The sequence below is a fragment of the Pteropus medius genome, unplaced genomic scaffold (assembly GCF_902729225.1).
Source record: "Pteropus medius unplaced genomic scaffold, Ma_sr-lr_union100, whole genome shotgun sequence".
Lineage (NCBI taxonomy): Eukaryota > Metazoa > Chordata > Mammalia > Chiroptera > Pteropodidae > Pteropus > Pteropus medius.
In genome coordinates this window covers 50,581,632-50,725,810 of record NW_024349800.1, presented here as the reverse complement: position 1 = coordinate 50,725,810, position 144,179 = coordinate 50,581,632, and the positions used below count along the sequence as shown (strand labels likewise).

General features: G+C 36.8%; 1 protein-coding gene and 1 pseudogene across 5 annotated transcripts; one reads left to right on the top strand and one right to left on the bottom strand.

Annotated features, from left to right (window-relative positions):
- Nucleotides 1–27,012: 27,012 nt before the first annotated feature.
- On the bottom strand, nucleotides 27,013–133,068 carry ASXL2 (ASXL transcriptional regulator 2). Of its 5 annotated transcripts, XM_039887632.1 has the most exons (13): nucleotides 132,741–133,068; nucleotides 102,151–102,233; nucleotides 98,111–98,113; nucleotides 76,560–76,668; nucleotides 73,065–73,215; nucleotides 60,544–60,659; nucleotides 57,126–57,258; nucleotides 56,197–56,340; nucleotides 49,658–49,821; nucleotides 45,996–46,092; nucleotides 43,468–43,573; nucleotides 40,896–41,613; nucleotides 27,013–37,608 (listed from the first exon to the last, which is right to left on the bottom strand). In XM_039887632.1, the coding sequence occupies exons 1-13, from the start codon at nucleotides 132,795–132,797 to the stop codon at nucleotides 35,131–35,133; spliced, it is 4,359 nt and encodes a 1,452-aa protein (XP_039743566.1). In that variant the 5' UTR covers nucleotides 132,798–133,068; the 3' UTR covers nucleotides 27,013–35,130. The 5 variants fall into 5 exon arrangements, with proteins under 5 accessions (XP_039743566.1, XP_039743567.1, XP_039743570.1 ...); XM_039887633.1 differs by lacking the exon at nucleotides 98,111–98,113; XM_039887636.1 differs by lacking the exons at nucleotides 98,111–98,113; nucleotides 102,151–102,233.
- Nucleotides 119,830–119,948, top strand: LOC120622414 (uncharacterized; annotated as a pseudogene).
- Nucleotides 133,069–144,179: the final 11,111 nt, after the last annotated feature.

Here is a 144,179-nt window from a genome sequence, read left to right as displayed (position 1 = left end):
ACATTTTGTAGAAAAGCAAACACGTATAGCAGGGAGGAGGATCACAGTGGGATCCCCAAGGTCATTTGTGACACCAAGTTTGTCCAGATAGTGAGCTGACAGTGGTGAGAATAAACCTCCAGAAAGATGTACAGAGCCGCATAGGTGGGCAGACACCTGCCAGCTAAGTGTCAGTGTGGGCAACAGGAAGGCAATAACAGCCTAAGAAAAATAATCTAACGAAGCTGAAAACCACTTTTTGAAGTCATGAATCCACTACCCTGCCCTCATCCCCCATCGAAATCTCTAAGAACGTGGGGATGAGGATACCAGAAACAAAATGTCACAATCCCATCCTTGTATCAAATTAGGGTAAAATGACACCATAAGGTGTACCATTCTGTTCTCTGGCATTTACAGATGACATAACAGGACTGGAAAGGATCCAATAGAGAGTGATTAAAACGACAAGCAGAAAGAGTGTTCTTTACATGGTGACAAGCAAAAACCAAACTCGCCTTCAGAGGAAGATGAGAGTTTGGATGGGATCCGCCCAAGGTGTGCATGGTGGGAAGCCAGAGGCGGTTGCCCAGTCTTACAATACCAGCAGTGAGGGGCAGCTGTTGGTGGGTGAAAGAAGCCAGTGTGGAAGAGATAAATAAGAACTGCTGTTTCGCACGGTGGGTAGCCATGTGGAAATCCTTCTCCCCCGAGGCTGAATCACTGGTCCTCAGTCTTGTCCAAACGTGGAACAAAGATGGCACATAGGAGAAACCAGGAGGCTCTAGGTGAGGACAGGATGGCCAGGGAGAGAGGCAGAGCTGGGACAGAGCTATTCTTATTCTCCCTAACAGCTTGTGGGTTCTGAGAGACTCCGACAAGTGGCACGGAAAACCTTTATGAATGAAATCTTCTAAGATTTACATCATGGACATCAATCGTGTTCTTCGACAAAACTGTCCTTGGGCGTCTTGCTGGATATCGCACTGGACTGGGTGGATGGTGACCCACTGCGATATTTTCTGTGTGGTCACAGGGGTAGCTACCATATTCCCATACTGTGGGAAACTCGAGAGGCCAGAGACTAACTGGCACCCCAACTGGCAACCCAGAGGCCACAGTAGCCAAGGAAGGATCTTTCCTCGGTTTTGCTAGTTTACCAAAGGCTAATCATTTATGTGGTATTTTCAGACACCTCAAAAGATCAACGAATTCTATGTTGATGAAACTTTCTAAACGGGCTCAAGATTAGTAATTCCAGCCGTTCTCAGTCTGGCTGCATACCAATCACCTGATATGCTTTTGAAAAAAAATAGCTGCCTCCAGGACCCACCCTAGATGAACTGAATTTTTCTAAAGTACCCCCCAGGTGATATAACCTGTAGCCAAAGTAGAGAACCACTGAGCCTCTCTGTTTGTTAATTATTCGGAGAGCTTCTGGTTGTAGGGAAAGTGCAAAGGGCATTGGCAAGGAAGCAAGGGTGGATGACAGAAGACTCCGCTAGCTCACTAGCGCCCACATGTGCTTGAATCCTGTCCAGGCTGTTCCTGCGTGGTGCTGGGAGTGTGGGGGTGCTGAGCTGCTTTACCTTCCAGAATGTTCTCAGATAGCCTTAGACTTTGGAAATATAAGTCTCTTAGTCCCCCGTTATCATGTGAGGAAGGAAAGAGAAGAGAGCCATATATCCCCCTCCCTCTTCTGGGCCCCTCTCTAGAACTGGAAAGAAGTTTGCATGAGGCCAGCAGGATCCAGGAACAGGAAGCCCAGAAAGCGCTTCTTTGTCGCTAATGCTGGGCTGTTCCATCTTTGTTTGCTTCTCAACAGTTATTCATTTCCTTGTCCTGGGGTTAGCCTCTTCGGCTCAGTGCCTCGTGTCATTACTGTGTGTCTGGAAAAGTTCCTCCTTTCCCTCACATTGAGATGTTTCCATCTCTTGCAAAGAAGCAGGAGCAAAGAGCGCAAACTGCGAAAAGCAAAAAAGTCACCCAGTTGGAACTGGAGGGACCACCACAACCATAGCAAACCAAGTGGATCACGGGAAACCCAAGCCCCACATTTCCTGCTGGCAAATTCCCAGCACTGCTGCACAGAGCTCTGGGCTCCCCCGTGGGGCAGCCAACCCACTTCCTTTATTTCTCCCTTATACCCCTTATACATGCAACACTAGCTCTTCAATTGCTTCGCACGCAAAACCACAGCACCGTAGGGCGAGGAACTCTCCAGAAACAAATTGCATCCACAGAGGCAACGTCAGGTAACCAGATGATCTGCTGGGTATAGTTTGATTTGATTTGATGAGGCTCATAAAGGCATATCTATCACCTCACTTATTTCTCCAACCTTTTTTGGTTTCTACCTCCACTGTCTGCTCCACGACCACATGTAAGGGCGCCGGTCCAGCCTGATGGAGAAGGAGAGGCCCTGTGGAGGAAAACCGAGGCACCCTAGCGACTGGTTAGCACCTACTGCCAGGCAGTGAGTGAGGCCTTCTTGGAAGTTTAAGTGCAGCCACATGAGCGGGCCCTGGTGACACCAGCAGAGGAGGCTCCCAGCTGACCCACGGAGAGAAATAATAATGTTTTAAGACTCAAGGATTTGGGGTGATTTGTTGTGCAGCAGTAGATAGTGTACAGAATCGGGCACCGGAAGGAGGCAGCGCCATAAAGAAAACACAAAGCATATAGCGCTGGCTTTGGATTCTGTGGCAAGTGGAGGCTGGACAGGGGCAAAGAGACTGTGAGTTCCAGGCGGAAACACTACTGGGGGCCGGAAAAATAGCCGCCTGTGTCTCGCAGTAGAGACACAATTACAGTAGTGAGCGTAGTACTGCCAAACTATCACCACCAATCAACTTGGAAGATAAAAAACATACCTAATGAACTCGTGAATCTAGATCCAGAAACTTCCAGACAGAGTGGTAAATGCATAAATTGTCTTTTTAAGCGGCTTTAACCATTAGGTAAGGGCAGGAAGAGCAATTCATTGTGCAGGTAGAGTTTAGAAGGAACGTGGAAGGTCAGCGATGTGCTTGCTGGATTCTAAAATAACGTTTCAAATTTCCAGTCTCCCTTACTCACAAAAGAGTCTCAAAGTAAGACATGGCTTCAGGGTAAAGATCAAATGAAGTTTGAGGCTGTGACTCGGCTTAGACCTCAGAAGATTGACCATGGTGCCCAGTAGACCCTCTCGGTCAGGAAAGGAGCTTCTAGGAAATTTATTGCCATTGTCCTACGGCTCTCCATGTGCTGCCCAAAGTGGAGGGTGGACCAGCACCAAAGTAATAGTGGGCGTGCCTTTTGTCTAATCAAGTAGACGATATTGTCTGATACATAAAAAGCCAATGATATTTTAAGGGAGTTGAGGGACGGGGACAGTTCAAAATCAAAAAAAGGCCTCTGGGTTCTAAACTCTATAAGGGCAGAAAGCAAGTTGAGAAAACTGCTGAGCCTCGTGCTCGAGCCAGCTGTTACTGACAAGGAAAAGTGTCTCCAAAGGCGGAGCCCAAAGCCCAGAGGGCAAAGCTAAAGGGATGGCCCCCAATCAGCGAAGAGCACCCTAATGCAGGAGCACCCCTCCTCTCCAAAGCAGAGGGCCCTGGCCACCTGAGTCCTCTCATTTCAGAATGGCAGAGTTGCTACGCAGCCCCCTTTCCTCTCCCTTCTGAACGTAGTTGCTGAGGTTGCTGAGGTTGTCCCGGGCCTGTGTCACCCTCGTGTGCTGGGTGTAGGGGGAGGAGATCATTTCTCTTTTTAGTTCACCAGTCCTTGAGTCAAGAGGAGCCATATGAGAAACTGCACCTGAGGAGCCTACGTACACCTGGCCTGATTCACAGCACGAAACTCTGCACTCTGAGCGTAGGGCCACGACGGACGAAACTTGAGGGCCACGGGAGGAATGAGGGCATCGCTCGTGTGGGAGGGATGTGAGCTATTTGTGACAGAGGAAGAACTGTGGTTTGTTAGAGTAATGGCCCAAAGGATCATGCCTCCCAGAAGAAGTTCCACGTGTGTCTCCCTCTCCCCTGGACTCTGAGCTTCGCCTTGTGATTTGCTTTGGCCGATGGGACAATAACACACATGGCACACCAGAGGCTTGACAAGCACTTACACATTGGGACATTGCCCTGGGGCTTCATGTAAGGAAGCCCGTCTGGCCCACTGGAGGAGGAGAGTTCGCATTAAGGAAAAGCGAGGTGCCCCTGGTGTTGGCCAACTGACAGACATCTTGGACCGCCAGCCCTGCATCCCCTACACTGAATGGATGTTTTCAGGCCAAACCAGCAAGAGGAACCACGCAGCCAATCCACAGAATCACGGGAAATTACGAATCGTAACAGTTAACTAGTCTAAGTAAAAAATTTGGGGGATGGTTTTGTTAGGCAGCAATATAGGTCAATGATACATGGGAAGATTCACAAAGCCTTCTTGGAGGAGCTAGTACTCGAGATCAGAGAGGATGAGCCCACGGAGAGCCAGGGAAAGGGTACTGCGGAGAGGGCAGGAAGGTCGGCACAGGCCTGGGGGAAGGGAGGGCGGGGCTGCAGAGGCCACTCTATGCTTCGTACGCCACGGTCTGCAGGAACCACTCCAAGAAGGAGTGAAGGAGCCCCTTTCAGAAAGCAGCACCGCTAAGTCTGTCGTTATTCAACAGAGGTCTTGGCTTAGTCCTGGGGGCTTGCTGCCCACCTCTACTGCCCAAAGATATGCTGTGGAAGAGACTCTCAGGATGGCAGCGGCCCAAGGACAAACATGCACTGTCATTTCTCAGCTGTGCCTTAACAGGAAATAAACACCCAAACTGCACCAGTCGGGCATGGCAGAGAGTACAGAGGACTAGCGGCACAGAGATTCAGCTTTACTACATACACACTTGCAGCCACGAACACTGTGTATAATTTCTCTGGGCTTCATGTCTTCATTTATGAAATAAGCAGATGTCCTCCAACTCTGAAAGTCTACAGTTCTAGGAAGAGATTTTAATGCATAAATAAATATGAAAGTGTCTCTCGCATAATAAGCGGTCAAATATGTGTTGAACCTGAGTAGACATTAGCAATAAAATGGACTATGGCAGCACCGAAATACTAGTATCTATAAATCGGTACAACCCTTTTGGAAAGCAAGATTGGAATGAGAATAAGAGTCATGAAAACATTTGTCCCTCGACTTAGAATCCCATTCTTAAGAATTCAACCCATGAAAACATAAGACAAAAGCTATATGCCTCACCTCTAATATATAAAAAAAAAAAAAAAAAAACAATCTAAATGTCTAATAAAAAGAATAAAGAAATTATTGCCTGGGCAATATTACGTAGCCATTATAAGGATTATTATGAAAGCTGTAGATTCACAGGAAAGTTTTCAAGATTTCATATTAGTGAAAAAGACTATGCATATGGACAAAGGCCAGAGAGAAACATGCAAATATGAAAATAGATGAACAAAAGAGCTGAGATTATGGTGAAGGTTTTTAAAATTTTTTATAGGTTGCCCTTATTATAATAAAGTTTTTTCTTCACCCTATAATCTCCCTCTCTGCTCTTCATTCTTGTGACTAATCAGGTGTTCCACTGGGAGCAAAACAGGAAAGCTCACCACATGGGGTCTGCGGGGGGCCTGGAGTCCTTAGAGCTGCAGAACCGTGACACAGGCACAAGCATCTCCTGGTAGCAACCAGCAAGCCCACCAGGGACCCAGAGGGGCTGACCAGGAGTCCCTAAGCTAGGGGAGGGTCATTTGGGCTATCTAGAACTCCATCAAAGAGGGTGACTCAGGAAGATAGTGACAAGGCAATTCTGAGAGACCTTGAGGTACTCTGCCTTTTTTTTTGCCCAAGATGTTTCTGGCAGGAGACCTGAAAACGAGGGACCTGTGCCGCCTTAAAGGTGAGGTGACCTCACCAAGGCGTTTTTGTCGTTGGAACCCAGAGAGAGGCACTGAGGGAAGAGACATCACCTCGTTCCCCCATCGGAAAGTTAAGATCGTCTTGTTCATTCAAACAAGCATTTTTGAGCATCTGGTTTGCATAAGTCACTGAAGAGGATATAAAGATGATTAAGACAGGGTCGTTGCTGCAAGAAGCTTGCACCCCAGCATGGGGTGGGGTTTGGGGACAGGAAAGAGACAGAGAGAGACAGGGAGGATTATGCTATAAGGCAGAACACTTAAAAGTCAGGAAACCAGTGCTACCAAAGTCAAGAAGAGGAAGAGGTCATGTCCAGCTGGAAGGATGACTTTGTCAGAGACGATGGCTGGAGAAGGTGCTTCAGCTTGAGTGAGTAGCCAGTGGAAGCAAAAATGCAAAGGTGGTGCACGTGGGCAGCGGTGAGTGGTCACGTTAAGCCGAGTCAGAGAACACACGTGAGGACAGTGAGATTTGGTAGGAAGGGAGATTGGAGCCAGGAGGGGACACACCTTGGGCAGTTGGCCTGGCTGTGCTTTACAATAATAACACACCGTGACAGGAGCAGGGAGACAGAATCAGAGCAGAGAAGACAGGAAACAAACGGCTGAACAAGGGAGGAGCGATGAGAGCTGGATGGGGCTGGGGTTTCAGCAGCTGAATGAAAGAAAAAGACAGATGTGAGGGCCGCTGCAGGGGCAGGACCGATAGGATGTGGTGACTGACTTGCGTTTGGTGGGAGGTAGGACTGGTCGGTACCTCCAGGGCTTACAGCCTGGGAAATAGCGTCCGGGGGACGCTGACTATAGAACTGGAAACCAGGAGGAATGGGCTGGAGAAGGGAGTGAAAGCGAAGGGTACAGCTCAGGATGCAGTGAGTTAAATGCAGGTGGCCACGTCCAGTGAGCAGTTGAATGTTAGGTGTGAGCTCGATAGGGTGTCAGGGTTAGGATTGAGAGCCAGCCATTGAAAGGCTGCAGCTGGAGAGTCAGAGGGATCTGAGAAGAGGGCTGAAAATTAAAGACTGTTTAGGTGTCGAAGGAGAGGAAGCAAATGAGAGAGAATGGCAGAGCAGGGGGGACAGCGGAGATGCAGGGTCCCGAAGGCCTGGATAAAGAGTGTCGGCTGTGATGGTGCCGGGGGCGGGGGTTGGGGAGGTGGTGAGGGTAGAGTCAGGCCGCTGGGCTTTGGGAGGGCTCAGACTAAGCGGAGGCCAGACTGTAAGGAGCTAAGAGTTCCATCACAAAGCGGGGAAAGCTTTGTTTGATAGCTTTTTCATTAAGTTTGGTGGTAAGGGGAAGAGAGTTGAGACGGCCACCCGAACGGGTTGGTGGGGTCGAGGGGAAGTGCTTCAGGGCGCGCACCATGGAGCATGTTTGCAGTTAAGACGATGGTGGATGAAAGGACAACTGAGCGTCGACGCGCAGGAGGAGAGGGCATAGAGGCCCTGGTGACGTCTTCTCTATCAGAACAGAGATATTGGAATCTCCAAGGTAATGCTGTTAGAAAAAATCTTTTTCAGTAACAGAAACCTTCCCTCAGGCAGACCTTATTCAGAACCCCAATATGTAAAATCATTGATGTTGAGCTGAAAATAGGGAACAGACAGGGTCATGGAAGGCCCCCCGGGGCATCGGCTCCAAGCAAAACAAAAAGCGTGGGTGGAGACACGATGGATAAGACCGAGTCAGCGGAGTTAGAGAGTGGAAAGGGAGAGATTTTGCCGGGGGCCTGATGGTGATGCTGAAGCTTGAAGACAGCAGAAGGAATTTGAAAGAGACACAGTGAAAAATGAGCTACTGCTTCAACTGGGGCTGGAAAATATGAAATTTCCAACAACAGAGGTCCCCGTTGAGTTACAGCGTGCACATCAGGAGTGCAGCCAGCTGGCACAGTGCTTTCCTCCAGCAAGGCTGGCAGCCTCACGCAGAGGTAGCATATGATGGTGATTATCCAGGTTGGGGGCTGACCCAAGTCTTATGGAAGGTCGGAACAGGAGGGGGTCTCGGGAGCTTTCAAGGACATGCTAGAGAGAGCCAGTCATTTCTGGGGTCCCCTATTTGCCAAGCCAGACAGCAGGCTTTCTGTCATGCCCAGGGGGTATGCTCTTTTGACTGCTCTCAGTGGGAGACAAAGCTGCTTCAAAGCACAGGACACGGACAACTGTGGATTGAAATTTTTAGTGAGATAATTTAAATTTTTTTTAATTGTGGTAAATTGTACATAACACATATTTTGCCATTTTTGCCATTTTTAAATGTAGTTTTGTGGCATTAAATGCATTCACTTTGTTGTGCAACCATCACCACCTACCCCTCCAGAATGTTTCTGTCATCCCCAGCTGAAACTGTGTCCCCATTCAACAACGAATTCTCCATTTCTCTCTGCCCCCTGCCCCGCCCCTGGTAACCACTGTGGTGCTTTCTAGCTCTATGAATTTGATTATTCTAGGTATCTCATATAAGTGAAACCATAGAATAGTTGTCTTTTTGTGACTGGTTTATTTCACTTAGCATAACATCTTCAAAGTTCATCCGTGTTTTAAGGCTGAAAAATATTCCATTGTGGGTATAATTGTGTTTATCTATTCATCACGTGATGGACATTTGGGTAGTTTCCACCTGTTGGCTATTGCAAATAATGCTGCTGTGAACATTGGTGTATAAATACCTATTTGATCCCTGTTTTCAGTTCTTTTGTACATTTACCTAGAAGTGGAATTGTCCACGATACATTTTTTTAAAACGATATACATAACTGAATAAAAATAGATCAATACAATTTTGACCAAAATTGGTGGTGCTAGATGTGTGAAAGGGGACCTGGGTACCAACACCCCTGCCCGGGCAGGGCTGCTGGCATGGCGGCTGCTCATACCCATTTCTAGAGCCCCGGGCTGGGATGTCTGGCCAGCCTTTTAGGATTCAAGGCCGGACCTTACAGGGACACTTGGCTATTTTAATTTCAGGAAAGAAAGGATCCATACCAGGCTTCTGAAGACCATTCCACAAGCAAAAGCACACACGTAGTTGCGTGAAGTTTTAGTGAGGCGCCCTGGCCTTCCCTTTCTGGTTTTATCTGTGCGTCAAAGCACAGGCCTTGGAGTCGAGACAGGCTTCTGTTAAAAATCTGTGCTCCACTAGTCTTAGCTCTGTTATCTTGGGCAAGTCATTCTACCTCCCTAATTCTCTCAGTTTCCTGATCTGTAAAGTGGGCAACTAGAAGAATAGAATGCGATGAGCATGCGTAAGTGCTTGACACAGAATCTAGCACAGAACAGACTCTCAGTAAATACCACTGTCCTTCCTTTCCCATCTCAGTGGCTTCTTTCACTGCCCCCCATCCTCTTTTGGGCTTCGGGCACTTAGGACCCCTCTGCTCTCTGGCACCTTCCCATAGCTTTAAGCTACCAGAAAAAGGTAGAAACGCCTTCGCCTTTGCCTTCTAGTGGTGAACGAAGCCCAATGCAGGTGCATACAACAAATTACACATTCGTATTTTACTAGTTGATGAATCAGAGGTCAGGTCTAATTTACAAATACATAGCTGAGTCATCAGCAATATATCACTGTAACTAGAGTTTACTGCGTACCATTATTCATGATTAAATACTATCTAGCAGAATAATTACAAGGCATCATTAAATATGCCCTGTAATTCCTAGGCCCCGTCCCAGATCTACCATTCTGGGGGGTGGGGACTAAGAATTTATGTTTTCAGTATTCCTCCCCAAGGTGATTCTGATTCCTCTTCCTAAGGCTAATTAATTCTCCTTGACCAGTAGAAGGATGATCCCAGGTGCTCGTGCAGGGCCAGATGGCTGTAGCTATGGCATACAGGGCTGGGGGAGCAGGAAGTCCGTACACCACCCACTTCATAATGCCAAGCAGAAAAGCCAGCTGCAGCCTCGATGGTCCTGGGACCCAACAGAAGTTTCATCCTATGCTGACCAGTGGGCTCTGGCTTTTGGGCCCTGATAGGCCACCATTTGATTCATGCAGGACTAAAAATGACGCATGCCTCAGCATCTTTTTCTTTATATAAGCTTTTTTTGTTTTTGTTTTTGTTTTTTTAAGATAAAGCATGATGTGCGTAGAACCAGCGTTAGTCTCGGATCAAAGAGGTGAGTGGTTTGTTTTAGGCATCCTATTATAACCCCATTCCTAAGGTACCCGTGGCCCTCACATGGCCGTGGACCCCGGAACCCTTCTCTGTCGCACCCCTTACCACCTGGGGGGTACCGCATTCTCTGGCACCTACTTCAACTAAATGACTTCTGCAAAAAACAAAATATGCAACAAGCAAGGAAGTAGGATGTCATCAGTGATACACGTCAACTGAATGATTTAGGCAGTCATTAAAATGCTCATAAAGATTGTATAGGAACTTAGGGAAATATTTATAAAAGAATATTGAATAATATGTATTGTTAAATATAGAAAATATCGACATCATTTTAGCTATACAAATATGAAAAACAAAACAATATGCAAAAAATGAAATTTGTGAGTAGTAATTATTTTTGTTTCTTTAAAACTTTTAAAAATGACTCATAGTGTTACAGTTATTAAAAACTATCCTTCTATTGTCCCTTTTCCTGTCTGAAATATAAGTTGATAAGCAATACTTAGGACAGAAACCTTCAGTAACACAACTGTATATGACTGCTGAGTATTCACTAACCTTGAAAGGTCAAAAACATCCCCAATGAAGTCTGCAATGGATGGGCTGGCTGGCAGCTCTGAGCACAGCCTGTTCTCAGCAACCAGAGCCCTAGCTACTGTTTAAGCAGCCTGTTAATGGCCTGATGCGGAGGCCAGGAAAGATGAGCAGCCCCTTAGCAGCTGCTCGAGCAGCAGGTTGGGAGATGTTCTACCGACAGCATGAGAGGGTGAACTTTGGGCTAACTGGTGTGCAGAGCTCAAAAGCTGGCTTTTTATTGGGACTATTTCTGGGTGAGTTATACTGCGAGTGGATTCATGCCTCATCCCACACTTTACTCCGGAGAGGCCGACTTCCAGCCTCTGTACCTGGATGGAGGGACAAGGAAGCTTGAAAGTACCAATTTCCTTTCACAGCCTGTGAGGTGAGGGGAGCTGTGATAACAGCCTGAAAACACCCCAGGGCAGGAATGCCAGGGGCTGGCCACTTCTGGGTCGAATTGCCTAAACAAGTGGTGTTATTATGCAAGGAAGAACAGTCAGAAAAAAAAAAAAATTGGCCTCAATGTGAACTAAATGAAACAACTGGATCATCTTTCCTTGGGGAAAGAGGAAAGTAGAAGAGAATGCTGGCTCCTGAGACATACTGAGAGATTCAGAGGACTTTGTTGGAAAGAGGAAGCCAACGTGGAGGATGCAGGGAAATGCTTGCCTCCTGGGAGAGCCGTTCGTACCACAGTGATGTCGGCTGCTATGGGGAAGAGAGTTGGGAGAAGGTGAAGAAAAGCATCTTTGTCAGAGGGAAACAATAGAGAAACAGTCTCATTGTGACGCTTCCCTTTCAGCTCTTCCAGTGCCTAGAAATCCTAAGAATATAAATACTCCATCACTGAGTTAATTTCACCCATGAGTCTTAAAAATGGTTCTGTAAAATGGAAGCGATGAACTAAACAAAGAGCTGCCGGCTCACAGATAGAACTCGACACATCGAGGCCCTGAAATGAAAAACTCACATTTCACGTGTAGTCTTGAGAGTATAAGGTCTGTGGAGGCTTCTTCCTCCTACACATCTATAATTCGGGTGACTGACAGGACTTGTGCAAACAGGATCGAGCTTTGGCCCCTTCAACACCACAATAAAACATAACCTAAGCATGAACAACTAGAGAAAAGAAAGGAAGTTAATACACATGTCTTCTCACTCTCTTTAAAAACACCGTAATTCGTGATTCATGGCTACTAGCTTATTAAATTATTCAGTAAATTATTCTTAGTCATTAAAGATAAGGAACCTATTTTATACATTTTTATCTTCAAAATGTGTTACTACTTTCTACATAACAAATTCAAGTCAAGCCTTAACATACGATACTTTCTAAAGAAAATTTAATACAACGTACTACATTTTATGAGACGCAGCTGGTGCAGTGCACAGAGGGTACCTTATAGCTAGAAAATTGGCAAGAAAATGAAAGAAAAGGCATCTAGATTGGAAAGGAAAAAGTAAAGAAAATTTTTATTTTAATTAATATTGTAAATAAATATAAATGTAACAGTTGAATTGTGTTCTCCTAAAAGATATGTTGAAGTCCTAACCCTCAGACCTAATTTGGAAAATAGGGTAGTTATAGATGTAATTAGTTAAAATGAGGTCATATTGGAGCAAGATGGGTCCTTACTTCGATATGGCTATGTCCTTGGAAGAAGAGAAAACAGAGACACACAGGAGGAAGGCCATGTGAAACAGAGGTTGAGACTCGAGTGATGCTCCTGTGAGCCCAGTGATGCCAAGGATGGTTGGTGACACCAGAAGCCAAGAGAACGTCATGAAGAGAGTTTCCCTTAGGGCCTTCGGAGAGGGTGGCCCTGCTGACTCCTTGATTTCAGACTTCTGGCCTCTAGAACTGTGAGGGAATAAATTTCTGTTGTTTCAAGGCCCCAGTTTGTGGTAATTTGTACAGTAGACCCAGAATACTAATATAGTAAGTAAATACATTCTTCCATTAACATGAAATAAAGGGACCCCAGGAAAGGTAGGAATCTCCTGGTTGGCAGAAAGACACCCAAGTTACCTGCCACAACCTTATCCCTGCTTTGGTCAGGAGGAGAACTTTGCTCCTTTATATGTGGCCGAGGCCTATGTGCCTGAGGCCACCCGCACTAAGCAGCTCAGGAAAGTAAGTGGACTCTTACTGACTCTCTGACCTACCGCATCGGGGCAGACTCTGGGTGTTTACCCAATGCCTGGCCCCCCATTTCTCCCCAACAAACAGAGCCTCAGTACTGCTCAGAGGTCTACTTGTCAGAGAGATCACCCTATCTCCAGCTCAGGGATAAGCCTGATTAGTCTAAGTCAGTCCAGCAATCCCATTCTTCTTGCCAATGACTGATTTAGGGGTGGACGAGTGAGGGGAACTCTGCTGGAGAGCTTTCTGCAAATGGTTTTCCCATTCTTATTAAGATGCTTCCTCTTTTTCCATTGCACATTGTTATAACTCAGCATGAAGCTGGGACTAGAGCGGGCTTTGCATGATCGGGGGAAGGCCAAGGTCAAAGCTGAAACACTGAGGATGGCCAAGTGTACAAGAAGGTTTTGCAGGTGAGAGAGATGATGCTATCTGAGCCAAGGTGGTGACTGTAGAGATAGGGAGAAGTTGCTGGATTCTGGATATATTTTGAAGATAGCACCCAAAGGATTTGGAGGCTGGATATGGAGCATGAGAGAAAAAGATGAGTTAAGGAAGACTCAGACATTTTTAGCTTGAGCACCTGCAGGATGCTGTTGTCATTCTCTGAGATGGGAAAGCCAATGGGAGCAGCAGCTTTTGGGGGAAGCAGTTGTTCAGCTTTGTAGGGTAAGTTTGAAGTGCCACGTGAAAGTGGAGACGTTGACTAGGCAGTTAGGTATGTTTGGAGGATGGGAGAGAGGCCCGGGCTGGAGATATGAGTGTGAATTGCCAGCCATGGATAATATTAAAGACACGAGATTAAATGAAATCACTAATAGAATGAGCAGGGAAAAGAGAAGAAGCCTGAGCTCTGAGGCAGCACGTGGGCTGATAAGAAGCTAGAGAGGATAAACAAAAAGAGAAACAAACCCCAACACAAACACATAAGAAAAAACAAACACGTAAGGTCAACATTCGATTTTTTACTCAATCACCGTTAATAATAATAATAGCTTACTCTATGCCAGGCTCTGTGCTATGGTCTATATTATCTAATTTAATCCTCATATAATTACATTAACAATTTAAAAATACCAATGAAACAACTCCAAGGTACCATTACACAAACCACAATAAATAAAAATGAAACTGTTTAAACAGAGCTGTGAGAAAATAGATGCCCCGAAATGTGGCGGGTGACACTTAAGCTGGAAAGGAATCCAGCAGCAATGTAACAAGAGCTCTGAACTCAGCACACTTTTGACCTCATATATGGAGGGAAAAAATGACTATCAATAAGCATAAAACTCTGGAAATGACCCAAGTCATTGTGAAACAAGCTATGATACATTAACATGAAGAAATGGCCATTAAAGCACTAAAAATTACAAGTATGTGGGCTGTGTTGATACAGGTAAAGTGATTTGTCTTAGTGATTGCTTCCTTTTAAGGACAGAATTCCAGCCAATTAGCTTAAAAAAAGGAAATTTTATTACGAGAATACAGAGGTGTCTTAGGGCTCCCAAGAGTAACAGACAGACTTAGGCCTTTGGAAGGACGGGGATATGGACCTGAAAAGTTGCGAGAGACAAGGCAGCCCATCTGAAGGGTGATGACAATTCTCTCCACATTCTAGCCAGGCTCAGTGGACCTCTTCCTCGACAAGGCCTCAACTTTGGCCTAGAAAGACTTGAACAAACACAGCTCAAGGCCACATCCTGGGATGACCCCAGGCCCCACTTACAGTGCCTACCTGAGAAACCTCAAGGAAACCGAAGACATGTACTGTTTGCTCTAGCCGACACCTGAAGACTGGCCGCTGGTTCCCAGTCCTTGTAGGAGGGTAGGAGCCTAACTTTGATAAGTTCAGTCACTAACTTTGTTAGTTTTAACCTTTGATAAGTTTTTGGACAAAAGCCAGAAACGTTGAAGTGATACATACGAGATAGACATTTATCAAATTCTTTTTTTGTAAAATTTCTTGTACCTATCATTTAAAAAATACATTTCTGAACAGTTATATAATAATGGTTTCCACAGTGGGATAAAGGGAGAAATGTTCGACTCTCATTGGGTTGAATAAGACTTAAAAGGTGGATTTGGAATAGACAGAGGAACTAAAAGAAGGCTAGGTGGCCGCTAATTTGAGGCTAGGAATTCTGTTTAGAGGGACATTGTCCCTTATCACACTTTGTCATGTTCTGGTTTCCCCGGTCCTTTGTGAATGACTCCCGCCCACACTCCTCTCCTTGAAGCTTTGTGTTAGTTAATGGAGCCGCAGCAGGGGCCGAGGCGCCTGCAAGGTGATAAAGAGGGATGGGGGTGGGGAGGGGGCACACGAGGAGGGACTGCAGGCTGCTTAACAACCCATTTTCACATCTTCTCCTCTGCCCAGAACATGCATTTCTTCTTCTCTGTGAAATTCCTGTACATCCTTCAAAGCCCAGATCAGATGACATTTCCTGTTTGGAGCTACCTCTAATCCACTAGTCAGAATTAATCCCTGCCCTGGGTACATTTGATCCTTCTATTGTGGAATTTATCTGTTGTTTTATAATTATTGTGCACATATCTGTCTTTCTTCAAGGTGAGTGAATACGCTTAACTATCTTTGGCTCTCTAGCATCAATATGGTGCTTGGCAAATTGTAGGTGCTCCATAAATGCTGAATGACTCACTGAACCCCTTGTATATTCATTCACTCATTTATTCCTTACAGATTCCTTAGTTTGTTGGTAGGGAATAAATATCAGGACTAGTTCAGTCTGGTCTTTCCAGCCCAATGCAGCACCTCTAGGCTGAGAGAAGCAAACAGGGCTTCTTGAGGAGAGACTTAAAAATAAGGCAGGAGGCAGAGGATATAACGTTGGCAGCTAAAGGAGAAAAAGGAGATCAGATTCCTGCTCTCGCGTGACCTTCCTGCCCTAAACAACTCTATCGTTCTTTCTGGCTTCCCCAATTGAGTCCTGCTGTGGAAACACAAAGAAGTTAGAACCAGAGGAGAAGGATTCATACATTTTTTCCATTGTGGGTTCCAGAAGAAAACACACATGTATCGGTTTCCTATTGCTGCTGTAACGAATTACCAAAACTTAATGGCTTAGAACGACACGACATCAGGTGTGCAAAACGACTTTTACATCAGAGCTGAGATCAAGGTCCGGGAGGCTCTAGGAGAGAAATCGTTGCCTTTCCAGCTTTTAGAAACCATCCCCATTTTTTGGCTCGGGGCTCACATCACATCGCCCCTTTCCCTCTGCTTCCATCATCCCATCGCCTTCTATCCATCTCAATCCCCTGCCTCCCTCTTTCAAGGAAGGGACTCTTGTGATTCCATCGGGCCCACCCAGATAATCAGGGTTATTTCCCCAGCTCTGAATCCTTAACTTAATCATACCTGCAAAGTCCTCTTTCCCTCCTAGTATTTCAGGTAAGACTCACAGGTTCCAAGGATGAGGATGTGGACATCTCGAGAGGGCCCTTATTCAGCTGATCACAACATGCTAAAGATGATACTCTTCACCACAACAGAAAAGCCTCTTTCTCCCAAAAGCTCTTACATGGGATGCCTAGCCTCCTTAATAATTGCAGCAAATCAATGACACAGCTGATTCATTGATCATGTATATAATTCAACATTGCCGGGGGAAAAAAATGATATGACCAAGAGCCAACCCCTTGAAATCATAATAGCTTAAGAGCCAAGTGCCATTGCCGAAAAGAGGAACATATACATTTAGGGTTCACACTCTATCAAGGGAGAATATCATTTATAATGAGGTTCATAATATTATATGGAACAAGAAATGTAATAATTCAGGAAATTCTAATGCACTGCCGTAATTTCAGAGATATGGTTCTATCTGGAATTATCTCGTTTACACGTATGTTTCTTTCCCACCATACTCCCGTGTCAGAATATTGCTGCCATGAGAGCAGGAACCTTATGTGTCTTATGTCTTTGGGGTCTGGAACAAAGCTTTGAACATAGTAAATATCTATAAATATCTGGAGATAGTTTTAAAATCATCTACTACTAACTTTCCATGCATTAAAAAATAGATGAGAATGAAGGACCTAATGTTTGAGTTCCACAGCATCAACAGAATTTGCTTAATGAAATAATATTTCCTTTAGTGCAGTTTTCATCTCCCAAAGCAGACCTGGCTTCCTCCCTGCAGTGGGGCTCCCAGTGAAGGAAGCTGGCGTCACTGTACCCCATGGCTCCTCCTTGAATTAAAGCATCTGGGCTCCAACCATCTCTGCTGGAAATGGTTATGCGTTCGGCTTCTCTAACCAGCTGGACTCCTGGTGAGTACTGTCTGGCACCGCTCACTAATGCACATCAGCAACCAGACTGGTGACCACACAACTGCCCAAAGCATAACATTTTTTAAAGAATGAGTGCGCTCTAAAAAAAGAAGAAAGGCTATGTATAAGGAATGCTATCACTATCTTACGCCTGTACCCAGCTACCTTTTCTCCCCACAAACATTCATATGCATATGAAATTTAACATGCATGCCCCTCGGCAGGGCAGGCTGCCAAGCCTCTGGCTTATCTGATACCAGGCATCCTGCTCAGGCCTCTTTAGGAGGCAGTGATCCACCAGTGGCCTTGTCTACCACAGGGGCGGTGAGCAAGCTCCTGATCTGGGTTCTGTCTCACCTTGTTCATCTCTGCAACTGATGCCGAGATTTTTGTCTCTGCCTGTTCTTTCCAAGCCAGTCCAGTCCTGCTTGCTCTTCCTCCTGGCATGCCTGCTGCACTTCAGCGTGGCATAGCCTAGAGGCTGATGGCTCCAAACCAGGTGCTGTTCATCTGCCCCACCCTAGCCCACACAATAGAGAATATGACCCCACCCCCACCCCAAGCCCTTCAGGGAATTGTAACACATGGAATGCTGGAATAGCGATCACCAGCTCTGTTCTGAAACAGACTTATATGTGTACTGGCCTGTCTGGCAGAGTACAGAGTCAGTCCAACTTTGCATGGTTTGAATCTCGAGTTACCAAAAAGCAGATATGTGATTTGAAGTCATGCAACCTCTTAGGGCCTCAGTTTCCTCATTTGTACCATAGAGATGATACAATAAAACCCTATCATAAGGTGATGGGTGGGGCAAAAATAGGTTAATCTTGTGAAATGCAAGAGCACATTTTTGAGATCTAGGGGGTAGAGGCTAGGGATGCTGCTAAACATCCTACAATACACAGGACAGCCCCGCAACACAGATTCATCTGGCTTAAAATTTCAGTGTGCCAAGGCGAGAGAATCCATGGTCTAGATAGAGCAGGAGGCCCTAACCCCTGGTCCGTGGCCTGTTAGGAACTGGGCCACACAGCAGGAGGTTAGTGAGCAAAGCTTCATCTGTGTTTGAAGCTGCTCCCCAGCGCTAGCATCACTGCCTCAGCTCCACCTCAGATCATCAGACGTTAGATGCTCATAAGAGCGCTGGTCGCTGGTGCCAAAATGTTGGGGACTGTTAGAGGAGAGCTGCTTAGTCCACAATCAGTTATTTTTGGCAGCGAAGGGAGAGAAACGCATTGCACCCTTACAACTCTTAGGAAAACTGTCCTTTCTGTCGCCTGCTTCATGACACTCACGCATGCTAGAGGGCAGAAGGCCAAGGAGACTCTCGGGGGCCCAGAGAATTGACTTGGGAATCTGTTTTCAGAGTATTCAGCGCTACAACTACATTTGGTGAGTGTTATATTGGACCGCAATGTCTCTCACAGCAATGTTTTCAAACAAAAAGCTCCTGGAAAAGACCTTGTCTTTTTTTCACCCTTTGGCAGCCCTACCAAGATATGCAAATGAACCAAATTATGTCAAGGCCACTGAACCCAAGTTTTCAGTTCATTTGATTTTTTTTTTCTTTTAAAAGTGTTTTAAAAGGTTATCTGGGCACAATTAATCCAATTTAGCCTTTCGGGCAGCCCAGAGTTCATAGCGACTGTTTTTCCATCTGATGGTTTCCTCACATATGTGCAGCAGAGCAACAAAATTCTGGCCAAACCAGAGGATGAGAAAGAGGCAAAATAAAATAAAGCCAGAAGAAGGTAGAGGGAGACGCAAAGGGAGAGGGAGGAGGCATGGGGGAGGGAGGGAGAGAGAGAGAATCAAAGGGGTGGGGGGCCAGCAGGCACAGAAGGAATGGAAATAGCGCATCTTAACTTTCTTGGCTTCAAGAGCCCCCACCTCCGCTTACCTCTTTGCCTTCTATCCTGTGTTCCCAAAGCACTGCACTGGATTCTAGCCCACTTCTCTCTCCTCAGCTTCTGGGCGGAGGTGGGAGCACCTGTCTCCCAGGTGGGCTCTGTGAGAAAGAGTGTACCTCTCGGAAGGGACAAAGAGTATACCTCTCTGAAGGGATGCTAGGGTGTGTGTGAAATTCGAGACTATTTTGCCATTGCCATTCACCTGATCATAGTGGATTGTCTGTAAATACGGACTGTTGTTGTTGATAAAGCTTGAATATCCATTCGTTAGCACCAGACACAGGATGAATGAATCACGTCCCCACTCACATGGGTTGGATGATGGTTCAGACTATGACATGACTCCTTTGAACTCCGTATTTCATGACCCATTGGCTGAACAAACTGTAGACATTTTCTTAGAAATGAGATTTGATTTTAAAATGTGCAAACATCTGATCCGAAACGTGCAAACCATTTTTTCCAGTGCAGTATTTTACTTGGAACTTGTTGCAGGTGTTAAGTGTGCTATTACAAATTCTTTGACATAACGATTTGTCGAGGCCCACCTGCAGATGTTATGCCTCTCTTATGAAGTCATCCATGACAGAAAGTAACTAATCACTTGTAATACTTCTTAACAGAATTTTGTGTTATATGAAGCATCATTCTTCATTCTAAAAATTTGGTTACTGGCTGGTGCCAAGTGTTCTATAGCACTTCCCTCATATAAACAAGAATTTCATAAAACCTCCCTGAGATGATATTTCATTGCTTAAACTTGTCCCTAACTTACTGGCCTTCACTAATGAAATTCTTCTTTATCCCAAAACTTACTAATATAAGCACATGTCTTGACCAAAGTACTTTGCCTTCTCTTGAATTTCTCTAATTTTGGTTTTGAATTCAACTGTTGGGAGTTCAGCGAGAGTTTCTCCTAGTCTTCCTTATAGCGTAATATTTAATAAACCCCCACATACCTTGCACGCGGCATATGCTCAGGAAGATTTGTTAGATGGAAGAGCAAGAAAGGCTACATTATGCAGCCATCAGGCTGCAGTGTCCACTGAGGACCTTTCCTTGTTTTCTGTCTCTCATCAGGGCGTTTCCAGGACCTGGGGATCTTTCACCAGGCCAGTCTCCCTCCGGTGCTAAAGAGAGTCATTGTGCTAGGAATTGAAGCGGTACCATCATCACCAGGCGCTTCCTGGGGAGCTCAGGCATTATGTCTGCTCTGTTAGCATTTGGTACAGCCCTGCAGGTCAGGCCGATTCCATGGAAGCTCAAGCTAGTGAGAGGAATGGAAATGATGGGGCCTGAAATTTCTTCACTCTTTGTTCTTCTGATGGGTGACAGGATAATTAGCCCAAATGAGATGCAGCCTCTCCCAGACTATATTTAGTCTAATTGCAGAGCTTTCTTTCCCCTAGAGGAGTCTGGTATTCCTCCCTGGTAGATGGTAATGCCAGGAGAACAGGATCAAGCAGGCCGGCCACAGCCACACCAGGATGTGTTTGAAAGGAGACAGTGGTGCAGCTTGTGTCTAGGATTCAGAAAATGGGGTTCCACCCCCAATTCTGCCACTGACTAGCTGTGTGGCTGAGGACACTTTATCCCCTCTGAGCCTGAGATTTTTATGTTCAATAGGATGATAATCTCTACTTCACAAGAGAGTGATGAGGAAAAATGTGATAAATTTTGTAAAGCACTCAATGAGTTGTAAACGTGTGATATAAATGCAGGTGTACTGCCATAAATAGGAGTGCTCAGATTTCCCCTTCTACAAAGGGCAAATGCCTACTTGACCTTGACATGTGAGGCTGTCATACTTACGAAGTTTGTCATCATTTTCTCTCCTTTCCTCTTCCTTAGGACCACTGTTTCCCAATCCTCAAGCTTATAGTTAATGCTCAATAAATATTCGATTGCTCATGTTACTATTTGCAGTAAAATATTAAAAGTATTAATTCAGCAAACAGAAGAGATATACTGTATATTTAATTGTCTAAATATACATATTTGTAAATAAATTGAAGAGAGGTGATGCTTACAAGAGCATTTTTTCATTCCCAAGTACACTTAAAAGAGTGTGTGGTTTCGATATGCCTTTATCCCTTCAGCTATATATTTTTAAATTTAATAATGGTAATATAATTTGACACCAAATTATTTAATGTAATTTGACATTAGAGCATTTAAATAACTCTTTCCTCTTTCTTTTTAAAAAACTTCCTCTCCTTGTCTTGTTTGTCCTATTTCTCCACCTCTTAAATGTAAAAGAAAAGAATTTTAAAATACGAAAGAATAATTCTATTTAATTCAACATATATTTACTGGACACCCACTATGCAGAACTGAAAAAGAAGTTTGAAATCTATGGGGTTTTCTTCTCCAACTCACCCCATCATAAAACTCCAGTTACAATACACACATGAGATTGCCATTCGATCCCCTGGGTTTAGTGTTTTAAACTTCTTATTCCACTATTTAACACCTGCAATCCATAGTTACTTTCCCTTCTCAGTAATTCATCCATCCTCTCTGCCCGTCACCCCCCTGCCAAGCCTTTCAGTTGAACAATGAGATTGAAGCGTATTGCCTTGGGAAAGAGAAAGATGGACCCTGGCTAAGACAGTGACGTTATGGCTCAGCTCTGCACTTCAAACGAGACTTTAAAAGTTCTTAGTGAAACAACAGCCTTGAAAGCCTGGGATATTTCTCAGAATTTCTCAAGCTAGGTTTCTACATAAAAAGAAACACCTACTGGAGGACCCACCATAGGATAAGCCAGAGAATAAGCACAGATTCCCGCCACACTTGCAGGAGAAAGCCCTTCCACCAAAGTGGGAAAGAGCTGGGGCAAGAGAGGGCAAGGGTCAGATGCAGGTGTCTTGCCTCACCTGTGTGTCAAAACTCTGCAGGAGTGAAACAGTCAGGTAAGTGAGGGAGGTGCTAAGAATATCAAGGCTGGTTTCCTGATTTCCTGGACCGAGTGTGCAGACACCGATTACGTCTCTCAGACAGATTTTGCTTTGGATTGGAAGAGCAGCAATGGTGGAGGGACCTGCAGCCTGGCATCAGCCTCATAAGATACCATACGATGGAGAGTTTTCGAACAGGGTTCTCTAACTTTTTGGTCTCTAAGAGGCAGACCAAAAACCTACTCAACCTGTTTCTCTAGGGTGTGGTTTTTAAATTCTTCGGTCTTAAGATCTCTTGACACTCTTACAAATTATTGAGGACCCCAAAGAACATTAATACATATATAGTTACAGAGATTTACTATATTAGAAATTAAAATTGAGACACATTTGATATTCATTTTAAAATAATAAAACCATTGATTTTAACATTTTTATGAAAAATCACTTTCTAAAAAAATGAAATGTAGTCAGAATGACATTGTTTTATTTTTTTTGCAATTTTTTAAAATGTCAAGTTTAATAGAAAACTGGATTATTACATTTGATTCTGCATTCAATCTGCTATGAAATATTGCTATGGTTGAAGAATGTGAAGAAATCCAGCCTCATGACTGATATGTAATTGGAAAAGAAAAATGTTTTAACAGACCTCAGATAACCGTGGGTATCCGTCTTCAATTCCACACCAAAGTTCAGCAAGTGATAGTTTTGTAAAGGTTAGTTGCAATGTGGAATCTAAAATCACAGTTTGTTCTGTTATTCTAAAATCTGTTGATCTGTTTTGCACTTTGAATGGATCTTTTACCCATTTGTGATTTTGTGACTTCGATGTCATTTGGAAAGTATTAGTTCACTGAGATATGTAGATGTTCTAAATGTTGACAAATTTTATTATACAATATCGAATATCAAATATATCTATGCCTGTGTATCTATTTCTATCTATCTTAGTATTTTTGATTTTTCAGAAATCTTTAAGGATTGGGAAGCTGTTAAGCTTGTGGTGGCAGATTCACCTATTTCAAAATTCTTTCACTTAAAAGCTCAAATTTTATAACTGTTAATACTGTCAATTTTTTCTAAAGTAACAGGTTCACCTTGTTCATTTTCAAGAAAATTCCCAAATCTAAATAACCATAGTTTGTCTGTCAGTTGTACTCTTAAATGGTTTTCCTCTTTTCTTTTAAGCTTTTGACCTTCACCTATTTCTTAAATACACACGAAAAAGTAGCTAGTTCAGTTCATCACTCAAATAAGTACACAAATGCTTTTTCTCTAAATAAGTAGTGTACTTCCATATGCAGAAGTGTTTTAGATGTAAAGTCCCCATTTTGTCACACATCCTAAAATGACAGGTACTCAGGTATCAAGATTCAAAATGAATCATAGGCCTAAGTGTAAAATACAAAATGATAAAATTCCTATAAAATATCAGGAGAAAATCTAGATGACTCTGGATATGACGATGACTTTTTAGACACAAACACCAAAGGCATAATCTATGAAAGAAATAATTGATTAAATGGACTTCATTAAAATTTTAAAAATCCGTTCTGTGAAAGACGCTGTCAAGATAATAAGACAAGCCACAAACTGGAAGAAAATATTTACAAAAGATATATCTGATAAAGGATTGTTATCCAAAATATACAAAGAACACTTACTTCAACAATAAGAAAATGAACACCTGATTAAAAAATGGGCCAAGAACTTACTAGTCACCTTACCATTTACAGATGGCAAATTAACATATGAATGCTCAACATCCTCTATCATTAGGGAAATGCAAATTAAAAGAGTGAAATACCACTAAAAACCTATTAGAATGGCCAAAATCCAAACACACTAAAACTACCAAATGCAGGCCAAGTTGTGGAGCAGCAGGAAGTCACATTCATTGCTAATGGGAATGTAAAATGATACAGCCACTTTGGAAGACAATTTGACAGATTCTACAAAACAAACATACTCCTACCATACAACCTAGCAATCACACTCCTTGCTCTATCCAAATGAGTTGAAAACTTATGTCCACACAAAAACCTGCACACTGATGTTTATTGCAGTTTTAGTCATTATTTCCAAAACTTGGAAGCAACCAAGACGTCCTTCAATAGGTAAATAGATAAAATAAGCTGTGGTATAACCAGATGATAGAATATCATTCAGTGCTAAAGAAATGGGCTATCAAGCCGTGAAAAGACATGAGGACACTTAAAAGCACATTACTGAAAAAAAGCCAATCTGAAAAGTCTATATACTATATGATTTCAACCTCCAGACATTCTGGAAAAGGCAAAACTATGGAGACAACTTTCTGTTGTTAGGGTGGGGAGAAAGGGATGAATGTGTCGGTCACAGAGGATTTTTAGGACAGTGAAATCACCTTTATGATACCATAATGGTGAATACATGTCATGATACATTTGTTATAACCCATAGAAAGTACGACACTAATGTAAACTATACATTTTAGGTGATAATGATGTGTCAGTGTAGATTCATTGATTTTTAACAAATATTCCACTCTGGGTGGGATGTTGATAGTGGGGAAGGTTGAGAATATGTGGAGGCGGGGGGTATATGTTAACTCTCTGTACTTTCCCTTCAATTTTGTTATGAACCTAAAACTGCTCTAAAAAGTCTAAAAATAATTCATGAATCAAAAACTGATACAATTGCAAGGAGAGAGAAAATCTATCTTTGTAGTTGAAGATTTCAGTATTCTCTCAATGATTCATAGAGCATGTAGACAGAAAAATCAGTAAAAATATGGACAACATAAACAACTTTATCCACTAAGTTGACCTAATTGATATTTATGCTACATTACCTCAACAGCAGCAGAATACATGTTTTTCTTTTCAAAAGCACATAAAATATCATGGGGCCATATAACACATCTTAATACATTTAGAAGGATTCAAGTCGCACAGAGTATGTTCTCTGACTACAATGGAATTAAAATAGAAATCTATAAGAGGAAGATATCTGAAAAGTCTTCAAATATTTGGAAACTAGATAACACACCTCTAAATTGCACATGGGTCAAAAGAAATCAAAATTGAAATTGAAATGAAATGAAATAACATATCAGAATTGCTGGGATTCTACCAAACTAGTACTTAGGGGGAATTTTATGGTACTAAAAACTTATATTTGAAAAGAATAAAACGTATTATGACATTGGCCTCCATATTAAGATATTAGGCAAAGAAGAACAAATTAAACCCAAAATACGCAAAAGAAGTGAAACATAGTAATAAGTATCAGAGTGGAAATCAATGAAATAGAAAACAGAAAACCAGTAAAGAAAATCAAAGCATCGAAGGCTGGTTTAATATTTTGAGGTCAATCGACATAAAGAAAAATCATGTCAAATCAATACATGAAAAAAGGTAGTTGACAAAAGTTTAACATTCATTCCTAATTTAAAACAACAACTCTCAGTGGGTAATAGTAGGGAGCTACTTCAGCCTGATGAAGGCATCTAGGAAAAACCTTTAGCTAACATCACACTTAAAATGAAATACTAAATGCTTTCTCTGCACAATCAGAAACAAAGATGTCCACTCTCACCACTTCTATTCAACAATGTACTAGAGTTCTAGACAGTGCAGGTGAAAAAAAAAAGTTATCCACAATAAAACCTTCTGTCTTTGGAAATAACACTGTCATCTATATAGAAAACCCAAAGAAGCCACTGAAACTAGTGAGTTTTGCAAGTGTGTTTAGCAAAATCAGTATAAAAATATAAATTAAATGGTTATGTCCATCGATTAACACTCAGAAACTGAATGAATTTAAAAATTTTTAAATCGTCACTTACAGCATCATTTATTTTTTTTAAAGTAGGTTAAATCTGACAAAAGATGGGGTTAGATCTATTCGCTGAAACCTACAAGGCAATGCTGAGGAAATTAAAGAATATGTAAATAAATGGAAAGGTAGATTAATGGCAAATACTAAGATCTCAATTCTATCCCAATTGATATATATCTTAAACACAATCCCAATTAAAATCCTGTTCTTATAGAAACTGACCACTGATTCTATAATTCATGTGGAAATCAAATGAATTATAGCCTATCCAATTTTGAAAATGAAGAACAAAGTTGGTGGACTAACACTACCTGGTTTTAAAAGATTTATAAAGCCACAATAATTAAGATAATGTGGCATTGGTGCAAAGATATAGAGATATGTACATTTCCACCAGCAGTGTACAGGGTTTCCAATTTCTCTACATCCTGGCCAATACCGTTGTTTTCTTGTTTCTTAATAACAGCTATTTTAATGGGTGTGAAGTTGCATCTCATTGTGGGTTTTGATTTGAGTTTCCCTGGTGATTAATGATACTGAGCATCTTTTCATGTGCTTGTTGGCCATCTGTTTATCTTTGGAGAAAAGCCTATTCAGGTTCTTTACTCATTTTTACTTTCGTTGTTGAATTCTAAAAGTTCCTTATACATTCTGAATATTGATTTCTCCTGAGATACACTTGCAAATATTTTCTCCCATTCTGTAGGTGTAGGTTTGCCTTTTCACCGTTGATATCCTTTAATTCTTAATGAAATCCAATTTACCTATTTTTTTCTTCTATACTTTTGGCATCATGTTCAAGAAAACATCGTCAAATTGAATTATGAAGCTTTCCTGTTTTCTTCTGAGTTTTTATAATTTTAGCTCTTGATGTTTAGGCCTTTGATCCATTTGAGTTAATTTTTGTACATGGTGTAGGATACGGGTTCGATTTCATTCTCTTTCATGCGGATATCAAGTTTTCCCAACATTTATTGAAAAGACTCCCCTTTCTCCATTGACTAGTCTTGGCACCCTTGTCAAAAATCATGACCTTATATGCAAGGGTTTATTTCTGGGCTTTCTTCTGTTCTGTTGGTCTATATTATCTGTTTATGCCATTACCACACAGTTTTGATTACTGTAGCTTTGTAGAATGGCTTTTTATTTTTAAATACACACACTCTGTCTCACATTGAGTTCTTTTAATTGTCTTCAAGTGTTGCATGAGAGACCGGCACTCTCTGTAGTGCCCAAATTTAGCCAGAACCCAGGGACAATTGTGCCATCAGGAACAGGGGAAGGTGCAACAAATAGTTAAGTTATTCAACATGGTGTATGGTTTCTTTCAAAAAGAAAAGGCATAGTCGCTAGATTAAAACTGTATGCCTTTATTCAACATAAAATGAGTCACTAAAATACAGTTTGTCCATGTGCAGAGACATTATTATACATTCAATTCTGAAGAAAGTCGTTTTATACAACCAATTAAAGGAAAAGTCTAAAAGTGAGAGGAATAAAGACAATATTGAGAGGGAGCTAAAAGGCAGAGTTTTACCTGTCAAAGTGCTAAGGCCTATGTGCACAAAGATTTTAGAGTGAACAAGACCAATATAAGGTCATTCATTCCATTCTGATTTCTCTTGGTGCTGGTGAAAGTCTTACAGTGTGATGCAATGAGTCACATAATTAAGATGGTTTTTGAAATAATAGGTCGTAGCGCTTACGGCTAAGAGGAAAGTTTTTAAGTTCTAGAGTTTCATTTGTCATGTACTCTAGATCTATCAGGGACTCCAGACATTTCATGGATTCTCTTAAGAACAAACGTGTCCTTCGATCAGTAGTTTATCATCAGAGAACAAATTATCAAATCCTTCCCAGCTCAGGAGCCTTATGCAACACAAAGTAAATCAAATTTGAGACTCTGGAAGAGGTTCCTTAATCTAAAGCTTATGCAGTGATTACATAAATGTTCAGCTGGGATCACTACTGAATGCTCCAAATTGCTATTGCCGGAAAATCTAAACTGGAAAGAATTGCTGACTTAGGGTCAAAGTCCAACTCCATCATTTCCAAGCTCTAGGTACCTGACAACATTAGACACTGGTTTTTGAAAAGAACTGACCCAAGAAATGTAGAATTTGATGTATCACACTTTCCATAGGAAGAACATAGGCTGTGTGTAAAATAACAGTTCTAAAATATCTTCAGATATTTTGATAGCATTCATTGCATTGCTTTTTTTGGGGGGGGGGGTTAGTTTGAAATACTTAAAAAGAGGGCCCATGATTAAAGTTAATAAAATGAAGTGTTGACTGAAGTTAAAGTGTTTATGAGCCAACATCTGCGTATCTTAATGTACACAAGTGCACAACCCTAAATCGTGATCAGCAGCTAAAGCTGACACTACAATTCAATAGAAAACCATTACTTAGTCCACAAAATGTCTCAAATCAAATTCCATGTTCCACTCATGACAATTCGACATTGTTATTGGAACCCAAAATCTTTAAAGAGAATAATCCCAAGTTTTCTTAAATCTATCTTAAATCCAATTTTGGGTTTACCTTTCTTCTCCCCTAGGCATTCTCTTGTTTTTGCAGTCAAGATGAAAATCATCTGTTAATATCCTAGCTTCTTCTGAGTTTGAAGAACCAGTTAAAATGAGTTCGAAGTTACTCTTCAGGAGAACCCAATATCTAGTCAATGACCATCTCCAGCTCTCTTCCAGGTTCAATCTGTCCTTCCTGTTAAAGAAAATCTCGCTAGGAGATTCTCCTTGTATGTTAAGACTGAGCTACATGGCGGTATAGAGATCCCTTAGTTTATATAGTCCTCATGAAAGAAATCCAATCTGCCATTTAAGGTCACCGAGTATTAGGAAAATATAGGATTACCCATCCTCCTACTTCCTGGACAGAGTTGAGACTGAGTTACATACTGGAATATACCTAACACTTCTTTGAAAGGTGAATATGGGCATTTTTGGCATACAGAATTCAAGTTGCAAATCCAGTCATCCAGGATGGAGATAAATGACAAAGGAAATTCAAGAATAAGCACTGACAAAATACAATGATTTATGCTTTTAAAAACTTCTACCAGAAAGTCTTAAAGAATGAGAATTTAGGCCACTAAAAAAGGCTAGGGGGTTCTGCTGAAGACTCTTTTAAGTTCTGTGACTTACAGAAAAAAGCCACTATATTAGAAAAAACCACTAATTTTATCCATTATGGAGGAAAAAAACGGATGCAACCTCTTCAGTGATATACTTCCTTCCCACTAGACCACCAGATAAAGATATGTTTTTTTTTCTTTTTAGCTTCTTTTGGGTTATTATTTGAAGGAATTAGTTGAACCTAAGATAAAGCATCTTTACTGATATACTGACCAGACATAATGCAAAGGGATTGCTTTTGGCCAGATTCTCTCAATTTAGATAATATTAAGAGATTTCTTGAAATTTCTTTTAAAAACCCTGAATCTTCCAATGATAGTTCTCAACAGCGGTAAATCTTATTAACATGGCTCCTCACTTCCACATTGTTGTTTCATCTAAGGGCAATGCCTTTCTTCTTTCTTCGTGGTTTGTCACAGTTTAGTTCAGTGCCTCAAACACATCTATAACTCATTTACACTTAAACTTCCAACACATGTTGGTAAATGTGTAGCACGTATTCCTCATTGAGCCCTGACCTAGACACATGCTGTATGGTTAGCAAGACCATTCAGTTTGCATGGCTGCTTCTGTTTATCTGTGCATAGCCAGGGCTTTAGTGCAGTGCTTAGCACGTAGGTGTTTGAATATTTGAATTAGTAAATAACATGATTTGTACACAAAAACAGCTAGAAACATTATGCAAAATCTGATTTCTGAAGACCACTTGTTGTCAAGTAGTGTCAAAAACAAAGGACACAGATTTCTAAGACTGTGATGTCAATAAAATTGGGGACTCGGGTGAAGCTGTGTTCTGGTACATTGCTTTCTCACACAACTGCAGACCAACCAACCGTACCTTTAGGCTCCTGTGTCATTATCTGAATATAAATTTTTCTTCCAGTGAGGTAGGCAGCCAACTTAGATAAATATGTACCAGGAAGGGGTAGAGGAGGTCTACTGTAAATGGTCCATGGAATGCTTCACATACATTTAAATATTTCACCTTCATTCCTTTCATGGGAATTATGAGAATGCAGATGTTCCCTGAGACTTAAGAATTTCCTTCAGAAATAGTATATTTTCAGTAAAGATTTAGAGTTCTGTTCTTTTGGATGGCTAACCTATCTCCGACGTCTTTGGGCAACTCGATGTTTGAAATGTCTTTGAAAATAGTAAGGCTGTCTTTTAAAAAGTATTCCATCTATCCTTATTAATTTCAAAATATGCTATTTTTATCAGTGAGAACCACCACAGCTGAGCAATTTGGGAGAGAACTAGTGAACTACAATAAAAAGTCAGTTTCATGGGTCATTAAGATACATTTTTGAAATTTTGACCTTATTTTCTTTCAGGTCATCTATAAATCTATATATTATTCTTTTTTAAAGAATGGGCTGTATACCTTTATTTCCAAAGACTATCTAGGTATCATTTTGCTTCCTCAAGCATATCCTAAAAACAAGTATTTACAACCACAAAATTACGTTCTAGGACATCAGGATTCCAGATTATCTCTAGGTAAAAGACTATGGACAATTAACGTCTACTAACTTTTCTCATTTTCACAAATGCCCTTCTAGACACTAGGGAGATCAAGATCCAAGTTCACCTAGCTCTTCTACCGCTCCAGATCAGGGACATTAAAAAAAAAACAAAACTGGCTTTGAAACTCATTTCTCAGAGAAAAACTGGAAAACAGGAAAAAAGCGTCCTATTACCTTCATGAGATGATTTCTTCACATAGCCCTGGCCTGGAAGGCACTGGTAGTGAATGTTTGCTAATGAATTATTAACCACTGTGGAGAAAGAAAAACATATTTTCCCCTTGACATATTTTCTTACCATTCTTTGTTTTAGAAGCAAACAATGGGCATATTAAAAAAAAAAAAGTTTTTTTTGTTTTGCTTTGTTTTACTTTCCCAGTGACATCAGGTGGTGAAGAGATAAAACAGTTCAAAGGTAAAAACAGAGTCGCACAGATTAAGAGAATTTAATATTTTACTAGAGTTCTCAAAGAAATATGTTACCCTGATTTATCACCAAAGTACTCATTTTACTCCCTTCTGTACAATCTGTGGTAATCTTAGTAATATAAGGCAACAAACTGAGGGCCCTTACCCACGCCACTCTCAGATGTATGTCAGACCTCAAGATTCACCAAAAACTCCAAAGTTTTTATTTTCACTTTAATTATCTTTTACTTAATAAAATGAAAAATAAGAATATATGAATACATACAATCTATATACATATATTTATTGCAAATACTTAAAATTCTTATGTAAAATGATTTTTCTATATTTGTGAAAAAATATGACTTTTTAAATGGTGTCGACACCAACTTCTCTGTACATACCCTCAATTCCAATGTTAACAATTCCTTTAAAAAGGCAAAAGACACAAAAGTTTAGCATTTACCAAACCAGTCTGTACAAACCTTAACAGCCAGAAAGAAAAAAAATAGCTTGCAGTAAATAAGTCAATTTTCTTTTAAAATCAAAAACTCCAAAACCATTCCCCTTATTGCATTTTTTTGGAAATAACCTAAGTGTCTTTAGAGTAACTTCCTCTGAAATCATTTGTGCCTTAACGGTGAGGTCCTACATCAAACATACCATATGTGAGAAATTCAGTCTTTCACTGTCACTTTTTACATAGATATTAAAATATATATTACTTAAAATATATTACTGGAAAGGTATTTTAAAATTGATCTTTAATAGCTGTATCAAATGTAAAGCATTAAAAAAAATAAAGTCACCAAGAATCTATGAAGATCTTACTTCCAACTTTAGGAAATGTTTTACCTACTGTTTTCTTTCAATAGTTATGTAGGTATTGAAACATGGTAGGAAATATCCCTGCCCATTATCATGTTTCTCAGTCTCTTTGGACTATTCTATAAATTGAGCTGAAAACTACCCTCGGCCAAGTTTTTTACTTAGCACATCGTTGTAAAGCAACGGGGAGACTTTCCCTCATTGCTGTGAAGTGAAACCAATAGGTCAGAGAAAACCACCCTGGCACTGCTCATAGATAATAAGTTGCAGAAATAAATAGCAGTGTACTGACCAGAGACAAGCCCCACCCCCCCAACATTATTATAACAAATCATTTCACCCAAGAGTGTTTTTAAAGACTCTAAGGCAGAGAAAGGCAATACTAAGCAATTAGGATGGTGACTGTCAGGTCACTAATATGTAGGAATTTATACCTTCACCTAGAAGGCAATGAGGTCTGCCTTTGGTTATTTATTTAAATGTGAGATAATTCCTGAAACATATCCATCTGTGTGCCTTCCCAGCCTACCATGCAAGTATGCTTCCCCTACCCCAAGACAAATTTCACATCTGTCAGATTTTATCCTTTAAAATGTGACATGGGATACCACAGATAGCTTCGGTATCCTGAGCACAGGGCTGAAGGAATAAAAGTAGAGCAAACACCTCCAGGTTATTTGGCTTTATTTTCTACTTAATAGGATGGAGAATTTTAATCAAAATTCTTTAAGATTTAACATTCAGGAAGCCTTCTCTGCTAGACAACTTAGCATATTTGTGAGACTGAGATGATATAGTTAATGCTACCTGCCCAAGGTGACCTGCAGTGGAGGGTATGTGAAGGCTTGAGAGGCACACCCTGGAGGTGTAATGCCTGACTAGTCACTGGAAATAGTGCAACTTAGTACCATAAAAAGAATCTTAGCGCTTACTAGAAAAATTTTGGACTGAATTGAAAAGTAAAGTAATTCTGAAAACCTACGATAAAAATTGCTTTAAGGTTACTGGAATACCATATTCTAATAATTAAAAGATTTTCTTGTTCCTAATGCTTCATTTTCAAAAGGCCCAGATTGTATTTTTTTTTTTCTGTTCAGCTCGTAAGATGAGCAACTTTCTACTTGAAACCACTGTTTTGAAACAAACTGATAAATAGAATGTATTCAATTTCCTATTGACCTACGAGAACCTAACTATTCTCTCATCTGGACAATATTGAGGCAGTGTACCTATTTGACAATTTGTTTAAAGGGCATTCATAAATGCAAATATTTGATTAGCTGGATATTATTTAAGAAAATCTGGTTAATAGTAATGCTTAGGACCATCTGCAAGAGCTTGGGTCAAGATGAAGAGGCACGATATGGTTTGCTGTCTAAATGGACACGGAAATCCCTGATGCCTTTCCTCCTTTCCTGATTAGTCTGTCCATCCTCAGATTAAGGGAATCATAGAGGAGAAACTCCTTATGATGGGAAAGGTGCAAAGAAATCACTTTAATTAATTCAAATTGGTAATTAATGTTTAGCATGGCGTCAGTTCTGAAACCCCCAGCCACAGGTCTTTTTTCATCTAAGGTTCTGAAATTTTGGGAACAGAGCCATGGTTTCTGTTTCCTACTGGTTCTTGGCTGGAGAACTTCAACTTTATCCTTGGATCCTTGCAGGTTTCATATCTCTTAGCTATGTGTGTGCTGGAAGAAAAGGCAAGTTAGAAGGACATCTAATTGTCCTGGCTGAAACTAGAACACAGATATTAATCTTATATTTACCTTGGGCCAGAAAAGAAACAGAAACAAAAAATGAAAAACAGTGAAGTAATAAGTTTCTTAGGGAGTCTGAGAAAGAAGTGTTAAAAGAGTGTATAACGTGGAGGGTGGAGAGGAGGATAGCAGAATGGGGGCAAAGCAAAAATTATTACTACCTACTTTCTCCTAATCTGGAATGTGACTTAACAAGTTACACTGCTCTGCATGGTGTAAATATCACATCCTGAATATTAAGTACAACTACAACTGGACTAGGTTACAGTAGTGTTTTTACTTTACACACTTGAAATCAGGAAACTTGAAATCAATATGCAAATGGTGCACATTGACAACACTCGATTTTTAAATATCAAATTTTGGTAAATTGTAGATGTTCTTTAACCATGCCTTAAATATATGTACTCAAAAATTCTTTAGTCACTAGATACAGATTAAAAACACAACAAAAAAGAATAAACAAAAACAACAAAACTCTGGAGGTAATTTTTCTCCTTTCTAGATGTTCCCTTGGATATTCACTGAAGCCCCTTTTTATCAGAAATTTCTAGTGCACGAACAGCAGTAATCCAAGAGGGGACATATTTTTTATATCGGGAAAAGTATATGACTTTCATTGTGTGCGTGTATACGTGTGTGCATATGTGTGTTCCAAATAACACATGAAAAGATTACTCCATACTCTTTAGATGCCTGGGAGGCCGAACCAGGTTTAACGGAATGGGCAAATGTGGCATTAATGAGCTTTTCTACCTGCAGCAACAGCTGACTACAGAACATTAAAAGTAATGGGTTGAGAGAGAAGAAAAAAGAGGCTATCTTGTTTCTAATATTAAAATTCTTTTCCAAAGTTCACGTTCAGTTTAACTGTTTCTGCACCTTTACTCCCCTTGCCCAACAAAACACATGGTTCAAGTCACCCATTTCTAACACTTCTCTTAATTTAATATTAGTATTTCAAACCTGTTTGCAAGCTCCCATGAATAAGTAATTGTATATTATTGCTAGAACTGTTGCCCTGCCCCAAACTACGTAGTACAAGGCACCGGAGAGCATACCCTTCAAGGCCCACACCCACTGTTTCAGGGCAGGGGAGTGGGGTTAGGGAACAGCAGGGATCCACAGATTGCCAGCACAGTGCTTGGCAACTGTACTGGTTGATGGAAGCCAAGAACCAAGAGCTTTCATAGTTTGAAGTACTAGCTGTGAAATTAATGCCTTATCAAAAATCTGAACTTAAGAAGGTTCCATCTAAAGTAAAGGGACTGAGTAAATCCTGAATCCAAATTCTGCAAAGGCTGAATAATCCAGGTAAAGCCTACAGTCAGATGGTCAAGACATAATCAACATGAATGGTCACTTCTCCAGACCATTCCTTCACTCTTCCTAGCCTCTTAGGAAATGACAGAAGGGAGACAAGCTTCCTTTCGTCACGCATGGCATTTAACTTTTCTCAGAATCACATGAAGTGGAACATAAATCTGAATTTAAATAATACATTATTACCTAAACACTTGGAAAAATGTTAAAACAAAATGTGACATATTTACATGATTTTGTAAGTGCAAACGTCACAATTTCATAAAGTCTCGCTCGACTAAGACTATACAAGGTGCTCTTCCTCTAAAATGTAAGATCTGTACTCTGTATTCCTGATTAAGTAACAGCTGTCTCTTAAGACAATTGAAACCTACTTGTTTATTTCTGTGATTCCAAAAGGACGCAAAAAACAAATCTCGTCAACCCTTCCCTTCCTGCTTCCTTTACAGTGTGTTCTTTCTAGTCTCGTTACCGAACGACAAGGCACGAGACACACAGTTTAGAGGGGCCAATGCAATCATCGTGGCAGAACGCTCCACACCCCTTGCACATGATCATGGCTTTCAATCGGCAGTAACATTTTGAAGGCGTGTCCTCTATGCTGTTCTCTTCAGGAAAGGCCTGAACAGGAATGGTCTGGCCATGGCTGCTGGGATTCATAGCTTGGCTAGCAGGGATGGTAGTGACAGTCACTGAAAAGGACATGACATCACCTACGTTACTAGATACCTGGCTACAGTCAGGCATCCCCGGTACGGCAGAGTTACGGTCCATGTCTGATGAGGTGGAGACATTGATCATGCCTCTGTAGCTTGGCCCAATCTGAGTGGGGCTTCCATACAGCTTTGGGGTTTGCAGTGGTGGAAGGAGGAGAGGCTGATGGGTGGGACTGTCTGCAGGTGGAGGAAGAGCAGTAGAACTGAAAAGCTCGGGGCTGCTATGCATTGTTTTACCTCTCACTGCATGAGCCATTTGCTTCTGTGCTGCCTGAATAAAATCTCTGGCTAGGGTCTTTTCATCGAATGCTTGGCCTCTAGTGAACAGATAATTCTCCTTGCTTAAAGTGGTTTGCTCATGCACTGGTGTCTCTGCCTTGACATTCTTTTTAGCTAAACAATCATTGGTGGATAGGGTTTCTCTACTGTGGGGTCCTGAACTTGCTTCACACTTGCCAGAACTCTGGGAAGCCCGGGGCTCCTCCTTCACCGTGACAGATTCTTGCTCATCACCAGTACTTTCCTCATCAGTATCTTCTTCTTTGCTGCTGCTACTGTCTCCTATTGCATTTTTACAGTCTGTGTATCCCATTTTCAAGGCCTCACTGGGGCTACTCAGACAAAGCCGGTCATCGGGGTTTAGAGAATGGGTCCTCCTAAAGCTCTCTGAACCCCGGCCATAGGTGGAAATGTTAAGTAAGTAGTGGCCTGCCATTGCAGGCTTCGATGTCCTTCTACCAGCAAAACCCAGCATGAACCTCTGGCTTGTGGAGATATCTTCTAACTGGAAACCTGAGTGAGTAAAGTTGAACTGGGAAGGCTGCACAATTGAGAGAACATTCTGCCTCCGAATATGAACCCTTTGGATGAGAGTCTGAAGGATCTGATCTTGGGTTGCTTTACTCAGTCCTTCTTGGTGTTGGTGTGTGTCAGTGCTAGAGTCCCTCATATCCTTACCTGAAAAGAGTGGAAGGGGTCTCGGAACCTGGGGGAGATGCTTACTTTGCAAGGTTTTACCCAGTTGCTGTACAGCTGGATGAGACTGCCTCTCATGAACTTCCTCTCTGGTGCTGTTCTCTGTTACGTTGGTGCCTGTGGGTGCTCCTGGCCCTGGTTCCTCTTTTGTAGTCAGTGGAACAGTTTTCATTTCGACTTTGGTGAGAGGTTTAGGCAGAATTTGCTCCATGGGCACATCTTTGCCCTGGAGCAGCTGAGTGACCAAAGGATTATTAGCAGGGATACTGGAGCTTGGCCGTGAAATGGGTCCATTCATATTTGAAGAAGTTCCTGGAGTTTTAAGGCTAGGAGCTGCTGGCAAAGTGCTCAAAGATGTAGCTGACCCGGTAGGTGCTACAGTTACACTGACCTGGGGTAGAGAAAGCTTTTCTAAAGTGGCTGCTATTAATAAAGATGTTAAAGGAGAAGAAGTCAGATCCACTGTAGCCCTAGCCGTTGTCTCTGCTGAGACTAAAGGGTTTGGTGTATTCTTACTAGAACCAGCTTTGGGCTCAAGTGTGCCATCAGCCGCAAAATAAACAGGTGAGGCACCTGAGATTAGAGTAGGACCTGTCAGAGCAGAAGGTACTTTCTCCTGCCTGCAATTACTGGGCCCCTGTAGGTGGCTAAGAGAGGCCACTGCGATTGCCCTGGTGGGATTCGGTTTCTCATTCAGTTTCCCTAAAGCTGGTGGGGGTGCGTTACTGTGAGCTGGTGATGGGACACTTGTGCATGCTCCACTGATGGCAGATGTTGGAGGCACTGAGGGGGTTTGCTGTAGTTGTGCTCCAGAGACACTATGAGGCTGTGCCGGGCCTGTGGTCTTGGTCTCAGATTGGGGTTGAGTCTCTGAACCACAGGGTAAAAGCTCTCTCGTACCTCCCCTGCTTCCAGTTCCTGCCAGTTCCAGTGTGGGGCCCTTTCCAGTTTCACTGACTCTGTCTGAGTCTGAACTTCCTCCTCTAGCGGTGTTCCTTTCACCACCCTCTCCTGGACCTTGTCCACCCCCTGGGCCAGGTCCTGGAATGGTCCCTCCAACTGAGGCGGCTGCAGCGGCTGCAGCTGCAGCGGCAGCTGCTGCCCTCTGTGCTTTGACCAGCTGGGCTTTTGCTTTGATGTCTGCAAGAGTTCTGGCTCCTGTTCTGTTAGGACTAGTGATGGAGACTGGAAAACGAGCCCTGGGAGAGACCTGCGATGTAGGAAACGGCATGGGGGAGATTCTGGAGACCGGGATCTGAAAGAAGTGGGGGAGAAAAAACCAACAGAGCTTAGTTTTCATTTATAAGAATAACAAAATCTCATTGACACTTACATGTTTAGAGTAAGGTGACAAAGACGGCAGGTCTCTGGCTGAGAGACCAAACCACAGAGACAGCAACATGATTTTGTTTCCATGTGCCTTCTAACTCTTCTATTGGTGCCAAAGACTCTCTTCCACTCAACATCCACTCTCACCTCAAAACCCCAAACCTCTCTCCAACATCAACTCTCTTCTATGTCACAACTACTCACAAGAGTTTATTATATAGGATACAGACCTTTCTACAGTATCTGCATTTTAAAATGTGTATGTGAGAAGAGAGAGAGAAAGAAAGGAGTAGCATATGACTACTGTCTTTTACTTCTTAGTTTTACTACAAGATCCAGGGGGGAATTCTTGCTCTCTTCTGTTCTATACGTGCACATACACAGACAAGCATATAGGCTGAATTATCGCGAATTACAGCAGCTTCTAGATCACACTGGAAGGATAGCGTGTGATCCACAGGTGGACCCCACTCTGCCCACCCACATGAATCTATATAATATATATAATGTTTACCACAATCATTTTTATCCCTGGTTAGCATTATACTTACCTGTGGAGCTTTTTAAAAATATATATGCTTTGAGTCCCATCCCAAAATTTATAAATTAGAACCACTAGGGGGAAAAAAAATGCTTTTCTAAAAAGATTCTTGTGAGATTCAGATGCAGTATCAGGTTTGAAACCACTGATTTTCAGGTCATAAAATACCATATCTGAAAGGAATCTGACTTCTGTTCAAAACAACCTGAGCTACTGGAATTTAAGAATGCATTAAGAGTCTAGTTAAGCTGGTAGAGTTTAAAGAAGCAAATAAATAACTGTTATAGATGTTGTAGGGCATTTAATTAAAAAAAGAAAAATCAAGCCACTGAGCTCTAAGAAAATGCACGTCATTTTTCTGGAAGTCCTTAAATTAAGAATAATAAAGTCACTAATGCAGGAACAAACAGATAAAACTAGAAAATTAAATATAAGAAAGTAAAAGCACAGCTATTTGGGGGACAATCTCAAGAATAATCTTGAGTGTAACAATACACCTAGCACAATAAATGATACCCATCATAACAACTGAAAATCATTAATAACATGTTGATGAAATAAGGACAATCATTAAAAGTAGTTAAAATCAAAAGTTTTAATACTCATTTTAAGATAAGTTCCAGTTATCTATGTAAACAGCCCTTTTATCTGTTTATGTGGAATAAATGAGACATTATACTTTTTTTTAAGCACATACTACTCAAAGTTGTCTAGGCACTGATAACAGTTTAACTTATCGAGAAGACCTACCCTGTATAGCAGAAGAATTAAGATTTTCTCTTTAAATATATACTGAATGGAAAATATACAATGTGTATTGGAGTTTTCCATCTCTTTCCCTCTCTGCCTCCCCGCCTATATATATATATATACACACACACACACACACACACACATATATCTTACATACATATCTAACATATATATTATGTTATACATCTATAACATAATGTGGGCATACACACACACACAAACATATATAGATGGGGAGGCAGAGAGGGAAAGAGATGGAAAAATACGTTATAACGTATTTAATAAAAGTCAATTTTTGTTTTTCGACTTAAATTTTGTTTAAAAGGTTTTGTTCTGTTACAAACTAATTTAAGCTTTGTCTAAGAAAGTGAGATTTGAGATAGGGTCTAAGGTAAAAGAGTTAACTAAAGCAACCTCTGGTAGAAAGTCTTTTGGGGGAGAATGAGGAACAAGTAATAGGAAAAAGGTTAAATAATATTAATTTGGTCACCGTGAAGTTAAGATTTTAGTGTCGAGCCTCACTGGATGAGGAGAAAGCAAAGTGAATATGTAATTCAGTTCTTTATAGCTGAGAAAACAGAAATGATAGATCTTACCCAATGGCACACATCTGTCATTTATACAAAGTAAAACCTAAACTGTAATACAGCTCTTGGGTCTGGAGATAAGTTGTGAATGACATTCATTAAAAGAAAGATTTCTAATATTTTTATAAGAATAGTAAAAAAGATTGTCATATAAATCAGAATCTTTGGTAAAGCATGACAGTGTATGTTAATGGGATAAAAGTATTGAAAAATTAGAAAAAAGAGATTCCTTGGTGCTGAAACCATAAGAAATAAAAAGTAATGAACAACATCATACTATTAGTAATAAGAAGCAAAACAAGAGAGGAGTCACATGGTGTGCAAATGGGTCAGGTACAAGTAAATGATCTTTCCTAGGGGTATTTCCTGATAGAACTAACTGGTTCATCTAAGTTAAATAAAAAAGGGAAAAAAGTAGTTCTATTTGGCTTATTTTTCTACTTATATCCTAATGTAAATGAGTAATACCCAGCGCCTGGGCTCACAGAAGACACAACAGTATTAATAAATACTATTAATAAAACATATCAATAAATAAATACTACTTATTAAATGAATAAACAGACCACAAACTGATTTAAGCACAGCCCCCAAGTATTAATAAACCTTTAGAAGTAAAAATGTGTTTGGGTTTTCAAGGGCTTACTACTGGTTTGATGCAGTCTTTATATACTTAGAGACACAGCTATAAAAATTTAAAAGACTTGACATGTAGCAATATAAAGTTAAAATGGAAATTAAGGGCATAATCTAAGCAGTAGAACTTAGCAAGGCTACTACATCTTACCAATGTCCTTCAAGTAATCAGTGGTGACTCATGGTAGCCACAGACATTTCCTTTAAAAGGATGGAACTAAAAAGGTAGCTCTAGACTCACAGGAAGTAACATCAGATCAGTTATGGCAGTAAGAAACGGGCCAAGGTACACTTAAATAGCATGGCTTTTGGTGCAAAGATATGACCTCTTGATCATACCAATGGCCTCCTCATGTTTATCATTATACTTCTTTTTTGGTCACATGAGACAAAAGAATTTCCATAACTGCCTTAAGAGAGAAGAGTAGACAGACAGCAGGGTGGTGGGTGGAGGTGGTTTCCATTAGATATCCAGGTAACTTACCTATTCAAACATCAACGAAGATCTGTAGGAATGCAGTTCTAAATGGCTATTCATAATTTTGTTAACATAAGATCACAGTTACAAGCATATTGAATATATATGAAACTGCTTCTGCATTAAGAAATAACACAAATTATTTGAAATTTGGTACATATGACCAGAAACTTAGTGTTCAGACCATCTCTCTTTTTCAGTTCTTTCCATTCTCTTACCTTGAGAGGTGGTACTTTTTGCACCTGGATTCTGTCCCCTCTATTGAGAAAGGGCTGTGGCGAGACTTGAAATGGCTGCTGGTGCTGCCGATTCTCAGTGACACGCGGCCTTTTCTCCCAGCTCATAGAAACCTCTTCTTGGGTGAGAGAAGACTTCCTCTTGAGGCTTTCTGGGCTGTGATCAACCAGAGTTGACGGAGGCTCTTTCACAGCGGTCTCCTGTGGACCTGCTTCTACTGTGGGCTTCGTTATCGATTTTTCCACTCCAGGACTCTTGGGTTTGCTTGGAGATGTAACTAAAGCTTCTTGGCTTTCATTTTTGTTATGATTAGAAGCTGTAGTGCGATGATTCTCTTTCTCAGACTCCTGTTCAGCAGAGGCAACTGGCTTCTGCTCTAAGACATCCTCATCCTTTGGGCACTTGATGGGAAGAACGCTGCTAAGCTCATTTGTATCGCTAGTTGAGGAAAGTAAGGGCTCTGTGGATTTGGAGTTTGGCTGCATGTTATCTTGGCTTTCGTGCTCTTCTTTTCTGACTGGTGATGGCATATGTACTATTTCTTCTTTAGACTCTAACTGGGGAATTACTGGGACTATACTAACAAGAGAGACCTCTGAAGGAAGCATGGATTTTGGTTGCTCAGCTGGGGTTTTCTTTACTTTGGGATCACTGGGTGAAGCTGTCAATTTCTTTGAATCCTCAAGGCTCAGGCCAGAACTAAAAGGTGGAAGGAACAAATATTATAGATGAGAAATGGCCCATGTTATTGAAGGCATTATGAGAGATAATGTATATGGCAATGCCTAGAAGAACTTGACAATAGGTATTCTTCATCTATTATCTTTACCATTATCATTATTAGTGAAGGTTTAGGAGCCAGATTCAAATTCCGGCTCTATATACACTATCCATGTGATATTAAGTGACTAGCCTTCTGTGCCTCAATTTCTTCAACTGTACATTGAAGTTAATCACTTCACAGTGCTACTATGATAATTAAGCTAATGCATATAAAGTACTTAGAACAGTACCTAGCCCGTAATAAAAGCTCAATAATGGCAATTATTATTATTACTTCCTGTTATAAAGGGGTCACACAGTCTAGGGACAGGCATCACAGACTACCCACAAGGGAAGTGAAAGAAGGCCAAGGCCCATGTACCCCGAGATGGTGGTGTTGGACTGTGATCAACTCTGCTCTGCAGTACCTGCAGAAAGGCTGGCCCGAGAAATCTAGAGGACCCAGAAGGGATAGTAGGAAAGCTGGCTGTCAATGTTCTCCAGAGGTCAGGAAGTACAACTCTTGAGTTTTTGGAAAGTGTGTTTAAATTTCACGTGGCATAGCTCTAAAATTCTGAGATTGAGTGAATCTCAGCTATTCTGGGAGTGAAGGCCAACTGGGATTTTCACGGTGTGTTCTGGCTAAGAGAGAGGCTACTCTGTAGGCTCATTAGAGACTCCTTCTAATGTTTTAGAATATTGGTTAACAGGCAAAAACAAGGTAGCCCTCTTTGGTGACTTTAAATAATCAGTACTGCACCTCTGAGATGGAATGGCTAAGGATGAAAATGGACAGTAATCAAAAAGTCCTATGAAAGCTGGCAAAAAGTAAGACCTGAAAACTGAAGGACTCATGAACTGTTGCAGTGCTCTACATGCCTAATCAGGAGGAAATGAACAATATTTATGGAATACCTGATATCTGTAATAATGGTCTAAATGTATACACACCATCATTTCATACCAAGAATATAGACAAATCAGTGTATGAGACTCTTAATCTCAATAGGAATCACTTCTTAAATGGCCATGTTGGGGTCAATGAACACTCTTTGGAGATAAGAAGAGAGTCAATAGTTCTCAAGTTGTGGTTATGGCATCTCCTTCAGGGCTGCCATTAGGTATGCAGAAGGAAGGAAGGGAGACTAACAAACAAATATGACTCTGGGTGTTCAATCTGTTTCCAGCTATACAGGTTCTACTGTTACCTATTTAGATGTGCCCATTAAGATTTCATTTAGATTTCATGTTAGAAAAAAACTGATTTAAACCCTTGAGAACAGGGTTTATTATCTGGTTTCAGCCACATACATTTCTCCAAGTGCCTTCTATGGAGGAGAGATTGTTTAAATACGTATCAGATAAAACGGTCCATGTTATAGGATTCTAGGACTCCTTAATGATTCTGGGTAAGTTATATTGTGAGATAATTAACTACTATAAAAAATATACAGAAGTTCAATATTCTTTTATCTTATAAAGTTACTTAGAAGAAAAGCTAATCTATTCACAGAAAGGGACTCTAATGCAAGATAACAAAATCTTTTTTTTTTTTTTTAAAGAAATCATCCCACCCACAACAGTAATATGCTTTTAGGAGGTGAAAATTATGAATGATCCAATTCCATTGCACCTGAGATTCAAAAAAAAAAAAAAAAAAAATTCTCAGTAAAAAAGAACTGGTGAAAAAATAGAAGCTGAAGACTCAATTTTCTGGAAAGACGCTAAGATGAAGCACCACATGACATGCAGAAATTAACATCTGGTTTATAGCGCCTATCTTGACATTACCTCTGACCATAGTAGCTTTCAAAGAATTGTTCTTTCCATGGCTCTACTTTTTTCTCCTTCTCAATCTCTTGACGAATTCTCACTTGCATCTCAGGTGTAAACTCACCTATAACGACAACAACAACAACAAGGATATTCAATAGAAATATGCTGTTTGCAACTTTTAATTATTTGTAAATCTTGAAAGACTCATGAAGGAGTCAGAATACAATTCTATGAAAGCAACAGAAATTTCCCCAAATTCTTCCCTGTAAGGGAGTACCGAAGTGCCATTAGGTGGAATAAAAATACTTGCACACCACTCCATGTAGTTTTCAGAATGCAGCTGAGGTCAACTGGGTCTCTTCTCTGGGCTTTCCTTGTACTATCTGCTTCTTGCTCCAAACATCATATTCCCTACAGATTTATTTCATCACTATTCTTGAATCTGTAATTGCTTTCCACTGGAAAAATACTCATGAGCTTTCAGTAAATAATGCTATGGGGTATTTTATTATTTTAAAGTTCTGTTTCTCTAAAGCAACCTGTGTTTTAGGCCTTTTATGTCTAACTGAACATATTTATGCATAATGAACAGCTGAGGCCCAGATTAAAGGCATTTGAGGTTCCAGTAAAAAGGCAGGGAGTTATTTTGGAGTTGTCAGTTTTCTAATTGTTCCAGAAACTGGACCAGGCTAGTGCCCTAGCATCAAGGCACTTAACATGCCAAAGACCCAGCTACTCTGAATATGCCATTTATTTGCATATACTACCAACCACCTCAGCCCCTCCCACTCCATCAGCAGAGAACAGTCAATGTGCTTGGTATGCTATCTTCAAACCTGTAGCCCAGAAAGACTGCTCCCTTTAATGCTCTAATACCCAGGTCCCCAGGAAATAGAGGTGGAAACGGCAGACTTGAATTAAGACCTCCTGGGAGTAAGAAGAGGGAAAGGCAAAGTTTTAGAGGACAGTCCTGGCATACAAGGAGGAAAAGAATTTGGCTGTCAAAATCCAATTCAGAGTTTCTGCTTTTTTGTTGAGTCTACTGTGCATAACAGAATGAGGAATAAAAAGTACTGAACTCTGTTCGCATGTGTAGTGTTCAAAATTTCTGCTGCTTATAAAAATGTAATCACATGACTATAGGTACAGCACTGACTGCTAATAGGCAAAAAAAGTAACTGATAAAAATCAAGATGTCCTTGTTGATAATACCTACTTTTAAAAATTGGAGGGTTGGAGGACATAAATTCTTTACCAAATTGTTCTTCAAAAAAGATACTGGTAACAGGTGTATTTTAAAATCCTTACGTGATCTCAATTCTTTCAGGAAAAAAGGGGTCTCTGCTCAAGAAAATCTTTAAGAAAGAGAAAGGACTAAAGTAATCAGGGACCAAAGAGAACCCTTCCATACAGAATTCATTCTAAAAAGAAAAATAGGAAGGGAAAACTCAACGATATAAGTTAGCTAGTCAATTAAATTTGTCAATGATCTGACAAAAAGTAACCAACAAATAACCTTCCTAATCCTCTTCTCATAAATTTATTTTAAAGCTTCTCACACTTGTTTTAAGCTATTCTTTGGCAAAACTTCGTGTGACTTTTCAAGTGCTAGTCTTTATTCAATGTGTACCAAATCACAAATGAAAGATGTGAAATAAAAATAATACAGCCAGTAGTTTTAATAATGACTGCATTATTAGAATCACTTAATGTATTAGAATCACTTGAGAGAACTTAAAGAAACAAAACATTGAAGCCCGGGCACCATCCTAGATCAATTAAATCAAATTCACTGAGAGTGGAACCTGGACGTCAGCATTTCTAAAAACACCGCAGGTGTTAAAATGAGCAGTCAGGGTTAAGAACTGAAAATAGTGACTGATACTACATACTATGCAAATGCAATCAATCATTTTTTATACTTTATAATTTACCCTCAGTAAATTTGGTAGATCAGAATTATGGCAAACCAGTGACCACAGTTGGCAATTCTCGGTCATAATCTACATTTATTAAAACACTCTGACTGCCACTGAACTTATACTTCAAATGGGTAAATTTTATAGTATATGAAACATTTCTCAATAAAGCTGTTTTTTAAAAAAGTTCTTAGTGATTCTTTTTACTGTTAGTTTTATTGAGGTTGGGCAGTAATAAAGAGGTTCTATTACTGCTTACCAAACCGTAATTCATAGCACCATAAAATAACTCTAATTCTATACTCTGCTTATTAGGGAGCTTATTAAAATTTCAATCCCTAAGCATTAACCTAGAATTACTAAATCAGAATCTTTAGGAATAGGGCCTAAACATTTATTTCTTAGTTTCTCAGGTGACCTGAAATCCCTAAATAAACATATTGTTGGACCGTCTGGAGCCAAATCTGATTAGGAAAAGAGGAATAAAAGTCTAAAAGTCTTGTAATGTGTTTCATACAGGATAGGTAGGCAACATCCTGTCCTTTGCCTTCCAAAATTATTCAAAGACCCATTGAGGCACAGAGGTGCCAATATGCCCTCATACATATAAGGCAGAACACTTACCTTCTGAGAGTCTTTCCTTCCAGCCTTGGGCCGCTGAAGTGAAGAACTCATTGTTAAGGGCTGAGCCATTTAACTTCATCAGACCATCTGGACCAACCTGGGTCAACGAATAAGCCAAGGAAAGCTTAAAAGCCAAATGTATCATGTGGAATATGACTTCCTTTCTTTTTAAAAAGGAATGTATATATGCATTTAATTTTATAGAAACATGATTATTTCATACCATGCTGCTTATTATGGACCTCTATTTTATAATGTAATAGCATTCTGGTAAGGATAATATAGTAGTACTTTTATAACCATTGGACAGGTTCCAAGAACAAAAAAATATTTGTGTGTAACTAGGTATTTTCTAAAAAGGCTAAAACAATTCACATTTCTACTAGAAATAGATCAAAACACCTTTTATCTTGCGAACAGATGTGAATGTGCTATTTAATTTTTGCCAATCTAATTAGTGGGTTGGAAATGGTAAAAAATACCCTATATCCTGACTACTAGAGTTTTATGCATCTTTTTGAATGTTTACTGAATATTCAGATTTACTATCTGTGAAATGCAAATCTCTATCATTTGCTCACTTGTCTATGAAGCTGCTTGTTTTTATTCTCAATTTGTGAGACTCCTTTCATAGTAACATGTTTTATGTAAAAAATATTCATAGTAACATGTTTTATGTTTTGAAAAATGAGAAAAATATTTCACCCAATCTGTCCATTGACTTGATTTGTGACGTCATGTTGTCTGGCTGAAAAGTTTTAAGAATCTTCTTTGTATTAGATTTTGAATTTCCTGTCTTGGTTTAAAACCGCAAAATCTTATTTAAGAACATAAAACACAAGATCTAAAAAAACCTGGATGAAAACACTTAATGAAATTGCCGTTGTTCCCAAATTTAGTATCTATATTCCTATCAGAATCTCTATGAAGTTTTTTTATTAATAAAATGATCTGAATGTTCATATGGAAAAAAATTTAAAAACTGAGAGAAAAACTGATTTTAATTGCACCTATAAATACATACCACATATAAGTAAATAGAATATATGACAAAGATGCTATTTCAAACTTATGTAGGGCTGGAACAACTGGCTATCTATCCAGCAGAAAATAAAGTTGAATCCCAATTTAAAAGCAATTAAAAAATTTAGGTAACTACTTGATATCCTCGGGACTGAGGAACTCTTTTGTCAACCACTTTACTTTGTAAATCTATCTGAGCCAACATTACTTCTCCCTGTCTCTAGAGGAGAAACTGGTAGACATTGTCTGTAAAGACATAGACTGCAAATATTTTAGGCTTTGCATGCTACATGGCTTCTGTTGCAAGTTCTTAACTTGGTTACTGTAGCATGAAAGAAGCTAAAGACAGTATATAAACTAGTTAGGAGTGCTGTGTACCAATAAAACCTTGTTTACAAAATCAGGCAATTGTGGGGGTGGGGAGGGGGGTTCCATAGTGTAGTGGTTAGCACATCTGCTTTACACACAGAAGGTCCTGGGTTCGCGCCCCAGGTGGAGCCATGGACCATACCCCGGGTGCGCCAGGCCCCGGGTGCACACTGCGAGCGCGTGGGAGGAGACGCCCTGCCTTCAGAGATCTAGTTCTTAAGTGGAGATGACACCATTCGGCACCTTCGGCACCTGGCACTATCCGTAGGTCAGGGGAGGAAGTAGTGGTGGGGGGAGGGGAATCAAAAAGAGGGGGAAAAAAAAAATTCAAGCAGTGGGCTGAAAACAGCCTGAGGACCTTACTTCGTTGTACTATAGAGAATTATCAGAGGAGTAACAGGTTTCCCTATGAGAAGAGGTCATCTAACATTTGCTTGAATATTCCATTGATGAGCAAGATACTCCATCACAAGTCAATCCATTCCACGGTTTAATAGCCTCAACTATCTTAAAAAAATGTTTTGTAACTCCAAATCTGCTTTCTGGAGAAACAAAGAAGTTGCCCTCTTCATATGATAGACCTTCAAATCTGTCCAAAGAAGGTGTTTTAACCCACTCCATTCCCCTTATTCTTTTCTCTGGTCTAAATACTGTTTTTCTACTTTTCACTTTTGGGCACTTCATACACTGAATTATTCTTTCCAATATTTCATCCTAGTAATAACCAGAATTCTTTATAAACACTCCAAATTTTGTCCGACAGTGAAGTTGTATTTCATTTAATTTGAACTCCATACTCTACACACAAATACAATATTTATCAGTTTACTTTATGTTCCCACCATAATAACTGAAAGAGGCAGTGACCTCCTACTAAGACTACCACACAGGATTGCACTCTACAGCAAGTTGAACAGATAACTCTTAAGGTCCCTTTGAATTCTAAAATTATATGTGGCAATCCTTCTGAGAGATAAGGGCCATTAGTCAAAAGACAGTTCTGAGGAACCTGCACTACTTAACTACTCACAGACCCTCGTTAGGTCCTATATTATCGTTCCCAACCTAATAAGCCAAGTCTTCAAAAAGATGAGAGCAATCTCTAATGAGAAGTTCTCTAATAACTCTGCCAAAACGTCAATCTCCTAACGTGCTCTAAACAAGAACTGGGCATGTTATAATTTCTCTAGAAGTGATAATGTGGAGAAAGCAGTAGCTGGGAATGATCCATTTTACTTCTTTGCCTTACCGCTGGTAGTGGACCTGACTTATTTGGACTCCCTGGAAATGGAGTCTGACCTGCTTTCACATGTGCTGATTCACAGCACTATGAAACTGATGTCGATATGGTCAAATAGAAAGATGATTTTCAGGATTAGAAAGATTTGGTTTTGATTTTACAGTCAATTAGCTATTGTGACTTGTGTAGTTTACTTACTCTCCATTAATTTCTCACTATAAACCAGGGAATATATCTAGCTCTCTTACTGTAAACTAGGAAAGATAGCTCTCTCTCATCTAGCTTTTATGATTAGAAAGGGAGAGCTATGTCAGATTACTTAAAACAGTAGATTTTTGGAAATAGTAATGAATTAAAAAAAAATCTCAGAACTGAATAAATCTTAGAAAATCATAATAGTCCTATTTTCCTTTTGCAGAGGAGGAATCGGAAGATCAGAAGTGGGAGTACTTGCTAGTCACTCTTTCCTTGATGAAAACCAAAGTCTCAGACCTTTACCTTACTCCTGACCAAGCTAAATCTCTCTGACCTCTGCCTAGGTATTTCACAAACCTTTAGTATTTCTTCTAGGTACTTTAAAAAACAAAAAAGGGTATCTTATATTGGGCTTTTAAATTATTTATTATGCAAGAAAAAAATATTGGTTTTAGAAAAATTTAACAAAAGAATGAGAATAATTAACATTCTAAAACACTTCAAAAAATCCATTCAAAAACCCCTGTTTAATGTCTTAAACAAGATAGCTCTTCCTCCTGAACTGCATTCTATGGATGCCTACATCTGATAGCTAGACAAATTTTATTCCATAATCTTGATATTCTGACAAGAGTTTTTTTTTTTTCTTTATAAGCCTTACAGGGCCAACTTATTAAGAGCACTTCCATAAAAATATTCTTATTTCTTGTTTAGCACCTTTGATACCACTTCTTTACAGGTACACATAAAAAGCTATTTAAAAAGTCATAAGAAGTTCTAAAGGGGAGAAACCTTCAGGAGGATTATAAAACTGCTTATGCTTGAAATCACACACCTGTCGATCCACCTCTGGAAGCAGTAAAAGCAGTCGCTGTTGGCAATCTCCAGGAAGGACTGAAAAGGTGTGTTTGTTGATCAGTGCTCGAAGATTTGTATTGACCAGAATGGAGTCTGGTGTCTCAACATCAATTTCAGCACATTTAGTCCTTTTCATTTGTCCTACAAAAATATGAAAAAGAATCATTTAGGCCTCTTTCACATTCCTGTTTCAATCTAAACTACAGCTTGCTCTGCAGTACAAAAAACCCCACAGTTTTAAGTACTTTAAATATCACACTGTGAAGAAGGTAACACTTAAGGTTCTTAGAAATTTATTCTATGACGAACAAAGCAAGTTTTGCTCATTCATGAAGGATAAACAAATATAACATCTTCTCTACAAAAATAGAATAAGGTTTGTAAAAGTGAACCTTTTGACAGACTAAAAGTGCATTTTATGTTTGAGACTTGATTATTTCCCGAACAGAATTGAGGAAGTTTACGATAAATGAGACATACACAAAATTTGACAAAAAAGAAAAAAGAAAAATTCAAATCTATATAGAAATCATACTGAGGCCCTTTTTCTCTTGAGAATTTTTTTCATCAATTTGAATTTGCATTGCCTAAGAAATCTGTTAACGATGAGGTTACAGTCTTTTAAAAGACTGACAGATTTGTGTACACAACCGTTTAAAATGTAATATATATACACATATATGTCTCCACACATACACAAGATTAACTTAGAATAATATTTGCAAGCCACAACAGAAGATAACTATTCATACTGAAAGTGAACTTATAAATCAGTATGAAAAAGACGTATCACCAAGAAAAAAATGAACAAAGGAAACAGGCAATTCATAGTTGACTAACCATAAACAGATGCTGAGGTGTTAATATTTAAAGAAATATCTGTTAAACCGATGAACATTTTTGGTCTATTGAAATAGCAAATACTGCATTATAGTGATAGGATTATGCAGGGAAAAAGCAAAACCACTTTCAAATACACTGGTGGGGCTGAAATTAGTATAATCTTATTACGAGAAAATTTAACAATATACAGCAAAATTTTAATGTGCATAGGAATCTAGGACCTAGAAATTCTACATTTATAAATACTCGCACAAAGCTACAAAATCCTGAATGTGGGTAACCTCTGGCTCCTGCTCTAAGTACAAACAAAAGTAATCTCTCTAAAGAGGAAAAGATTTCCCTTAAATAAAGCCCATAGGATTCCTATAAATTGAAATTCAGCACTACCTCACAAAGATTACCCTGACAAACCAGAAGGTAGGTCACCATGACGAGTCAACAGAAACCAGAAAGAAAAGATTAAGACCTAGAACCACTGCTCTCACTGAAACTGACACATATATAGAATACAGAATAGCTACGTATAAAATGATTAAAGAATGTAATTGTAAAGATGAGATAATTAGAAAATACAAAGGCTTGAAAAAAATAAATGAGACTTCTACAAATATAGAATAAAAATTGTTGAAATCAGATAGTATGAATGGATTAAAGAGCAGTTTAGACACTGTTAAACAGGGAATTTTAACCTAAAATATACAGCCAAACAGTTTACCCAGAACACAAGAAAGACATATAAGATTAAATATTTTGAAAGCTTTAGGAGAAACATAACTGATAGAATGAGGTCTAATATATGCTTTATTGAAGACCCAGGGGAAAAAAAGAGAATGGAAAAAAAGCAATATTTAAAAAACTGACAGTAGTGCATTTACCAGAACTGATGAAAACTACAAAACTAAAGATGTAAAAGCCTAACACATTCAACACAGGGTAAAAAGAAATCCATGCTTAGACCTAGCTTAGTAAACCACTCATGAAAGACCAAGAGAATAGCTTGAAAGCATCCATAAGGAAGTGAAAGATTTCATAAAAAGAAACAACAGAATAACAGCGAAGTTCTTAACAACAAAGAAATCCAGAACAAAGTGTTTAATAACTATAAAATGTTGAGAAAAAATAACCATCAACCTCTAATGGTATGTACACCAAACTCACCTTACAAATAAACATGAAACAAAGAGATTAGAGAGAAGCAAAAATTGAGAGCATTTACTACCAAGAGACCTGTTCTAAATAAAGTTCTTAAAAAATGATACCATGGGAAAGAAAATCATTACAGAAAGATGAGCTGGAATACAATGGAGAAAAGTAGATAAATCTACACCAACATTGTAGTATAAAACAATAATATTCTGTCTGATTTGTGGGGGAAAAAAAGCAAACAAAAAAACCCCTGAAATGTCAGATAATTTTATTTAAATCCAGACAGGAAAGATCAGTGCTAAATTGTTAGAATTTTTTTAATTAAAAAAAAAAAAGGAAATAAAAAAAGCAGGACAAAGGTCAGCAAAAAAAAAAAAAAACCCCAAGACTGTAGAAATTATTTCAAATAGAATAACAATTATAATACATATAGATAAAACTCACCAAATGAAAGAGATAGTCCTATTGAATTAAAATTTTAAAAATACAGCTAGCAATATGCTCTGTAAAGAGACATACCTAAAGCACGAGGACACAGAGATAAACAAAGTAAAGATATACTAGGCAAAAACCAACCACTGGAAAGCTGGTGTGTCTTTATTGATATCGAACAAAAGACATTTTTAGTAAAAAACTTAATCAGTGATTGATAAGGTAAATAAATAATGGTAGAGGTTAAATCCACCAGGAAGATTTTAAACATGAAATTATCTAATATAAGATAGCTTTAAAATATGTGAAATAAAAAATTATTCAAATGGACAAAGCCACCATTAGGATAGGAGATCTCAACAAAACTCTCTCAATTATTAAGAAATAACTATACCAAAAGCATCCCAAAAAAGAAGGAAATTAAAAAAAAGCTGAACTATTTTTCAGATTGACGAGCATGATCCAATAAACAAGAATTCTGTGTTTTACGACTAGAATACACTTATAAAATTCATTCAAAAAAAGGTCTTAGTAAATTTAATATTAGTGGTAATAACAACAATGACCAATCACAGCCGCAGTAAAACACTTATACAGGGCTTCCTAAGTGTCAGGCACTAAACACTGACATGTATTAACTCATTTATTTTTTCACACAACCCGATGAAGCAGGAAACCATTTCAAGAATGAGGAAAATGAGGCCCAGATATGGTAACTTGCCCAACATTATACTATTAAGTTGCAGTAAAGGAATTTGTGGCTTCAGGATCTGTTATTTATCACTATACTATATAGGCACAGGTATCATACAGTGCATAATCTCTGATCACAAGATATTTAAGTTAAAAATTGATAAAAACAAAAATACAAAAATCCCTATATATTTGGTAAAACAAATATTTAAAAGTGCAAAATAACTTCTGGGACAAAAGGGAAATCGCAATAAAAAAATATAAAAACTTTTCTAACCAAATAATAATAAAAGCAATACCTGAAAGATAAAGGTAAAGGCTGTTCCTATCGGAATAGTAAAAAAATGTATAAATGAGAAGCAAAGCTTTCTACATTCAAATCCTGGCTTCCTATCACAAATGACATTTTTAATTTGAAGAAATGAAATCACAATATACACACTAATCATATTTTTTCTTTCACTGCATATCTTGATCATCTTTCCAAACTACTGCCTACAAATTCACCTCTTTCTCTTAAAAAAGTTGCACCATATTACAACTTATGTACCAGGACTGGTTTAACTGGATCCCTACTGATGATCATATAGGTGGTTACCAGTTTTTTAGTTGTATACCAATTTGCAATGCCTCTATAGACCTGAAAGCAACATCCTAGTTTCCCTCTGTCATCTAACTGACAGTATGGGAGTGTCAGCATTCCTTGAATAGTTTTTACTATTTTCTGCATTCACGGTGTACCTTCACATCTGATTCAAACTTTAGTTAAATTTTAACTTAACAGAAACTGAGACGTAGTTGTAAATTATTCTGGTAAACAGTGCTCTGAGAATACTTGTCTGTGGCTCGATTTTTAGAATTTAAAGTTTAAGTCTTCTAATTTTGGTAAAGTTGACCTTTTTCTTTTCAGTTTAGGTTGCCTTATTCTATTATATTATACTTGAAATGTGAGCTATGTTTATTCTTCTGACTGAATATAGGATGTAAAAATATATAACACAACTACTGATCTCACTGACTTTAAAACAAACTATACCAATGTTAACTAAAATAATTTCATGTAAATTACTAATTCAGTTTTATCACTTACATTTTACATAAAATGTACAGATTCTTCCATGTCTGGAAAGTACTCATTGTGGTAAAATGCTTTAAAATTTCCATAGCGTTTCTTTTAATGCATATTTGCATGAAAGAAGAACTTTCATTTATTTTTTGACCGTTAGGTCAAACTTAAATAAACCATGCCTTCTTTTTTTAATGGTTAATTTTTCCTAGTTTTGTATGGAAGTTTTTAATTCTCAGTACATAATTTCTCAATTTTGTACATCCACATTTCTACATTAATTGAATGAAGATACTGAAATTGGGACTTTAACTGAATCGAAGTTAAATATAGGTTCCAAAAGGAAAAACTTTTTCTGTTCATCGCCAGGTCTCTCAGGCCCTAAACCTGGGTTTGGCATATTAGTGTATCTTTTGTAAATATCTGTTTAATAAATGCATATTTTTAATCTTTGGCAGTTGAACTGATGTTCAAAGGGTATACTCAGTATGACAGATAGTGTCTCTTAAGAAAAAGTATCCTAGTTTATAATGCCACCTAGAATCAAACCAGAAAGAAGATGACAGAAAATACTATGAATTCTATTCTCAAACTTAATAGTTTGGAAGGGTCTGGAACAATAAATGAATATAGAATAATTTTCCCCTAGAATTTTGCCAGCAATGCTGCACATTCTTTGAGCTTCTATATTTCTGAGATGTCTGCCATCCTAATTCTTGAATCTTTGTATGTAAAGTATTTTTTTCTCTCTGGAGATTTTTTTGGAATCTTCTCATTATCCTGGGTGTTTTGAAATTCCAAAAGAATGTGCCTGGGAATAGATTTCTTTTTATTCATGTTTTGACACCAATTATGTACTTTCAGCCTGTAATCTATGGCTTTCAATTCTAAGACATGTTCTTACATTACTTCTCTTATCTTTTATACCTCCCTTTCAATATCTGCTAGTCCTACTATTAAAGGTATTAGACAGCCTAGATTGGTGTTCCAATTTTCTTACCTCCTCTCTTCTCTCCTTTTAAAACTCTCCTTTGATCTATGTTCTGGGAAATTTCATCACCTTTAACTTTATGTATCTCTATTAGAACATTTTATTTCTACTATCGTGTTATTTAATACCCTATCTTCTGATTTTTTAACACAGTATTCTGTTCTTTCATTGGTGCAATATCATCTTTCATTTCTTTTTGTGGATATTATAGTTTAAAAAGTTATTTGTTTTAAATTTTCTCCTTTCCGAATTGTCTCTGTTTCCTTGGAGTCTATATTTCAGATTTTGTCTCTTATGATGGAAGTTTTCTTCTAAAATGATCCTTGGTAATCATAAGTAAAAGACAGGCACTTACTAGGCTGACTGCAAATTCTGAATGCATGGATGGGCCTCATAAGCTAATGAGCTCCACAGAAGTGTGATCAAGATGATCTCTGTTTAGTTGGGAATCTATAACTTTGCCTGCAGACTTTTTTCTGAGTTTATTCAAATTTTTTAGGTACCAATCTACCAGTCTCCTGCTGGAGCATAGATGGGGAGGAAGAAAGAAGTAGTGGTGGTAGAAATATGCCTCATTAATACTGGAAACCAAGCAAGAGGATCATTATTCAGTATTTGTATTTTACTTGATTTCTCTAATTTCAGCACATTGCCTCACTGTCTGCCTTCATCTATGTGTATTATCTCTGAATTTGAAATCTGGATGGTTTCACTTCAAAATAAACCCCTGTCTCCTACTAGGGTGAGATATCAAATTGCTCCTTATTAACTTACAAAGAAGGTCCTTCCTTTCAACCCTATGTCTCACCCTTCTCTGCTATGATACATGATAACTCCAATTCTGGAACTTTTCTGGTATTCTGCAGCCTTAGCTGGCTTGCTTATTACTGGCATCTGTTCCTTAGCTCTGTGAAAAACTCCATCCGGTTTTCATCTTTCAAAATGGTTGACACTGACTGCCCATCTGTTGTCTTTTTTTCACCCTTCTGGATTTAATCTTTTGTGTTTCCGTATTCTCATTTTAGTGAGGTTCAGAGGAAGCAGGAAAAAAGGTTCAGTTTGCCATGTTTAATTATAAGCCCTTCTACTTTTCTGTACTGGTTAGAAATAAAATATAAATAATGCTGGACAAAGCAACCTATTGTCGGTAAAAGAAATAAACCACAAAATAGTTGATAACAGATCTTAATCTGAAATAAAGTATGATAAGAGAAAGACAAGAAGAACATGAAGACAGTCAAGACCTCATAGGAAGTAACAGTTAAGCGAAGCAGCTGATGAATTTCAGACACAGTTGATAAATTAAGGCATGAGAACTGACATGTTTGTAAATTAACTAACTTACTTGTGTGGAGTCTGTCAGATCTTTGGAATGACTTCTTCCCCAAGCCTAGCAAAGGATTTTCCACTTTAACTGAAGAAGAAAAGCTAGAGTTTGAGTTCTGAGGGCTGCTTGACTGTCCATCAGATTGTTTTCCTTCCCATATAGCTAGGGAAAAAATATATAAAAGACTGGTGACATTGAGGTTATAGAGAGAAATCAATGAGTCAAACAATTAAATCATTCAATGTTAAGAGGAGTTATGTATGAGGCAATGTGACCTTGCAAATGTGCTTTGAGTCTGAGAACTAAGACTCAAAAAATAAAATAAAATCCCTTCCTTCCTGCCGGCACATTATTTGCTTCTAGTGGTAAACATCCTTCCTAATAAAAATGCAAAGTTCTGCAAGACAGTTTAAATCTGGCAGGCCCATATAATCAGCTGGTGTCAAACTGAGCTGTGTAATAAAACACAAAGTCTGTACCTAGATCAGTTTAGATTAAAAACAAAACAAGCAACTGCAACAAAAAATCCAAAGGTCTGCAGATATGTCCAATGGAAACTGAAAGGTAGCATGTACTCCTAGGAAAACCTTTCAAAGGAGAGAAGTGGCGAAGAGTTCAGTTTGAGCATCTTTTGTATCAGAAAACATCAGTTTTTTAAGGTTACTAATTAGAGGCTTCCAAATATTAGATAAGACATATTGGAAGTTAGTTACTGATCTCATTGTAACATACAAATCCCACTCATGTATTTTTTAATAACTGCATGATTATCTTGTATACATTTTCCATTTACCCTGGAAGGATTTCTACTAATGATTTGGAGGCATGAGGATTATTTAAATGAATATAATAATTTAAAAATAAATGACAAAGTATAAAAATTGAAAAGTCAACACAAAAATATCAGAAAAAGAAACTTCCATTGAAAAGACACATAGTCTACCTACCAGGTTTGGCAGTTACAGAGTCACTGGCTGCTTTGACAGTCTTCAGAGAAAGATGTGGGGTGGAGGATATGGACATGCTTGGCCTGCATTGTTGCTGCTGCTGCTGCTTCTTCTGCTGTTGCTGTTTTAGAGCCTATAAAGAGAAAACTGACTATAAGAAACAAAACAAATCAGTTTTTAGTAATAACAAAAAGTAAATGATTTCTTTACAAGTGGTAAAGAGCATGCTGATCATCCAATTTCTCTGAAATCTATCAAAGTAAAAAAAAAACCCAAAAAACAAACAAACAAAAAACTAAATTAAACTGATTAAATACAAGGCCTAAATGATCCTCTTAAGAGTATGGATATTTTTTGCTAGTATTACTCCTTTATATAAATAGTCACTAACATTTTTCAGAGCTTAAAAATCACCAGTAAGCCATTGACTTTCCATACTTGTAGTTTCCAATCATTTCTAGAAATAGAATTATAGACCTTGAACCAAGAAGAATTCAATTTGCATCAACTCCATGTAGAAATGTAATATTTAGCTTATGTATGTTTCAGAGGTGCTTCATTTAAATGAAAGGTAATGAACAACTATTTGAGTTTGAACTTGTGTAAGAGCAGTAAGATTTGGCCCAATGACAAAAATCTCGGCAATTTAAAGCAATGCAGCAAATAGAAGAGAGAGAAGATTAGAAAATACTAGTTCTAAGAATAATGGGGTTCCTTCCTCCTGGCTATTTCCAAATGTTTTTATTTCTATGATGTTCTTAGTTTACAGAATACACCAAACTAAACCATTCAGAATGAACGGAAAGACAAATAACTTCCCAGATTTTAATCATGAAGCTATATAAAAGCAATTTTTTAACTTATGGTTTAAAAAAAAGACAAACTAAGAAAGTAAAGCTCCATTCCAGGAAAAAGTTAAAGTCTATGACCTTGCTAAATTGCCATTTTAAGCTTTAACCTTCAAGACTATCATGCAGAAAAGTGTGAAATAACTGGCTACTTGTTTCCCATGACCTCTTCACAATATAGTTTTCTCCTGCTTTATTTTCACACATATCTCTGGCTCTGCTATAAAGACACAGTGGCAAGAGTTTGTCTCCTTTATCTGAGCTGTCACCGGAGAAAAGAACTGAGAGAGCCAGGTATCTGGCTTACATTCCCTACAGCATTTATAATAGGTGAGGCAGAAGCACAGTGTGTGAAACAATGTCAGTGTTGTCTGATCATCGATTCTAGCTTATCTCTCACTCTTTGCAATCAGAACAGAAAACGTTCATAGGCTTCCTAGGCAGTACTCCCTGCTACTCACAGGATCCATGTCATTCTAGGTTAATGCAAAATTTCAAAAGAACCATCTGATCTCATCTATTTCTTCTGTGATCATATAAATCCAGACACATGATGGAAATAGAATAACTTATAGTCTCTCTATTTAAGAACTGTACATATTCAGTTTTCCTTCCCTCAGTGGTTTATAAACCATGTTCCTAATTCTATTTTAAAATTTAAAAAACAAATGACGGCGACAAATCTTCATTGTGGAAAAGGATATCTTATATTTAAGTAATTTTTTCTCACCTAATACTATGAAAACCATACACTGAAGGCAAGGCCTTACTTTACATACCAATAATCTAATTTACACAATTTCTAATATTGGTGTTCCCTAAAGAAAATAAATACATATGTCATGAATTGGCTAACAAGGTTTAGGAAAATATTTGCTTTTTCCCTGTGGAAAAAAAGCACCTTATACTTCCTAAAATCTTCCAAAAAACTTACAAAACTCTAAGTGTTACAGGATACCCAGGTAGGCAGTATTAATATTATCAAATTGCTGGATATCTTTTTTAAAAAGCACTTTTGGGATTTAAACACTTTAATACCTACATAATTTTGAAAATTTTAATTTGACCCCCTCCCCCTCAGTCTTGGTTCCCAATCCTCAGAAGTAATCAATCATCAATTTATTTTTCCTTGTTAAGCTTTTTTAACACTTACATTATATTGTGTTTGTATATACATGTTCATATTTCTATTAAAAAAATATAGTCTTATATTCTAGGAATGGTATCTGACCTACATGTCATAACACAACTTAATTTTAACAATTCAGCATTATAGTGTGACATTTCCATGTCTATACATACAGAACAACCTCATTACAAAGTAAACTTTTAATCTTGCATAACTGTCCAGCATTTAGATATGCCATTGTTTATTAAGGAATTCATTAATCGATATGTATTAGGCTTTTGCAAGCTTCTTGCTATTATAAACTTTAATGCAAATATTGTTCTGGGCATTTATATATATATATGTATTTCTCTAACAGTTTCAAAATGTTCAAATGCTTAGCCATAAAGTATATGCATTTAAAATTTTAATAGATATTACAAAATTTCTCTCCAAAGTAACTATAACAATTTATATTTCACCAGCAAACCACCAGTAGCCATTTTCCCATATACTTGCCAATGCTTGACATAAGATTTGTATACTAAAAGTAGTCTATTATTGTTTCCTTAATTACTAGTGAGTTTACATTTACTGACCATTTGAATTTCAAAAAAAATCAAAAGCAGACAAACCACTGGCAAGCAGCAATGGGAAAAAATAAGATACATTACAAATAAACAAAATTGAAACAAAAAGAAAAGACAAAAGAATACTATGCACAACTTTAGACCAATATTGGAAAAAATCAGGTGAAATGGACCTTTTCTAAAAAAAATAATCCAAAATAGCTCAAAAAGTAGAAAATCAAGAGACCAGTAAAGGTAGATAAAATAAAACTGAAATGCTAGGAAAACAATTTTAAAAGGTAAGATTTACAGAACTTTCAAGGAAAAAATAAATTCTACAAAACTTTCCAAAAATCTAGAAAAATACAGAGCTGCACGATTTATTTTATGATGCTAGAACAAATCTTGGTTCCAAACTGTACATAGTACAAAAAAAAAGAAAAAAAAATCCAAGCTAAAATCTTTTTAAAAATTCCATAACATGTTTAAAAATATGTAACAAACATATAGTTTATTTTAGAGAGCTATATATAGATTAACATTAGAAAATCTAGGCATGGAATTCTATAGATTTAAAGAGAAAAGCTACCTAAATCATCTTAATAAATGCTGAAGAAAACAAACGTGAAAAATTCAATTCCTATTTATAATTTAAAAAACAAACACACAAACGAAAACCTCTTAGCAAATTAGAAACAAATTAATGTGATTAAAAAAACCAGCAACTGAGAGGTACATAAATTATTAAATCCAAATTGGGAAACTGAATAAAATTTCTCCTTTTTAAAAGGATATAATGTCCTTCTGTTCAAAAAATTTTCAATGGTTGCCAGAGTCTTGCATTTTTAATGTAGGAGATTAGACTTCTAATAAACACAAACTAGCATGATTACCTGCTTTAGTGCCTTCTTGCTGTGCTTCTGTGATGGAGAAATGACTTTACCTGCAGGAATGGTGGGTGACGGGCAGCCTGACTGGGGAGAGGATGGCTGTGACGGTCTAGACGATACTAGGGGGAAAAATGACAATGAAAAACTGTGTTATCAGAGTTGACATCACGCACCATTCCTTCCCCAATCGTATGCTGCTACCTGTATTAAGAACTGTGACCAAACACTTTTGGGAAGTATCTTCTTTTTGGAGTTCTACGGCAAACAGCCTCCCTTTTCAGTTTATTTCCTCAGAAAGCTCTAGTGAAGGATGATAGGATGGGGAAGGGATGGGTGTTAGTATTCATTACTTTTCATTCTTAAATTTTTCAAAAGAATTGACTGAAGAAGCGGGAAGGAGACTATAAACCATTAGTCATCAAATTAGATAAAACTTAGAAAAGAGTCTCAAGCCTGTTGGACAATATGTGTGTTCTTAAGGTAAATTGAATGACAATATGTTAGAGTGGAAGGGCACTGGATTGATGAATGGGTCCCAGTTTTCCCTATCTAAAATAAAGGCAATAAGACCATTCCACCTCAAACACTCTACCATAGCTTTAATACTTATATTCCTTCATCTCTAAAATCAATAGTTTTAGGCCTACCATTTGTTAAGAGGGCACTTTAGGATTTCTCTAATGGAAGCAATGTAGTTTATAAAATATAACCACTCTCTACTTCATCACCAGCTGTTTTATACCCCAGAGCATAGCCAAATCTTAGTCTTACGTGGAGGGTCTTCCCCTTGAAGAGCCTATACCACTTATAATAAAAAGTAATTGATCTTTATGTTCTATAAAGTTTGTCAGTGTATTATTTATGACATAAACTGCTGATTCAGACTATTTAATAAAAATAATAGTCACTACTGCTAGTGATAACTTTGAAAACCCCATGTTTACTAATGCCTTCTCCTTTCACAGTAGTTGGACTGAAAATGGTTGGATAGCAAAATGACATCCCATGGTATGGTTAAAGAGCTTTAAGATACCATATAAAGTATTTTGGTAGGCAGCTACCTAACATGAAAATACAGAAACATCGTTCATTGGAATATACAAGTTTTGGAATACAGCATTTCAACTGACTCTTATATATCCCAAGAAAGGAATACACAGGAGATAATACTTAAAGGGGACAAGAGCAGGGGAACAAGAGCAGAAAATATTAAGAAAATGACTTAGCTACATGATTTTAGCTTTGGATCCCATCCTTTGTGATATGGTTTATACAGGAGAAAGAACTGATATACAATACATGTGAAAAAGAAAAAGTTCATTGTAATATATCACACAAAAATAAAGTTAAATAATTCTTGAGGTGGTTGAGCAATAAAAAGAAACCATATCCTCTACACTTAAATGCTGAACAGTTTTTTAAAATACCAGATTTACTGAGATATAATTTATATATGCCATACAATTCACCTAATGTGTAAAATTCAATGGCTTTTAATATATTTGCAAAGTTGTGCAACCATCACCACAAGTCAATTTTCATAACCCACTAAAAGCCCCTGTACTGGTTAGCTGTCACTCTTCTTCCCCCTAATCTATGCCCCTAGTCCCCAGCAATCACTAATCTACTTTTGTCTCCATGGATCTGACTATTCTGGACATTTCATATAAATGGAATCATACAATATGTGCTCTTTTGTGACTAGCTTTTTTTCACTTAGCATGTTTTGAAAGTTCATCCATGTTAGAGTATGTATCAAAACTTCATTCTTTTTTATCAACGAATATTATTCCATTGAATACATACACTTTTTTTGCCATTATGAACAATGACATGTATTCATTAGTTGAATTTTTCTTGGAAGTATGTTTTCAATTCTCCTGGATTCAAATCTGAAAGTGGAATTGCTGGGTCTTACAGTAACTCTATGTTTAACTTTTTTGAGAGACTGCCAAACTGTTTTACAAAATAGCTACACCATTTTTTAATTCCACCAAGAATATATGAGACTTCTAATTACCCTACATCCTCGTCAACACTTGTTATTGTCTTTTTGCTTTGACCAATGTTTTTAAAGGGACATAATGAAAACAAAGTTTAAAACTATTAACTAGGTTTATTTTCTTTTTAATGGTTTGCATAAATCTGAGAATATACACTTCCTCACTTGCCTCAAATACTGTCTGAAAATAATAGAAAACAAACCAAACCACCAAAATAACCTCATTAGAGAATGTAAAAATTCTACTTTGCAGCCTGAAAAAGAGACATTAAGCTATCTGTAATCACCAGGGCACACTGTTTGGAATGTTTCCCCTTAAGGCAAAAGCCCTTTCTAACAAATGCAATCACACACCTATCTCAAAGCCAACTGAACTAAATCATGCAGATTCCAGGACCCACCAATGAGGAACATTCATCCTCCAGAGTTGACTTAATGCTAAGTACTGGTCTCATAACTTCTATGAAACTTAAACTTTGTTCTAACTTTAAAATATTAAAGGCTCAGAACTACAAACAGCAAATAAGATTTAAACATATGTTGAGAAACATCTCTCTGAGAGTCCTTTAAAGGGCTACACTGTCTTCGAAGACACGTAATTGTATTAGAGCAATAAAGAATTAAATATCTTCCATGTACCTAGCAATCTCTGCTAGCTAGGTTCTTTTGAACAGGATTTCACTGAACTCTTGTAACTACCCTCTAAGGTGGTTACACGTTTCCTTGCTACCCCACCAAACTCCTCTAATTCTACTCTCTGAAATAACTAAATAAAATATAGTTGGGCTGCCATCCATACTGATATTTCTCTATGCAAATAAAAATATGAAAAGATTTTTAACACGTATTTATAAATAAATAAAAAATACACATTCATGTGCATACTGTGATATTATCTATATTTTACGTATCAGGAAATTTAATTGGCTTGCCAAAGGACACACTTAGCAAGGAGCACGGCCAAGACTTAAACTTGGTATTTATTTTCAGAATGAGTGGGTACTTGTGGTGGACTGAATGGTGGCCACTAAAAAGTTATGTTCATGTCCTAAGCCCCAGAACCTATGAATGTTAGGTTATTTGGAAAAAGGGTCTTGGCAGATATAATTAAGGATCTTGAAAGGAGATCACCCTGGATTATCCTAGTGGGTCTTAATTCCAACGACAAATGTCCTGAGACACACAGAGTAGACACAGAGGAGAAGGTGATGTGAAAACAGAGTAATGTGGCCACAAGGCAAGTTAGTAACCACTAGAAGCTACAATATACAAGGAACACATTTCTCCCCTAAAGCCTCGGTAGGGAGTACAGCCGTGCTGACACCTTGACTTCAGACTTCTGGCCTAAAGAACTATGACAAAACAAATTTGTTGCTTTAAGGCACCTAGTTTGTGGTAATTCATTACAGCAGCCTCAGAAAACTACTACAGTACCTAAAACTGATTTTCTTTTTTAAAGTATTATCAACTTACAGATGTTTACATACTTGAAATGTTTGAATCGAAAGCAACCATTATAAATTTGGCACTCTAATTGTCCCCTTTTGGGATAGTGGGAGCTCCTTTGAGTTGTAAATCATCTTTGGGACATGGCCCCAGCAGCATCTGACTGCTTCCACATCTGACTGATACAGAAAGTGTCTCGGGCAAATTTTGTGTAATTTTTTTGCCCAGAATTGGATCAGCTACTTTCCCAAGGAACTCTGATATCTTTTAATTGGAAAAAGTATTAAAATATCATGCCCTTCACGCTCATGGTTCTCATTGCTACTGGGGTTCCACAGGTTCTAGGACTTTTCGATGGTTGCAACAAGTCTCTTTTTAAGAGGAAAAAAATAAATACATGCATAGATACCAAAGTCAAATTAGGATTACATGATCGTCACTTAACTTTTCTGATTTTATATTTCTGTCACATTTCTTCTTCCCTGATAATCTTGGTTCCTAATAACATTACTGTAATTATTAATTTGCTATTATAGATCTAGTTTCCAAAAACCCATGCTAAAGTAATTGCTGAAAATATGATACTGAATGCAGCTTAAGATTTGTGTCCCATCTCCCATACCTAAAAGATATCTCACAGTAACTTGCTTGTATCATTATGCAACAAACTTGACATATACTGAGTTTGCTTTGTTTCATATTCCTAGACTTTTAATAATTTGTTTTAATTATATAAAGCTATAAAAAAGTTTCTTTCATATAAGTCCAGCATCCTCCCTTGTCTACACTACTTTATCAACTCTCTTGTACTGGAGGTTTTTTTGTATTTTTATTTTAGTGAAAGCAGTGTGCATATGTGTGTATTTTTTAATACTTTCATTTTTTAAGAAAAAAATCATGTACTATAAACTACCAACTTTTTATGTAATATAATTACTATATCTGGAGAATTATCTTAGAACAGAATATAGAGATCTTCCACATTCCTTTTAACGGCTGCATAGAATTCTATTGTGCAGATATACCATAATTTCTTCAACCAGGCTTGGATGAGTATTTTGGTTCTTTCTGGTATTCTGATTTTTTTACTGCAACGTCTGAATCAGCAGTTCTTAAGATGTATTACCAAGAACAACACTATTACTACCAAAAAAATCTGTTGGAAATGCAAATTACTGGATACCAGCCCAGATCTACTGAATCAGAGGCTCTGAAGGTGGAGCTCAAAAATCTGCATCATAAGCTCTCCAAGTGATTCTGAAGCATCTCAAGTTTGAGATGCACTGGTCTTAAGCTATGCTATGCTATTTTGTATTGCTGACAGTGTATCTGTGAGTTGACTCTTAGAAGTAGGTTTGCTAAATCAAAGGATAAAAATGCTTCCGGAAACAAAAGAAAAGCTTCACTATTCTCAGGTTTTAAAAGGAATTCACACATGTTTTCCTTTAGTATTTGGTTTCATGTTTTACATTTATTATATCTTTCATTCGTTTGGACTTTATCCTGGAGTACTATGTGAGAAATCCACTTTCATCTTTTTGGCTATTCAGTTGTTGTAACATCTTTGCACATATCTTACACATATCTTACACAAAGGTCATGCTCTGAGTTTTTGCTGTTGATGTAGCTACTGCAAATGTGTTCTCTTTTTACATATATACATAGAGTATTATCTATATCTATGGTGGCTGGTTGCCATATGCTAATTTTACTTACATCCTGCTACTTTATTAAATTCCCTTCTTTATCAATTTTTATCTCCTCTGATTCTTTTGAGTTTGTCAGATATATAATCAGATCACCTATACACAAGTAGTTTTCCCTTGTCATTTATTGTTCTAACTACTTTCTCCTGCTTACTTGTGTTGAGATAAACACCTCTAACATAATATACAAACATGAGGGGCAGATTCAGTTCCAAAACCACTGCAATAAGGCATCTGAGATGCATGAATCTTTTGATTTCTCAGTACATGCAGAAGTTACATTTATACGATACTGTAGTCTATTAAGTGTTCAATATTCATTTTTTAAAATGTATATATCTTAATTAAAAAATACTTTATTGCTAAAAAAATGCTAATCATCAACTGTGCCTTCAGCAAGTAGTAATTTTTATTGCTAAAAAATGCTAACCATCATCTGAGCTTTCAGCACGTAGTAATCTTTTTGCTGGTGAAGGGTCTTGCCTCAGTGTTGATGGCTGCTGACTCATCAGGGTGGTGGTTGATGAAGGCTGGGGTGGCTGCGGTAATTTCTTAAAATAAAACAATGAAGTGTGCCGCATCCACTGACTCTTCCTTTCACGAACAATTTCTCTGTAGAATGCAATGCTGTTTGGTAGCATTTTACCCACAGTAGAACTTCTTTCAAAATTGGAGTCAATCCTCTCAAACCTTCCCTCTGCTTTATCAACTGTTTTACATAATATCCTAAATCCTTTGTTGTCATTTCAACGATCTTTACAGCATCTTCACCAGGAGATTCCACCTCAAAAAACTACTTTCTTTGCTCATCCACAAGAAGCAACTCATCCATTAAAGTTTGTATCATGAGATTGCAGCGGTTCAGTCATGTCTCCAGGCTCCATTTCTAATTCTAGTTCTCTTGCTATTGCCACCAGATCTGCAGTTACTTCCTCCACTGACATCTTGAACCCCTCAAGTCATCTCCAAGGGTTGAAATCAACTTCTTCCAAACTTCTGTTTATGTTGATGTTGACCTGTCCTCATATATCATGAAATGTTCTTAATGGTATCTACAATGGTGAATCCTTTCCAGATGGTTTTCAATTTTCTTTGCCCAGATCCATCAGAGGAATCATTTATGGCAGCCTTATAAAATGCATTTTTTTCCTTTTTGAAATGTATTTATTAAATAATAATACTTAAAAGTCAAAATTACTCCTTGATCCATGGGCTGCAGAATGGATGTTGTTTTTCAGCAGGCATGAAAACATTAATCTCACTGTACATCTCCTTCAGAGCCCTTGGGTGACTAGGTGCACTGTCAATGAGCAGTAATATTTTGAAAGGAATCTTTTTTTCTGAGTAGTAGGTCTCAATAGTGGACTTAAAACATTCAATAAACTATGTTGTAAACAGATTTGCTATCATTGGGCTTTGTTGTTCCATTTATAGAGCATAGGTAGAGAAAATTTAGCATAATTCTTAAGGGCCAGAGGATTTTTGGAATGCTAACTGAGCACTGGCTTCAACTTCAAGTCACAGCTGCATTAGCCCGTAACAAGAGAGTCAAGTCAACCTGTCCTTTGAAGCCAGGTATTGACTTCTCTTCTCTAGCTATGAGAAGTCCTAGGTGGCATCTTCTTCCAATATAAGGCTGTTTTATCAACACTGAAAATCTCTTGTATAGCCACCTTCATTAATTACCTTAACTAGATCTTCTGGATAACTTGCTGCAGCTTCTACATCAGCACTTGCTGCTTCACCTTGCACTTTTATGTTACAGAGTTGGCCTCTTTCCTTAAACTTCATGAATCAACCACTGCTGGCTTCAAACTTTTCTTCTGCAGTTTCCTCACCTCTCTTGGCTTTCACAGAGTTAAAGAGAGTTAGGGCCTTGCTCTGGATTAGGCTTTGGTATAAGGGAATACTGTGGTTGGTTTGATCTTCTAGCTGGACCACTAAAACTTTCTCCATATCTGCAATAAAATTGTTTCACTTTCTCATCATTTGTGTGTTCACTGGAGTAGCACGTTTTATTTTCATGAACTTTGCCCTTGCCTTCACAACTTGGCTAACTATTCGCTGGAAGAGACCTACCTTTTGGCCTACCTTGGCTTTCCACATGCCTCCCTCATTAAGCTTAATCATTTCTAGCTTTGATTTAAAGTGAGAGGTGTGAGACTCCTCCTTTCACTTGAATACTTAATGGCCACTGTAGGATTATTAGTTAGCCTACTTTCAATATTATTGTGTCTCAGGGAATAAGGAGGCCCAAGGAGAGGGAGAGAGACAGGAAATAGCCAGTTGGTAGAGCGGTCATAACACACATACATTTATTAAGATTGCCATCTTACATGGATAGAGTTAGTGATGCCCCCAAACAATTACAATAGTAACTTCACAGATCGCCACAGCAAGTATATGAATGATGAAAAAGTCTGAAATACTATGAGAATTACCAAAATGTGGCACAGAGAGCATATGTTGTTGGAAAAATGGCAATGATAGACTTGCCATTTACCTTCAAATAAACCTTCAATTTGTAAAAAACGTATCTGTAAAGCGCAATAAAGCAAAGCATAATAAAATGAAGTATGCTGCGTAAGAACTGAGATAGTAGAATGGAAATGAATTCTTTCAACCTATATACCAGTGGTTAGAAATAAATTGAACTCACATAAACACTGGTGAGCAGAAAACAAATCAAAGAAACTAGTATATTAACTCAAATACTAAATGGACAACAGGATAAAATCAATAGAAAAAGGTCTGGAAACAAAATCTTGTTCCTCTTGGTTATATGGCTATGAAAATCTGAGTCAGCAGTGTTGCCATTCTCTGATCCGTACTATATACCTTAATTTTTCTAAGAAATTATGTACTCCTACAACCTATTAGCACTAAAAATTAACAATCTGATCCCAACTTCTTTTCCCTTCTTTTTCTACAAATCCCCTTTCAACCAAACTTTGCTTCCTCTTGCTTCCTGAAAATACTGTACACATACTTCCACCTTCTTGCCTTCATATATTTTTTTCCTATCATATATTGTCTTCACTAGAGGAAAGGATAGTATGTTAAAATTTTCTATAGCTCATATAATACCTTACACCCAGGTAAAGTTAACTACTCTTTTCATTAATGCTGTCATAATATGACAAATATAAACGTGTTACTGAGTTATTCTCTAATGATCTGCTTATTTTTCTATACCTCTAGATATAGGTGAGGCCCATATCTTATTCAAATTGGTTTCTCAAATACCTAGCAAAGAGTACATACTGGAGAAAGGCTGAGTGTAGCAAATAGTTTCAATAGAGATGTTTCTTTGGTAAACTAACAGCCTAAACAACACTTGTCAAGATTACATCTTGATCTACTGGTCTTCCAATAGATTAAAAGCACTCATTTAAAAACATACTCTGATTAAAAACAAAAACGCTTTCATATATGCATATAGCATAACAAAAAATTAACAAATTCTGTTCCAAAGATCAGCAGTTACTTATTATTTGACTTTAAAAAAAAATGTCACCCCAAAAAAGCACAGGGCAACCTAGTAGAGAAATGACTTTTTAAGCTTAAAATTAAGTGTTTTCAGAAAAAATATTTAAAACAAATTTTAGAACTTGTGCTCCTTAGAGCCAGTTTTACATAGTTCATTGAAATAGTTTCAGGTTGTTGGATATTTATGCACCACCCAGTGAGTATACATTCACAAAGTATTACTTTTCAGATACATTATACCACTGAGAATCTTCAATTTCAACAGGTGATTATTATGCTGAACAAGTCTAAAACATATGCAGTATTCATATTAGTTACACTTGAATTTAAAGCTTTAGTAAATAATCACTGACAATATTTTATTTTATCCTGAAAACATTCAATGAGCCCTTCTGAAGAGAGACCATCAGAAATAATGGAACAGTAATAACAAAACTAAAACTTAGCTGTATGTAGTTGAGGATTAATAACTGAAAGACTGATATAAATTGAAGTTTCCAAAATTGTTTTAATCTTCAAAAATAGTAATCCTCTCTTAAGGGAAAATTCTTATTTTCACAATAGTCTTTCTTTAGAGAAATTTCATTTCCAGAAGTAACAGGCCATTTTATTTATTATTCTATGTCCCTTCTTCCCACAATGAGTGCAGTCTACTCTGAACTGGGCAGACTGTGGCTCTTGATGATATTAAAACAGTCACCTAACCAAAGATGGAGAGGCCATACCTGAACACCTTCCTTTGCTTCTGGGTACCCTAACTATCCAGGTCTTAGTAGTATAGCCATATTTAATACATAACAGAGCTAAAACCTCCAACTCAGCCACCAACCACCCCAAAGGAGAAGAGAACATCACTCCCAAGGGTCTCTCCCCACATAAGTTAACTTTGCCTAAAAGAGTTTTTCTCCCCTGTACACTTTTTAAAGAAGACATTTTTATACATAATCACCCCCATTCAATAACTTAACACATATATAAATAATGTTAGAAGGCTGGGAGGTCTATGGTATTTGAAATAACTCCAAACACAATATGTATCAAATTTGATTCAGTTCTAAACAAGCAGTAAAATTAATATTACATCATGCTCCTGGAAAGAATTAGTAATTCCTTATAGGTGAAAAGGTACATTTCACATATATAATTTTTTCTTAAGACAGTTTAAAAGCAGACCAAAATCTAACAAACTTTTCTCTATCAGAAGATAAAAATAATACTTTTGCAGTTGCTTCATGCTGCAACATTTATATTTTAATTTGGAGAAAGGGCAGAGACTTCACTTAAAAAAGCAACAGAAAAAGTTGAGTTTAATCATTTTTCTGGAGTTATTCCATCTTACCTTGGCTTGGAATTCCATAAAGCTCTTCTCTGAACATTGTTTCCTGTCTGAAAGTTAGAAACCAAAACTACAAACTTCTAAGTTCTTCCACTTTATATGGAAATCAATAAGCTAGTTTTAATACTGGACTGAATTTCAACGTTCCGTTCTCTGTTCCTATTTAGCTGAAAGGTATACCTATATCGAGTTTCTATCGATTTTCAACTAGAACTATCAGTTTTGCTGTCAGAGCTCTTTATTTTTGTACATAAAAGGAAGTGGGTTTTGATACTATCTCAATGTTCTTCCTGTCTTACAATGCATTTGAAATAAAGTGATGTCAGATTGAGTGTAAAACCCCTAAATAAGAAAAACGATTAGGCACAGTTTGCTTTACCTTTATTAACAACTGCGACTAATTTGGAACTGCTTTGCTGCATGGTGCTACTATCACTGCTAACTACAAGTTTTCCACTTTAATTTGCACAAGACTACAAAAACAGTCATAAATACACAACTAAAAATGTACATATCTATGCCATATGCCATGTGCATGACTCATGAATGAGAGAAGCACATTCTATGAGACTAAATCCTTCTTCATTATTGGTAGCTCAGTATTTATCCACTTCTTAAGAATACCAGAGCTGCTAGAGTAAACACGAATCCCATATGCTGACATGTGTACTTTTCATCTCCATATTCCAAACACCACATACTGCTCATTCTATTCCCAGTTTAAGACTAACTACAATCAAAAATGAAATTTATAGAACATCTCAACATAATGTAAACTGAGGTTAAATATTCAATATTGTTAACAATTTGAGAATAATGAATCAAAAGCAGTTCAAAAATAATTTATCTGGACCACAATTCTGAATTTGCTATTATCTTGCTGTTAGTATCTTCTATTATTATGTCAAGTGTTGGACAAGATTACGTTATTTTAATCTACCTATTAAGCTACCAACAACGGGGTCCTATTGCTATTTCTTAGATCTTCCTGTGTCATAAAACATTTATCTTAAATTCTTTGAGAGAGCCTTTAACAACCATGTAACAACCACTACTCAAAACAGCTACTGTAGCATATGTGGCTACTGAAAAGTGAAGACCTCCAAGATCATGATTTTGTTTCCAATTTATCTGTCTGGGCTCCTTTAATACTGATTTCCCTGTTTCTAGCCACATCCATAAATTATGAAACTTACTGTTTCTTGAGCCTGATGACTTGGCTTGGTTCCTAATCTTAGATCCAAACTTATTTTTTTTTAAGTTTAACGTGGGGAGACACAGAGGAGAGACAGCCCTTAACACGTTTGGCTCCACCCTTCCAAAAAAGGTCCTTAGTGCATACAGGAATAGAAGGCTCTGGACCGCACCTCCTTTCACTACTGACAGGGGTTACTTTAAAAATATATATCAGAATACTGGTCAGAGGTCCTGACTGTCTTGTCTTTATTTCATTTGTTTCCAACAGTTGAGGTCTGGGTTGCTCTCTAAGTGGTTGTGATCTTAAAGCAAAACTCCTCAATTCTCTCCAGGAGTAGCACACACATGAACATAAGGATGATAATGAATAAGACTATTTTTCTAATATAGTTCTATACTGATAGTTTTAAAGGCACTTAATGAGTCAAGTATTCTAACAAACATAACTCTAGCTTCTAGATCCAAAGACAGCTCATCTAAAACTCCCACTTTAGAGGATATCCAAGCTAGGAAAACTCTTAAATGTCTATTTTGCTCTGGAAAATTAGTCCAGAGCAAAAAAAATTTTGTATCAGTTCTTACAAAGGCACCACACTATGAGTTGGCTTATAATCTGCCTTGCCATATATGGCAAAATTTACTAATATCTGGATAAAAACAATTTTCCCTTTTCAAGACTGACAAGAAGCTACAGATAATTAGAAAGAACAGGCAATACAATGTATCCTTAAGTGGAAAATCCATCCTAGGGAAGCTACAGCAATGAAGACATTATTCTTTAAAGAAAGTTTTTTGGGTAAACTGTGAAGCAGACACCAAGCAGAGGATCAGAGCAAAGACCACCAGACTAAATTTAGTCTTTGCTAATAGGAATGAAAAGCATTCTTTTCCTAGTAAGGAAAGAGGTGTTAGAGTAATAAGTGATCAAATTTTAGAAAGAGAGGATTAAAAAGGCAAATAAAATGAGAGCATCCTAATAAAAGGCTACAGGTGGCCAAGAGCTGAAAATAAACCCAAGTCAAATCTAGAGCCATGTTGTCCAATGTGGTAGCCACTAGCCACATGTGGCTATTTATAAATTTAAGTTAAAATTAAAAATTCAGTTCTTTGGTTGCACTAGCCATATTTCAAGTGCTCACTAGACACATGTAGCTAGTGGCTACTGTGTTGGGTTGGACAGCATTGAGATAGAACATTTCCATGAGTACAAGAAATTTGATTGGACAGTACTGATTTAAAGGGTAAGGTAAAGAGACTGACTGATCTGGGGTCTGAAAAAAGAGAACTACCAACAGAGGCATTTGCCCTATAGCATTCAGTACTTTATAGAGGGATCAGGTGGATTTACCTTTCCTTTTCCACCTGCTCTTTTTTCCCTCCTTGTTGCTGCCACCATCACTGCTGCTGCTGCTGTTCTCAGAACTCTGAGAATCTGACTGACCATCACTGCTTTCTTCTGAACCTTCTGATAGCTCTTTCACCCCATCCGGCACATCTTTCTGAAAACGTAGGCATCCAATTAGGATTAAGCATTACCATTACAGCAAATAAGAATTAAATCTCTGATATGCATTGTTGCAAATTAATTGTGCTGATTAATTTTTAGTATTATAGGATTGAAAAGCAGAACTAGCAATATTTTCTGAATTCCTGTCATCTCTCTTCTTAGGGTCAAATTAGCTAATGTTTCCATCTATATCCAAAGGTAAAAGTTTCACATGACAATCACATGCAGGCAAAACTAGAGGCTTAAATTAGACAAAAAAGTAAATGATTAAATATTCAGGATAAAAAAAAAAACTATGTAAGAACAATTTTGTGAAACGTGTACATCCATCATCCATGTAAAATATGTATGTATTTGTGTATGTTAGTATCATGTATTGTGAATTCAATTAAGAATCCGGATAGCAAGGGATAATACATTATTTGAATCTAACTGGTTCCTGATTATTGGTTATTAAGTAGCAAGAATCAAACATAAAAGAAATTCTTTTTTTTTTAATCATGTGAATCTTTGGTTTCTGCACTGGATGGTGAGAATGTTAGTCAGAAAGGATAGCTGTGTCAGCATAGTATGTGAGTGATACAACAAGATAGTTGAAAGATCAAGAACTAAGAAATTAAGACTTTCTGGGTTTAAATTCTGGCTTTATATTTTCCTAACTGTGTAGCCTTGGTCAAATTCTTAACCTCTCATGCCTCGGTTTCCCTGTCCAAAAGGATAATAGTACCGACCTTAAAAGATCACTCTGAAATTAAATGAATTAATAAGTGTAAAATGCTTAGAATAATTCCTGGCATATGATAAGAGCTCAATAAATATGAGCTCTATGTATTTATGTAGTATACAAAAACATACACATATAAACACATTAATGTTATTTCTAAGTTATTTTTCCTCTCAATATTTTGATTCTTTTTCCTCTCAATATTTTTTTTATTTTCCTACATAATTTTTATAATCAGATAAAAATTAATTTTGACATTTGACCCTCCTACCTACAACTGGTACTCATAATGTAGCTAAGACAGTAAACTCTGATCTAGTCAGGAACTGTTATTTTCCACTTATGTTTATATTCTAATGCCATTCTTGTTATACGCTTTCTTAAAATACATACCCCATATTTTTCTATTCTACCTTCAAAATACAAAACAACTTTTACAGAGTTAGTTGCCAGCCATACTTCTTAACCTGAAGGTTCAACAAGTATTTTAAATTCAAATATAACTAACTTCTTTTCTTAAACTTGTGATTCCCTCCAGGATCAACTGCTAATGCCCCGAATCTTAGAATTATTTCACCCCTTCACCCACTCCAAAAAGTATATATTTTATTTCTCTAATGTCTTTTGCCTCCCTTTCTTTTACTATGCTCATATTTCGGGCCAATTCTCTCTTCCAAACAACCATAACCATCTTTTTGACAAGTTTTCCTGCTCCATCCCTAAACATATTCTACTTATCTCCCTAAATACAGAGTTGACCATGCTATGCTCCCAAAACCTCTGGTATCTTCTCAACACACACACTCTCCCCAGCCCCTCCTCTCTTTCTCTCTCAAACTGCTCAGTCCGGTTTTTAAAAGCCTCCAAAGTTTGATCTTTACCTAACATTCACCCCAACCCTTACTCTTTACCACGCTGGCCCACATGCAGATCATGGTCTAACCACTCCAATTTACTCTGCTTCCAAACCCACTCTGAATCATTTTGTCGGTGCCTCTGCTTAAGCTATTCCCTTGTCCTGGAAGACCCTTCTTCACATTACTTACCTGTCAAGTTCAACTCATATCTTACAAGTTTAAAAGTTAACAACAAAACAAACACAAAAACTTTCTAAATTCCATTATTCAAAATTAATCTTTATTTCTCTATACTATCACAGTGCTTTATAGTACAGTATATTATAGTGTTTTTGTCAGTGTGCAATTATTTCAATAACTATGTGAGCTTCAAGAACTCGGGGACCACACTTTATCCTTCTTTCAAGCCTCTACAGTGTCCAGCAAAGACTATGTATTTAGTAAATGTTATTAACAATATAGAAAGTCTAGAACAGCTTAACTCTAAAAGAAACGCAGAAAGCTCCATGTGCGACTATAGCTCTGTAACCTCAGGAGGTTCAACAAAGTATAAAAAAAAGAGGTATTATAGGTAAGTGAGATCTTTTTAATGTCAGTGGGCTTCACATAACCACTGAACAAATGGATGACTACAGCTCAAAGCTAAAACAGAAAGAGGGGACAGAGTCCCACATACACGGACATTGTCATTGCATACTAAGCATTAATTCTCCTGCTGATAAATTTCCTTTGGGAAACAACACCTCTCCTCAATTTATCTGGCTTGAATGGGCTTACCCTCAACCTCACATCAAGGGTGATCATGAACCTAAGAGTGGCCAATAAGCAGATCAGTACATTTGGCAAAGGTGGTCATTCAGGTACAGATAATATGGGCCAAGCCAAATCAATTAAGCCAAATCAAAACTAACAGAAGGGCTTCTGCTTTAGTTCCTAAGACTCTTGGCTCTCTGAACATACAGTTTGCAGAATGGGGGTTGGGAATGAAGTCAAGTACAATGAGAGAACATGCCTGAGAATGAAGCCAAAAGACAGTAAAGAGACCTGATAACATCCTTGCTATCAACTGTTACCAATCCCTGATAACATCATTTCAGCTCCTAGACCCAGGAAGAGTTTCCTAGAACTTTCAGTTATGAGAACTAATAAATTGTTTTACTCAAGTTCATTTGAGTTGGTTTTCCTGTTTGTAACTGAAAGGACACTGAGGTCAAGGCCCTTTCTAAGTGCAGGAATAAGAAATTAGCAAGCTTGCTGTGGTAAAAAAAAAAACATGGGCTTGGGAATTCAGTCAGATCTGGGTTCAGATTCTGTTGTGATACTATTTGGCCAACACTGGACAAAAAAATCCAATCTTCTGAACTTCACCTTTCTCAATTATAGAAAGGGAATAACAGCAACAATTCTGAATTGTAACAAAGAATTAAATGAGAAAGTAACATAAAGCATCAAGGTTGTATGCTCCTCTGTAACACTCATTATTATTCGAATGTTGTGAAGCCTTTGATAAAGCTACTGGAAGTCATTTTCACTTCACCCTTTCGAGATAGTGTTATGATAAAGAATAAAATATAAATTTACTTCTCTGATCTACGTACAGATAGTTACAGATTAATAAAAAAAATATATTGAATACAGGGTGGAAAATATTATTTCTCTTCCTGATAATAAGCTCTTTGAGAATAGAATTCTGTCTCTATTATATAGTCACTTCATGTTTTTACTTTTAAATGACTCTCTAACAAAAATATTTACCTTCAAAGTGTATACTCCCATTCTACCTGGAACCTTATAGAAGATGCCCTCTTCACCTCGGGAGTTTGTATGCAGCATTGCATTCAAGCATGCAAGAGGGGAAGTCCCACTGCAAAAGAAAAAAAAAACAAAAAAGAAGACGACGACGACAATGAACACAATGATTAGTTTCTGTCTCTAAATATCCAATGTAACACTGACCTAAGATAAAATTAACTGGTCAACAGTCATTTGACATAAATACTTTTTATAAACTATAAAGTCTATCAATCCACGGAAAAGCTGCCATGGAGAAAATGAATATAGAATTCACTCCCACACATCTAAGAAAACAATAATAATTCTTTAATTTTCTTAATCCTCATCCAGTATCTAACATTTAAGCTAAGAAAAATTTGTTTCAGAAGTATCACAAATATATTATATAAAGAGTCTATTTAATTTACAGTTTTGTCAATTATATCTCAGTGAAACCAAAAAATTTTTTTTAAAAAAGGCGATTTCAGTTAGCACAAGTTTTAAATGTCCAGAAGTAAAACAGAGGGGAAAGGAATACACACAGATCCAAATAAAAAACATTAATCTCTTGTCTACTGCTACAGTAGATTAAATCTGATCTGTGAAACAGACGCACTTCCATGGTCTCTTTTTACTTATTTTTTATTGCAATATAATTGACATGTATCGCAAAAAAAATAAGAAACAGTTTCATGTGTATAACATAATGATTCCATATTTGTGTGGATGATCTCTTGTATTCAGACCTATCACGAGATCACTTAAAAGTAGGCTTTGGAATAGTTATTTATCTTCTATGAAGCAACTTGGTTAAATGTTTACTAATTCTAACATATATTTCCCATATTGGCTAGGGTTTTAGGTATATAATAAATTGCCTGTAAAAAATATAATTACTTTCCTAATTGTAATCAGATTTCATTTTCCTATCTTTTTGTAATTATCTAACAAAACAAGCAGCAATATAAATGGAGATGTGTGGCAAGTTTAAATTTAAAACGAAAATTCTCACAAAATCTTAGGGATAAGGCAGATTATTTGCACATTTCTAGCTCTTCTCTCTCTCAGTTAGTTCTCTGCCAGTATGACTCAACAACCCTAATAAGCCTACCAGAAGCTGCTGCTAATCTTGGGTATTTTAACCACTTTTAATGACTGTCCTTATTTCATCAACATATTGTTAACCATTTTCAGTTGTTATGAGAGATATCATTTATTGTGCTAGGTGTACTGTTACACTCAAGATTATTCTTAAGGTTGTTTGTCCTTGTATACAATTCCCCCAAATAGCTGTGCTTTTACTTTCTTGTATTTAATTTTCTAGTTTTATCTGTTTTTTCCTGTGTTAGTGACTTTATTATTCTTAATTTAAGGAGTTTCAGAAAAATGACATACATTTTCTTAGAGCTCAGTGGCTTGATTTTTCTTTTTTTAATTAAATGCCCTAGAACATCTGTAACAGTTATTTGCTTCTTTAAACTCCACCAGCTTAACTAGACTCTTGATGCATTCTAAAATTCCAGTAGCTCTCAAAGTGTTATTTTGAACAGAAGTCAGATTCCTTTCAGATATGGTATTTTATGACCTGAAAATCAGTGGGTTTCAAACCTGATACTGCATCTGAATCTCACAAGTAGCTTTTTAGAAAAGCATTTTTTTCCTCTAGTGGTTCTAATGTTTAAATTTTGGGATGGGACTCAGAGCATATATATTTTTAAAAAGCTCCACAGGTAAGTATAATGCTAGCCAGGGATAAAAATGATTGTGGTAAACATTATATATATTACATACATTTGGCTGTCTTTGGGTAATGTGAAAGTGTTGAGGATCAAACACTAGAAAGAAGATAGAGGACAACAAAGAAAATAAATAAAAACTTTTTGCTGAAGAAAGATTTGAGTGTCTCTAGGTTGATTTTCATACTTATGTTTATCTAATTTGGTTATTTCCATATTAAAAATATACATAATATAATTCCAGTTAGAATCCCAAAGTTTATATCAATAAATATATAAAAATTGCCAAGAAATTTCTAGGGGAAAAAATTATGGGAGAACTGCTTAAGAAGGTATTAAAATATACTCTAAGTCACTATTATTGAAGCACTATATTTCTGGGACAGAATATATAGGCAAATGAGCACTGTTATAGACTGTTGGTAGAACAAAATAGAAGATGCAGAAACAGATCATAATAAATGTAAAAGGTACTATATATGTGTAGTAGGAAGAAAAACAGTGTCATTATATAGTCACCTATGGTTCCACCTGTGGTTTGATTACTTGGCATCTGTTCCCTCTTCTTCTAGAGACAGTACCTAAAATTTCCCATGAAACATTATCCCTCTCCCACTCTCCCTCAAATGATTGAGATGGACTTATTAACCCCATGCTTATCACAGGTGTAAGTCCAAACGGTTAAGCAAGCATTTCCTGGTTGGAAAAGCCACCCGGCATTTCTGTATGCATCCTACTCCCCACCCCTACAGTGACAAAATCAGGAACAGACACATGACTCAATCCGGCCAACAATCTAAGGTGCTGTTTACTTGGGTATTAGGGAAAAGAAACTTTCTTTTCAGGGAAGTGTCAGAAAGAGACTCTTCTGCTGAGTAGTATGAAGTAATTCCGAAAACTTCCATAGTCATCATGTGACTATGAGGGAAGTATCTGGAACTGGGGTGGCACAACACGCAGGACAGACAAAAGAGACCTAAGTAAGGATTACCGGGAAAAATTCAACACCAAAAGAGACAGAACTGAGAAAAAGAGGTAAACAGCAACATATTTTTCAGCAGTATTACTTTTGCCACTGTATCAAGCCTTGCCTTGGGAATTTTGTTGAGCATTTAAGTCACAAGACCTGAGAGTCCTAAATAAAAGTTTATTTAATAAGTAGTGATGGCTTATCATGTTGTACATCTGGGGGAAATAATTCTCACAATATATACAAAAACATATTCCAAATAGATTAAAGGCCAAAATGTAAAGAGTAAAAGGTATTAAAAGAAAATAGTATAACCTACAGATACAGAAACTTTTCTACATGAGAGAAAACCTTAAAAATTTTTTAAAAAAAGAAACATATAGACTAAATAAAAATAATATGATCAACAAAGTGATAAATGTATACAAGCTGAAACAGGTCACTGCAAAGCAAATGCCAGAAAAAAAATTAATAATCCTAAGAGCCTCTTTTAAGAAAACACAAACCACCAAACAGAAAAAATAGATAAACGATATGAACAAATGATCATAAAACATGCAATGTAAATGGCCAACAGAACACATGAAAAGAAGCCCAAACTTAATAGTGGTCAAAGGAAAACAAATTAAATCAATATACCATTAGACTGGGAGAAATCGAATGGATTAAAATCTTGGCAGTATTGTACTATAGTTATGTAAGATGTGACCACTAGAGGAAGCTGGGGGAGGTATACATGGGATTATTTTTATAATTTCCTGTCGACTTATAACTACTTTAAAATTTTTAAAAATGAATTGATAAAATCCATTGCTGGTAAGGATATAGGCAAATGGGCACTCTTACAGACTGTTGGTGGGACTAACAACTGCCACCTGCCCCCACTCCACCCTCTAATTTCTCAATTCTGACTTAGAAATGTAACATGGAAGTATCCATTAAAATAAAAAATATTAGAGGCCACTGATCCAACAATCTCACTTTAATCCTACAAAAATAAGGCCACAAGAACTTAGGGTCATATATGCAAAGATCAGCCACAGCATCATTAAAAGTATCAAAACACTGAAAATGACTTCGAAGTCTATTAATACAGGAATGGTTGACCATATGTTAGTAAAGTAACCAACAGAATATAAAACAATAACAGCTACATTAACAGTAAAAGAAGTGCTAGATTCCAAGAAGCATTCTGTTTAGCCTTCACAATTCTTTTGAGACAGGCAAAATTATTTAACCATTAACAAAAAAACTAACATATATAGAGAATTAGGTAAGCTGTTCAAGAGCACATTAATTAGTAAAGAGTGAAGCCAAAATTCCAATGAGAAAAAAAAGAAACAGGAAAGAGACCATTTAAAAAGAACATATAACTAAGTGAAAACACAAACAAACAAACAAAAACATGCTATAATGTGTAGTTCAATAACCTATCTGGTAAAAGTTTGTCCCAACTAATGGTATTCAATTTCAATAGTAAGTATCCACCCTGTTTATGCCAATAAACTAGGGTCTGTGGATCTAAAGGGGAAAGCCTTCTTAGAAAGTTTTCAGAATCTAAAAGAGAAAAGACAAGGGAACAAGTAACCACAGCACACTGCAATTTAATCAGTGCTATTAATATACACACAAGTCCACAATCCCTGATGCAAACTGAAGGCCAAATATTTCAGACATAAAAATCTTCTAGATTTTAGAAAGGTAACACAATACGCCATATGTGATGTACTACCACCAGCATCCCATAATTAAATACAGTTTAATATATGAATAAGTCACACTAAGTGGGGTAAACAAAGATTATATACAGTTTCATGTCAGTTCAGGAGAAGTGTTGTCAAATGTGTTTTGGTAACAACTGTATGGAAAAAACTTTTTTAAGCATTTTGAATTTGGGAATTATGAAATAGACTACAGATCTGTATATACAAAGTGCTTTAAGTCGGAGAGAAACAAACAATCTGGTTTAGGGTTTAGGTGCCAGAATCAAAACAAAACAAAACCCCAACCCAAACCAAACCAATAAAACCCTTAATAGTAAAACCAATAAAATGAAAGTAAATGGCACACACATCTGGTGAAAAGATGTGGTGAAAGAGATACAGATACCATCATAATATTTTCCTTGCAAGTCTGGGTATAATTTTCCTTTGAAGGAAATAAGAAAGTTTTGAAAAATCCACAAGATATACAGAACACTGTACCATTTAAGACAAAAATTTAGATTTTATTTCAGAAAAATTACAAAAAGAGAGTCCAGTGTTTAATTTTAATGAAGCAATGGCAGAGAAGTAAAAATAAGACACACTGATCATAATGGCAGGAATATATCTTCGAGGGAAGTAACTCCAGAATTACATAAATAAAAATAACTGAATAACTTGAAGAAACAGGCATCATCTGCATGAGTGATATAAACTCTGGTACTGAGATCAATACCAATGTAGTCAAGTACAGTTGACTCTTGAACAATGTAGGGGTTAGAGGAACTGATCCCCCACCCCGCTGCAGTCGAAAATCCATGTGTAACTTTTTACTTCCCAAAACTTAAGTTTTGCTATATGCAGGGGATTGGTTCCAGGATCCTCACAGATACAAAATCCCCTATAAAAAATAGTGTAGATCAATGCACAGAGTCAGCCCTCCACATCCACAGACACCCAACCGCAGATCAAAAACAGTACAGATATTTATTGAAAAAAATCCACACATAAAGTGGACTGCACAGCTCAAATCCATGTTGTTTGAGGGTCAACTGTAAACACGCTATGAAGTAAGTCCTAACACCCAAAGCAGTTGAAGCAAGAATACCTCAAAAGATTACATAACTATCATGAGACAATACAGCTTCTAATTTTTCTTGTCCATGCTCAAGAGATCGGAGTTGAAGAAGTGGAAGAGGAGGATGTTCTTTTAAGGAAAGGAACAAACACAACACTCTAAGTTTACGCTAAACCTACCTCACGTAAGGAAAAATACTCAGGTGTTTCATTTACAAGGCCCAAGAACAGTCATATAGCCTTATTTTGTTCTCTCTGCAGTAAAAGAAGTTCCCAGGCAGTAGTTAGTAGGGCTGAAAGACCTGACATCTATGATTACACTGTTCAGATAAAGCAAAAACGGTAACTCATAAAAGGAGACATCACTTGCATGGCAAAAAGAACCAGGCTTATGTATTCATACCAGTCTGAATTCGGATCTCATTATGGCCCTGAGTGAGTCATTTTAAATATACTTAATCTTAATTTTCTCAATTCCAAAAGATTTTCTCGTCTCTATTTCATAAAGGAAGTAATACTACCTACTTTGTAATTTGGGACAAAGTATAAGTCACAGAAATGACATTCAGGAACTGCAGTAGTGACCTTAACAACTTGCTTCCCGACTCCACTCCCGTGGTGTTCCAGTGTTACCTATCTCAAGCGATAGCAATTTCACCCTCACCCTCATCAACCTCCCACTCTGAAGCCAGAGTGACTTTTAAAAACACATACCAAAAAAAAAAAAATCACAATCATGACACCTCTGCCCAGCTTAAATTTCATCCATGATATCATAATGATTCTTAGAATAAAGTCCAGAGTTATCAGTGTGATCTAACCATGACCATTCTCTTACATCGTCTGTGCTCTAGCATTCTTTCCATTTTGAATCTTATAATTCTTCTGACTTCTTGGCCTTTACGGGAGCTAATACTTCGGCTTGCAGTGATAACCCTCATCTTTTCTCCTCGCAAGCTTCAAATCACTCTAAAGATTTCAGCCTTAATGTCTCTTGTTTGAGGAAGTCACTCCAATATTGAATAAAAACCAACACTTCTCCTAAATACATATAATTTATAACTACGTATATTGTAATGAAAACAATTTAATGTGTGACTACATTGTGGGCCAGCCAGATTCAATGTGTGATTTCATTTAAACTCTCTGGGAAGCAGATTCTCTCCTCTCATCTACATTTGAACCCAAAAGCATATAGGCTCCAGGACCTACAAGTGTAATCCTGAAATTATGATGGATGAGCCTGATGAAAATGGAACAAAAATGAAGGAAGCAGAGCTGAGACACTGATCCAACTGCTGGGATTCCTAAATCAAGTTTTGCCTGTTTTTTTTTTTTCCACTTATGTTACATGAGTAATTTAATATCTAACCCAATTTATATTGCATTTCTTGTTATTTACAACTAAAAATATCTTAACTGGTAAAAAAAATACCTAAGTCAAAGCACCCAAACTGACGGATATGAAAGAGAAACAGAAGATAAGTATAGGAGAATATTCAAAGGTAACAAATCTCTCCTACCAATGAGAAAATATTGTTTATGAATAAGATAAAATGATAAGATAATAATATGATAATGTAAGAAGAGGCATATTAACATAACTATCATTCAAGTCTACGGTCCTAACACAGAGGCTGAAGATGAAACTGAAAGCTTTTATGCACATATCCAAGAAATCGATCACATGCCAAAACAAGACGTGCTGATAATTACAGGTGACTAGAACGCAAAAGTAGGAAATAAAGCAGAATCAAATGTTGCTGGAAATTTTGGACTGGGGTCAGAAATGAAGCAAGAGATTGGCTTGGAGATTTCTGTAAAGTCAAGAACTTGTTGCAAACACAAGCTTCAAACAACTGAACAGGCAACTGTATACACAGACATCATCAGGTGGCCCACACAGACATGAGACTATGTACCTGGAAGCAGAAGATGGAGAAGGTGTATTGTCTCCCCAAACAAGGCCAGGAGCAGACTGTGGTACTGACCACAAACTGTTAATATCAAACATTAGAGTAAAGCTGAAGAACACTAGGAGAATCAAGTGCCAAAATATAATGTAAGTAACATTTCTGATGAATTAAAAGTCCACATAAAAAAACAGATTTGCATTGATAAACTTAACTGACCAAGAACCAGAAGAACTGTGGACTGAAACTAGAAAAATTATTAGGGAAAACAATGCGAGAAATAAAAAGAAAAATTGAGATGGATGACAGAAGAAACACTAAAAATTGTTAGAGACAAGCAAAAGGTGCCAAAAGCAGGGTTAGAATCCTGAATGCAGACTATCAAGAAAAAAACAAAGAGAACTATTATAATAGTCAACGTAAAGAGGTAGACAAGAACAGGAAAGGGAAAACAAGAGACCACTGCCAGAATATTCAAGAACTAGAAGGGAATTTCTACCTTAAATGGAACAAGAAATGCTGGTTCTTCAAGCCAGATTCATAAAAGGAAGAGGCACTCAAGATCTAATTGTGCGCATTCACTGGATATTGGAGTGCTCCAAAAATTTGATAAGGTCAGTCTATTTTATAGACTACAGGAAAGCCTCTGTGTTGATCAGAAAGAGCTATGGGTGGCTCTGAAAGACATGGGCACGCCTCAGCACTCAACTGTCCTGATGCACAACCTGCACTGTGGACAGGAAGCCACCGTCAAGACAGAATATGGAGACAGAATGATTTCCTGTAGCCAAAGGGGTCAGACAAGGATGCATTTTATCTCCTTATCTGTTTAAATTTTATGTAGAACATATCATATGAAAAACTGGGCTAGACTCAGAGAAAGGAAGAGTGAAATTGGTGGCAGAATATCAATAACTTAAGATAATGATATCAACTTACTGGCAGAAATAACGATTTGAAACTTGTGATGAAAGTGAAAGAAGAACGTGTCAAAGCAGGACTGCATTTGAGCATTAAGAAGACAAAAGTCACAATGACAGAAGAAATACACGACTTTAACATGGACAATAAAGACATTAAAATTGTTAAAGATATTGCTTACCTTGGTTCAGTCATCAATTCGAATGGAGACTGCAGCCAAGAAATCAAGACAAGGCTGAGACTCAGAGGGCAGCAATGGAAGAATTAGGAAAGATCACTCAGCAAAGATGTGTCATTAGAGACCAAAGTTAAGATTATTCACACCCTCATGCTCCCAATTAGTATCTATGGATAGTAGGACAATGAAGAAGGCAGACAGGAAAAAATGAATTCATTTGAAATGTGTTGGAGGAGAGCCCTACGGATATCCTGGACTGCCAGGAAGACGAACCAATGGGTCCCAGAGTAAATTAAGCCCGAAACATCACTGAAGACAAAAATGATAAAACTGAAACTGTCCTACTTTGAGCACATCATGAGAGGGCAGGGTTCTTTAGAAAAGACAATAATTTGGGGGAAAATAGAGGGCAGCAGGAAAAGAGGAAGACCAAACATGAAATGGATTAACTCCGTAAAAGAAACCATAGGCATGAATCTGTTAAGAGCTGAGCAGGGCTGTTGAGGACAGGATATTGTGAACATCATTCAATGATAAAGTCACCGGAAGTCAAAGCCAACGCAATGACGAATAACAAATAATAAAAAGCAAGGTGCCACTCAAACCTGTACAGACTAACTTAAGTGCTCAAACACTCAGAAACATGTATCTTGATTTTTTTCTAAATCTTGAACTTTAAGAATTAAGAATCAAGCCAAGATCTAGGCATGAAAAGCAAAAGTTTTAAATTAAATTTGTTTTCAATTTATCATCTACTCCCTCTATCATGTCACCTTGTAGTACATTAGAATAAGTGAAATATATTTTCCTGGGCTTGGCTACAAGACTTGATTTAGTCAATGAAATTATAGACATGACAGAAAGAGAAGCTAAAATGTGCTTGCATATTTAGCTAACTCCTGAAACTGCCCTGACAACAGACCACTGATTCCAGAACAGAGAACGATCCACAGCCTGGAGCCAAGCCTAGGCAACAATAACCGAATCCCAGGAAATCTAAACACATGAGGAAGAAAAGGAACTATTTTTTGTTATAAGCTGGTGAAATTTTGACATTGTTATGCAGCAAAAACTGACCAATAAAAATAAGCCCTGTATAACTCAGGAACAACTGCTTTCTTAGCAATACGCAATACCAAAAGATAGTAAACAAAATCCTTAAGAAAAGTTAACAAAAAAAATGTATATTTAGCCAAGACGTCACTCAAACAAAGAAGCAATAGAAAGACATTAGTCAGCCCAAAACTCAGGAGAAAAAAAAAGAAAATCACCCATAAACTTAAATCTAGCCAACAAAGAAATGCACCAAAATAAACAATCGGGAATGGATAAAATGGTTTAAAAAGGGGGAAAAGGTAAACAGTTGCAATTAATAAGAGAAATGTAAATGTTTTCTATTTTTTCAACTTTCATTTTAAAAATGATAACGCATCCTCAGAATTTTTCTATTTTCTTTTCCTTCAATGTCAGAGATCATTTGGGAATTAATAACCTAAATGAAGTAAATAAAACATATCAATATACTTCAGTGAAAAAACTGATGCCTACCAATTTTCTTAGTTTCTTCAATTAAATGCAATAAACAATGGTTTTGGTTGCTGAATTACAGAATTCTTTTTCCACTGTACATTTCTTTCATTATTAACTTTGTGGTTTGTTTAGGGGGGTGTTATCAGGTATCGCTTTTACAAAGTATTAAATAGTCCAAAAGTACATGAATTACAAAACAGTGTAACTTCTGAAAGAGTAAGGCTCTTTTTCGAAATCACTTCCTTTGTCACAGGGCAAGCTATTAAAAACAAAACGAAAACTAGAACTGCAGGTAATAGAAGGAAACTAACTGTATTTAGATTGAAGTGAAAGACTTCCAATCAAAGAGGAAGTGAATAGCAAGGTATTTGTTGACCAAGTACAAGAAGGGACACACTCAAAAAGAGAGTCAGTCACAAATGCCCACGAATACAAAGAAAGGGGATACCTATACGTAACATTCAAAGATCAAGAGACAAGGCAAAGATGAAGAAGGCAGGAAGATCTAGTGGTTTTAGAATGAGTATGTTTAGATCATATCACCAAAATTTTTAATCATTTCAATTATATAGTAATGACTTTAGGGAAAAAAATACTTTTTACTTAAAGAGTATCAACAGAAAAGCAATCACATTTTGATAACTTTAAAGCTTGTTATATTGAAATATATTTCTAAATAGAATTACAAACCTATAACAGAATAACTTATGTGTTAAAATTTACCTTTAATCTAAAGTATATTTAGATTATTAGATATTATAAAGTATATTTAGACAAATGATTCATTACACCTCACAACTGTTGAGATACCCATGCTAAATAAAGACCACTTAATAATGTTTGTGTAGGGACTAAACTGCTACTTATCCTCAAGCGATAAAATAAATTATAGTAGAAAATAATCCAGAGAATAAAATAAGGTAATCTATGAAAATAAGATAATCTATGAGTTCACACTGATATAAATAAATGAACAAATCAATGAATAGAAGAGAATTTGTTGAGTAGAATTCTAATTAACAAATATAGAAGAAATGATGGAATTAGAAAATCACCTATGTGGCAATCACATTTCAAGCAAGTATTATCAGTGGATGTTGCAGCAAACTCTAAAATGACCCTCGGTTAGCCCCACATTCCTGTGCAATATCCCCCGCACGCACACACTCCCCGCCTTGAATGCAGGTGGGACCTGTGAGTTGCTTCTAACCAATAAAATACAGCAAATGTAGTGGGATGTCACTTCAGTGACTATTACATAAGATTACAGTGTCCTTGAGAGGTGACTCTGAGGAAGCATGTAGGTTGGGGAGGCTCAAGTGGTAAAGAACTCAGGGCAGCCTGAGTTCTCAAAAGAACTCAAAAGCTAGCGGGGAACTGAGGACCTCAGCCTGATAAGCCCCAAGGATCTGAATCCTGCCAACAACCTGTTGAGCTTCATAGTGGATCCTTCTCTCATTAAGCCTTCAGACAAGAACCTAGCCCTGGCCAACACCTTGATTACGGCCTTGCAGGAGACCCAGTAAAGTCATGCCTAGATTTCTGACACACACACAAAAAAACTGAGACAATAAATGTATGTTGTTTAAAGCTAAGTTTGTGGTAATATTGTTAAGCAGCAATAGAAAGCTAATGAGATGCTGAAACCAGTGGGCAAAAAGGTACAATGAGATCTACATACATAGTCTCAAAGTATCTCTCCTTCCACAAATGCTTATTAATTACAAAAGAAAAAATTATACTTTTACAGTGGAGAAACTTGGCAGACATCACATAAACCAAGAGGCCAAAGTTATCAACACCAATAATGGAATAAATTGAAAACAGTGCCTCCTGATATGATTTAGTAAAAATGACATACCGCTTCTGTGAAATTCCTGCCAAAAATGCACCTGAGTCTAATCATAAGAAAATATCAGACATATCCAAACTGACAGTCTACAAAATAGCTGGCCTGCACTCTAAAAATTTCAAGGTCATTAAAGACAAAGACTAAAGAATGCTTTCAGGTTAAAGGAGACATAGAGACACACAAAAACTCAATGAAAATGAACATGTGATCCCGGATCAGGAGGACATCAGCAGAATTACCAAATGTGAATAAAGTCTGCTGATTTGATAGTAATATCAATGTTAATATCCTGATTTTGATACTTGAATATATTTGTCTTTAGAAAATATACTCTGGAGTGTTTAAAGGTGGTGCATCATGTCTACAACTTAATCTCAGACATTTCGGAAACACTAGGTAGGGAGGAAAGAAAGGAGGTAGATAGGTAGAATGATAAAGTAGTATATAAAATGTTAACATTTGGGGAATCTAGATGAAAGCTTTATAAAAATTCTTTGTACTACTTCTGCAACTTTTCTTAAAGTCTGAAATTAAAAAGTTGAATAAAAAGCTAAGAACACAAATAGTATAAGAAAAGTCTATAAAAACAACATGAACCAATGAAACAGTATGAAGTACTGATAAAAAGTATAATACAAATTAACCTCAAAAGACAATATATTACATGGTTCCAGTTATGTGAAATGTCCAGAAATGGCCAATCTACAGAGACAGAAAGCAATTTAGGGACTGGCAGTAGGAACAAGTATTAACTATATACAGGTACGAGGAATCTTATTGAGGAGATGGAAATATTCTAAAGCTTGACTATGGCAATGGTTGCATTGCACAGCTTAGTAAATTTACTTAAAATCACTGAATTGTACATTTAGAATGGATGAAGTTTATGGTATATAAACTATGCGTCAGTAGTTTTTTTAAAAATGACAATGTGGGCCTTTTGAGTTACGCTTCTCTTGCTCAGGCCTGCTTCCACATCTAGAAATATACTTTCCTTTCTAATAAAACTTTTCTACTGTAAAAAAAAAAAAATGACAATGTGGAAAAGAAGCTAACTTGGTTTCTCATTCACTGAACATTTACCAAAGAGTTATCATATAACAGCACAATGGCAACTGTTGGTGATATAAAAACGGAAGTGGAAGTTTCCATTAGCACATATTCTTGTATTTTACTGTAAAAATAACTGAACTGAGACTGAGCAGAGCCAAATGATATGGTCTCTATTTCCTAGTACATACACACACACACTACAGTATCATTTAATTTATGATTAACTGATATTTCCTTCCCACCAGAGAGATGAGGCAAGTTAGCACAAATTGCAAATGTGCAGTAATACGAAAACTTCAGCCACATTTACAATTTTGCTATCAATCAAGAACTGAACAAAATCAGAAATTTAGGTTTAGAACTTACTATGCTTTTTACTTTGTCAGTGACCAATCCTACTGGATTATAAGAATATATTCAACTGTCAATACAGTAGTACCTGCAGCAAAATGTTCATTCTTAATGTTTTATAATTTGGTACTTTTTTTGAAAGAGCTCTCTTGCAAAAAATAACTGATAAGTTTTTCCATAACTAATCATGCCTAATTTCTCCATTGAAAGTCTTGACAATTACGCTACGGGTTTCTTTCATTTTTAGTTTCTTTCTGGAGCTTGAAATTACAAACTAAAACTGTATTTAAAGTCTGTAACAGTGTTTATAAATATACAAGGTCCAGCAACTCTCAGCAAATATCTTTAGCTTGTTCTGTCTCATCTATAGCCTTCCTAATTCTAAAGGGCCTTGCTGGCAGTCTTAAAAGAATTACTCAGTTGTTATTCCAATTCTGTATTATCACATTGCATGCAGAAATTAATAAAAATTCATATTCTTATCCTTCATGTCTACAACCTTATATCACTGCCTAGATTTTAAACCGCACAGGGCAAAATAAACATTTACTGCCATCTAAGAAAATTTAAAGTACCTCTGCTCATCCCCTCTAACTTAGGGAGATGTTCTATAATTTCCTACCAATAAAACACAATAATTGCTTTTCCTACAGTAAATAAAACTGTGCCTGACTCAAATAACAACAAAATCCTACATTTTTTTATTGTGGTAAAATATAGATTAATATAAATTTACCATCTTAACTATTTCAAAGTGTACAGTTCACTTATACTTGAGTACATTCATACTGCTACACAACTAAGCTCCAGAACTCTTTTTATCTTGCAAAACTGAAACTCTATACCTATCAAACAACTCCCCTACACCTAGCCCCTGGCAACCACCTTTCTACTTCCTGTCTCTATCAATATGACTATAATAGGTCCATATATAAACAAAATCATACAATATTTGTCCTCCTGTGTCTGGTTTATTTCACTGAGTATATCTTCAAAGTTCATCCATATTGTAGTGTATATCAGAATTTCCTTTTATAAGGCTTAATAATATTCCACTGAATGTATATGACACATTTTGTTTATCCTTTCATCCATCAATGGACATTTGGACTGTTTTCATCTTTTGCGCCTATTGCGAATAATGCTACCATGAATATTGGTGTAAAATATCTATTCAAGTCCCTGCTTTCAATTCTTTTATGCATATACCCAAAAGTAGAAATGCTGAGTCAAATAACATCCTACAACTTTTAAATATTTTTATCTTACTCCCAGTTTACACAATCATCACTCTGATGCAACCTCCTATGGACAAGAATCAGATAAATCCATAGGTTGACAAGGAGCTTCATAGGTCATCTAGTTCATTTACTTACAGATGCTTATATCCCCTCCTAAAACATTGCAAACAGGTAATCATCCAGTCTTTTCACACAAGCATATAATGTGGTGGAGACTCACTATGTCCGCAAGCATTTCCAATTATTCATAAATTGTTCCTTAAGCTAAGCCAAATATGTATTCTTATAACTCCTGATTTCATGCTGGAAATCACTGGTTATCACAGTGGAAAAATCTGGGAGGATCTTTCCTTCCTCTTTGTGATTTTCTGGACTGTTTGAATTTTCCAAAATGACCTTGCAATAAATTACCTTTATAATGGGGCCTGGGGTTGGGGGGGGTGTGGGGGTGGTGGCTAACATTATTTGTTCATTATCCCATATGCCAGTCCTTTAAGTACTTTATGAAACCCTGAAGTCTACTACTGCCTTTCAGATTTTTGGTCTTTCCTCACTAGCATCCTTTTCTGCAACCAATCTAAAGAAATTTAATATAATAAACTTTTACAGTCCAACCTCAAAATTTACCACTGTCCTCCAATAGTTATTACCCCCATTTCGAGCTTTTGATAAAGAGCTTTAAGGGACTTCATCAGCCTAATTTATTTAATCCTAAAGATATTCCCCCTTGCAACAGTAGATTACCCGGCCTAACCCCTACTTTAATCCCAATCTTGTGTTCATTTTTCTGTACACCCTCCTACAGAATAGCCTTGTCAAAACTAGGACTTAATCAGCTTCTCTATCCCTGACTGAACTATTATACACTCTATATTTATCCTTCCAAGCTCAATCCCTTGAATTTCAATAGGATTAAATAACAGACTCAGAGTTTCAAGGTTAAAAGAAATGTAGAATCATCTAGTTCCCCAAAGAGATGCCTGAATACCTTATTTCAGGTCAATTTTAAATGTAAAAAGATAATAAACTTTTAAGAATCTTTAATCACATGATACGCTCACTTATTCATATACACACACACAGAATCATCATTATCCACATACAAACTAAAAATTCTAAACTAAATAACTTTAAAACCAAGAACTGATTTTTATGACATGCTTACCTGTCAGCACAAAGAACAAAACTGAACTCAACAGCACCCTCGTGTTGAGAAATAGTGAGTTTAGGAATCACTATAAATAGACTTGGTAGGTTTTAAATTCACTGAAAATTTTTATATTATTATCAACTCTTTCATTAAAACATTTTACTTGCTTTCCATTGGCCATATACCTATAATTCTTCCAACAAGAAGTCCATTTGGGTTAACAACTAATCCACTTTTCAAAAAGAAATAACAAATGTAGATTTTAAATGTAAAAAGTAGCATCTAATTCATCGTACTTTAGTGAATTAGAGTCTTCAAACTGTTTTCCTCCACAAACACACCATGAAACAAATGGTAGTGAAACCATTAGAGAGGGGGAAAGGGTGTGAAGGGAAATTTTTAAACAAGCATTTCTGGAGAAGCCAGCCCAGCTGGGACCCCAAAATGAGAGGTCTGGATTAACAGACCAGCAAAAGAGTGCAAAACAAATATGAGAGTAACCTAGGAATAGCCTGGAGAGAAAGGTAGCAATAAAAAAAGATTCTTTCGAAGTTTTTCTTGTATATTCTCTCTACCTCTTAATAAATCTTCACTCTATCTTCCCATTATTGTCTTTTTCTTACTATCGTTTTTTTAAAAGGCATGGTTTGCCCACTACCAGTAAGATGTGAGCACAACCATTTGAAAGGAAAAAAAGAGTCCAGTGATTGCTTTAAGTAAATATTTGGAAAAACAACGTTCGATTTTATTTAGATTAATCACAAACTCTTGGTACAGAAGGACTTTAGAGAACATCATAACGTTTTACCTAAGGAAAACTACAATACAGTTCATTAAGAGCTTTATCTAACCTCCTGATTCCACTCAAAAGTGAGGCAACAGAAGCAGCACTTATGTTTGGAGTCAGACAGATGTGGGTACAGATTTTATCTCTAAATAACTATGTGATTTCTCACTGCTTCAATGTCTTTATCTGTGAAATAAAGACTTCAGAGGGTTTAAGATTAAATAGATCAAATGCATAAAATACCTGAATCTTATCTTAGTCCATGGCCATTTCCACTATTGGTTCACTAACAGCACCTTGCTTTTCAATCTTATGAGAAATAAGTAATAAAAAGAACAAGCAGACTTTAAGAGAAACCTAATGCTTCTAAGAAAGGTCATTCTGTAACTACTGCATATAAAGAAATATCAACTGCCTTTATTTTGGCTGATCAAGATGCTAACATTTCCTAATGGCTGGGCAGAGTTCCTAACCAGCATGGACTGAACTAAAGAGGTACAGATGTCTGCATATGAGGACACACTATTTGGGATAAAAGAAGTATTAGTGTGAAAAACAGAAACTAAAAATAGAATACTTCTCAATATAAGCCATGGACATAGTTCTGAAAGAGCTGGAGAGAGAATAAAATTCAACAGATTTAAGTATATCAATAAATAAGAAGTTGAAATTTTATATCTTTGTCCTATTTGGTATTTCTTGTTCATTTAGCAACATAGCTTATAAATCTGAAGAACAAAGCTATTTATTACAATTATTTTCTGCTTTTGAACAAGAACTGTCGGTCTTGACATGGCCACTTAAACCATGATTCACAATTTTGAAGAAGTCAACTGATCCTTTCATTTTACCAATTCCTGGCATTTTCCAAGTCACAGAAGTAACTCAGAATTATGGTAAAGCTTATATAATTAAATGGCTTTGACTGTGAGTTATCTTACCTCAAGCAGCAAAAATAAAGGCTAAAACAGGAGAGGCATGAAAGTACCAGCAAATAGGATCAGACCTCAAGAAACAGCCCTGACCAGGAAGCTTCTTTTGTCCTTGTGGGCCTGAGACTAATCAGCCTACTCCCCTGAGATGCTGACAGCCCGGTGGCATAAGCAAGAAGGGTCCCAACACAAGCACCTGACCCAGGAAGCCTCTCTGTTCCCATAGGCTGGAGACTCCCTCTTCCCCACATTGAGAGGCATAAGGCAGCCTGGCCTGTGGAAACTCTTTCCACCCTTCAGAAAGCAGCAGCAGAGATCACTGGGAACTTGTGTGTCTACAAATAAAACAAGAAGACCAAAATGCACAGCAATAGCTCTGAAAATTAAATTGTTATTAAACTACAGGCCACCAGAAACATCTAAGACTCTCTAGGTAAGCAGTGTGATTCCCTGCTTAAATGAAAGATTTAAACTTAATAGGACCCAACATCTCCTAACATAATAGCTAAAATATCCAGAATTCAATAGAAAAATCACCCATCATACCAAGAAGCAGCAAAATGACAACTTAAATAAGAAAAGACAATCAACTGACACCAATACCGAGGAAGATGTTGAAATTATAAGACAAGAATTTTAAAACAGCTGTCATAAAAATGTTTCAATAAGCATTAATTCTCTTGAAACACAGGAAAATACAGCAAATATCAGCAAAGATATAGAATTTATAACAAATAAACAGAAATTATAGAACTGAAAAGTACAGTAAGAAATGTAAAATCCTGCTAAATGGGCTCAATAGTAGAATGTTGATCACAGAGGACAGAATCAATGACTCTAAGAACAGATCAATGAAATTTATCTGGTGTGAACAAGAGAGGGAACAATAATACTAAAAAAAATTAACAGAATCTCATAAAGTTGTGGGATAATAACCAAAAAAATCAAAGTTCTTATCATCAGAGCCCAAGTAGAAAAGGAGAAAAAAAGAGTATTCAAAGAATTAACAGTTGAAAATCTCCTTTATTTGGTGAAAAAGAAATGTACATACCCAAGAAACTCAGTGAATCTAAATAGGATAAACTCAAAGTCCACAGACCCACACACCAAGATGTGTCATAATTAAATTTCTGAACACTAAAAAAAAGGAAGGAAGGAAAAAAAAAGTCCTAAAAGCAGTCAGAGAGAAACAACACATTACCTATAGGGAAACACTAATTCAAAACAATAGCAGATTTCTCATCTGAAACCACAGAGAACAAAAGAAAACAGCACAATATTTTATAAGTGCGGAACAAAAGCAAATGTTAGCTCACACATTTCCAATCTCTCAAATATTTTCATTTATTAATCGACAGAATATTAGATATCCTAATGGTAGTATGTCGAATGATGATTTTAATAAAACTAAATGCAGACTGAGTTTCTAAAATTATGACAAAATGATTACAAACTTCAAAAACAAAAAAAAATAACATGTAATAAACATTTACATAGCAATATTACTCTCACTTAGTTTCTAGACTAATTAGTTTTCTAAAGTAAAAATCATGCACCCAAAGGTAAGTTCAATTAAATTTGTAAAAAAGTGCTTTATAATTTTATAATAGTTCTTTAGAATAAAATAATAGTTCTTACCTTCTGGAGTTGGAATGCACCCCAAGAAAATAAAAAAGGGAAAAAAAACAGCTTTTAATTTTTCTTTACAAAGCAACAATAAAGCCAAAAAATAAACTCTCTTCCCCTCCCAGCAATACTCACAATTCTTAAAATTTGTACCCTCCTGCACCTTGTCATAAAATATTAATTTATTCTTAAAATTTACAAGTTAGTCCAAAATATCAGTGTCTAACAATACACAATTAACTTCAGCTAGTCTAAACCACTTCAGATAACAGTTAGAGTACCCTAATTATGTGCCAGAATAAAAACTACTACAGCAATTTAGAGTTAAATGTGGATACAACGAATATTACCCTGTTCTTTAATATTCTTCCCATGCATTTCAATTTCAAGGAGCCATCATGAAGCCATCAGCTATGAACCCTAAGGTTTAGTAGGTTCCCTTTGATCCATAATAGAACTCATTGTGAAGCTGAATAACAATGGATAGGAATATTCTTTTCTGTCAATGTCCAAGCTTTTTGTTTTTTTCATTATTAGTCCTTTCTGATATCCCAACCAGGTTTGCGGGCTTGAAAGCAGAACTGCAACTAGCTAATAAAGAAAATGCAGGCCAGACTCAAAGGTATCAACCAACCCTAGATATATATGGTATCAATTTAATAATGTTCTTCATTCTTAAACTAAGCTTTCTAATGAAATCACCTCAAGGCAATTCAGCTTGGCAACCAGTCAAATGACCTACTCTGTAAGGATAATGATTTCTGCTGAAAAGTAGTAGGGAATGTTGACTTTTATTTCCCCTGCTGTATACTTTTACATAAGAAGACGTGGGGAAAATTAGGTGATGGGATTTGTTTTTGGTATGAGGCGAGCTAAAACATACTTAAATATCACGAGAGAGATTATTTTGTTCATAAGTAAATGTATTAATACTAATCGGGTGCAATGGAGACCCCTCTCAAAGAGGTAGAAATTCAATCTGGCAAATGTTTATTGAGCATGATCTTTAAAAATCAAACTACCGAAAATTAAACATAAAGAAATTATCTTGAAAGCAATCAGAGAAAACAAATTATTACTTATATGAAAACAATGACTCAAACAACCATGGATTTCTCATCAAACTATGCAGGCCAGAAGGAAGCAGCAAAGCAACATTTTTTAGTGCTGAAAAAAAAAGAACCATCAACACAGATTCAATATCCAGCAAAAAAAAATAATAATAATAATAATGATAAAAACCCTTCAAAATAAAGGCAAAACCAAACAATCAAAAAGACATTTCCAGGTGAAGGAAAACTAAGAGAATTCCTCAGCAGCAGACATGCTTCAAAAGAAATTCTAAAAGGAAAATTCTTCAGGCTGAAGGAAAATGATACTAAAGGAAAATGAGGAACTTTAGAGAAGAAAGAGCAAAAGAGTAAACATCTGGGTAAACACTGTTAGTCCTTGAATCATTTATGACTGGAAAGAAAAATCAGTAACTCTGTCTGGTGGGGAATTCCATGTATGAGATGTAACGCCTATGACAACCGTGACAATAAAGAGGACAAGCAAAGGTTCTGAGGCTTCTACATTTTATTTAAGGCAGTAAAATATTAACTCAAAGTCAATGAAAGGTTTGGGTGTATACATCTCTAAAGCAACCACTTAAAAAACAAATAAACAAAGAGATATAGCCAGAGTCAAAAAATAAAATATACTAGAAGACACTCAAATAATTCAAAAGAAGGCAGTGGGGGAAGGCAGTAGAGAGGGGACAGTGAAATAAAAAATAAGTAACAAAATAAATGATAAAATGGTAGACAATCTAATAATGTCAAAAACTATATGCTATCCATAAAAAATCCCACTTTAAATATAAAAAGACACAGATAAAATTGCTTGATGTTCAGAGTAAGACTGAGAAATCCAAGAACCTACACAGAGAACAGTGGTGTTATCAGTTTGGCTGGGGTGCAGATGGAAAGAAATCAAGTAAATAGAAGTGGTACACAGGATCAATCATCTCCGTTATTCTATGGAAAAACTACTAAAGGTTTCTGTGCCCGTTATCAATTTACTGACTTTCAACTCTAAATCCAACCTTTGCTGCCCTTCTCTGTGATAGCAGAGCTGGACCCTATAAACCTTCCTTTGCCAACTGGCTCCACGTTAAGTTTTGTCAGTAGAGTGCTGGAAGGACACTGCAGAAATGCAGAAAGAAGGGGGGAGCTTTTCTTTCTGGTTTTCGTGTGTTCTTGCCTGCCTGCTTTTATGGCATGCACACCAAGCAACATGAGGGACACTCAATGGCATGCACCCTTCAGCAAAGTTCAGCAGAACGTCTGTGGGTGGCTTCCCAGAAATTTCTGCTGGTGCCTCAGCTGGCACCTCAGAGTGAGCTGGACAGGTTCCCAGCGGGAAGCTTCTCACCAAGTTCTTCTAGTACCCAGTAGGCGGTTTCCCATGCTGTGTCCCCAGGCTACAGACAGCACCAGTGAACTTTGCCATCCACTGGACCAGAGCCCAACCTTCTCCATGGAGACCTGAATTGTAACCTAAGAACATGGAGGGACCTCTTTGAAAGTTATTCTTTCCTGGGGCACACTGCTTCAGCCCTAGAGGTACAGTTGTCCTCTGTATCTGCTATTACTGTATTCTTTTGTGTTCTCTTTATCTTTTAATAGTCATTTTCTGGTTAATAAGTTAATAACCAGTTAACTTAATAACTTCCCTTTTCAAATTACCACGTAGCTTCTGTGTGCTGCCTGGACCTTGAGAACTACAGAACTGTATAGCTCAAAGACTGCAAAGAACATTTAAAAATTTTTTTTAAGTTAATGAAAAAATAAAAAGTAATGCCCCCAAACCAAGAAACAGCTCCATGAAGCTGCGTGGGCATAGCTCTGAATACATTTGGGAGACTGGGGTTTGAATTGCCTCTGAAACTTCATGACCAATGGCATAGTCTGTAATGGTAGGAAGAAGTATGGACTCAAGTCAGGGGAAAATAAGACACTCTTTCACCTGAAACAACACAATCTGTATCTTCTTTCTTTTCTATGACTTCTATGGGAAACTCTAAACTATCTTCAAAATGGATGCACTTAGATGTAAATAAAAAGAAAAACATAACAGAATACACAAAATCATAAGTTATTGTCAGAGGAAAAATCTGAGGACCTTTTTTCCTCTGTTTTCTAAAATATTGTTCTAAAAGAGTATTTAATTTAAATCTTATAATATTTTTTAAAAGAATACATGTTTCTAATTAATTCATTCAGAATTCCATACTTTGGGTAAATGATCTTCAATCTCACCTAACTTTTTAAAGGGACTAGTATTCTCAATCTTTCTCAGCCAATCAATTTGTTTTTAATATCTTTTTATTAGTTGGTTGTGGTAAAATATACATAACATACAGGTTACCATTTTAACCATTTTTAAGTGCACAATTCAGTGGCATTAGGTACATTCAAAATGTGCAAGCATTACCACTATCCATTTCCAGAACTTTTTTTATCATCCTCCCAAAAATTCTGTACCAATTAAACAACAACTCCATAATCTCCTCTACTCTCAGCCCCTGGTAACTTCTATTCCACTTTCTATCTCTATAAGTTTGCCTATTCTAAGTATCTCATCTAGGTGGAACTGTATAATATTTGTCCTTTTGGCTTATTTCACTTGGCATGTTTTTAAGGTTCACAGAATGAAGCACATATCAGAATTTCATTTTTAAGGCTGAATAATGTTCCATTGAATGCATATACCAAATTTTATTTATCCACTCATCTGCTGATGGACATTTGAGCTGCTTCAACTTAAATAAAGTGTAAAATAAAACAATATAATATAGAATAATCAAAATTAAGTGAGATTCTTCAAAATGGGGAAGCAGAGGGAAAACTACAAAGAGAAAAAGAGCTGAAATCCATGTATCGAGAGGACTGAGAAAAATAAAACTGCAAGCAGCAGCACATTCTTCAATAAACACAGTATCTACTTCATTCTATAATCTGTCTAAAACTTCAAAGATTTTAAGACTATCATCTAACACAACACAGCAGCACAAAGATAAGCTATAAGTACATGTGAATGTGAAGTTCCGACCACTGACACTTCATACATTAACAAGTAGGTTTTCAATATTTGTTATGTGCCAACCACTACAGGGCAAGTGGGAGAAGAGCAAAGTGTCACTGACCTCATGGAGCTAGTTTAATGTAAGTGACAGAGAAGTTATATGACTTTTTTAAGATCACAAAAATAAATAATTTTAAATCTCAAGAGCTATGAAGAAAGAACACAGAACACTATAATAAACTAAAAAAGGAAAATGTGACCTAGACCAGAAAGTCAGTCAACGTTCACTGACAAAGACATATTCGAACTGACACCTGAAAAATAAGAGTTAAGTAAGGGAAAGCACATTCCTTGCTAAAGGGTCAGCATGTACAAAGAGGCTGAGGTGGGAAGTAGCTTCCCTACATATTTGGGAAAAAAACTAAAAATGATATGAGAATGAACAAAAATGTACTTTAGCTGGAGAGAGGGTAATGAGCAAAAAAACTGAGAAGGAAAGCTTAGAGAGGAAGGAAGGAAAGCAGGAATGTTTATTGGCACTTCAGGTAACAAAAGAGTTTCAAGAAGAAAACAGTCAGCTGTGTTAAATAATGCTGAGAAGTAAGAGAGGCATGAACTAAACGTCCCATGGAGTTGACAAAATATAAGTCACTGGCAACTTTGAAAAACTGCTTTGTGGTCACATAATGGCATCACCGCAACAACAAGAGTTTAACCAAGAACAAGGACTTGTAAACTGCTGTCACTGAGAGAAGCCAGAAGCTATTTTTCATGATTCTACCATCTCCCTACTTTTTAAAATAAGTTCCTCTTCTTTTTTTCTGTTCTTTATTTACTAATCTTTATTTACTGTCCTTGCCTGCTCACTAGAAATGATGACAAGTTTAAACTCACATAGCCTTACTATGTTAGAGCTGGGTGACCCTGCGCAATTAGCATTTTGACCTAAGGGATGGATGGAGTCTTATCTCGACATAAAAGATTTCCTGGCCTATTTCGCTAGTGTATATCAAGTCTAATTTTATGAAATCTCTAGCTCATTCCTATTCTATAAGACCCAACGGTATTAATAAAATGATATTAGAAAACCTTAGCAGAATTTGTTCCTCAGAGTCACAACAATCACTAACGCCTTATACAATTGATCTGTGATTAAATGGGTATTGTGCCTTAATTTTAAGCTAATAAATGCAATCTAATTCAAAGAAAAATTGAGAATGTCATTGATAAATTTTTTATAGAATTTACAAAAAATGTTTAAAAGCTAATTCTTCAAATGTATTTTAATGTTTTAATTTACGAATGTTCACACAAATTTTCAGGGATGTACATTATGTAAAGTGAGATACACTAATTTATACTTCATTGCCTTATATTAATAAAGCAAACCTAATATATTCCCAGCCTACTGACATCTGGCCACAAATCAGAACAAAATTTTTAAAACTTAGCAAAGAAATACCAATAAAAAAATCTCAAATTGAATTTCATGTTAAAGAAAAGAAAATGAGAATTAAAATCTAGAACATGCAATAGCCAGTTATCAAAAAAATGTATTCTGGTCCATTTACAAATATATCAGCATAGTTCACTATTTCTCATAGGAAGACTACTGACATCTGAAATGAACAATCCTTCAATGTGAAGAACTGTTCAGAACAATGCAAGACACTGAGCATCCTTGTTACCTGCCCATTAAATGCCACCATGCTCTCTCCTTTCCAGTCACTGTGACAACCAAAAATAGCCCCCCAAATTCTGAACACTTTCCCTAAGGGTGTTATACAATACTACCCCTGGTTAAGAACAACTAATAGCAGTTTGCAAGCACCGCAACCTTTTTCTTAATAAAAATATCTCTAATGTAGACTCTCAGACTTCTGCCTTAACACACACTGAACATAATTTTAACATTTCTTGATGACAAAGAGTCTTGATTATGAACAGTGTGCGTGCTATTGTAATATAATAAGGTTCTTAGAAATTAAAGGGTGTTTTGCCTTTGGTCCTATATTAGTTGACCCCTAAGTGCTGTATTTGAACATAATAAAACTGTTATTTGAAATATATACTCTTTATATATCTTTCCCATTTTGTTCTTTTTGGCCAAGGTTATTTCTTCCTAGACTGTCTACCTCTGGCACTCTTCCTGCACTAGAGTAGTTTTTATCTGCTAATGACTAAGGTTATTAAACCAAAAGCCTGAATTGATAGATAAAGGCTTGAAGATGGCTCCAGGCCTTCCTAAGAATTAAAGTGCATGGGTGTGGAAATAGCTACCACCTAAGAATTTTTTTAAACATTTCTGGGTTTGTAACTGTGCTATGACTAAAAAATCCAAAAACCTGACAACTGAATAAATCAAAAATTAACAATGCAGTTATTACTAAATAATTAATCCCTGGGACTAAAGTATACTGCTATATACTATAAAATACTCTAATCAAGTATTATAATTATTACTAATAATATTTAAATAACTCACCTGATTTCTTTTAGTCCTTCTCTCTGGATAACTTGAAGAATTTCTTTATGACTCATGGGTGTATTGGGGTATTTTTCTAAGACCTGAGAAACAAGTATATAATAATAAATTATTTCTTCTTATTTTAAGTTTTTATTATAAGTATGTATTAATTTCATCCAGCACATATATATCCAGAGACTTTTCATTCCTTATATTTTGGGATAAAAAGTAAAAAAAAAATAATGGAATATAAACAGGATCTTCCCTCCTTTAGTCACAAACAAGTCAAATCCTGAAGCAGAAATAGATCAAAAAGGATTAGATTAATATATCAATTATTCATTATTAATGCATAATATGAAATTGTTTATTTTCTGCCTTCACCCTTACCTACATCACATGTCTACTTGTGGACCTCCTGTAAGCACCTTACACATTATCCATCTTCACATTTCCAGCAAAGCCTAGTACAGCATGGATGATCAAAAATTCTTAACCAAAACAAATTAATTAATAAGCACAGTTTAGCCTGTCCTCCCACTGAATATGTACAACTAAAAATCTGAACAGAATGCATGGAGCAGCTATCTGAGGACTCTGAAAATGGTAGCAGGTGGCTTGAGAGAGGAAACCATATCTATAAGTACCACTAACCCTGCAGTGAGTTTCTTAGTTTTACTTCCTCTGGGACCACTCAGCCTAGACTCAACTGCAGTCCAAACTCGGAACTGCACACTAAGTGCAGACAGAAATGGCTCCAAGAAAAGTCTTCTCGTTTTTGGTCTGAAGAGCAGTAAAGGGGGCAGGGGATCCTCTGGATTTTTCCCCCCTTTCCTTGGCCCCTGTCCCCATGCAATCCAAAAGTAGAAGCTGTGGCAGTGATGATACCAGCAACAGCGAGGAGGGACATAAAACTCCAAGAAAGTGGAACCATTCTGGGCGCTTGAGTGTGAAGAGAATCCTCACGGCTTATATTCTTTCTCTACCATCCTGTTGCTTGGCAACAAAGGCAGATGCGGTTGCGGAAGTATGCGGCAAAACAAAGAAATAGCAACCTCAGTTGTCTAGTCACAAGACAGGAAGAAGAGTCTCTAGAAGTCAGAAAGTGTTAAGGAACTTACAAATTAAAAAGCTCAAGAAAGTGATACCATGAAGTTCTATAAACACTCCTAGAGTCACTCCAGAGCTATGCATATAAAGATACTACCTCTATCAGGTTCCCAAATTAACCACTAGGTGGCGCAAATACGGACCACATCAGAACAGTTCTACAAAGACTGAAAACTAGACATTGGAATTTTATTGCAGAGGTAGGTAGAAATTTGACATGAACCTACCGAGGTCAAATGCCTGCTTTAAAAAAAAATCCTCTCATCCCTCAAAAAAAAAAAAAAATTAACATTCTCCATAGGATTTAAACAATACACAGTATCATAATATAACATCAAAATTACTAATACACAATCCAAAATAACTTGACATATGAAGAACAAGGAAAATTTCAACAACTCACAAGGGAAAAGATAACCTACACACAGCAAACCCAAGATGACACAGATGTTGGAATTATCAAACAAAATTTTAAAGCAGCTATTATAACCATGCTTCAAGAAGTCAGGAAGAATATTCTTGAAAAAAATAGATAAGAGTTTCAGCATAGAAACAAGATTGTGTGTGTGTGTGAGCACGCGTGCATGTGCGTGTGCACACACGAGAAACAAAATAAAATTTTAGGACTAAAAATACAATAACCAACAGACGGGAGGGTAGTTGGGGGCTGGAAGAATGGGGTGAAGGGTTAAAGAAGTACAAATTAGGAGTTGACAGCTGGACACGGGGATGGGGAACATTGCAGAGGGAATGCAGTCAGCATTAATATGATGGCTACGTGGAGGGCCGTGGAGAGAGGGAGCAATTGGGGGATCATTTTATGAACAATATAGCTGTCTAACCAATGTACTGTATACTTGAAACTAATTTAAATAAATAAGTTTATTTAAAAAAAATACAATAACCAAAATGAAACCCAAAACTCCCTAGAGGAGCACAACTGCAAATAGAGATAACAGAGGAAAGAGTAAGTGAACTTGAAGATAAGATGACAGAAATTATTCAATCTATGAACAGAGAAAAATTATAGAAAAAATAAATAAATGAACAGAGCCAATGGTACAACATCAAAAGGTCTAACATTCATGTCATCAAAGTCCCAAAAGGAGAGAAGGAGGAGAGCAGAGAAAACATATTTGAAGAAACAGCGTAAAACTTCCCAAATTTGGTGAAAGACATACACTTACAATTTCAGGAAGGTCAACGAATCTTAAATTACATAAAATCGAAGAAATCCATACCCAGATATGTCACAGCCAACTACTAAAAACTAACAACAAAAAAATCTTGAAAGCAGGCAAGGAAAAACAATGTTCCACTTAGGAGAAAAACAATTAAAGTGATTGGATTTCTCATCAGAAATCATGGAAGGCAGAAGCAGTGAGAGCACATGTTAAGGTGCTGAAAGAAAGGGGTTATTAATTCAAAATTCCTATCTCGCAAAAATATCCGTCAAGAATGAAGGTGAAATGAAGACGTTCTCAGATAAAGAAAAACTAAGAGTATCTGTGTGTAGCAGAAGTGCTTTAAAATGACTTCTTTTAAGTCGATTCTGGTTTCCTCCATTTTTAAGATAAAAATTTTAGGCAGAAACTTATACCTAAATCACTTTCCAGTCTCACCATTTAAAAAAAATTGGCAATTAAAATATGCCAATGAAAGCTAAAATTGAATCAATTCTTTAAATCTATACTATACTATCACATTAATATTAATTAGTATTGCAAGTCAGTAGCAACAGATACAGGACTTGTGCAAGAGAAATCATTTAAGTCAGATACCCTGGATCAGCCTCTGAAGTACCACAATGTGATATCAGCAACTATCACTTATGAAGATACAAACAAGTACTATACATTCTACCAGCTAAATGTCTCAGCAGTGTCTTACAAACATTACTACCCCTACTTAAAAAGTGGTATAACTAATGCTCAGTTAGTAAATTCTCAAACATAACAGATCAAGATAAGTGGCAGCCAGAATTCAAACTCAGGTCTATCTTACACTAGTACTGTGTTCTGTGTCTATCAAAGAAAAAATATGTTTTCTCATTTGCTTAATCATAAAATCCAACAAACATATTTGTTTATCACATTCCTTGAGCTCTCTGCTAAATGTGACAATGTTAATTAACCTTTCCCCCATTAGGCATTGCTCTCTTCAGACTTTTTTTCCCCAAAATGTTCCTTCTTCATCTTCTTTGTGGATGTCTTTTTCTTTGCCCATTCCTTAAACATTTTACAAGCATCGATTTGCAGTTTTTGCTTTTCATTCTACCAAGTCTCCCTGAATGTCATCATCCATTCCCAAGCCTTCACCAATCTCCCCTATTTTGATAAATGAAAGGAGCAGTACAGTCTGCATATAACTGCCTTTTAATATCAACCCCACTGGGTGTTCCATAAGCATCTCAAACTTAACATTTCCAAAATTTAACTTATTATCGTTATCCAACTTAAGGCCCAAATAGAAAACTGGGCCTTTGTTTATGGCCCTTTATATGTGGACAATATGCTAACAATGTGTAAAATTATTGAAAATAAAGGAAAAAATGCCACAGATGTGAACAGATCGTTCGTAAAAGAGTTAATGCAACTGGATAATAACCATATGAAAGAGCATTTGCATACTGAAATATTTAGATGAAATTATATGATGTGTGGGATTTGCTTCAAAATTATACAGGAGAAAATGTGGATGGGGTTTGAGTATAGCAAAATTGGTTAAAAGTTGATAATTACAGAAGCTGGATGATGGGTACAAAGATATTCATTACATTATTGTCTACTTTTGTGTACATATTCAATAATCCCATAATAAAAACTTATGAAAAAATAAAATAGAATGTTTGAGTTTACTAATAACCAAATACAAAAATCCTATTTCAGTACTTTTTTCCTGTGCTAATTTGGATAGCATAAACATAGCAATAATAAATGAACACCATGAAATGGATATGTACACATAATCTAGTACTTAAACTATTGAGAATATAAGAAAACATTCATTACGTTAGTCAATAAAGAAAAAAGTTCAGAGTCTACTTATCCAATAAAAGGATATTAAAGAAACTGGTGTATCTAAATAATTGAATATCATATAGCAATAATATAAATGAAATATAAATGAAATAAATAAAATATAAATAAAATAAATATATATAAACGAAAAGGGAATATGACTTGTGGCGGGGCAAGGTGATCTCTCTCAGCTCCCCTCAAAACTAGGTCAGCAATGCAAGTTATGGACAACAGAATGTGAGAGGGAAATGATATTTCCGACAACCCAGGGCAGGGGCATGTCCCTCTTTGGCCCTTCTTCTACCCTACTGTTTTGAAAATAGAAAAATGACAAGCCATTCTGAACCATACAAAAAAAAAAATGACAAACCCTAAGAATGGTGGATTAACTACACCTCCAGACTGTTGCACGAAAGAGAAATAAACTTCTCAAATCATTTAAAAAACTGCTATACATAGCCAAATCTATATACCTACTAATATGACTCACCTGTCTATTCACATGGCAGTTAAGTGACCTTCTTAAAACGTAAATTACATTATTCCTCTGGTAAGGGCCCTATTACTTTTTTAAAAATTATCTAAACATAAAATAAAATCTGAATTCCTTCATACAGCTTAAAAGATTCTACATGAAACTCTGTATTTCACTTTTCTCACATTAGATTGTCATTCCTCAAACATAAATTCATTCCTAACTTAGTGCCTTTGCACCTGCTCCCTCCTCCTGCAATGCACTTGACTCTCTCCCTTCGTTTTTTCAGATACTCCTGACCACTCTAAAATATACTCACTCATAAGCACCAACATGTGCCTAGCATGCACGCACACACACATACTCCTTATACCCTTTATACACTTAGCCTGGTTTTTCTTCCTCAGCTTTACTGAGATACAATTGACAAATATTGCATAAGTTTAAGGTGTACAATATAATGATATGGTATAGGTATATATTAATTAACTGCCACATTAAGGTTAGTTAACATATTCATTGCCTCACAGTTACCTTCTGTGTGTGTGTATGGTTAAGAACATTTAAGGTCTAAACTCTCAGCATATTTCAATTATACAATACAGTACTGACCATGCTGTACATTAGAGCTCAGAACTTATACATCTTGTAACTGCTACTTTGTATTCTTTGACCATCTCTGCATTTTCCTCACTCCCCAATGATTCCACATATAAATGAGATAATGCACAGATTTTGACTTTCTGACTAATTTCACTTGGCACAATGCCTTCAAGGTCCATCCATGTTGTTGTATATGGCAGATTTCCTTCTTTTTACAGCTGAATAATATTCCACTGCATATATATATACACAGCAATTTTCTTTATCCAATCATCTGTTGTCAGACACTTAAGTTGTCCCCATGTTTTGGCTATTGTGAATAACGCTGCAATGAACACAGGGATCCAGGTATCTCTCCAAGATAGTAACTTCTTTTCCTTCATATATATACCCAGAAGTGGGATTGCTGGATTTTATGGTAGTACTTTTTAATTTTTTGAGGAACCTCCATACTGTTCTCCATAATGGCTGTACCAATGGCTATAGCAAAAAAAGAGCTTTTCTATAGAGATATACACATAAAAGATGGTCAAAAAGAACACAAAAGGCTGGTATACCTACTTTTAAAAAAACCTGAGCTCACAAAAAACATTAAACACATATCTTCCTATGAGCAGAGCATAGGATTAGTTGTATCTGTTTTACCAGGAAAGAAAATAAGACTCAGAGCAGTTATAAAGCACAGCCTGAACTTCAATGGCAGAACTCTTACTTCTCCAGGCTAAAGATGCTAGAAATAAAGCTTTCTAGAAAGCAGAGAGTTCAATAAGGAAAAAAAATTTCTTTTGTTAACAAAATATGCTTTGGAATGATGAAAACCATACCTCTGATGAATGATGGATAGGTTATTACTTATTACTGAGGCAGAAAAACTAACAAGACGGCAGAAATGTCATTTGCTATTTTGATTAAGATCAGGATGGGACCATCAAGCATAATAATTAGACAGAGGCCTTTTTCTCACAGGTCTATTTTGAAAGGTGACAAAATTAGCTTAATGAAAATGTCATCCTCTGCTTAAGTCTATAATTCAATCAATATCTTAAGAGGTGGGTTCCTGGCTCTGTCCTTGATAATTAGCAAGAATGTAAAATTGAAAAAACAAGATCCTGGCAGAGTCTGGGAAGATTCTTGATATTCAGAAGTATAAATCATTTAGTATCGGGGAGAAATGTTTTAATTAAAAACTGAAGTACTCTATTTTTTAACTTTTTATAATAGAAATTTTAAAACATATATAAAGTAGAACACTACACTCAACAATTATCAACACAAGGTTTATCTTGTTTCATCTATACCTCTAACAACTCCATCTCAAAATATATCATTGTGAAGCGAATCTCAAACATTTCATCCATATTTTAGTATATATCTAAAAAAGGATAGTCTCATTTTTAAAAAAAACAAAAATATCTTTTACGCCTCAGAAAGTAACTATAATTCCTTAATATCAAATTATTTAGACAAATTTTTTTAACAGTTGGTTTGTTCAAATCAGTATCCAGAGAAGACCCATACATATCACATTTGGTTAACACAAAACTTAAAGTCTCTTTTAACCTATGGATTTCTCCCTTTTTTCTTCCAGTTTATGTGAAGAAGCCAAGTAGACTGCACATTGTATATTTTGCTAATTGTATGGCGCACTGTCCCTCATATTTCCTGAAAATCAGAACATCTAAAGGATTGCTCAGATTCAGATTTTATTTTAGCAAGAACACTTCACAGGCACTGTTATATACTTCCTATTACACAACATCAGAACACACAAAATATTTTGTGGTTTCTTTTTCTGAGGTGCTAAGATGGATCAGGGGGACAGATGTTGTCCCCGCATAGTGATAGCCTTATCATTCCTTCTTGTATTTATAAGCTAAAATCCTAAAAAGAAATGCTTTTCTCTATGTACTATTTGGTTACCTAAAGTACACACAGTTCATATAGTAAAAAAGTAACTTGATTCTGACCTAATTTTCAAAATTAGTTGCTTATACCAGTATGCTCTAAAGGTGAAGCTGGTTTTATGGTTTATCTGAAGTATCATTAGAAATATCGCGAATACCATTATGGATTGCAATATATTTTTGTGCTTTACTGTATTTCCTTGCTTGTAAACTGGTTATTCATGACCATTGTCCACTTATTAATATACCACTTGTATGGGCTCTATTTTTCATGTAAAATATATCAAAACTTTAACTGTCACATTTACTGCAAACACTTTTCCAGTTTATTCATCTTTTTCATTACTGTTGTTTTTCCATAGAGGTTTTTATTAATTTCATGTATTATAACTGATTGGCCTTTTCTTTTGATTTCTTTTACCATGTCTACATTTAAGTGTAGCTTCCCTCCCTTCAATAGCTTAATATTTTTTCCATCTTTTCATTTTCACTTGACTCTTTTAATTCATTAACTTTTAACAAGAAAATGTGCATAGACAGAATGAGAAAAATGCAGATACGCTAGAGAAATCCAAGAGGGAAAAATGGGAGAGAAAAAAGAAATGGCCACATATATTTCTGAGCAAAAATACTATATTCTATTACATTACTATTACAATACTATTACTGTATTGCATTCCTATTACATTATTTTACCACAGGTTTCACGTCAGTGAAGACTGTAGTTTTATAAAACATTTAGCTTAGTTTAACCACAGGAGGGCAGTCTTTGTCAAACAAAATATTCCACTGGAACTGTTCATGGAGCTACATAACACAACGTTCAGAAACTACTTTGACAATCTGAATAACTGCTCAGAAGAATTAAAATCAACACTACATGGAATTAAAGCATGACAAAATCAATTGTTTTTAAATCGTGCTTAATATATCTCTTTATAGATTCTCACATCCAGATAAAAAGGACATAAAAATTATACTTTGAGCACTCAAAACTCTAGATAGCCCGTAAGATTTGAGTTTGACTCTATCCTAAATAACAGCAGTATTTTAATTACTGCTGCACTTATAAGTTCATTCCAAATATGCACAGATATGTAAAGCCTAAATTTTGTGTAACCTAGATTTTATTTTACATTTAAAATATACAGATAAAACACAGTAACCTTTCTAGATTTATTTCAGTGTGATATGGTGTATTTACTGCTCACCCCCCCCAGGAAATATGCAGAATGAGAAGTGGTGAGAGCCTAAAGAACCAATATACAAAGTTTAAGAATCAGAGAAGAAAAATTAGCAAATAAACTAAGGAGTGGCCAGAGAAACTGAAAAAAAATCAGAAGACCATGGTTCCTCAAAACAGACAAAAGCATCCTAAGAAGAATGAAGTAGTCGACAATGTCAAAACCTGCCTAGAAGTTGAAGATAACTTCAAAATCTACAGTATTTAGCAACAAGGAGCTCTTAGTTTTACGAGTTCAGATTCCATTTAATCCGGAGGGAAGAACTCAAACTTGAGGGGGTTTAGCACTCAATGGGAGGTCCAGAGGTGGCAACAGGGAGTTAAAACAACTCCTCCTAAAACAGTGAAGAAAATATGGAGTCAAGGAATAACTTTTGTCATATGGACTTGAACAACTTTCACGGGACACAGAAGTATCCCTAGCTAACCCAGCTCTCTCCATCCCAACATGAGAGGCAAACAGATTTAGATAGTTTGACAAATCCCTCATTATCCGAACTTGTGCTCATTTGACACTGAGAACGAAAATTAATTCAGAGGATACAGTATCCATCACCTACCAAGCTCACTATACACACACTCACTGTGTAAGTTCAGGAGGTAAACATAATAACAAGGAATACAGAGAATTTATACATATAATATATAAAAGAAATGTACAGCCAAATATTTGAAAAAGAAAGAGGGAAAAGGACCTTACCTGGCTGCTTAGCAGTATCTGTTGATCACTACCCTGTCCTGAGATGCACTCCTCTGTTCAGCTTCTGTGACACCAGACTCCTTGTTTCTCTCCTATCTCTCCACCAGCACCTATTCATTCTCTACAGTCATTTAATGTTGATCTTCCTCTGGATTCTTTTTGTCTCAATTTCTACTCTCCTTCGGCAGTTCATCCTCTCATGGTTTTAAAAATAATTATGCCTCTACAGCAGCACTCTATACAACCCCAGTAGTGCTTATCACACTGTATGTATTATAATTGCATTTTAAATCATCTCTCCTGCCCACTGGTACATAAGCTCCAGGAGGGCTTGTTCTTGTTCATCTAGTATCCCTAGTGCCTATCTATGGTAGGTCTAAAACATGTGATAGTTGGCTGATGAAATTAGGAACACATGCTTTATACGACAGTAAAAATGGCTTTTTTTTTTTTTGTAAACAAAAAAGATGAAAGATGAATGCAATTGTAAATAAGTTTGTAGATTCAAGGGCAGAAACTTGATTGTAAGAAGCAAGAATATTTAAAAACAAATATATACAGGGAGGTAACTACAGAAAACCAGAGATTAGAGAGGCTGGCTTCGTAAGCCCAGGGGTAGTTTTACCTCAGTTCTGACCAGCTCTAACAAGTCAGTCTGATATAGTTCATTCCTAGCTAGATTCTTTTTACCTGATTATCCAAGAAGTCCAGAGGTTATGCACACTCCCCAGTGGAAGCACAACAACAAAAGTTCTCAAAGCCTAATTTTCCCAAAACTCTGAAGAATAATAAGTTAATATTTATCTAGCATTTAAGTGCCAACTACTGTTTTAAGTGTTTTACATATATTAGCTCATTTAATATTTACAATAAACCTATGAGATAGATAGTATTATGGCATTATTTCAGATGTGAAAACTGAGGTACAGAGAAAATAAGTCACTTGACCAAGGTTACATCAGCTAATAAGTGACAGAAAACAAGATTCTTTGCTCCTAAGCATTATGCTATACTGCCTCTCCATGTTACATATCCACGCTACTCTTAAAATCAACTCTTACTTTAACACTTACTAAGTGCTTCTGAAGTGCAAAAATATGGGGGATACAAAGATGAATAAGAAACAAGCCCTGAAGTAGTTCACAACAACGGTAGAGAGAGTGGAGGAAGGGAGAGAACGACAACTGCAATGAGAAGAAATACTGAAAAAGATATAAAGAACTATGGAAATGAAAGTAAAGAACATTTAATTCTTCCCACAAAAATTATGCAATATTTCAAATACTGAAGAAACTACAAAATAATAAAATGCTTATAAACCACCTAATAAGCTTTGTCAAATCTGCAAAGGAACTTTGTGAAAAGACAGAAATGTTCTATACCTTGACTAGGGTGGTTGTTACACAGGTGTATACATTTGTCAAAATGAATTCAGCTGTACATTTAAAATACATGCACTGTATTATACGGAAAATATACCTCAATAAATTTGGTGTTACCTCAGTAAGTTGATTTTTAAAGAAATTAAAGCAAAATGAAGGCATAGTCGAAAAATCAAACACACTTCCTAAAATTCAAAAGCAAGTACAAATTACGAGGAAAAAAAAATTGAAAATGGAGTAGGATAGAAGTTAGAATCTGTATTAAACTCAACTTATTCAAATCTAAGACTTGAGACTGTTTTAATACCTGAAATGGCCAAAACAACGGAGGCAGTGAAGTGATATCCAACAGGTAGGGTGGCAGGTAAGGAAAGGCGGGTGAGGAGCAAAAAGAATCAAGTTCTCTCCTCACAAAAATAATAAATCCTTAGGAAAAAAGATATTGCATCCATTGTATCCGTCAAACAAAAGTAAAAATAGGATGCCAAGAAATAGCGGACAATATATAGTGGGTCTTTGCTTTTGGAGAAGTTAGCATCCTAATGGTAGAAGCGGACAATAAATATGTAAGCAAAAAAATTTTTCAGATAGTGGTAAGTGCTATAAAGAAGATAAAACAGGGTGATACAGTTGACAGTGAATGAGGAGAGACAATTCTGAGTAGTCAGGCCTCAGTGACTACCCAACATTTAAGCTAAGAACTGTGTGACAAGTTGCCAGGCATGGTAACAAGAGTGGGCTTAATATGCAACACTAGCTGTGTAAAGAATAAACTATAAGAGTCTCAGTGTCCTATAACACATTCATACTGCCAACATCCTACCTTTGCTCATGCTGCTCTCTGTATTCGATGTAACTTCTCCACCCCATTGTATACCTGAAAGTCTATCTGTCATCTAACAAAAAGCAAAAATTTTCAAAAGCAGTAATAGTCAATCCTTCAAGGATTCAGTAAAACAGGGCTCATATACTACACGGCTGGGACAGTAAATGGATATACCTTTCTGGAAAGCAATTTGGCAACAAGAAACTTTATGGGCCTTTCAAAGACTGACATCCTCTTACCCAACAACTTTTCTTCCAGCAATCCATAAAAGCAAAATAACAAATACATACGAGATATAGGCACAAAGGTGTTCTCTACAGTATTTGTAAGTTATAAAAATAAACAATCAAAATTCTCAATATTAAGATAATAAATCAATTTACTCTCTCAAAGAGATCTTTAGTTCAAAAGCAAAGCAGAAACCAAAGGTCCTCCCATGAGACAAGACCTGAAACAGGAGGAACCCAATAAACCCCTAAGTTTAAAACAATGATACACTGCGTTGTCATTAAAGATATCTTTAAGCAGAGTTTTCAATGATGAGGAAATGCTTATGACATACAAAAGCCACATGCAAAATTGAATGAATAAACAATAAGATTTCAATTACATAAAGAAATAACCAGATAGAAGAATTAGAAATAAATGTAAAAATGTTGATGGTATTACCTTAGATCAGAGTTATTAACCTACAGTGTAGGCCCAAAGGAAACACAACAGCCTCAGTATTCCATGAACACTTTAGGAATTATGTAAGTATTTAGTGTTTGTATCTTTTTCCAGAGAGAAGATCCACAGCTTTCAACATATCCAAAAGAAAACTTTGACTCCAAAATGACTAAGAATACTCCTGGCAAAATTATAATTTTTTTTCCTACTTCTTTATGCTTTTGTGTTTAAACTTTCCAAAATGCACATTATCCAGATAATCAAGGGAGAGACAGGGAAAACTGTCCACAGTACACAAAAGTAAATGCTTAATCCTTAACGAAAAAGTTAAAGGACCTACTTATTGAGATATTTCCTTAAAACATTTCCATAGGCTCAAAACATACAGTTTTCATTTGTCTTATATAACCTTCTAATTTGCCCTACTCCTGTCCACACTGGAAGATCAAGATTTCATACTGGGTCCAGTAAACAAAGAAGTAGGAATGGGAGCAGGAAACCTATGCTGGTAGTGCCACTCTACAAATGTAATGTGTTACTATCACGAAAAAATTTCAAAAAAAAAAAAAGAGAAAAGATTCTATATCTAACCTAAAAAATAGGTTCCAAATTCTTGAGTTGTTGGGCCATTCCTGATAAAAAGTTCCCATAAAATAAAATGGGCTATATACCACACACTAAAAAAATAAAATCGGTGTAGCAATCATAGATCCTAATTAAAGTTAGGGTATATCTCATCCCAGCCTTCCCTCCATTACAATTTGCATTTAGGATTACAATACAGAAATAAGACTATATGAATAATAAAATCAATTTCAAACATATATCAAACTTTAAACTTTTCAAAAAAATTCCATGTTTTTCCCAATCACACTAATGGAATGGTTAGAAAATTGTCTATTAGGAAACCTCAATAATTATGAAAACCATAGAGTTCAAACTTATGTTCTAATTATAATGCAATAAACCATAAGTTACAAAAAATAAGACTTTAAAATTGTTTTTAATCCCTACGCTGAAAAAATCTTGAAGCAAGAAGGAAATCACAACTATAATATCTATAGGCAAGAGAAGTAAATGAAAGGTATAATTATGGGGAGAAAGGAAGAAATTTTATTTGTAGATGTGTTTCTCTTAAACTACTTGATTTTTTAATCACATTTAATGGATTTCTACAACTGAGTATCTTCTACAGTTTAAAACAAGTCATCTAAAACATCCAAATGTATACTGTTCTATGCTCAATGTATCTTCACAGAATCAATTCCACTAATTCAACTCCAGTATCTCTCAAAACTGATTCTCAGGTATGCCTTTGGTAATGCACCTATCCTGAATTAAAATGCCCTTTTCTCCCTAGACCCATATCTAGACTTAACCTTTTTATGGGGGTAGACCCCCTTGAGAGTTTGATGACAGCTATGAAGATTCTTCTCAGAAAAAAATTATAATTTTTATGGTTAGTTTCTGTGGGTCTACAGACCGTACGATGCCTAAGGTAGATTTGTGTTTTTGGCAACTTACCTACCATTCGAAATTCTTCTGATCAAAAGGCCCTGATTTTCTTTTGGAGATCCACCGCCTCTTCCATTCTCAATCAATACAGTGGGAACCAACAACGGCAATCCAGTATAAAACTCATTAGCACTTTCCAACCTCTTGACCACAGTAATTGGTTTAGAAATGAGTAGAAGAGTCAAACTAAGGATGAAGATGCAAAATCACAGGTAAAAGACATTTTTCGTCCCAGCAACTACTGGACTTAAATTTGAATGATGTAAGACTGAAAGCAATAGCTTTTTAATACCCTAAAGACAAACAAAGGTAAACCCTTAGCAGCTGCAGATTCAACCAACCACGGATGGAAAACGGTATTTTCAACCTGCAGTTGGGAATCCATAGTTGGGAAACTGTGGTTGGGAATGAGAAAGTTTTCAATCTGTGGTTAGTTGAAACCACAGATAGAAAATGCAAGATACGAAGGGCCAACTGTATTTACTAAAATAAAATCCACATATAAGTGGGCCTGTGCAGTTCAAACTCAAGTTTTTCAAGATCAACTGTATTCTAAATCGAAACAACATAAGTTTATAACAGTAAAGCTAATTTTGGTGAATAGACTGGCAGTAATTAGAGCCAACTTAGTCACAAAAAGCTTTTAACCATACTAGAAAAAAAAGTCACGCTATTTTATTTCCACTTTTTAAACTACTGAACTATATATGACAAAATATTTCCAGAAACCAGCCTAAGCAATGCCCTCACGCTACCAGAACAAAGCAACTGTCTTAACACTACAGTTTCCCAGATGTCAAACTGAATCTGACTTCTACAACCTTACTCAAAAGAACCAAGCTCAGACAAAATCTCACCTCTTCCAAGAAGTCAGCTCACATTCTCAATGATACCCTTCCTTCTCAATTACCTTAGGTACTTAAAATGGACAGTTTCAGCAGTTAATTGAACATTATTTTTTCCCATTCCTAGTTATTTTAGTTTCCACACAGTGAAATGCACTTATTCGTGCATTTCAAAACAGTCAAGGTTTTAATCATAAGAGAACTAGAAGGAAACCTTCTAAAGAGAACAGATAACTAAATCTCACCTTAGATATCGTGGATTTCACTTTTCTTTCAGGAGAAAACTCAAGAGTTTTCTCACTGTGATTAATACTGCCACCACAATAGCCCCCCAGAGATAGAATGATTTCTATTTAAAGCTCCAGTTCAAAGGTAGATTAAAATATTATTTTCTTGCCCTCGCAAAGTTTAAAAAGAAAAAAAAAACTCGCAGACACTGCAAAAAGAGAACTTTACTAAATAGTGAGGGAAAGCTGCACAACAAAAGGAAGGAAAAGAAAATACAACTTGAAGTCACTGTATATGCACAGTTTGCCGAACATCACCATGATAAGCTTCTAATACCAGTTACTCCCTACTTTAACTTCTGCCCTTCCTAAATCCCTACTTGCTGACAGGAGGTTTAGTGAACTGCACTAGAGTTCAAACAAAAAAGGGCATCCATTCCTCCACAATCACTAAATAGAGTATTATTCTCAAGGTCAGTGACCATGTTACATACTAATGACTCTCCACAAACTAAAGCAAGACTAAGTAGGAGAAAAAAAACTGGAAAGAAATTATGCTGAAATATTAGCGGTAGTTGCCACTGGGTGGTAGGACTGTGAGTTATATTTTTCCTTTTTACCTTCGCTACATTTTTATCATGTACAAATATTATTTTGACCCAGAAGTTTTTTCATTTGTATACAGTCAAATCTTATCCTTTATCAAGTATATTTTCCAAAGAATGACACAAAACCCAAAGCAATGTGAAGAAAAATATTACCAAATATGACTACATAAAAATGAAAACCTCAGTATGGCATGTATGTACATGCACATCCATGGCAAACACTAAAGAAAAGCTAGAAGAAAACTGAAAAAACATACCACACAGAAAAAGGTATAAATCAGTGAGAAAAATAACAATTCAAAATAAAGAACTGGCAAAGGATACAGAGAAATAAAAATACAAGTGGTCAATAAACATCTAAAAAGATGTTCAACTACAGCCACATAACCATAAATATAGAATCAAAATCAAAACCAGATTTTTTCACCTACTGAAATGGCAAGGTGAAAATAACTAAAGTCCAGTATTCGACAGGGTGTAGGAAGCAAATACTGTCATCCACTGCTGTAAAATGATACAACTCTTTTTGAAGCACAATTTGGCACTCTTAGATGGATACATTTTTGACCCAGCAATTCCAATATAAAAATCAATTCTATGACTACGTTCTTACAAGGACATAAATATGTACAATATTTACTGAAGCCATGTTTGCAACTGGAAATGGCCTAAATTCCAATAAGTAGTAAAATAGATTGCTAAATAACCAGTAGACTACGCCACCGTCAAAAAGAGAAATGTGGACACCAAAAGCCCGGGCAACAAAAGTAAAAAGACAAATTGAGCTGCATCAAAATTTAAAACTTTTCTGCATCAAGTAACACATTCAATGCAGTAAAAAAGGCAACGTACAGAATGAGAGAAAATATTTGCAAATCATGTATCTGTTAAGAGATGAATATCCAGAGTACATAAAGAACTTTTACAACTCAACTAAAAGCCAAGTGACTCAATTTGAACATGGGCAAAGGACTTGAATAGACATTTCTCTCAAGAAGATAAACAAACAGCCAACAAGCATATGAAAAGATGCTCAATATCACTAATAATTATGGAAATGCAAATCAAAACCACAATTAAAGCAACTTAAAATGCCCATCAACAGACAATTGGATAAAGAAATCATGGTTCATATATACAATGGAATATTACTCAGCCATTAAAAAAATGAAATCCTACCATCTGCAATGACATAGGACCTAGAGGTTATTATGCTGAGTACTATAAGTCAGAAAGAGAAAGATAAATGCCACATGATTTCACTTATATGTGGTATCTAAAGAACAAAAAGAACAAACTAATCAGAAACAGACTCACAAATATAGTGGACAATTTGATGACAGACAGAAGGGAGTGGGGCTGGGAGAATGGGGTGAAGGGTTAAAGAAGTACAAATTAGTAGTTGATAGTTGGGCATGGGATGGGGAGTGTAGCAGAGGGAATGCAGTCAGCATTAACATGATGGCTAAGTGGAGGGACAGGGAAGGGAGGAAGCAATTGAGGGGATCGTTTTATGAACATTATAGATGTTTAACCAATGTACTGTATACTAGAAACTAATTTAAATAAATAAATTTATTTTAAAAAAACACAATGAAATATCACTTCATGTGTACAAGGATGGCTCTACAGGAAGGAAGGAAGGGAGGGAGGGAGGAGGAAAGGAAAGTAAGTGTTGTTGAGGATGTAGAGAAACTTGGAACCCTGTGCACTGTTGATAGAGACGTAAAATGATGTACCAGCTATGGGAAATAGTATGGTGGTTCCTAAAAAATTAAAAATAGAGTTATTGTATGATCCAGCAATATCACTTCTGCTTATAGATCCAAAAGAATCAAAAGCAGGGTCTCAAAAAGATATGTGGACACCCAGGCTCATAGGAGCATTACCAAATAGCCAAAGTGTCCCAATCAAGTGTCCACTGACAGAAGAATGGATAAACAAAAAGTGGTATATACATATAATGGAATATTATTCAGCTTTGAAAAGTAAATTCTGACACATGCTACAACACAAATGAACTTATGGAAATTATGGTAAGTAAAATTGAAATTATAAACATTGTATGCTTTCACTTATATGAGATATCTAGAGTAGGCCAAACTCACAGAAATAGAAAGTAGAATGGTGGTTGCCTGGGGCAGGGTGAGAGGTGGGAAGATGTTTAATCCATACAGAGGTTCAGTTTTGCAAAATGAAAAAGTTCTAGAGATTGGTTGCACAACAATATGCATATACTTAACACCACTGAACTGTACATTTAAAAATAATTAAGATGATAAATTTTGTTATATGTATTTTACCACAATTTTTTTGAAAGAGCCATGTGGATAGATAGATAGTTAACTGTTAGTAGCAAAATCTAGGTGATGGGTATTTTCTACAAAATTCCTTCAACTTTGCTGTGTTTTAATTTTTTTTTATTGAAACTGAAATTGTGAAGTAAAAGAACAATGTAGTGCTCTATGTGAACATATGCAAAGATAGTCACACATTAAGTGAAAAATGCAAGTTGCAGATTTAGACATACAGTTTAACTCCCTACCCATATATCTTAAAGACCATTACCAGTCTACAGCCATGCCACCCTGAACATGTCCAATCTTGTCTGATCTCGGAAACTAAGCAGGGCCGGGCCTGGTTAGTACGTGGATGGGAGACCACCTAGGAATACCGGGTGCTGTCGGCATTAAAAAAAAAATTCCATTACCAGTGTTTATCTCTGGAAAGAGAGTTGATGCAGAAGTGTCTGACATTTTTGCCCTTAAGTGTCTGGGATTTTTGCCAAAAGCACCTATTATACGAATTGTAAACATACACATTTGTACAACCCTATACCTACTGTCCCCCTAGCACAAGGCAAATATTCACCTTATTGACATCTAGTTCTATGGCTTCATTTTTATAACATTAAAAATGTCAAACCTTCTGTAAGTTGTTTTGGTATAGGATATGAAGCAAGGATATTTTTTTTTCCTTAAGATAAGTAGGTTTCTCAACACTACCTGTATACTAAATTCTTCAATATATTTGATTGTCTCTGGACTTTCACATCTACACTATTCACCAGTCTTGTCTAGTCCCACACATCAGTGCCATATTGCTTTAATCACTATTATCTTTGCAATACATTTTAATATCTAGTAATGTTATGCCTTTTTAAAACAAGTCACACTTCTTTTTTAAAATGTATTTTTTAAATTTAAAAATAAAATAAAATGTATTTTTAGTCTAACCCAGATGAACTTTTGATTTGTTTTGCCAAAGTGGAATTGCTTTAAATTTATAAATTTACTTGACAAGAAAGGAAATCTTTATTATATTGATTCTTCCCACCCAGGTATACAAATTGGCTCTCCTCAATTTTTCAAGTCTTTCCCCTGTCCTTTTCAGGTATTTTATAGTTTTCTTCATCTAGATCCTGAACATTTCTTATTCAACTTATTCCTAGAATTTTATATTTTTCATTATATTTTGTTAATTATTGGTACATAAGAACTCTACTGACATTTTTATACTTTATCACCTTTCTGAAATCTTACCTCAATCTCTAACAGGTTTTTAGTTGCTTCTTTTGGGATTTCTAAATAAGCAACCACAATATATGCAAGCAGCAATAATTTTTCTCTTCCTTTAATGTATATACTTCATTTTTCATGCAGAATTACACTGGCTACGACTTCTAAAACGATGCTGAATAAAAGTAGCAATAGCAAGTTTTCTTGTTACATGTCTAATTTTTTCATATATTTGTCTCTGTGTTTCATTATTATGCTGTTGACTGTTAGTCTGAAATATTCTTCGTTATTAAAAGTATCCTGTGCAAATTCAAAAGAAAAATAGTCAAACAATGGATTTTGTTGTGCTTTCTTATGGGATTGGGGGGAAACACTATGCTACAGATGGAAGAACTCAGGAAAGCAATTCCTTAAAGCTGCTTATGAATTCCTTGGCTAACACCTAAGCTATGGAATGTACAACTGTACAGCTGTTATGGCAGTTTGGCAATTCCTTAAAAAGTTAAATATAGAGTTAACATAAGACCTAGCATTTCCACTCCGAGATATAAACCAAAGAGAATTAAAAACACATATGATACAAAAGTTGTACACGAAATGTTTATGGCAGCATTATTCACAATAGCCAAAAAGTAGAAGCTACCCAAAATGTCTATCAGCTGATGAACAGATAAATAAAAGGTGGTATGCAATGGAATATTATTCAGCCATAAAAAGGATACATGCTACAATAAGGATGAACTCTGAAAACATTATGCTACATGAAAGAAGACGAACACAAAAGGCCACGTACTTTATGATTCCATTTATATGAACTGTCCTGAATAAGCAAATCCATAGATACAGAAAATAGATTAATGATTACCAGAGGGTAGGGGATGAAAGAAAAATGGAGAGTGACAGTTAATAATAATAAAGAAAAAGAGTAAATATCAATGAGACTAAAAACAGAAAAACAAAAATTAACAAAACCAAAAGCTGGTTCCTTCAATAGATGAATAAATTTGAAAAACTTCTAACAGGAGAGACAAAGGAAAAAAAAGAAAAGATTACCAAATGACCAATATCGGAATAAAGAGGGGCTATCACTACAGAGTCCTCAAATAAAGAAATACTACAAACTCTACAAACATCAATTCCTGGAAAACCACAAACTACTAAAACTTACCCAAGAGAACACAGATAAACTGAATAGTTCTATAACTATACAAGAAGTTGAATTCATAGTTTAAAAGCTTACACAAAAGAAATCTCCAAGCCCAAAATGTTTCACTGGTGGATTCTATCAAACATTTAAAGAAGTAAAACCAGTTCTACATACAGTCAATTCTCACTATTCACAACAGTTACATTCTATAAAGTCATCACGAACACTAAATTAGCAAATACTGAATCACTGCTTTTAGAGGAAATATAGAGTTAGGTTCCTGCAAGCCTCTGGTCATATTATTGTCAACTGATCAATATACAACCTTGTTTTTATGTGTTTCTATTTAAAGATATTTGATACATAATAATTCATTAAAATTGAGTTCATGGCCAATAGCAATGTCACTCATGTCTAGTCAAAGTTCACTGAATACAAGTATTCTCTTCATAAGGCACATCACAGCTTTCTTGCACTAAGAATACTAGACAGCACTTCGGCACCACACTTGGGGGGCATTTTGAACAGTGAGACCACTAACAACACAAAAATGCAAAAACCATAGCACTAAATAGAGCACAAAAAAAGACATGTTTTCACTATGAGAACTGAAACAAGGCAGAGCATCGCCTTGTTCACCCTCAACAGAAACCTCAGCTGGGAATGTCTACATCGGGTGACTCAAATTTTTTGCCACTCTGCACGTGTCCATAAATGATTACAAAACTGTCATGAGTATTGATTTGGGGTTAAGAGTAAATTTTAGCAAGTAGGTGAATTCACAAATACTGAACCCATGAATAATGAGGACTGACTGTAATCTTTCAGGAAATAGAAAAGGAAGACTTCCCAACTCATTTTTATGAAGTCAGCATTATCCTAGTATCAAAACTCAGACACAGACAGTACAAGAAAACTACAGAGTACTATCTCTCCGAACATAACTGTGAACATCCAATGAAATATTAGCAATTCCAACAATATATAAAAAGTATAATATACCACAACCAAGTGAGATTCCTACCCCTCCAGGAATGTAAGGCCAATATAAAATGTGAAATTCAATGTCATCCACCATATTTAGTCTAAAAATTAAAATCAAATGATCATTATCAAGTGATTCAGGAAAAGCATCTGACAAAATTCAATGTCCATTCATGACATAATGGAACTTTTTCAAATTGATAAAAGGAAACTAGAAATAAAAGGGAACTTCTACAACCTGATAATAGGTGTTTACAAAAAACCTACAATATATTTATAGATGAAAGACTGAGCTTTCCTCTATATTCAGGAAGTACCTACAAAACACATACCCAGCAAAGGACGTGCATCCAGAATACAGAAAGAATTCTCAAACCTCAACAGCAAGAAAAGAACCAATCCAGTTAAACAGTGGGCAAAAACGTGAACAGACACTTCACCAAAGAAGATATACAGGTGACAAACACATAAAAAGATGTTCAATATATGCCATTACAGAAATTAAAATCACAATGATATATCTCTACACATCTATTAGAATGGCTAAAATCAAAAATGCTGATAATACCAATAGCTAGAAAAGATAAAGAGCAACTGGATTTCACATATATATTGCTGATAGGAATGCAATATAATACAGCCACGCTGAAAAAGTTTTGCAGCCTCTAAGAAAGTTAAACATATACTCGCCACATTACCCAGCAACCCACTCCTGGGTATTTACCCTAGTAAAATGAAAACTTACGTTCAAAGGGAAATCTGCCCACAAATGTTTACGATAGCTCCGTTCTTAAATGCCAAAAACAGAAAGAACCTACTTGTTCTTCAACAGTGAATGGATAAACTATGATACATTAGTACAATGAACTACTACTACTCAGCAATAGAAAAGAATGAACTAGTAAAACACAAAACGTAGATGAATCTCAAAGGCATTAAGGTGAATTAAAGAAACCAGTCTCAAGAGGTTACATACCATATAATTCCATTTGTATGCCCTTCTTGCCTATCTGTTCTCAAGCTGTGATTTTATAACATAAATCTGTAATAAGATAGGTTTTCCTTGGCAAAATGTTCTTAATTTTTATCATAAATAAATATTATCAACAATTAATGGTGTTTTCACATAAAGCACCATGGAACCCAGGGCCACTATGGTGGACAACTCCAGAAAGCAGTATTCACATAAGCCACAGTATGAACGTCTCCCCAGAGCAGTGCAACAGACAGCCCTGACTGATTCTATCACCTGAACAAACCTGAAGACCAGCAATAGAAGGCAGTGGCATGGAAGAACAGTGCACGGGAATGCAGAGAAAAGAAAAACCAACGTGAGCTAGAATAACTGGGGAGTTTTGCTTTCTTTTTTACTTTTAAGAATGGTAGGATTTTGTTGTGCTGAAGAGCATTCCAGAACCTCCTGTATGTGTGAAAACTTCAGGAGACTGGCAGGACTGAATTAAACGTCTGCTGGAGAGCTGTATGTGAGATAAGTGTAGGTAGAACAGGTATGAAATGAGAAAAATTTGAATGATACATATATTAAAAAAAAAAACAACACATCTCTCCTCCCACCCTTTTAATTCAGAATCCTACCCTAACCCTCATAATCTCTCTACAGCTAGACTCTTCAGTCCTCTACAATAAATACTACAAATGGCCGATCTGCTTAAAATACAGATAGGATGTTATGTCTTGCATAAAAACTCTCTACAGTCCCTGGAATAAAACTGTCAGTTCGACTTTCATAACTCTCCACATTTTGGTCCCAACCTACCTTTTCTTTTTTTTTCTGGCCTTATTTTTCACTATACTTCACATTAATCAATGGTTAATCAAGCCATGCATCAAACATATCCTGCATTTCTCAGTCTTTCCTTTTTATCTCCTCCCACTGCCTGGAAAGCCCTTACCCATATTCACCTGTAAATGTTTCACCCACTATCCCTGAATACCCAGGTCAAACCTTTTCTAAGACCAATCCTGACGCAGTACCCCGCCTCCACCAAATTTTAGTATTATGATTAGTTCGCTATTATACAGGCTTAACAACACAAATTTATTTTGTGATTATGTTTTATTATGAAACTTAGGTGGAAATACGAATTTATCTCACAGTTTCTGTGTGAAAGGATCATGGACATGGATTAACTGGGGCTTCTGCTTAGGGTCTCACTAGGCTGAAATCAAAATGTTAGCTGGGACTGTTGCAGTCATCTGAGACCTGGGTTCTTGTCTAAGTTTACTACCAAGCTTACTTGTTAGGTTTCAGTCCCTTTCTGTTTTCTTGCTGGCTCTTGGCCAGCAGTCACCCAGCTCCTAGAGACAGCCTGCTATTCCTTGCCACACACATGGCCTTCTCCACATGCAGTTCACAAAGTCTAAGTCAGGAGAATGGGATTCTGTGCAGAAGCTCCTGAAGCAGAAAATGGATCTTTCAGTGAGTCCCCAAACTTGTTCATAGCTAGTTTGTCTCTGTGTAATTACACATTGGCCAATGGTGTCCCTGAGGTTATAAAGCTTTCTGTTAGAACTATCTCAAACTTCTGCAGTTTTTTTGCTAAAAAATACCATCTTTACAATAGTTTTCCCATTCAGAAACATAAAATGATCTATATTTATTAATTTTTCAATAATATTAACAGTGCTCACAACATACTAGTCATTGTATAAAGAACTTTTCATACATACTAACCTAATCACCTAAGATCCCAAATGGTTAAGTTCTATTATTATCTCTATTTTAAAGTTGGAGAAACCGAGAAAGCTTGGATAGTATGAATCCCTATAGCTCCAAAGGTGACCCTTAGACCAAGGCAACAGAACCACCTGGGAACTTCTTAGAAATGCAGAATTTCTGGCTACACTGCAGACCTAGTGAATAAAAATCTGCATTATAACAAGCTCTAAGATGATTACTATACACATTAATGTTTGAGCATTGGTTTACATAACTTGTGTAAGTTGACTTGTGTACAGCCAAGATCAAATCCAGATTATTAAGGTTATTCCCAAATTGCTATTAAAAGTAGTCCTTTTTTCCTCATTATGTTTTTCATGGGTAATTACTGATACATACACATATAAATATATGTGAAAACTTTTTTCTATTATCTTTTCTTGTATTTCACCTATTTTACATCTTCTCACACACACATATACGCATGTACACACACGAAATAAAAGAGAAAACCTTTCCTAACACAATATATTTCATGGGCTACCATCTGTTTAAACTTACAAAATTTGTCAGAACCACTCAAAGTAGATAGAAAACTAATCACTATTAACCAATAGCAATACATTTAAAATTTTGTGTTACTATTTAGAAATACGTCACTAACACCATTCAGTACTTTATTTGAAACTGAATATGGCTAAACCAGCTATTAAATAATTCAGATATCAGCAGGTTAAAGATTCAAGATGAATTGGGCCATCCCAAGCTGTGAACATCAATGAAAGTCCATTTTAAACATAGCATCAACTGCTAAATGTTAGTAAACCAAAGAATTTTCAAATGAAAAGTCTTTCACACATAATTTTTACCAAAAGATTTATCAAATTACTCAGAAGACACTATAATTAACACGATTTACAGTGTCCCTTGATGCCCAGGACCAAATATATGTGTATGTACCATTAACTAATTTTAGTTTTGTCAAGCAAGGTCAGAAGTACGAATTATCACAGAAATTTCCCAATGTCCAAAAGCAATTCAAAAGGGTCTTCGGAGGCAAATACCCTGGTGTGTCTTGAAATAATTTTCTTTTACAAACAAGAGAGCTACTCAGTTTTTCTGGCAAACACTTAATACAGTTGACTAACTTTATTCAAACTGCGCTCCCCTGAAAGTGAGAACAGTGCCTTCTCTTTTACCTCCAATAAAAAAAGGTTTAAAAAAAAAAAACCAGCACTCATGTGCAAGAAGCTCTGCAGTTAGAAACATTTAAAAGAAAAGTCTCTGTCTTCAAGAGTACAGTCTTACTGATGTATAAAGAATTTCCTCTTACTTGTCCATAATAAAGTATGTATTTTATTTAGGGAAGATATATCTTCAAGGCTAAACATTTTTTAAAAGCACTCACTTTATAATCCTTAAGTAAAGAAAGCTTTTCCTAAGAGGACTCAAAACCTAGAAAAGTACAAAAAGTAAAATTAAAGAGTGAAAAATTTGTTTACTAAGAATGTCTGAGCAGCAAAAAAAAAAAAAAAAAAAGCATAAAATTACGTCAAAAACAAAAATGGGAAGAGATCTGCAACACATATGACAAAGGGCTACTTTCCCTAATCTACAAAGCACTCTTAGAAATTAGTATAAAAAAGACCACAAAGTTAAAAAAATAAAATATGAACAAACAAGTTTAGTGAAAAATATGTAAATAGTCAACAAGTATAGGAAGATACTTTACACCTGCACTGTCCAATAATGGTAGCCACAAGACAAATGTGGCTATTTAAACTTAAAATTCGAAATTCAGTTCCTTAGTCATACTAGCCACATATCAAGTGCTCAATGTGACTCATAGCTACTATATTGGACAACACAGATATAGAACAGTTTCAACAAGTTCTATTGAACAACAAAAGAAATGCTTTGTTAATATATCAAAATGGCAGAGAATAAAGACTGATATATTCCTTGGATTATAAAGAAAAGTGGGGAAAAAACAGGAACTTTCAAATTTTTGGAGGGGAATATAAGTTGGCAAAAACTCAAGTTTATAAACTCTTTATCTTTACTATTTCATCCACACAAATGCACATACACACACCCAATGTACATGCATACATATATGCCCGGTGTATATACTAAAGTATTTGTTACAAAAGGGAAAAAATCTATAAATGACTTATATGTCAAATAATTGAGGACTGATTTTTAAATGATACATCTAAAAACAATGGACTATTAAGAAATAATTTAAAAGAATCAGGCAGATAAGTAATGGCAATAAAAAGGCGTCCGTGACATTCAGAAAGAAAGCAAGTTGCAGATCTGTATATAAAATATATACAGGTATACATGTTTATGCACATTTCCACATACAGGACTTATATTTCCATGTAAGTCCAGAAAGCTATATCTAAACTATCAACTATAGTTAATTTCAGTATAACTCTAAATATTTTCAATATTTCAGTATGCAAACTTTCACTTAATCCCTGTTATCAGTATAGTAGCTCATCACTCTTCATATTTCTGTTCTACTTGTTTTTTTAAGTAGTGAGTCTATAGAACTTTAAAAGAAACTCAACTAAAGTTTAAGGCAAGCAGTACTATTATTTTTAAGTCATATTTAAAGAGTTCAAGAACTTATTTGATTACCTTTTAAGAACACTAAAAACGTAAATCAAACTGTACTAAAAATACTAAATTGCACAATACTATAAACCATGAGGATGGCCTTTATGAGATACGGAAAGAAAGAACACAGAACTTGAGGGGCATTCAGAGGTCATTTGTAAAAAGGACGAAAATAGAAAGTTTTAGCAAACCCTACTGGTCACTTCTCTGTTTTCATATCTTCCACACACTGGCCTCCTTCCACACAGTTTTTGTAGTGAAAACATAATGCCCTTTAACCAACAGTAAAATTGCACAGCCTTTTAAGATGGATAGATTCTGCGGATGATGAAACAGCGAGAGCTTCTGCAAATCTGATGTTATTTTCTCAGCTCCTGTCAGAATTCTAGGAGATGCAGCAGCACCTCCCATAAAAATGTTTAACTTGTATTCAAAAAAAGATTTTGATTTTTTTCCTTCAACGAGTTAGGAGGTTTATGGGCTTTCAAGATAGGGCAGAAGGATGAACTGAAAATAATACAAAATTCTAGAAACAAAATACAGGGAAACTTTAATTCATTATTGCAAGAAGGAAGATCACTCAAGAAAGAATGTTACACCAAGTCAACCAGCAAATGTATCAAATGTCTTACAATTTTATGTCAATTATACCTCAATAAAATTGAAATAAAAAATAAATGTAAATATGCAGTTATTGTTTTGAAAATTATGGATCAGAGCAGTTTCTCAACTTTTAACCCATGCCCCTTACAATGCTTTCTCACTTATTTTTTATGCACTCCACAAACCAAGGTATTGCCCAGTTTTACTTTCTATCGTCTGTATTACAAAAATAGATTGTTAAATATGTTTTTCCAAGATGCACACACTCTCCTGGAGATTCTAATACAAATACAAATATAATACAAATACAGACTTAAAAGGACTCTGGCCTGGTATGTATAGATCCAAGGGGTCATAACCAGATTTGGCCATACTCCTAGCCTTATTTTTTAAGAAAAAAATTACTCATAGTAAAGACTGAGAGTACTGAAAATAGTTCTAATACATGTATATTTTTCTCAAGTGTATTTTGTTAAGATGTTTATCTAAACAACTTTCTAATCATAATATATTTTTATCATTGTACTTTTAACTAATTATTTTCCATTTTCCATACTTCCTCTATAAGAATAATTAGCCTATGAGTGTGACTCCTTTAACAGAAATTTTCTATCTTCCGTCTTATTCCCTAAAATTAAATAACTTGAGGTAAACACCAAAAGAAAACTATGTACATCCAAAATATTAACCAGTAAGTGAACTCTATATAGATACCACCCCAAAACAAACCACTTTTTCTTCAGTCTATGAACTAAATACTAAAGATCCACAATTACAAACTGCTGTGCTCCTCAAACACCACTTTACTTCCAAAAGATACTCAAAAGTACCTCCAGTGCAGTCTGTCCCTTCCACCTATGATCCCAACAAACCTGTCCTTTTAGGGCATTTTTCCCTTTTACTGCTTCCCGAGATCTGGTGGATGACAAGAGAAAAGTCAGAAAGGAAACAGGATCGACAAGATTACAAAATTTCGAAAGCTCTGCTTTGCAAAAACAGCTAAATTCCTCAGGGATGTCATCAAATATTTAGATACAGTGTCTTTTTTTTTAAGAATGAGCATAACTTTGAATATTAAAGTGTAATGGTTCTCAGTATCTCTGGCTTACTAGAAATTTTTCTATTTAAATTGCACCAAACATTATACTACAGATCTCTCATCCAAATCATTTCACAACCAACCATCACTGCCACCCTTAAAATTGAAAACATGTGAGACTATTAACTGACTACTTGAATAATGCTTGTTATAACTAGTGTATTTATACAGGACAAACATAAAAAAGATCAGCAGGGAGACTCCACTAGCCCTCTCTCCGGTGTCCTTAGTTATTAGAACCAGTCTACACATTTAATCAGCCTGTTAGCACAATTTTACTATTATATAATAAATATGAATCTTATTATTTTGCTTTTTCAGACTGTTCATAACAACCTTACATCAATTCATGTAGCTCTCTCACATACCCCCACACACACCATATCATATATGTATATATAATTGAATAGTTTCATCTGTTGCTGTATTATTGGTCAGGAATACAAGCCCATTTTAATACTGCTCCCTGAAACAGAATAGCTCTACAATACAGGTACCAAGGACACAATGAAATAAGAAGCAGATGTTGCCTGTATTCGTGAATAATTTTATTATTTCTTTGCTGAAAATGAAACTCAAGAACATTTGACCTTAATGCCTATAAAATAAGTTTGACTTCTAATTCTCTTGATCTTATAAGTATACACACCGTTTCTTAATTTAAATCAGTTACTTCCGTTTGTCAAATCACTAATTTTCTAATTGCATTCTATAGTCTAAAACATTAAAGTTTTACTTTAATTTATTCCTCCTACATTTACTTCTATTCCTCCTATAAACAAAATCTTTTGAACACAAAGGTTTAGTTTAATTTCTCACTTTATAGATGATAAACCAAGAACAGGGTACTTTCTAGATTTTGGCTACTAGAAAAAAGAAAAAAGTTGTAGTGTCACGATTCTCTTTCTAAAATTCATTTTTACTTAGACCGAAGCCTTATACATTTGCCGGAATCAAATAAAAATACCAAGCCACTAATATACTAATCCCTTCAGGAACTCACTCAGAACTCTACTAATTAAACTAGTTCTTCTACCTTCAAAATTCTATTTTTTACACAGCTAGCTAGGGCATGAAATGTTTATTATAAAAGCAAATATACTAATTTATTATAAAAAAATCTAAACAGTAGATGCAAATTTTTTTGTCACAATCTCCCAATAATTTTATCCAAAGAGATCACAATTCAAAAAGTATTGTTAAGATTCTAGAGACTTAAAATTAATTAACATAATTAGGGCTGGGTCTGCTTACCTATAATTAAAATTTACCATCCTTCTTTTAATAAAAGAGGTCTTAAGGAATTCCTCAAGGAGAAGAAAGTGAAATAGCCTTCTGCGAAGGGGCAATTTCCCAACAACCAAAAAAATTATTTCCAGAGTTTTATCTTTTAGCGGAAACTGCCAGTAGTCACAATTATGAAAATATACTGTAAGTGAAAACACTCAATAAATAAAATGTGATTTTATTTACTAACTTTTTCATATCTTCAAATGAAACGGAAATACAAGTTTAAGACTGATCAATTCCCTAACGTGTAAAGTTTCCAAAACAAATAAATGCACAAGACTAAATAAACAGCAGTACCCAGATTTGGGGAAATAAAACAGACTGGAGAATACCATACCAAAATGTTAACAGATACAGCTCTGAGGATGAAATAGTGATTTTTTTATTTTCTTATTTACACGTTTCTATAATCTTCTAAATTTTCCCACAGTGAACATTACATTTATATTCAGAAAAATCTCATTTAAAAAACCATACGTCATATAATAAAGGTTCATTTAGAAGGGCTCTCCATGTTGTACAAGTATTACAGACATGATTCACCATTAAAAATAATGTCTCCACTCGTTCTTACTTCCCAACACTAAAACGCTGTTTTATGTCCTATTACTTTTCTGCTGCACCCTCAAAAATGGAATGAACTTCGCTTTCTCCTAACGTTTCATTCCTACATACATACACGCTTTTAATTTTTTTCATAAAACAAAGTTCTCACTAATCCTAAAAAGTCCATTTTTTAAAACCTACCTCTAAATTTCGTTATACCAAAATTAGGAAGAAGAAAAAAAAAAGGTGGTTTTACCCACCAAGTACAACTTCGAGGCCATCATCATTTTAGCTACGGAAAAGTCAAGGCCGGGTAAACTACACGTCCCACCATGCATTGCAGCCTTGTTCAGAGTAGGTCTCTACGGAAACAGAAAAAAAAAAAATCCTACAAGTCCCACCTGTTACTTCGTTTCTAAACACCTCCTGCACTTTCAGCTCCAACAGCAAACAAAAACAAGAGCCTCGTGACCTCACATCGGATCAGGGAGCCCAGACAAGTAGGGGGCCTGAGGTCAGGCGGCTAGTCCGCTCTAGCGGGTAAATTCTTCCAAGCTCCTGCGCTCCCTTCTTCCCGGGGCTGAGTGCACGCACAAGCAGTCTCCTATCTGCACCCAATGGGGGCTCCTCAGCCGCACAAGGGAGAAGAACCGGTTACCGTGCAAGAGCAACAGACTTCCCCATGCCGGGGCGGGGGCTACCACAGAGTGGGGGTAGAGCGACGTGACCCCGAGAGAAAGCTTCAAAACACCTAGAGGACTCGTCGCAGACGCAGGGAGAAGCCACAGCCCCGCGGCGACCCTCTTCCGCTGGGCGCCTCCATTCCCATAGGGATCACAACCCCCACACTAACCGCCGCCCTCTCCGCGCGGTTTTGTGCCCCCTCAGCCGGGTCGCTGGACCAATGACCTCCCTTCCCCTGCGACCGTCGGGCGGCGAGGAAACGAAATCCTCTCGGCCTTTCCCTTCGCGCCCTCCCCCCTTACCGTCTTGGCGGCCTCCGCCCAGGTCCTGCCCTTCTTCCTACGGCCCTTTTCCCTCATGTCGGGTCTTGAACTGACTGGGAGGCTCCCGTGTCCGGGCTCCAGCCGCCCTCCCTGCCTGCTGTGCCCTGCGCTGCTTTTCCCGCGGTGCCGGGAAAGGTGGGAGAAAGGGGAAGTCAGGCCGAAGTAGCACCCAAGCAGAGGAAGCGGCGAGGGTGTTGCGCGGGCGGGTCTATGGGGCGGCCGGTCCTTCTGCTGCCGTTGCCACTGCTACCGCCGCTGCCATATTGGGTCCTTACTGTACAGGCAGCCGCTACGGTCATGTGACCGCTCCCGCGCGGCCGTCACTACTGTACGCAGCCGGCCGCGAGGACGAGCGCGCGCGCGCCCCCGACGCCCGCGCGCGCGGCTGCGAGGAGAGCGAGCCGGCGGTCCGCGGCGCCTCGCCACGCCCCCGCTCTTCCGTTCTCCTCTTCTCCTCGGGAGCATGCGCGTGAGGGTGGTTTGACGCTAGCCTGCGTGGGGCGCCCGGCGCCACGCCTACCCTGAAAATCTGCCTGCGGAAGAGGAACATGATCCATCCCGGAAAGGGTTTTGAACGGATTCTGACCGCGTGCGAAGCGCCGCCCTGGCTGTAGAGACTTGGAATAGACAGGCTCTTCCCCCAAGGGGAGCGACTTTCGCAACTATCAATTTCAGTAAACCTTGTGCTAGTGTTTTTTTCATTTGTCCATGTTCATTTTTACAAAGATTATCTTCTTGAAGATTTGTAGCAATTCTCTTCTGCTTAATGGATGAGGCAACTTAAAGTTGAGTGATTTACCAAACTCATGAGTCTAGGATGTAGAGAAACCAAAAATCAAATTGCCAGCTCAGACGCCTTTTCATCTCCCCAGAATGCCTCTCAAACCTAGGTGACGTATTTTTAAGGCCACTAATAACTACATTTATGCTTTTACACGTGAATCGTCTCATCAGGGATACAAGTGGTTTCTTTTTTATCTTGTTGAGCTCAGTCCTGGAACAGTGCCTGTACGTAACAGGTGCTCAGTATTTGCTGATTCAGCTGTGTGGTCAGAAACCATCATTTGTAGTGTCCATAGCAGCCTCCTGAAAGATCCAGAATGTGGCGTCTTCTGTCGCGTTATCCATGTCTTCATACTTTGCAAAGTAAAAATGTGTAATAACGCCTACTGAAGTCCCAAATCCACCTGTTTCAAGATGCAGCTTCCAGTCCACTAAAGTTACTGTATTCTAAAATAGGACTGAGAGTTGAGCTGCCTCTTGGAAGGAAAAACAGGTGAGAGCAGTACTTAATATGGAGTCCATGGATGGGTGTTAGCAGTTCATGGGCCCCCTAAAATTGTGGACAATATTTTGTGGGTGTTAATTGTGCATTTTCTGAGAAGAGGATTCATAACTTTTCCTCAATTTTTCGAAAGGTCCGTTACACCAAAAAAAAAGTCTCAACAGGAAGTTTAAGAGGCCATCTAGACGCTTCTTTATAGTTCTAAGTCATCAATCAAACAGCCATTAATGTGGATATATTTTCACAAATTCCTTTAATAACACATAGCACTATCCATGACACTAACGTATTTATCATCTCCCTCTAAAGCCTAGGACTATAGTCAGTTCAAGAAGCCCCCTCCATCCCCAGCTGTCTACTGGATCTTGCCATCCAGCCCTGTTGCCTGGGCAGTCTACCTCAACTTGTTTTCAGACCCTACTAGGCCAGATACTCACATTGTCTTTATAGTCATACACTGTATAACAACATTTCGGTCATCACCTGACTGCGTATATGACAGTGATCCCAAAAGATTATAGTGGAGCTGAAAAATTCCTATCACCTAGTGACATGGCAGCCATTGTAATGTTGTAGTACAATGAATTACTTGTGCATTTATGTTGGTGCTGGTATAAACAAACCCACTGCACGGCCAGTCTTAGAAAAGTATAGCACATACAATTATGTATAGTACATGATACTCGATAATAAATAACTTACTGGTTTATGTATTATACTTTTTATCATTATTTTGGAGTGTACGCTTTCTATTTATATAAAAAAAGTTTTCTATAAAACAGTATCCCCTATTACACTGGCAGTAGCCTCATACATCTTGTGACTATTGTCTCTTAATTGCATCATTTTCTCTTGTGTTTGATTTAATCTCAAGTTTTTTTGGGCAGTAACATGCTAACCTAGAAGCTATAGGCTATACCATATAGCCTAGGCGTATAATAGGCTATTCCTTCTAGGTTTGTGTAAGTGCACACTATGATGTTCGCAAAAAGATGAAATCACCTAATCATGCGTTTCTCAGAATGTATTCCTGCCATTAAGCAGCTAATGACTGTCTCTTTGCATTTCTGAAGTTCTATCTCCAGATTTTAATCCAAGGATAGGGAGTGTGGTATTGCAGTCTACTTTTTAATCTTCCACAGATCTGGATAGTTTATTATTAAGTTATAATTCCCCAGAGAGTGTTTTTGTCCCAATGTCAATTAATTCAATTTGTTATGCCTATTTGCATCTCTTGCATCATTTCTACTATAGTTCTGGATTTCCCCAAATGTTCTGTCTCTACTCCCACCCTACTCAAGCTCATCTTTCATAGGATGCCAGATCTTTCTTCTTAAAATTCCACCCCCAACCATAAGACCTTCCAAAGTTCCTGATTAAGTCAAAATTTCTTAGCCCTACTTCTCCTTTTGCCTCTTCATGTGGCTAATAACAGATTCATACATGATATAAAAATTAGTGGCCACCAGGTGCAGTCTCACCTTATCTCCCTTCAGCCCTAAATTATAACCTTGCTAATTCTAACCTCCTCTTTACCATAGGTTAATTTCTCCAAGAGCACACTGCATCCCGTACTGTATACAGGACCCTATCCCTTCTCACTTTCCTCAGAATGTCTCTCCATAAACTATCTTTATTTTTTCCATTATTTGCTAGTTCTGACCCCCCCCCACCTCTTGTACAAGCATACTCAAGATCCTCCTAGCTTTAATAAAGAAGTCTCTTTACCCTACCACCCTACCCTACCAAATTATTTTTCTCCCTTCTTTGCCCATAAATATCTGGAAAGTGTAGACTACACTCACTGTCTCTACTTCCACAGTGCCCACCCACACTTCTGCCCTTCAAAGTATAATAATACTTTTCCTCTAGATTAAGAAATAGCAGAGGCACAAACTGAGGGTGAGAGGAATCTATGTTTGAACAAGAGAAGCTGGAGACTGAGTATAGTTGGGACCTCAGATCAGCTTCAGTGGTGGAGGCTGTAGTTCTTCCCACTTTCCTCTCCTTATAAGCTTCTCTTAGGAAAAGAGGCCCACCAGAACCTGGAAGACCTGCATCCAGCACTTACACAATAAGTGATGTCAAGAGGTACAAAAAATGGACTGTAAAGGACACTGCAGTTCACTTGCACCATCCCCCCAGCTGTTGGGAGTTTTCTCTCAGAAGCTTTCTCAGCTGACGAGAGTGCCCAAGGTCACTTCTTAGGACAGCTTGCATCTAATGACTGGTCAATGAGGGGTATAAAGTTCTGGCCACCTCATCCCAACTCAGGACATCCCACCTCAGAGCTTCCCATAGAATTAGCTAAAGCATTTGTTGAAACCGTATCAGAACCTAAATTCTCCCTCTGCGCAATTCTGCTTCCTTCGCTCCCCTATACCTGTTGATCCTGAGGACACACTAATAAACTTCCTGTATGCTAACCTCCACCTTACAGCCCACTTCCTGGGAGCCCTACTCTGCAACAAAGCTAGTATATACATATAAAATTTCTAGAAGGATACACAAGAAGTTATTAAAAGTAATTATCTCAGAGTAATGGGACTGGTGGTGGGGGATTGTGGAAAGAAGACTTTGTTTCCTTTTTTAATAAAAAAATTAATTATGATTATTAGTGAGAGCTAACTAATAGTATTTTTAAAAGAGAGAAGGATTTTACTCCTTTTCTTCCTAGGTTTTTTTCTGCTGCCATATGGGAAGCAATCTAAAACTTATTGAACTAAATTCTTTTTATCCCCTGGGAAAAAGCACACTATAGTACCCCTGCTAAAACATCACACTATGCCCCAGAAGTAAAATGAACAAATATGAGCAGAAAATTCACAAAAGAGGAACTTCATTAGGTGATAAATATTTAAAAAATAATATCTACTTCATGAGTATCAGTGAAATCTAAAATAAAATATAAGTAACCAATAAAAGAATTTATTTAAGAATCTTGATTAAAGATACTTGTATAAAAATTAACAGCTGTTGCTAGAGACTTGGAGAAGGGGAGTGTGGGGACTTATTATTTAATGGGTACAGGGTTTTAGTTTAGGATGATGAAAAAGTTCTGGAGATGGATAATGGTAATGGTTGCATAAGAATATGAATGTATTTAATGCCACTGAGTTGTACTTTTAATAATAGTATCTGCTCTGATCTTTGTTATTTCCTTCCTTCTACTAACTTTGAGCTTATTTCATTTTGTCTTTTCAGGTTCCTTGAGATATAAGGTTAGATTGTCTATTTGAGAGCTTTCTTTTTTTCTTAACATAGTTTATTGCTATAAACTTCCCTCTTAGAACTGCTTTTGCTGCATCCCTTAAGTCTTGGTATATCATATTTCCATTTTCCTTTGTTTCTGGATATATTCTGATTTCTCTTTGATTTTTCAGGAGTATGTTGTTTAATCTCTGTATATTTGTAAATTTTCCAATTTTTCTCGCAATTGATTTCTAGTTCCATATCATTGTGGTTGAAAAAGATGCTTGATAGGATTTCAGTTTTCTCAAGTTTATTAAGGCTTATTTTGTGGCCTACTATAAGATCTATCCTGGAGAATGTTCCATGTGTACTTGAGAAGGGTAAGTGTTCTGATGCTGTTGAACGGAATGTTATGTAAATGTTAAGTCCACCTGATCTAGTGTGTCATTTAAGCGCAATGCTTGCATATTGATTTTCTATCTGGGTGATCTATCCATTGTTCAAAGTGGAATATTGAAGTCCCCTACTATTTTTGTATTGCTGTTTATTTCTCCCTTCTGATCTGTTAATATCTGTTTTATATACTTAGGCGTTTCTATGTTGAATGAATAAATATTTATAAATGTTATATCCTCTTGATGAACTCATCCTTTTGTCATTATATAATGACCTTCTTTGTCTCTCGTTATAGTCTTTGGCTTAAAGTCTATTTTATGTGATATAAGTATAGCTATACCTACTTTCTTTTGATTTCCATTTGTGTGGAATAACTTTTTCCATCCCTTCCCTTTCAGTCTACATGTGCCCTTAAAGCTGAAGCGAATCTCTTGTAGGCGGCATATAATTGGGTCTTGTGGGGTTTTGTTGTTGTTGTTGTTGTTGTTGGTTTTCTTTACATTCAGCCACTATATATCTTTTGCTTGAAGAAGGAACAAAATATATTTTTTAAGTTTCTTCTGTCATATGTTAAAAAGATACTCAGGTACTTCTTATATTTTGTTTCAGTATGGGCCTAGATTAAGTAAATAATGCACATGGTAATCAGGTTGCATTACAATTAACGCACACACCCCAATTTGATAGAATTCATCCAGTTATGTCTAAAGGCAGTCCAAAAAAAATTTCCGTTTTTAAGAAATTTCTTCCTGTTGTCTCACAGATAATAGAACCAAGATTAATTCCAGGGAAAATAGATTGATCAATTGCTTTAAAAACACAATATTAAATAAACAGTGTAGTATGAATGCACCAGAGCCCATACTGCTGAGGCCCTCATTAGCTCTGTCCTAGCCACAGACTTCAGTCTTACCAGTTTGCCATCTCAAACATAATTTCCTTGAGCAAGGTCATGACCAGGAGGAAGGCTATAGGTAGATTCCATTCGAAGTCCTTGCCTCTGACCCCATGCTGGTCAACAGCAGTGAGTACACAGAGGAAAAGACTGCCTGGGCTATAATTCCCCCACCTGAGTACATTCTACCTAATGGAAGTTGGGCAAGCCACTTAACCTCTTTAAACCTCAGTTTTCTCTGCTAAGGTTATTGTGGGGTCTGAACAGAGTAATATATGTAAAGCGATTAGAACTGGGCCTGATACATTGTAAGCTATCGATAAGTGTTAGCTATTGTATCTTATATATTACACCTGACCAGCAAAGAGGGCAAAAGTAGACCTTCTCAACTCTTCTTCCCTCCTGCAAAACTTATAAATAACTAGCTATTCTCTACTATGCAGAGAAATTTAGCTTACTTAGTGACCAGGCCAACAAGAACCTAGAAGAAAAGAAAAGAAAAGAATTGACTATTGAATGTCTGCTATATTCCTGGCAATTTATATAAGGATATAACGATTCAGGAACTCCTGAAGAAATATTTCTTTTAGGGACAATTTTTGCCAACTAGTACTATGACCTTGAAATACTCAATCTTATCCAGTTAAACAGATTAATTTAGTATCTTTCAACCATGAGCCAAATACTGAGGACTAGAAAGGAGAGCAAGACTGAAAAGCAATGAGGATTGGATGGTGTCTGTCGTGTTCATTGTTATATTTGCAGTGCTCAGAATAGTGCCTTGTAATAGGAAGTGCTCAATACATTTTTACTGAATGAATAAACAGATAAATTAATGACTGATCAAGACACAGTTCCTCTCCCAAGCAGCTCATGTTACAGTAAGAAAGACCTATTGACAAATTAAATACCATGCCTTATCATACATGTAACCATAAATGTATATATAAGATCTTAAAGTGACATAGAGGAAGAGGTGATACACTCTATGGAGATTAGGGCTGGGGAGGGTGTCAGGCAATGCTTCCAGGAAGAGGCTTTTAGATCGTGATTTAAAATGACAGCCATTGAAGAGAGCAATCCAGGCGGGGAGAGTAAATGAGATTAGAAGTGGGGAGGACAGTTAGGAGGTCTTTGCAGTACTTGAGGGGACATTATGTTCAGGTTCTAGATGAGGATTTCTAACCTGAGGTCCAGGTAAGGTGTCCATTAGTTTAGACAAATTGACGTTTTTATTTTCACTAACCTTAAACAGATTTTTGTCACCTATGACTTTGTCACCAATAGAAATCACTGATATTTTTATATTATAATACATTATTATTTATATTATATTATTTATCACAACTTCACATTTCAATATTTTAGACCTGCCACTAGATCTCGTTACTTGATGCACTAATAATGAAGCACATCTATCGCCATGTCATAAATTTGTCTTTCTAATAAACTGATCATTGTATGTCAATATAAATGTCTTTCTTTCTAATCCTATGTATTTTATTTACACATTGAAAGAGATTCTGAGGAGTCCATAACCTTCAACAAACTGCCAAAGGAATTCATAGCAAACAAACAAACAAACACAAGAACAAGTGGTGGAAGTGGTTAAGAATCCCTACTCCACAGTCAGGTCGAGAGAATGAAATCCCAGTTTCACCACATAAGTGTGTGACTTCAGGCAAATGTTTAAAAAATCTTTCTTGGCCTCAGTTTTCTCATGTGGAAAATGGGTGTCATATTGACAGTATCTATTTCATAAGTTTGTTGTAAATAAAAAATAAATACACATAAAAAGCTTGAAATAGTGTCAGGTATATAATAAGTATTCAATAAATAATAGTATTTTCAATCTGTTTAGATCTTGGTTTCTGAAGAAAATCCAACCAACGATCCTGTAAATTCAGCATTCCTTGAGACTGTAGCCTCTTCGTGAAGATTTTCCTAAGTGCTATTTATGGCAACAGCCAAAGAGCCCTCATTTTCTTTCCTTCTTCTTTTTTTATTAGTTAATTTGAGGATCAATGAAGTATCAACACAAGGTCCTCCCTTTCTGCAAAGAACTAAAAAGGCAACTTCCTGAGAATCAAGGTTAATGTATAAACACAGATGTAAAATTAATAGAACCCCTCGGAAAATATTCTATTCCATGTTTTCTAAAGTGTGAATCTGGATGCTACTGACAGGCATGAACTAGCTCACTTCATGGGCATGAAGGGAAAACCAGAGCCAGCTTAAACTATGCTGTACTGCCAGTTGATCAGAGACTCAGAGATATAGGAAGCAGGAAAGAAGGCAAAGGAATCGAAGGCCAGCCAGGAGCAAGCTGGGAATAACCCAGCTGTGCTGCCCCTTAGTTACCATGTGCTCCTCCTTTGTCCAGCCAGATGTCTTCAGCATCTCATTGGTTTTCTGCCTCCTGAGGAATTTGACTGTCCATTCTGAAGTTGTCTTAAATGCTGTCCACATTCACAAATATTCCCTAGAGGTAAAAAAAAAAACATTTAAAACTGTTCATTCTAGCAAGAGATTTTTTTTTTTACATAGATGAGGATATAGCCCGAACCTAAAATGATTTAGGTTTGAGTCCTAACTTTGTTATTTACTGCCTGAATGAACTAAAGCAATTTATTTAGATTGTCTAATCTTCAATTTCCTCATCTCCCAAAAATTGGGAAGATTTACTCAATGGAAATTCATTTCGAGCCTAATTGTGTGACAGGCTCAGATTTGGGTGTCGAGAATACAGAAGTAAACTGGATAGGTAAGGCCCTGGTTCCCTTACTTATTCAAGTGGAGATCGGAGAGAAATAGACAAGCCGATACCAGATATTGATAAATGCTTGGAAGACAATGTATCAAGTTGATGTATAAGAGAGTAACTAAGTGGGAGCATCTTTAGATTACAAGGAAGCCTTGCTGAGAATTTGACATTTAAGCTGAAGCAGGAGACAAGAAAGACAAAAAGGAACTAAATGAGGTATGGAGCATTCCAATTAAAGGGGAATTTCAAAGGCCCTAAGACCAAGGAAAGAGTTTGATATATCACTGGAATATAAACAAGATTTAAAATAGAGTGAGGTGGAGGGGGATCAAGGAAGAGGTGGGAGAGGTGGGCAGGACTGAAGAAGTGGAGGAGGATGTGGGAGATTTGAGGAAAGCAGAGAATGTGTGAAATAGTCGTTTTGGAGACTGAAGAGAGAACTTACTGGGGAAGTGTAGTAGGGTTGCTTGGCAGCATTGAGAGAGACTCCATTTGAGATGTGTGGTCATGAAGTTAAACTAGAACTAGTTGGCATAGTGGATGTTTTTTTGAGTATTAGATAAAATGAATGGCAGTTTTTGATATGTGATAGACGATCTAAAAAGTTAAATAGCTATCATAAGAGGTAGGAAAAAAAAGATGAGGAAAACTGAAAAAAAAACACCTCATCTGTTTTTGACATTTACCATTCATAGAAGAGGTAAATATATAATACACTATGTATTCGGATCTTTGGTTGAAGACTAAGGTTTTCTTCTAAAGTGAGGGTTTGTTTTTGTTTTTTTTTTGAATCTGGATATTTTAAAACTTAGTGTTTTTGCAAACCTAATACTAAATGCTGTGATTTTTGTTCTTGTGGCCTTAATAAACTGGTAGTAAATTTCTTTGGTCAGTCCCTTACAGAAGTACTTCCTTATATTCGAAATGCAGGAACATAGCTCATCTCAGTATGTACACAAAATTTGCTTCTATTTATCTTTTTGAGTGTACAGACAAAAGAAAGATTTCTTCTGGTAACTTTCCAAGATGTTTTGAAATGTTAATTCAAAACATTGGTACCTGCGAACAACTCTGCAGCCTAGGATATGACATCTATTGCAACTTTAAATATAATCACCTCGCAACACAGAAATGGAGATAATCATACCTGAGATTTCCTGTAATTTCATCTCATTAATGAGATCTTTTTTGACAAATCCCTTTTAAAGACTTCTTAAGGTTTAGAAGTCTTGATACAGAACAAGCACTGATCCTGATATGGGATATAACAAATGCCAAATGAACTAGATTTTAACTGGACAGGATCTGGAGTTGGTGGGGACCTCAGGGGCAGCAACTGGAAGACAGGTAGGTATTGAGAGGTGACAATGACAACTGGATTGCTAGGAGGCTAGTAAGGAATCCTGCAAGGGAAAATAAGTGAGATTACCTGCTAGGAGGCAAAGAGCAATGGAGAAAAATCTGAGAGCAAACAAAATGTGGGATTTTAGGCATGTAATCTGACAGCAACTGTGAGAACTCCAGCTCTCACTGTCAGAGAAGTTAAAGAAAACAAGGAAGGCCCCACCTTCAGTCCTTGAGAGCCCCACCTCTATGTTCTACAAATTCTTTCCCTAAGTGGTAGTGTCTCCCAGAAGCAGCATCCACTCCAATGTTCTTGGTTCCTCAAAGAAACCTCCTCCTATCCACTTTCCATCCCCTTTCCACATGTGTTTATAAGTTGGAGAAAAAGAGGTTCTGAGGTTGCAGCAAATGCGGCTGATTTCCGACACATCCGCCTAGCACTCAGTGTTTCTATATATGCTGACAGTTCCTCCTGCAAGCATCTGGGACTCTCTGCCTGAGAGTTTTCCCTAATCACTGGAGCAGGCTTGACTCACCATGAGCAGGACAGACCAGAAAAGCCAGTATCTTAATGCCGCTAGGAGTGACTGTCAAACAATGATTGACTGGAATTGGTGTAGAAATACCTATTACTATGAAATGAACTCCCCCAAACCAGTAGCTTAAGACAATGATTTGTTATTTCTCATAATTCTGTGGGTAGACTGGATGGTTTCTCTTCTGGTTTTGCCTGGGCTCACTCACATGACTGCATCGAACTGCAGAGTTAGCTGGGCTGAAAAGTCTAAGCTGGCATCACTTACATGTCTTGCAATTGACCTTGGCTGTTGGCTTGGGAGACTTTAATATTTCTCTACATGGCCTTCTTTCCTTTAGTAGGCTAGACCAGCTTCCTTGTCCAATGGAGATATCAGAATATCAAGTGGGCAAAGGCAGAAGCTGTAAGGCTTCTGTCTCAAGGCCTAGTCTTTGAAGCTGGCACAATATCACTTTTGTCATTTTTATTCAAAGCGAGTCACAAGATCATCCCAAATTCAAGGGGCAATGGCTAACAAACCATGGTGTTCCTAGGAAAAAAAATAGATAAGTAGACAGTAAGGGTTTTGCTTAACTTACAGAATCAAAAAAAAATCAAGAATGAATGTAGCAGATACATAGACACTTGTACATAATCCCTTCTCTAGAGTGAGCCCCCTTCCCTCAGAGTCACACTTGTACATAATCCCTTCTCTTTGAGAACCCACGCCTTGCTTCTAGCCAATAGAATATGGAAAAAATGATGGGATAGTCACTTCCTTAATTAAGTGATGGGATAGTCACTTAACTGGTTGTTGTAAAAGACTCCATCTTAGCCAACTGCACTGAGAGATCCTCCTCCTGGCCTTGAAGAAGCAAGCTGCTAAAAGGTGAACTGCCTGTAATAGAGAGGATCATATGTCAAGAGCAGCCCCCTTTGTCCTACGACTGCAAGGTACTGTATTCAACCAACAACTATATCAACGTGCAAGAGTACTCTGAACACCAGAAAGGAGCTCCATCCAG

Coding starts and splice junctions, on each gene's coding strand:
- ASXL2 (XM_039887632.1), bottom strand. CDS start 132,797: ATGAGGGAAAAGGGCCGTAGGAAGAAGGGCAGGACCTGGGCGGAGGCC. Junction 60,660..73,064: donor GAGCAGGTGGAAAAGGAAAG/GTAAATCCACCT, acceptor TTTTCCCCCTAG/TATCGTCTAGACCGTCACAG. Junction 43,574..45,995: donor GAAGGAAAGACTCTCAGAAG/GTAAGTGTTCTG, acceptor TTGTCGTTATAG/GTGAGTTTACACCTGAGATG.